The sequence below is a fragment of the Rhinatrema bivittatum genome, chromosome 2 (assembly GCF_901001135.1).
Source record: "Rhinatrema bivittatum chromosome 2, aRhiBiv1.1, whole genome shotgun sequence".
In the NCBI taxonomy this organism is placed as follows: domain Eukaryota; kingdom Metazoa; phylum Chordata; class Amphibia; order Gymnophiona; family Rhinatrematidae; genus Rhinatrema; species Rhinatrema bivittatum.
In genome coordinates, this window is record NC_042616.1 from 405,985,635 (window position 1) to 406,129,813 (window position 144,179).

Here is a 144,179-nt window from a genome sequence, read left to right on the forward strand (position 1 = left end):
TAACTCCACCCCGACTCCTCCTCTCTCCCTAATTTTAATGTTACTGCCGCAAAAAGGGCCTTATCACATGCAAAAAGGCCTTAACACACACGGTAAGTCCTTAGAAAATAACCCCCTTAATGAGGCCAATTTTCAAGGGGTTTAGACTTCTGGTTTATGGAAGCCTCCTAACTTGGGGCCTCATTTTCTAAAGTACCACAGGCCTGCGGTACTTTAGAAAACTGTGGTAATGAGGGGCGGGGGGCCGAAACGGGGGGGGGGGGGGGGGCGGTCCTGCGCTAGCTGGCAGCAATCGCACCTCCGAGATGCGATCGCTGCCGGCATCGCACCCAATAACTACACCATAGAAGGTGTAGTTATTGGGCGTGAAATAGACAGCGAAAAGGCCCTTAACTTTTTGCTGTCCGTGGCGTCCTCGCAAAGTCAGCCCTGGTGACGCCCCGACTCCTCCTCTTCCGGGGCCGACTCCGCCCCGATGTAGGTAGCGCAGGCGTGTGCTACCTTCGCTAGCTATCGCAGGCTTGCGCTAACAGCGCAAGCCTGCGATAGCCTTGGAAAATAAGGCCCTTGGGGTGGCGAAACAGAAGTTTGACTGTAAATGTTAGGTGTATGTCAATTAAAACTTCTTGTACTGGACAGCAGGTGGCAGTATTCCATAATCACCAGAAGCTGGCACTGACAGGATTAATCTCCGTCAGAGCTAGATGATGATGCCACTGCTACTGTCAAGTCTGGAGAGAGTGACAGTTGAAAACTGTTTGTGGAAAGTGACAGTTGAAAGCATCTAAAAGGAGACTGGCATAGATCCATTACAGCTGGGTCATACATGTGGGGTTGGACTACCAAACTTCATTCTGGATTGTCATTGTTAACTGAGACAGGGGCAGTGTTTAGCTCTGCAGTTAGGCTCATTAATAGTTAATGTTTCTGTGTAATCCCTTGACTTTTCCCTCTTCTGTTGTAACACAGTTTTATATCAAATCTTTTATGTTCACTATTCTTGCTTTTTAATAATAAACTCTTTAGTTTATTAGCGCTGTGCTTATGACTGATTATATTCCAGGTAAATGAGACACTGGATAAGCACAATGTTTTGGATATATGATCTGTGGGCACTTCTCTGGGAACTGTGAGGATCCAGATCTGTGGATTTCAGAGTCCCCTCACAAACCCTCAGGGAATAGCTTGTAGACATGGTATTTGCCCATAGACAAGTGGAACTCCAGTTGATGGGCAGGTGGGCTCCAAAAGAGAGGCAAGTTTGCAGGTGCATTTGAGATCTATGCAGTACCTGCTTGGACAATCAAGTGGCCAGAGGTTCAACCCCTGGTGGAAGTTAGAGGGAGCATGAAAATGCAACATGACATTTGGTCTTTCTGAAAATTTACTAGGGCTGAGTTACAAAATTTAGGGTCCTAATTTCACTAGGCTCCTGAATTTAGGAACCTAAAATGTGAGTGGCTACAGGGATGGAGTTAGGGTGGTAAAAAATGTTAGGTGTTTAGCACTGATTTTAAGCACTAGATTCCCTAATTTATGTTACATGAATAGCAGCCCTAAATTTAGGAACCCAAGTTTTAGAATCCTAAATGTTGGTACATTTTCAGCTGAAAACTTAGGAGCCTAAGTTCAGCTGAAAATAGGATCCTAATTTAAGTTCCTAAATTTAGAAACTCAGCATTTTTTGAATATCAGCCTCAATATATACAAACATAAACACCATCTTTTGTCTTTACCTTTAGCTACATGCCCCATTCTTTGTCTCTGTTCATGCAGGTTCCATTTATCACAATCCTACAAACCTATTATCGTGGTATCACCTTTTTATTTTTTCTTTCACTGCATTTTCAGGATCTTGCTAAATCCTGCCACTTTTTCCTTTATAGCATTACTAAATTCCATTTCTGCTTCAACCTTACTGCCAAAAAAAACCCCTCATGCATAACCTCATTTTCCCAAAGCTTCCAATTTCAGTCACCTCCTTACTGCTCCCCCTCTCTTTCTTTCAGACCTCTGTTGGGCAAGACAGGAAGCTGCTGTTGGAATCATCTTCCAGTGTTGATCTTTGACCTTGTTTCCCCTCTTCTTTCTTCCAAGGCAAATCCTGCTCCTGCAATTCTTGCTTCTCCCTTCTTCTATATTCCACTCAGATATTACACCACTTATATTTCTTTGTTTTCTCTCTGGGCCTCCTGTCTCCATGCTTTCCTCTTTTCTTCACTTACCCTCTGAAATACTCTCCTGCTTTCAGTTTCTGAGATTTCATCTCTCTTTCCCCTCAATATCAGATCCTGGTTCAGCATCCAATTCTTTTGCAAAAAAAAAAAAATAAATAACCTCCAGGTTATCGTGGTTATTACTGCAGCCATTGTAAATGGCCAATTCATGTTCCCTTCCCTTTATATCTTGCTCACTATCAGTGGCTGTAGTCCTTTTGGACTAGAATCCTACAGCCTTCTTTTCCTGTTGATATCTTCATGGTAACTTACATTGTAGACCTTATTTCAATGCCCATATCTTTCTATCCTCCATACATATGTACAGTGCTGTGGACACTGATGGATTTTTATAAATGCAAAATGTATTTATTTAAAAATTATTTTTAGCCTCCAAAATTCATGGTGGATTGATTAAAAACACACATAATGAAAATGACAAAACACTGGAATAGGCAAAACATAGACCTACTCTTATGTTAGATGTGCGCAGATATCTGGGCTACCATTATGTTAATATGCCCACCATAAGAGGGAACTAAGGTTATCAAAGATCTTTAAAATAAATTTTAAAAAGGTGGGTCTTCAGGTATTGCTTGAATCCCTTTGGATTAGCTATGCTACATAGCTGCAGTGGTAGCATGTACCAAAGGGTGAGATCAGCTATGGAGAAGTCTCTTTCTCTTGTGGACTTGAGATGGGCTTGTCATGGTGGAGGAAAGTAAGTAATTGTTGTCCAGAGGAACAGAGACTACGCATAGGGATATGCATCTTTAGTATTGCATTGACCCAAGGAGAAGTTAGATTATGAAGTAGATTGTAAGTCATTAGTAAGTTTCTTTGGATGCATGGGTGTATGAGCAGCCAATGTAGAGATAGCAAAACTGGTGATATGTGGTCTCTGATAACTTGCTCCAGTGAGCATTCTAGCTGCCAAATTTTGAATAATTTGTAGTGACTGTAGTGTATTTGTTGTGACCTGTTTGCTAGACACAATGCGAACCATGTATGAACAGTGCTACAGATGCCTGCTTCTGTTAAGTGTGTTAAGAGAACTATGTCAAATGCAGAAGTAGAAAGTGGATAATTGCATTAGAACTATGGCTTCATCTATTTTAGTGAGAAATGGAAGAGAGCAATGCATACTAGGTAGAAGTTTGCACATCAGATGTATCTGCTGTGGGTTTCTTTTGTATTGGGTGAATTATGGCTCTTTTGCGTATTGTGGGGACAGATCCAGATGACAAACATAAGTTTACAATCTTTGGTATAGGTGCTATCAATTCATGTCCGTAAACTTTCAGAAGTGGGGTTGAGCAAGGATCCAAAGGAGATGACGATGTACTGAGTTTGTTTATGGTATCTAGCAGTTCAATTGAAAATGTGAGCTCAAAATTAGACCAAAATGATGGAGATTTAGGAAGTTCAGGAGGGGTGTAAGAAGGGAAAGAAGAACTTATTTTAGCTGTCTTGTCAAGGAAAAAAGTAGCAAATATTAGACATGTATCATCATCAGTAGCATTGGTGAGCAAACTCTGAGTGGATATTAGTGGAGGGATGATAAGGGTTGTTATGATATGAAACAATTTCTTAGGTTTATTGATTGAAGTTTTGATTTGATTGTTGAAGTATGCTGTCTTTCCAGTGTTTGCCATGTCTCTGTACTGGTCTAGGGCCAGCTTATAGGCATTATGATTTGCTGGAGAAGGAGCTCATCTCCATTTACCTTCTGATCTATGCAAAATTTGCTTTTGTGTGGTGAAAGAATGTGTGTACCATCGTGCGTTCGAGCTTCTTTTGATGGTACGAGATTTTAAAGGTACAAGTTGGACTATAATAGCTTGTAGAGAATTGATCCAGTGTGTGACCATATCTTCTAAAGAATGATCAGGAGGATTTGAAAAAGCATTCAGCACATCAAGGACAATGTGTACATGTTTATATATGCTTCTCTGAAGTTGAGATGTTCCTTGATGTGAATTGCTGAGGGGAAAAGATGCTTTTATTAAGAATGATGGTCATGATAATCCAATAATGGAACCAGTGCTTTTTTTCTAGAAAGAAAGGAGCCAGAACTCACAGAGACATTCTTCAGATGGGGATGGGAGTAAATATTAGGGAAAACTGGGGCAATGGTCAAACTCTGTATATTATGGCAGCTTAATGTAAATATTTGCCTCAGTCTTTAAGGTATTTTTTTGTTGTGTGTTTATTGTCTTGTTTCAATTATGCTTTTAAATGAATGTTTTATTGTACCCTGCTGCAAACATTGAAGTGTGAGTGCTGCAAATTATTTAAAATATAGCAGGACCCCGTTTGGGCTGTGTGATACATCCAAGGAGCTACGATGCCAGGGTTCATTCAGTGAGGGGAAGTTTAACTTCCTGGGCCCTTGGAGTAGACATATTAGTAATCAATGCAATCCAGTCACTCACCACTGTTCTTGGCTGTGCAAGGGTTTTTTTTTGGGAGATCACAAGGGAAAAATAAGAAAAATACCAGTATACAAACACATTCTCCACTCACAGGTAATTTGTCCAAACAAAAAAATGAGTCTTTAAGTCCAAGGTGCTGTTCAACAAAAATGTTACTTTAATTTGTAAATCAAGATCCAAGCCAGAATTGTGAAAATCAAAATCAGCATGAGAAAAATTATTGTAAGAAAAGCCAGGGTCCCCTTATCCATGCCTCTCCTCCTTGCAGCTCTTCTCTCCCCTGCATCAGCATTCATGTCCAATAAGCCTTCCCCTCAAAGGGAAGGATATCTCTGTTGCAATTCCAGCTTCCAAACTGCTGGGAAAAGGTGGAAAAAAATCCCTTGTTACAAAAACTACTCTTAAAGCTCAAGTGGAATGTCCAACAATCTCAAAACTCTCTTAACCTCTTCCTTCAATCTCTTAGCAAAGGCAAAAAGATTCAAAGCCAGCCCTTCCAGATGCATGGGGACTTCCCTTCTGTCTGGAACTGGTTCCAGACAGAAGGGAAGAGAGTGAGAGAGACTATCTACAAGGCATTGTAGTAGTTAGCTATTTATGCTACTATAGGAGGCCCATCTAGTAATTCGAGGTGAGGTTTAGGTAGTAGTGTAGGGGTTAGGGGCCACTTTGACATGCAGAGTGAGACGTACGCACAGAGCAGTGCACTCTTGTAAAGATTTGATGTCATTCGGAGTGAGAAAACTCACACAAAGATGAGATTTGGGTGAGTTTCCTCACTACGAATGGCATCAAATCTTCACAAGAGAGCACTGCTCTGTGCGTACGTCTCACTCTGCATGAAAAAGTGGCCCCTAACCCCTACACTACTACCTAAACCTCACCTCGAGTTACTAGATGGGCCTCCTATAGTAGCATAAATAGCTGCTTACTATTCTTCTAATCCAGAGGTGTTTCTCATTCTCTCTCACTCTCTCAGCACTTGAAAAAAATCACAGCTTAACACAATAGAAAAAGGTGAAGCTATTTTCAAGAGTTATGGCTTTGCAAAGCCAGCACACTTTTTCAGAAATCCCACCCCCAACTCCTCCCCTTTTAAAAATTTGCATCACACCATGCATTACAGCACTAATCACGTATTAAGGTGTTTTTGCGCATGCGAAAACACCATAATGCGATTTGACAAATGACCCTCTAAGATGGAAAAATTGGGGGAAACTATTTCATGACAGGCAAAATCAGGTCACATCATTAAATAAAACAAAATAAAATGCAACTTGCTGCAGGGTTCATTCATCGTCTGATCCTCCCCCCCCCCCCCCCCCCCCTTTTACCAACCTCCCTCACGCTGACAAGAGGCATAAGAGAGCCTCTTTGGCCACCATCATGGCATGGGAAAGCACCAGTAGGTTAAAAGAGAGAGAGGCACCATCCTGCTTTTTTTTTCTCTCTCTCTTTTCTCTCCCGCCCCCCCCCCCCCCCCACCCCCACCATGGTGCTTTTCTCTTTGCTAAGATTTCAATTTAAAAAATGTTATTGTCATGACAAAATGTGTGCCTGTGTTGCCAGAGTAATATATAAAGTGGTTTAAAAGACAAAAAAAGAAGAAAAAATTCATAACAGCATTAATAACAGTAATTCAAATCACAGAGTTACAGAATGGTTAAAAAAATGGAGAGGTGTCATGTTCTGGTGCTGTTCTGTATTGTCCCTGGTCATAGAATACAGGGCAGGAGTCCCGATTTAACTGGAGCAGATAGAATAGAGTAGAGAAGCTACTCTGCTCTCTGATCCAGCCTATCCCTTCCGGTCATTTCCCAGGGACTGATGCAGAGGGGGGAAAAAAAGATGCTGGCGCTTAGTACACTCATAAACAGGCCGATACAATACCATGCGCTGGCTGCAGCTCCTGGTTCAACCCGCGACTGGATGCACATCCATAACCCCCGATGCAAATCAGGGGCTAGCGCATCCAAAATGCATGTCCAATCGCTCGTGTAGGTAATAGCACTCATCACATGGTGTTGAGATTATTATCTATTTTCCCCCATGCAAAAAAAAAAATGTGCGTCCGACATGCACATTTTTACTCGCCAAAATTAATGCCTGCCTCAGGGCCCAAATTAATGCTTGCCCTGAGCCAAAAAGTGTACAGAAAAGCAGAAAATACTGCTTATCTGTACTTCCTCCGACTAAATATAATGGCAATATTAAGTCGGAGAAACTAAAAAGAATTTTGTGGAAAAAAAAATATGTTGGTGGTCAGGTTAAGAAAAGGGACACTCAGTTAATGAGCATCCATTTTCCTAACCTGTGGCTGTGCACAGGTTAGGAACACAGACAATCTAAAATTGAGCGTCCATTTTCCTAAGCAGCTGTCAACCACCTCTCCCGGGCTCCCGCTGCCGAGGCGGCGGTAGGAGCGCACAATTTCCCCTAGTGCCTTTTTTTTTTTTTTTTTTTACCACGGCAACCGAGAGACGTGGATCGGCACATGGTAAGGGAGCAGGTGCTCTTGAGCCCTCGTTTAATGCATACCAATACTGCATCGGCCTGAAACAGGGCAGGAAAAAAATAGCCCTGTACGGAGCAGTGAAAAAAAGGCAAGAAACTTCCTTTACAGCCACTGCACTGATGCAGAAACTTTAACTAAATAGGGTCTTATTTGAGAACTGCTGTTGTTGTTATTTGGTTTTCATTGAAAAACCTTGGCAGATGCTGACCAGGAGTTAGAGGAAGAGGTGGCAGTTTTTCAATATAATTCTCTCTCACCCTCAGTGCAATGACTTTAACACAAAATAATAATGAATATATAAATCTATTTATACAGAAATGTTATGCCTTGGGCATGACAATTAAAAATAGAGAGATGGAGTGAATCTTGCAGCTCAAAATGAGAACTAAGATTGGAGAGCTAGCAAGAAGAGGAGGAGGAGGAGGAAAAGATGAAGTGGAGACCAGACAGAGAGGAAGAGTGACATGATTGCCTCTTTAGGTCTCTATTCTGTCACCAGTTTTTTTAGTAGAGAATGCAAAGTGAGATCTTATATCAGAGGGAAAATTACAGCAGAGAGGTCGAGGGTACTTTCCTTCAATATGTGTGACAAATGTGCTATATCAATCTTTATTCATTTACCTCCTTCTTTACTAATTCCTCTGTAACACAAGGCCGACTCCTTGCATCTCTAATGGTAATTTTCAGCTGACTGATTCCCTGACAGATCACCTAATCACTAATACAAAGACCGTGCTGTGTTCAGGAAGTCTAATCATGTGCTGGGGACCGTGTTTCCAAAATGAGAAATATGATACATCTTATCCCGCTGCACAAATGAACATCCTCCCAAGCCAGATGTAATTGTAAATGTTTTCCTTGTGATTCACAGAACGTGCCTTTTTAAAGGATCTTGCAAGGGCAGAAAATAAAGAAAGAGAACTGATATGCATCTTGCAAAAGTCAGAATGCAGGCTACATGATTGGGGTAGATTTTCAAAGCAGCGCGCGCACTTCCATCTGCGTGATGATCAGCGCGCGCACTGGATGTGCTGATTTTAGAACATTATAAAATCGGATGGCCGTGCACATATGCTCGCCAGATTCTTAAATCCACACGTGCATGTGCAGGCAGCATGCACAGGGCCGGCAGATTTTCGTAAAATAGGCGAGGCAACACAATTGAGCCTTCCCCAGTTCCCTCCCCCACTACCTACACTTCTACACTTCCTCCCTCTTCCCCTCTCCTTGTCACCCTCTAAACTTAACCTATGTTTCCCTAAAGTTTTTACTACTTACTGCTCCTCTGGAGCAGAAGCAAGTGCGCATGCCGGCCAGCTGCCGGCATGCACTTCCCCGGAATAGCGGCTGATGGCTGCTGTCCCGGCTGGCCTCCGTCCTCCCCCTCCCCGTCCATACCATGCCCCCCCTTCCTGCCTGCCCCTTTTTCAGAGCCCAGCACTTGTGCACGTACTGGGGTTTATGCGCGTGGCTGGGCCCATTATAAAATGTGCGCTGTGCGCACAAGGCCCAGCCACGCGCATAAACCCCGGGTTTTCCATGCGTAGATCTTTGAAAATTTGGCCTTTAGTGATTAGTTCACAGAGAGTTTGACTAGTTTTAACATAAATACAAATAGGAAAACACTATTATATCTGTCTATCTATCTATCCATCTATCTTTCTATCTATCAAAAGGGGAACCCCATATCTGCCCTTACCAGTGGAGTTGGCCTTAACTGCAATGGCTTACAGACCTGGTGAGTCAGTAGTGTAGGATCATTGATCTCAACAGACTTTGCCCCTGCTATTGATATAAGTTCAGATAGGAGTGTTTTAAAGAGACATGACACTCCTCCAATGGGAGAGGTCATTGCTTTTACAAAATTCCTGCACTCATGTGATACAATAGGAGACTGGAGATTTTAGAGTTGGAGTCTAGAGATGGTAGTGTGAGGGTTCCATCGCCCCACAGAGTGATGCTATTAGGGGTTTTCCTATTACAGAGAAAGCACCTGGAGTGGGACTTTCTCCCCACTGAGGAGTGTCCAAAAAAGAAGACTTCCTGTCCAGTGGAGGGGACTGAGATCCAAGAGAGGGGTATCCAGTACTTCCAGAAGGAAAAAGGGGTCTGAAGAGATTGCCAGAGAGCACAATTATTGGAAATTCTTCAGCTGTTTTGAGAGAAGTTTGGAGAAAATCTTACTAAGAAGGGATATGGTCCTTCGTGGGAGTTTGGAAAAGGAAGAAACTGCTCATTTGAGGAAGGAATCCTAAGGACTTTCTGGTTGGCAAAAGAGTCAGCCAGAAGCTCACCAGAGTGGCAAAAGTTGCTGTAATCCAGGAAAAGCGCTGACTTCAAAGCATTCATTTAGCCAGGGCAAGTCTTGCTTCACAAATCTGCTTCACTTTTTTGAAGGAGTTAATAAACACGTGGATAAAGGTGAACCGGTAGATGTAGTATACTTGGATTTTCAGAAGGCGTTTGACAAAGTTCCTCATGAGAGGCTTCTAGGAAAAGTAAAAAGTCATGGGATAGGTGACGATGTCCTTTCGTGGATTGCAAACTGGCTAAAAGACAGGAAACAGAGAGTAGGATTAAATGGACAATTTTCTCAGTGGAAGGGCGTGGACAGTGGAGTGCCTCAGGGATCGGAATTGGGACCCTTACTTTTCAATATATTTATAAATGATCTGGAAAGAAATACGATGAGTGAGATAATCAAATTTGCAGATGACACAAAACTGTTCAGAGTAATTAAATCACAAGCAGATTGGATAAATTGCAGGAAGACCTTGCGAGACTGGAAAATTGGGCATCCAAATGGCAGATGAAATTTAATGTGGATAAGTGCAAGGTGATGCATATAGGGAAAAATAACCCATGCTATAATTACACAATGTTGGGGTCCATATTAGGTGCTACAACCCAAGAAAGAGATCTAGGCGTCATAGTGGATAACACATTGAAATCGTCGGTTCAGTGTGCTGCGGCAGTCAAAAAAGCAAACAGAATGTTGGGAATTATTAGAAAGGGAATGGTGAATAAAATGGAAAATGTCATAATGCCTCTGTATCGCTCCATGGTGAGACCGCACCTTGAATACTGTGTACGATTCTGGTCGCCGCATCTCAAAAAAGATATAATTGCGATGGAGAAGGTACAGAGAAGGGCTACCAAAATGGTAAGGGGAATGGAACAGCTCCCCTATGAGGAAAGACTAAAGAGGTTAGGACTTTTCGGCTTGGAGAAGAGACGGCTGAGGGGGATATGATAGAGATGTTTAAAATTATGAGAGGTCTAGAACGGGTAGATGTGAATCGGTTATTTACTCTTTCGGATAGTAGAAAGACTAGGGGGCACTCCATGAAGTTAGCATGGGGCACATTTAAAACTAATTGGAGAAAGTTCTTTTTTACTCAACGCACAATTAAACTCTGGAATTTGTTGCCAGAGGATGTGGTTAGTGTAGTTAGTATAGCGGTGTTTAAAAAAGGATTGGATAAGTTCTTGGAGGAGAAGTCCATTACCTGCTATTAAGTTCACTTAGAGAATAGCCACTGCCACTAGCAATGGTAACATGGAATAGACTTAGTTTTTGGGTACTTGCCAGGTTCTTATGGCCTGGATTGGCCACTGTTGGAAACAGGATGCTGGGCTTGATGGACCCTTGGTCTGACCCAGTATGGCATTTTCTTATGTTCTTATGTCCAACGGGCCCAAGAGCTGACCTGTTGAGGAGGGCAGTTGTTATTGCTGCTCAAAGTGACTAAAGTTTATATTTTTTTGTGCCGTATTGGACTTTTGTTGTTGCAGGCTGCACTAGCTATTAGTGTATCACAATTTTGGATTTTGATTTATCTTGCCATCGTTGCTGTATTTTCCAGGGGTTCCTGCATAGGAGGAAAGATACCTTTCAAGGTCCTTCACATTGCATAGTTCAAGTCCCAGTTCAATGTATTATATACAGCAGTGATAATCTCAGCATAGAGAATAACATGCAGGAGGATTGTGTGTTACTCAATAACACGCAGGAGGATTGTTTAGTGGTTTCCAACATTTATCTTCTACTGATCATCGTGAATTGTCTTCCCAGCAAGTAGAAGTTCAAGGATTCAATGGCCCACTTGAAAGCTAGACACTTTATCTCTATGATTGCATATGCCTGTTAATTCTTGAAATGTTTCTGGTTCCAATATAATACTGGATGTTCCTCTCCATTCACTGTCTGGGATAATATCGCCCCAGCTATTTCTAAGGCATCTGTTTGGAGCAGGAAGGGTTTCTTAAAATCTATATTTTTCCTGGATGTGTTTTCCAGGGGAATTTGCCAATATCTCTTTGTCAGATCTAAAGTAGAGAGATATTTAGCCACCTCCCATGCCCCCCCCCCCCCATTGTTCTTTCAGATCATCGATGCGAGGCATGGGGTACTTCTCGAAATGAGAAATGCCATTGACCTGTCTAAAATCAATGCAGAAATGGAAGGATCCATCTGCTTTTGGAACTAAAACTACTCCCTATGAAATTATTCAATCACCCTGATTGTAATCATCTCCTCAATCTGATCATATATTTCCTGCCTCTTGGCCTCCAGTATTCTGTAGGGTTTCTGCTGGACTATTTTCCCTGGAACTGTAACAATTTCATGCTGAATCAACTTTATTCACCCTGGTACAGGAGAAAACATGTCTCTGGCCCCTCTAACTAGTTCTTGTAGCTCAACCCACTGTCTTCTATTTAAATTTCTTTCAACTGTCACCTCCTCATGGTCCTGGAGCAACCTGATCTTGGGTCCAACAATGTATTTCCCTCTTTCCAGGGTTTTAAGACATTTACATGATAAACCCGTGCTTTCCCCCAGCCTTGTACTATTTCATAATTTAATCTCCTCAGTCTTCTCCCTAGAGAGGGCCCTTCCATTTGACCACTAATTTATTAGATGAATCCTGCACCAATACCAAGACTTCTCTCCAGGTTACAATTCCCTTTCTCTGGCCCTTTTGTCATAATATGTTGTTTTCTGTTTCTCCTCGGCCTGCAATAGGTTAGCCTGAGCCAAGTATGTTATAAACTACAAATAGTCCTTTAACTCATTCACATAGCTGACTATTTCCTGCATTTTCTTTCCTTCCCACATCTCTTTAACCACATCCAATATCCCCCTAGATTGTCTTCCTTATAGCAACTCAAAAAGGGAAAACCCTGTGTAAATCTGGCAACAAGCAATAGTGGTATTAACTGATCCCAATTCCTCTCATCTCTTTAGAGAGGTTTCATTAACATGATCTTTAGGGTTTGGTTATGGTTAAACCTTTCAACCAGGCCATCAGTTTAGGGATGATATGCAGAAGGTTTAATATGTTTCACCCAAACATAGACCAAACTTGTCCTGCTAGTGGACATGAAATCAGTACCTCGGTCTGTTAATATCTCTTTTGGAAATCCTACCTGACAAAATATTTTTATCAGTTTAGTTGCAAACACTTGCACTAAAGTAGAGCGTAGGGGTCCTACCCAGGAAAATCAGGTTGCAGAGTCAGCTATCACCAGGAAGTACTGGTATCCCCTGGCATGCCTCTCTAAGAACCTAATTATGTCTACTGTCATTCATCCACATGGGGTCTGTGATTAGGGAAAATAGACTAAAGGACTCTTAGAAGGCATCTGTGATGATACTTACTGGCATGCTGGATATGAGGCACAGAATTCACATACTGCATGATGGATTCCAGGCCAGAAAAAAATGGGCCAGCAAGTGACTAAGGAGACTCTGCCCCCCTCCCCCGCCCCTCCAAATGTCCCATGAGGGGATGGGTATGAGCTAACATTAACATTCACTTCTGGAAGATTTTTGGGACCAATAACTGCATTTTGTATATTCTGTCCTTCAGCCCCCCCCCCCCCCCCTTGTATTCAGTATAATAGACTATTTTCAAGTTCAAAATAAGGATATTGTGGTAGAACATTAACATTGCCCTTTCTCTTGGGTTTAACAGAAGTTTTTTTTCTAAGTCTTTCCCAGTACCCCGCTGCCTCTTGTTCTTCCTGAAACCATAGGAACCTCTCAAGCACTTCTTCCCCTTAACCCTTTGATCCCTGTCTGGGTACCCAATATCTCCCCCTTGTAGTGGATCTACCTTCTTTTCCCTTCTATGCTGTGCCCTGGGCTTTTGGGTCTTACCCGGCTCCCCAATTACATCTGATCCTGAAAATGGAGAAATTTGTTGTAGGCTACCATTTTCCCTCTTGGCCTGTACCCTATAGTTATTTTTTTTAATTTAAAATGTATATCCTACATTATGTGCAATTCTAGATGGGTTACAATGTATATGCACATTTTGATTAAAAACATAAAACCACTACACAAAGGACATAACATAAAGCATAAAAGCAGACCCAATTAAAAGAAAAAGAGCTCTAAAATCATAACATAAAAACATAAAAGCTACAAAAACACGAGCCAGCAAGCTTTAAAAAAAATCATTACACTTCTCAGTCAACATACACAGAGCTTGTAGGAGCAAATAAGTATATAAGTTACTTGTTAAAAGCACAGTTGAAGAAATTATTTTTTAGCATTTATCTAAGTCTTAATAACGATGTTGCAGCTTTTAATGCCTCAGGTATCTCATTTCAAAGGTTCAGACCTGTCACATAAAATAAATATTCTCTTTATTCTCCTAGCTATACTAGCCTTTCAGATGGTACCTCTTATAAATTACAAGCAGATGAGCTTAAAATGTGGAGAGTTGATAGATATTTACAATTTCATTAACATAAATTAGAGCCAAATCATGAATAACTTTAAAAACCAGTAACAAAATCTCAAAACAAATTCTCCAGAAAATAGGTAATCAGTGAAGTTTCATTAAAACTGGAGTGATATGCTCATAGATCTTTGAGCCAAAAATAAGTCTGGCAGCAGAGTTTTATAGTCAAGAGTGGACATGACAAGATCATGAACAACAGTTTTTAAACCTGCCTCACTGAGAAATGATTTAAAATGTCTGATGAGGTGAAGCTTGAAGAAACATATCTTTACCACATTCTTAACTTGGGGTAGTAACCCTCCTGATAAGCACATAACAACATAAGAAATTGACATACTCGGTCAGACCAAGGGCCCATTAAGCACAGCATCCTGTTTCCAACAGTGACCAATCCAGGCTACAAGTACCTGGCAAGTACCCAAACACTAAGTAGATCCCATGCTACTGATGCCAGTAATAGCAGTGGCTAATCACTCAGACAACTTGATTAATAGCAGTTAACGGACTTCTCCTCCATGAACTTATCCAAACCTTTTTTAAACTCAGCTACACTAACTGCACTAACCACATCCCCTTGCAACAAATTCCAGAGCTTAATTGTGCACAGAGTGAAAAAGAATTTTCTCTGATTAGTTTTAAATGTGCTACTCCTAACTTCATGGAGTGCCCCCTAGTCCTTCTATTATCTGAAGACCTCTCATGATTTTAAACACCTCTATCATATCACCCCTCAGCCATCTCTTCTCAAAGTTGAACAGCCCTAACTTCTAGCCTTTCCTCATAGGGGAGCTGTTTCATTACCTTTATCATTTTGGTCACCCTTCTCTGTACCTTCTCCATCGCAACTATATCTTTTTTGAGATGTGGTGACCTGAATTGTAAACAGTATTTAAGACGTGGTCTCACCATGGAGCGATATAGAGGCATTATGACATTTTCCATTTTTTTTTCACCATTCCCTTCCTAATAATTCCTAACATTCTGTTTACTTTTTTGACTGTTGTAGCACACTGAGCTGACAATCTCAATGTATTATCCACTATGACGCCTAGATCTTTTTCCTGGGTGGGAGCTCCTAATATGGAACCTAACATCATGTAACTACAGTATGGATTATTTTTCCCTATATGCATCATCTTGTACTTCTCCACATTAAGTTTCATCAGCCATTTGGATACCCAGTCTTCCAGCCTCACAAGGTCCTCTTGCAATTTCTCACAATCTACTTGTGATTTAACTACTCTGAATAATTTTGTATCATCTGCAAATTTGATTACCTCACTCATCATATTCCTTTCTAGATCATTTATAAATATATTGAAAAGCACTGGTCCAAATACAGATCTATAGGCACTCTACTGTTTACCCTTTTCCATTGAGAAAATTGACCATTTAGTCCTACTCTCTGTTTCCTGTCTTTTAACCAGTTTGTAATCCATGAAAGGACATCACCTCCTATCCCATGACTTTTTAGTTTCCTTAGAAGCCTCTCATGAGGGACTTTGTCAAACGCCTTTTGAAAATCCAAATATACTACATCTACTGGCTCACCTTTAGCCACGTGTTTATTAACCCCTTCAAAAAAATGAAGCACATTTGTGAGGCAAGACTTGCCTTGGGTAAATTCATGCTGACAGTGTTCCATTAAACCATGTCATTTTGGAACCATGTTCCATTAAACCATGTGATTTTGATCTTTAGAATAATTTCCACTATTTTTCCCAGCACTGAATTCAAGTTCATTGGTCTATAGTTTTCTGGATCACTCTTGGAGCCCTTTTTAAATATTGGGGTTACATTGGCTACCTTCCAGTCTTAAGTTACAATGGATGATTTTAATGATAGTTTACAAATTTTAACTAATAGATCTGAAATTTCATTTTTTAGTTCCTTCAGAACCCTGGGGTGCATACCATATGGGCCAGGTGATTTGTTACTCTTTAGCTTGTCAATCTGGCCTACTACATCTTCCAGGTTCACAGTGATTTCATTCAGTTCATCTGACTCATCACCCTTGAAAACCATCTCCAGAATTGGTATCTCCCCAACATCCTCATTAGTAAACAGAGAAGCAAAGAATTCATTTAGTCTTTCTGCAATGGTCTTATCTTCCCTAAGAGCCCCTTTAAACCCTCGGTCATCTAACGGTCCAACCGACTCCCTCACAGGTTTCTTGCTTTGGATATATTTTAAAAAGTTTATATTATAAGTTTTTGCCTCTACAGCCATTTCAAATTCTCTCTTAGCCTGCCTTATCAATGTTTTACACATAGCATAACAATGCTTATGGTTTTTCCTATTTTCATCAGATGGATCCTTCTTTCAGTTTTTGAAGGATTTTTTTTTGGCTAAAATTGTCTCTTTCATCTCACCTTTTAACCATGCTGGTAATTGTTTTGCCTTCCTCCTACCTTTTCAAGTTTCTGCATTTCTTCTACCACATTCTTAACTTGGGGTAGTTACCCTCACTTCCTTGACCCATAGCTGCTCCTCTAACCCTTCCCAATCTCTCCCCAGAATTAGTGGGAACGGCACCCTTTTAGTATTTTGACCAATAATGACGTTGGTTGGTCCCCCCTTGGCAATTTTTATTTTATAGTTAGGGCAGGACTGTATATCCCCATGGACACGTTGGACTTTTAACCATCTTCTGCCCTGTCACTTCACATCTATTTCTTTCCATATCCTTAGGTCCTAGCAAGAGGCCCTGACATGAGGGACTGATTACTCCCAGTATTCAGAAATGCTTTCAAATTCTGGCCTTTTATTCTACCCCTCTTTCCCATTCTTTCAAAGGTTTCCCTCATTATAAAAGAATAGTCCATACGGATAGTCTCTTTTAAAATGTCCCTTCTCACCATACATAAAGCACTTTCTCTTCCGCTCCTGGATACTGCAAATTTCCCCTTCCTGTGGAGCAATAAATGTCCCCCTTCTTGTCCCTGAACCTAGGGAAATCTGGCTTTCTATCCAGTCTCATTGTTCCTGCCTAGAGCAATGTCTTATCTCTTCTCTTGTTCCCTACACTCTTTCTGGGCAGACTGCACCACAGCGTGCCCTACACAGCTGCCCATGGCTGGTCATGGACCATGCCAAAAGTGAAGCAGACTCCAGGCGAGAAAGTGAAAACTTGGAACCGGAAACATGTTGAATATTCAGGAGAGGCCTGCACCTAAGTGTGCCCTACACAGCCGTCCGTGACTGGTCACGGACCACGCTGAAGTGCAGCAGGTTCTGGCTTGAGTCTAGGGAATGGACAGAAGCAGGAACAAGGTACTCTGAAGACCGGGAACAGGATTCAAGACTCAGGATTCAAGACTTTGGAACTCAGATTCAGGAACAGATCTCGGCATTAAAAGCAAGGGCCATCCAGAGTCTTGCGCTGCAGACGTGAAGGCAGGCCTTGTGCCATGAAGTGCCCTACACAGCCCCCCATGGGCTGGTACTGGACCATGATGGTGGCATGCCAGGAAAGGTGGGCAAGCAGGAAACCTGGAAGCAGGATGAAGGAACATCAGTATCAGGACTGGAACATCAGGACATGGAACAGGCAACGAAGGAGCTCCAATGAGGAACAAGACCAGGAACATCAGATGAAGAAGACCAGGAACATCGGGAACATCTAACATCAAAGAGCCATCTAGACATGAGGAGACCACGGAGAACCTTGATCGGAGAAGAGAAGCTTGGATAACCATGGAGGTCCGATGCGAAGACCCCGAGGAGAACAAGCTGAGCCCTTTTATAGGGCTGGACTAGGCACATGCTGAAGACGTCATCTGTTGGGGCCGCGAGGCTTTTCCCACTGCTGGCCCTTTAAATGTTGTAGTGAGGCATGCGCGCGCACACCTAGAGGCCCAGAGACAAGCAGGAGCATAAAGCGGCGAGGTAGTCGGCGGTGGCACCAGGGTCGAGAAGATGGACAGCAGTGTCAGGGCATCTGGGCCACGTAGGAGTGGCCGACAGCAGTGGCTTCCTAGCTGCATGAAGAGGCGGAGTCTACAGCGGCGGCACTCCCCTCACGAAGAGGCATCCTGGCAGCGGCTCCTGCCGCGAAGAAGCAACTTCGGCCCCTCCTGCCGCACACAGCGGCATTGGACCGCGAGGAGTGGCAGCGGCGATCTGGGGCATCCTAACCACAAGAAGAGGATGTCCTGTGGCGTTGGGCCAGCATGGAGGTGAGAGGCTGCTTGTGGGATGAGCTGTTCATTACTCTAACCATTAGGGCATGCCTACTCCTATTTTTAATATTTCTCACCTGTGCTTGAAAATGTGTCTTATTAAGGATGTCCATTTGGTTGAAATGAATGGGTAAAACATGACAAACAAGTCCATTTTTAGTTAGTCTGTTCTGAACCCTAACCCTAACAGCAGCACCCAAGGATCCAGAAAATGAAAAGCAATCCTGTGAGAGTTCAGAAGTGGAGGACCAGTGTTTTTGTGGAATTCATTCACTTTCAAAAGGATATCTGTAGAAGAAAGGTCCCGGGATTCTTTCAAACGGTGGTATGCAGCATCCTTTCAAAAACAACCTACATTTGCAATGGATTAAGGGGAGGGGACTGGAACAAGCCGGGGGACCCTGTCTCCCACGCAAAGGAGGAACAACAAGAACAAGAAATCCATGGAAAAGGCGAAGTCTGTCTCTCAAGCCAATCCCTCAGCCCAGCAACTCCCACCCTCATTGTAGCAGCAAGCCGCTATACAGCAGATGGGGTGGTGTTCCACATCACTATTCCGGAGAAAGAGGTAGGCAACATCAAAGGTGATGGGAAGATGCAGCGGGGAAATGATTGCCCTGGATGGCCATTCTATGCAGGTGGTGGAGAATGTGGGATGTAAGCAGCTGCTGCACATCTTTCAGACCACACTTAGCAGGCACCTTATACTCACAGTCCCATACCTGGATGCAGGTGCAGCTAGCCAAGGTGAACAGAAGTACTATCAAATTTCACCAGCGACATCTGAAACCGGCCACAATGCCTCACATGCCTGTGGCAGCTGCTGAGTCAGGAGCAGGCAGAAGCTCTAGCGGCGATGGACCCGCAGGATACAGGTGGGCAGTGCTGCATCCAGGTGCTAGATCATAGTCATACCAAGTTTATGACTTAATAGCAATAAGGAGGAGGATGGAGGTCTGTCAGCTATGCTGGAGAGATATGACTATTGCTCCTGGGTGTGGTTTTTTTTTTGTTACAGACAGTGACAGTAACGTGAGAAGGGGAAGACATCAGGGGATCGAATACTTTACAAACTTGCCTCACCTAGCATTAAGGGCCACTCTGGGGCTGGGGGCCAAGGAATTTGGCAGCTTAGTCCTGAAGGAACTGATACAGAGGTACAGGACAATAGTGGGACACTTTCGTTGGCATGTGAAAGACAGGCAGCAACACTGTGAGAAGCAGGAAGCAGTGAGGGCATCTCTGCACTGGCTTATTTAGGATATAGGCAAGAATGGGACTCCACAAACAGGTATCCACTATCTGATACTGTAAAGTTTAGAGGAGCAACAGACACTTCTTCATGAGTTGTCTCTGGAAACGAAGATAGATGTAGATTTCCCCCTAGGGATTACGGATTGGTTACACATGATGCAAATGGTACAAGTCATGTGTCATGAGGGAACTGAGTTCAAAATCAGCCACCCTGGGCGAGGACATCCCCAGAGACAATATCCTGAAGGAGAAGTTAGAGGATTTCCAGCAGGCAGAGAAATAAATGTACAGTATTTAATGCAAAATCTTGTTAAATAAATAAATACAATAAATAAATATTGGGTGCCCTAAGTGAACCTTATAGCCTTGAGTGCCTCCCCCCCCCCCCCCCCCCCGCATTCCTGACACACAATTAAAACGTATGCATGTATAATAATAGATTTTATATGGAAAAATAACATTTTGAAGTAAAAATATCACTTACAAGCAACATGTATTACATTTGCACGCACTGTAGTGGTACTAACCAGAAAACCCTCTAAAACAAAGCAAAAAAACCCCTCTAGAAACTCATCCTGAATGGCCTATTGTAACACTTGTTGGGTATGTGCTTTGCCATCAGAAAGCCATGAGTAAGCTGAACTGCAATTACAATATAGTAAACTGCCAGCATTCAAATAGTAATACCCTACCTATGAAAAGGCAACACTGCAAATAATAATCCAGGCCCTAAAACCCCAAAATACTTCCTATTAGTAAAACAGAACAAGCTAAGCTGCTATAGATCCCTGCACAGAAACTACTGACTAGCAGAATGACTCACCTCGGTCACACATACAGAACACATACAGACCCACAGCAAATACAGAATAAATAGAAATGTCCAGACAAAAACTGAACTGTAAAGCACAATAAGCCAGAGACCGTAAGCAGTGCAACAATGGAAAAACATAAACATTACTAGTCCTCATAAATCAATCGATAAAATCAAGAAATATAATACTAAAATCACACTAATAAAAAATATTTCAAAACAGCTGAAATATAGAATAACATCCAATAATTACAAATGTATATATATATTTTTAACAATTTCTCTAACACCCTTAAAATATTTCAAAACAGTAGACACATCAAATAACATCTAAAACTTAAAACTAATAAGTATTTTTTAAAAATCCCTTGTTCTCCATGCATGTGAACTTTTGATTTCCATTTGTCATGAGAGTATTGTGGATTAGTGTTGGGGGTGGGGAGGAATTTCACACAGACTTTCTCCTCTATCTCACTGAGTCACAGTCCCCCTCCCTCCAATCCATTCAATCTCCCTATCCCTGCTCTTGTCTCACATTACCCCCCAATCTGAATCCCTCTTCTCCCATCCCCAGACTTCTCTCCCACCAGTCCCCATTTTTCCGTCCCCACCTGGAACTACTCTCTCTCTCTCTCTCTCTCCTTCCTGCTCTCTCCCTCAATCCCAATATTTCTATACTCCCACTTAATCCCTCGGTCTCCCATCACTCCAGTCATTCCCCGAGTCCACACTCACTCCTCTTCAGGGATCACTTTATCCCCTCCATCCTAACGGCCTTGCTATCCCCCCTTCCTCTGCAATCACAGTGCCTGTTCCCTCCTTCCCACTTGGGGCTACGGTCTCTCTCTTTCTTCTACCCTCTTCCACTGCCCCCCTCCCCCCAAGCCAGTGTCCCAAACCCCCCCCCCCCACACACACATACACACACACACACACACAGAACAGCCAGGGAGGCTGGGACTGGTCTGCTTCCAGCTGCTTCACCCTGTAGGGGGAACAAATTCAACAAAGTGCCACCATGGGACCCAGCAGCTGAATGCTCTCTGCCCCATGGCCAGCCAGCCTCCTAGGTCAGCACTCCCACTGTTTGTTTTTTTTCAAGCAGCGGGCAGGGAGAGGTGCCGCAGGCATGGCTTACCCTCCTGCAGACCACGTCCAGTCTTCCTTGGTGCTGCTGGCAGTGATAGCCTGCAGAAAGGCGGAGGCAAAACAGAGACGAGGAAGCCAGGCGAGACTGCGCTTCACGCAGATGACCTGGGCCTGCTGTGCTCGAATTGGTATCCATCTTCCTTTTTTTCCCACACTGCCCTGCTCCTGCTGTCTCTGTGTCCTGCAGTCCTTGAATGCGCCTTTAATATGCAGCACATGCTTCTCTGTTGTGTCTGCACATGGTTGTGATGTTGGGGAAGAGGAAGGCGAGATAAATATTTCAAATCTGTCTGAAAGCATTGCATCAGTCTGAGCCGCTGCCTTTTAGTCCCTCCTGTTGCAGCCTTAAGGAGAAACACAGGTCCATGTCAAGGACTTACTGTCACGCTTACATCTGAGCTTTGAAGCTCTTAAATAAAAATATTTACACTTTGAAAATTCTCCTTTCAATGATCACAATGGGCACCATTAGCTACTGCACACTGTTTTCTTGCAAACTTTGCTTTCGGGCTGCGTGTGCAGTCACTTCCTATTTTCCAGTTTGCTCTTGCTGTATCCTCGAGATAAATACCTGGCCATCCAGGCCATTGCACAATCAGGCCGGTGCAATACAGTGCGCTCAGCCAAGTACACGGCTTGGACCCGCTTGTCCAAAACCCCTTATGCAATAAGGGGAGGAGTGCGTCCAAAATGTGCATTCAAACCAGCGTGTAGTTATTAGCGCTCATCACATATAATTCACGTTAATGAGGCTATTAGCTATTACCTACACAAAAAATAAATGTGCGCCCGACGCACACAATTTACCCTCAAAAATTAATGCCTGCCCCAGAGCAGGAGTTAATTCTTCAGAAGCCCCTAAAGTTAGCAGAAAATACTGCTTTTCTGTAGTTCCTTTGACTTGATATCGTGGCAATATTAAGTCAGAGAAACTTGAAAAAGGAGTAAGTGAAAAAAAAAATGTCACCGACGGTCAGGTTAGGAAAACAGACGCTCAATTTAACGAACGTCCGTTTTCCTAACCTGTGTACAGCCATGGGCTAGGAAGATGGATGCTCGTTAATTGAGCGTCCATTTTCCTAACCGGTACTGGGTGCCTGATGCCCAGGAGGTGCTAGGGACACACAATTTCTCTTAGCGCCTTCTTTTTACTGTGACAGCCCATTTAAATATTACATCAGGCGCCCGGGAGAGGTGGCTCGACCCCACATTAAGAGAGCGAGCGCTCATTCATGAGCGCCCAGATTATGCACACCAATATTGCATCGGCTTGACTGACTTTTATCTCTGGCTAGTAGCTGCCCGATGGACAAGCAAGTCCAAAAGGTTCCTGTCCTGAATTTGATGGGGGCCCAGTTCTGCTCCACCCCCAGAACTGGTGACCCTCTAGACAGATGCCTAATGCTTTCACCATCCCTGCCGGCAGGAACAGGGACAAAATCAGAGGTGATGTTGCTTGACAACTCCTTTACAGTGGCTAAATAGGCTCGATCCCCTCACCCAGCTGGATCTTTCCATGCTAGCCACAGTGTGTGACAACCTACGGGTGAAAGGTAGTACCACTCTCCATGCCGACAGTCAAATTTACAGGAAGGAAATGCTCCTGCTTAGGGTGCGGGAATAGGAGCACCAGAGACAAAGCGGGCAGTAGACATGCAGCAACTTAATGGAAAGTGAGTGAACAAAATAAACAAAGGAAAGTTTTAAGATCCAAACCAAACAGAACAAAATACTTAGCCAAATGAACCTAAATAATGAACGAAACCCAAAACATTTTTCATGCACATCCTTAAGTCTGTGTAGTAAGATCTTGTCACTTATAGAAATGTTTACCTTTCTGAATTGAAGATCAGTTTTTTTTCCTATCTATATGCCAAGGACAGCTGAGGAACTAGGTCCCAAAGCGCCTTTCTTAGCAACGAGAACCCCTGTCATAGGGATATTACACTACCATTTGCAATCCTACTTTGAATAAAAAAATTTGTCCTGATTAGATTCTGTCCTGGCAGATGTGGCTGCCAGCCTGCAGTGTACAGGTCCTGACGAAGTCCCAGCTTTCACTAATGTCACCTGTCACTTTGTTCACTTCCCACACATCGCAGCTATAATCACTCTTTGCTAGAGCCCTGTCTTTCCTCCTTTCAGTCATCTCTCCTCAGCCCACCAATGCCGCTGAATCTCTGGCTTCCAATCAAGGATCTACAGTCCTCTATGCTCAAAACTGAAGTGTCCTGAGACCTTGTCAATCCTCTTTTTTTTATTACTGCTAGATTAAGCAGGGAGCACACGCTGCCTAACTTCATCCTTCACAAACAAGAGTTTGGGTTTATGAATGGCTTATCATAAAAGCATTTCCTACAGGCTTATTGTACCCTCTCCGAGCCCTCCTTCCCCTAAATCCTGCAGAACTAGTGCATCCTCTTCTCAGCTTGCTGACTGACAGAGAGATTGCAGTTGCTTTCAGCGGAATGTGAATGAGCAAAAAAAGAGAGAAACACATTTCTCTACATTGCTCCTGAGCTAACATTACAAAAGTGACCCCTAGCCTAAATCTTAAAGTGGATTCACTGCATTGCATCCTGAAATCAGGCTCAGTTGTATAACCCGGAATTCAGTGGGGGTAGTAGTGGCTTCTGATCACTCTGAACTACATCAAGTTGTCATGAAGAACGGGTTTGTTTTTTTCATTGTTCCATGATGGCACGGAAGGAAGGTTGGCGGCATTGCTATACGGGAGCACCAAGCGCAGAATGGGGATAGCAGAGCTGCATGAAAAAAATGAAAAGAAGTCTGGCACTGCCCCTTGAGGGCATGAAATGATGGGGTGGCACCACTATGGAATAGGATGGGGAAAGGGGTTGGAAGCACTGCATGGTGCCCTGTAGAATGGGTTACGTGGGCTTCACAATATTCTAGGTGCAGGACCAAAAAAATAAAAGCCACCACATACATGCAAGGGAAAAAAAAAATCTTATGAAATCTAATTCTTTAATAATATAGAAGCTTCCTGTCCTGGCCACAGAAGGTTAAATCAAGTCCCCCGCTCTTATTATGGCAGAATTCCAGATGGTGCTGTGCAGATGATAACTAAAATTGATTTAACTTAGAGAGATTAGGACGCAGAGATAATGCAGGGCTATGGAAGGCTGTTTACCTACAAAGAACAGTTAACAGAAAACCTGCAAATCACAGAGCCATAGTATGTTAAGCTTCAGCCACACAGTGAGAGGGGAAAGAAGCGGAAAGGGGAAAGGGAGGGAGGTTTGGTGGAATCTACAGGTCTTCTATTTGGCATCTTCAGAAGACTGCATTTGAAAAATGAGATTTGAAGATTGGAGATTCTTGTTAGACAGGAGTCATTTTGGAGAGTCATGAACATGTAAAGATTACTGGTACTTAGGGAATAGATCCAGTAGAGACTAAGAAGGTGATACAGTCAGCAGATATTAGATGGGGAAAATGTCAAGGACTTGTCAGTTTCTTCCTTCATCCATCAAAGGCTCTTTGCTAAGAACTTCATGGGGATCTGCCCAGAGCTTTCCTCTCCTCCTGTCCACACTAGTGAAGTGCAAAGTTTGAAACATTTAAAAAAAAATGGAAGGAGCTCAATGCCTTCAGGAGCCAACATGGATGAAGAGGAATACGAGGAAACAGAGGAACAGCAAAAGAGGAAAGAAGGACATGGAGGAAAAGAACACGAACGTGGAGAAAGGGAGCAAAAAGGAGGAGGAAGAGAAAGGGGAGGGTACAGAAAGGAGAGACGGAAGCAGGAAGAACAAAGGATCAAAGAAGGAGAAAGAGAAGGTTGAGGAGAAGGAAGGTCATCAAGATCATAGGTGATATTTCCATGTTCTGCATACAGTTAAATCTTAATTAAATTTGTCTATTTTTTTATTTTAAAAAAAATCTTGATTAAGAAAGTGTTTAGAAAAATAAACCAGACAGTCACTGCTAATTGCATGTCAGAGGATTAGCTGCCAGCTAGTTGGTTTATCTTGCTGCGTGGGTCTGTATAACACACAAATATGAATTAACTAGGTCTCCCTGTATCTGGACAGGAAGCAAGACCAGCTCCACTGAGCACAGAAACCCTGTATCTAACCAACATCAGAGAAAGCGTAATAGGAAAGACCATGGAATGGAGCTCGCTGGCACCTGAAAAGGAATCATTTGATGCCATCTCGGAACCACAGCTGTAAAGGTTTCGTGGACACCAAAGAAGAGTCTGTGCTGTGAAAAGGGAAAGTCACAGAGTAAGGTCACGGCCATGTGCTGGAGGTGAGTTGAGATACTCGCTGGACTGGAGGCTCTGCCTCCAACCCCGCAGTGTTTTATACTATATTTGTTTCACTGCAGGGTTTTTTTTGTTTTACTTGTCCTTCACCTTTTTGTCCCCTTGGTAGATTGTTTCCTTTCTAAAGCTTGGCGATTCTGAGTTCTTGTCACCGATTCTTAGAGCTTTTAGCCAGCTGAAGAAAAATGTGCCTGCCCTAGAGAGCAAAGGGGAAAGTAGTGTTGTTAAAGTCATAGCCTGTAACTCTGGGGACAGTTTACTTAGCTCAAGCAAGCAGGAGAAAAGTGTGAGTGTTGCATGGGAACTAGAAAAGAAATGGTTGCAATTCCTTCTGTTTCAGAAAATCAGTTTAAGGGGATCAAGAGATCAGCAGAGGAATGCAGAATGCTAATGGGATGTTCCTGGCCTGGCACTGTGACAGAGGCTGTATGTGGCAGGGCTGAGGAGAAATAGAAGGGTTGCTGAAGAATATTTGGATGCTTCAGGTAAAAAAAAAAAAAATCACTTTTCCCTCTCATTTATAAAATGTAGTTTGAAACTTCTCTCTGACTCCAAAGAAAACAGCTTGAGGGCAATATGCTCAGTACAGAAGAGCAAAAGTAGCATTCGGTGTAAATGAAGAATAATTGTTTTACCTGCATCGCCTCAGTATTTGGAGAAACTAGGGTCTATTCATTAAAAAATGCTGAAAAATGCATGATATCTCAGGAGACTGAAGAACTTAGCATATGCTAAAAAAAAAACAAAAAAAACCCCAGACATCTTAACTTTCTCATTTGCATGCACTTTGAGAGGGCTATTCATCAAAGGATGTTAAAGTTTGCGGATATTTCAGGATAACTGCCTTAAATCTTTTCTGTAGAAACACTTTTTTTTTTTTCAGACACAAGCAAAATAAAATTGAATGCTCAACCAAATAATTTCATTTTCCTTTCTTTGGGAAAAAGGAAATTGTTTCTTATGACTTTCTGGCCTACGCACTAACACTTAGCCCGCATGCTACAGCCATTTAGTATACACTCAAGAATAGTGTGCTCTCTGCCCGAAGGCCCTAGCACACATGCTAAGCTGGTTCCAGAAGACATTAGCGCTCAGGAGTTCAAATTAACAGATCCTTGCATGTGAATGGAGGACTAGCATTTGGAAATTAGGCTTAAGTGAGCCTACGGTGAAATAGTGTGGCATGCTCTTCCCCATACCCTATCCAGCATGCGCCTGCTAAATCCTGAATGTAACTCCTATCTTAGACCAAGTCTTAACATGTTAGCATGCATGCAATTGAAAGGGCTCAACTAATAGCAAGCATTGGAACTGAACGATGAAGTTGAGTATAAGAGATGACAGTCTAAAAGTTTATCCCCATGCCCTTGAGCTATACCGCATAGTCCTGCACTTCTCTTTGGAAACGTAAAGTACTCCAGCACACACTTTCCACCCTCCCACACGTTTATTGACACAATGAAAAATGTCTTTGCAAACCAAAGGTTAACACACGACAAGTGGTTTGCAAACATTGTTGTACACTTCACTTCAGAACAGCAGTCTCAGTGACCAGGGCTTTTATGAAGACAACAGTTTGTTTGTTTTTTTGTCTGACTATGGAGGTCGTTCCTGAGAACTCTGAGACCTGTCCTTCCTGCTTTTTTTCTTTTTTAGTTTCAGCCAGGGGTTCAGCCCCAACTCCTCACCCAACAGCTTTAGATTATCTTCAGAAGGCACAACTGGGGCGAAGGGTAGCCCTGGCCCCAGCACTAGAGGCTGCTTATAGAGGGCGGAAGGTTAGGTACGGGAGCTCCATTGAGCCTGGACATCAGGTGAAGCCATGGCTCAGTCATGGTGCAGTCTCCAAGATGACGCCCTCTCCTCCCCACTCTGATTCCACTAACACTTTCCTCCTCCTTTGCCTCTTTCTGGGCAGACATCTGAGGGGTGTACTTTTGGTTTGGTTTTTCCTCTCCTTGAAGTCTCTCACCTTTTCTCCTGGGGTCCAAATGCTGTTCCACTTCTGCCCTCAGCCCTGACAAGCAGCCCCATGCACTAGGTTTGCAGCCTGGAGGCTCAGCCATACATTTCTTACCATGCATGCTCTAATTTCTGTATCCTCCACATGTTATTCATTCATCAGGCAGACTTAGGATAGCGACTCTATACTTTTTTGAGATTGCAACTTCTCCTAAATGCAATGCACGCCTTCTTACCAACTCAAGGAAATTCAACCATATTACCCCTGTACTGGCGGAGTTATATTGGTTACCAATCCATGCCCGAATCCATTATAAGTGTTTATCATTAATTCAAAAAGCTGTTCACGGCGAAAGCACGGATTGGTTAAACGCATCCTTATGAATACATACACCTGCTTGTAATTTAAGATCCTTAGGCAAGGCATTTCTTTCCATACCCTCTCCAAAATCTGCTCATCTGAACTCAGTTAGAGAAAGAGCTCTTTCACTGGCTGGACCAAAACTTTGGAACTCACTTCCGCTAGATATCTGACAAGAATATTCCTTCAAAAAAATGTTAAAAACATGGTTATTTGAGCAGTTCTATTTTCCAACTGGCTAATCCTCTGATCTGCTGACTCTCCCATTATTGATTCAGTTTTTTATATATAGTTTAACAAGAAAATTACTATTTTTAGTTACTGGCTTATGCAGGTTTTATAAAAGTGTTTGTATTTTATTATTTTGTAATCTCGTTTAATCAGTTAATTTTATATTTAACTTAGGACTAATACTGGGCTTCCCATTCTATTTTATTTTATTTTATTTTCTGAAGTACTTTTTACACCTTATAAGATTTATTTATAATGTTAGTTTTATTTTAATTTTATACAGTCAAGTTTTATCTGTTGTATTGGACTAGGATTAAGACCTGGCCCCATCATATTGTGACCCGACATGAAGTGCTAAACAAATGTTCGGTATATAAAAATGTTAAACAAACAAATAAATAAATAAATAAATAAGTAAATATATTTACTTTTGAGGTTCTTTTTTTAGCGCTTGCCCTACAAATATATTGTATTGCACATTAATTCACATTGTATGGGCATGTTAACACTGGTGATCAGCACACGCAACCATTGTTGTGATTTTTGGTGTACAGACTCCTTTGTAGTATACTTTAATCAGTGGGGATTTTTAACCCAATAACTAGAGATGTTTTAAAAATAACAGTATTTATGAATTGTAAATATTTTCTCTTTTCCTAAAACAGGAGTGCTATGTGAGAAATGCACGGTTTAAAAAAGGATTTTTATGTCCCCTGTTTGAAGAACAATATAAGTCATTTTGAAAAAGATCTGTTTTGTAAACATATAGAGGAGGTCAATATTCAGCAAGCTGTGAGCAGGATTGTGACCTGAATATCTTTAACCGGATATTCAGTGGAACTTAGCTGAGTGAGTTTTACACTGAATTACATGGTAGAGGTGTGCAGGATTTTTTTTTTTTTTTTGCTTTTTTTATTTTGTTGGGCGGGTTTTTTCATTTCCATCTGTTTCCTGTGGGGTTTTTATTTTGCTTTCGGCACATGTCATTTTACAGTAGTGCGCACTAAATTGCCAAAATGCCCCTTCTCCGGGCCTGTTGCTATTTTTCCCCAGACCCTTGTATCTGCCTTAGCATGTTACTCTATCATCTGTGGTCTGCACAGAGGGCAGCAGCAATCACTAGTTGTTCCTGCCTTGCTGGTTCTCTCCAGCAAAATGGGACCCTGCTGACCCGAGGCTGATGCTGTTTTTCAAACTGGCACTGAGCTTCAGTCTGCCAGAATCGGCAGGACAGGGGTGACTGAGGATTGCTTCTGCCCCACCTTATAGACTATGGATGGGGTTAGATGCTAGGTGGGGGAGGGGCATAGGGCTAGGGAGATGGGGAGAGGGCCTGAAGTTTTTTCATGCCAGGGGAGGGGCCTTTCTCCTAAGACATGCATGATGGTAGTCCTCATGGGTGACATCATCAGATGGGCTTATGTCAAAGTTTCTGGAACTTTGACTAGGCACACTGAGTATGCCCAGCATGCCCTAATCCATGCATCCACGTGGGGTCCCTCTTCAGTCTCTCTTTTTCCGTGGAGCTGTCACATTGCAGTTTCCAAGCTTGAGTTATTTTTCAAAAAGAGCGCAGAATCCAGTTGGTGCTCGAATGGGTACTGCAAGACATCAAGCCAGTGGCACCGGCAGTATTGGTGCCTGGGCTCTCCCTGCTGGAACCGCTGCTGGAGTTTCTCAATGTGCTCATATTACCAACCCAGCTGGTGTCGGTTCCCGGGGAGCCATCGATGCCCAGCTGGGCACTGATGCTTCCCTCAACCGATGTGGTGGTTGTCACTGGTTTCTTTGAGGAGGAAGCCCCATCAGTGCTGGTGCCGGCCCCCACGGCCTGTAGTTCCCCATCCAGCTATGCCAGGTCCGGCGCCAATGCCACTGGTGCCTAGACCCCTGGACGAAGGCTGAGCACCTAGGGCCCCATTCCATTTGGATTACAGCGAGGATGAGGCCTTACGATCCCTGGGGGGATGACACTGCGGAAACCTCAGAAGGTCTCCTCTCAGAACTTCTCCTCCAGAGAAGCGAAGGAGGTCTCCCTTGAGGACCTGTCCTTCACAGGATTTGGCTGGCGATAGTGGAAGCCATCCCATTTCAGTTAATGGGGAGGAGGACGCCCGGCAAAAAATGCTGGTGATCCTCCAGTTTGTGGCGGCTCCTAAAGAGATCATGTCGGTCCCGGTGCAAGACATCTTTAAGGAGTTGCTATTGAGGATTTGGGAGCACCCTGTCATGGTTCCTCCTGTTAACAGGAAGGCGGACAGGGTTTACTTTGTCCAACAAGCTACTGGATTCGACAGGCGCCAGCTAGCACTCCAATCGGTAGTGGTCGAATCCACTTTCAAGAAGGCCAAGCACTCTCGGACCCATACATCAGTGCCCCCCGAGAGAGAACACAGAGCGCTGGATGCCTTTCGGAGGAATGTTTTTCAGGGGGCTATGCTTATTGCCTGCATTGCCTTCTACCAGCTCTACATGAGCCAATACTTTTACAACCTCTGGAAGCAGGTGCAGGAGGCTGCCAAGCAGCTATCTCAACAGCAGCCAGACACCTTCCTGTCGCTGGTAGGTCAGGGCCTGGAGTGTGGAAAACACGAGGTGCGATCCACCTACAAGGTTTTCAAGATGGCATCAAGACCTCTGCAGTGGGAATCGGCATCCTCAGAATAGCATGGCTGCGGGCCTCGGATCTCTGACCAGAGGTACAGGAAAGACTCACTGACCTGCCGTGCAAAGGGGAGAATCTCTTCAGAGATAAGGTGAGGGATACGGTGGCCCAGTTGCGGAATCACCATGAGACCCTCCAATAACTTTCCGCCAGCACTTCAGACCCACCCTACTCAGCCAGGAGGTTGGAAAGGCACAGCTCAAGGAAGTCTTTCTACTACCAGAGGAAGTACTATCCTCCGGCCCCTCACTCTTGTTCCTAGAAGATGAGCTCTTGCAGCTGCCCTAGGAAGCAGTGAGCTCCCAAGTTCCCAGCCGGCGCCACAGCCAAATCCTGAGATGGGGTTTTGACTGGATCATAGGAAGCATAATCCAGCCACCCAGCGACCGAGATGGTGGACCCTCTGGTCGGGGGCAGGCTACAGTTCTTCGCAAATAGGTGGCCCGGTATAACCTCAGACTAGTGCGTTCTGTCCATCATCCGCCAAGGGTACTGATTGAACCTTTTGGGTGTCCTGCCAACTTCACCTCCTTGCCTGTTTTGGGGGCTAGTAGTATATCAGGAAGTACTTCTTCAGGAGCTATCTGCTCTCTTAACAGCCAGAGCAGTTGAACCTGTCCCACCAGGGCAAAGAGGGCAGGGATTTTACTCCCGGTACTTCCATATTCCAAAGAGAACAGGGGACTCCATTCCATACTAGACCTGAGGGCCTTGAACAATTTTCTAACAAAAGAAAATTTCAAGATGATTTCCCTGGGCATCCTGATTTTCTTCCTGCAAAAAGGAGACTGGCTATTTTCCCTCGATTTAAAGGATGTGTGCACTCACATAGAGATCTTTCCAGGTCACAGGAAGTATCTCAGATATGTGGTGGGAAAACAGCACTTTCAGTACATAGTGTTGCTGTTCGGGCTAGCTTCGGCCCCACGTGTCTTTACGAAATGTCAGGCCATGGTGGGCTGTTCCTCCGCAGCCTGGAAGTGCATGTTTTCCCTTATCTGGATGATTGGCTGGTCAAGAGCACCTCTTGAGCAGGGGCAGATCGGTCCTTGCACTCAACCATCTAGGTGCTGGAATCACTAGTGTTCGTCATCAATTACCCAAAGTCTCACCTCAGCCCATCCCCTCAATTGGAATTCATAGGAGCCCTGCTAGACATGACTTAGTGGAAGACCTTCCTGCTGCATGCCAGGGTGATCACCTTGGCATCCATAGCGGAGGTGGTTCAACAGAGCCAGCAGGTGTCATTCCTGCACATGTTGAAGCTGCTAGGCCATATGGCTGCAACCGTCCATGTCACTGCCTTGGCACGTTTGCACATGTGCAGAGCCCAATGGACCTTAAGGTTGCAGTGTTACCAGGCCACCCAGAACCTTCAAGACTGCATCTGCATCACACTATCCCTACAGGACTCCTTGTCCTGGTGGCGTGTCCTTTCGAATTTGGAGCAGGGAATATCTTTCCAATATCCCCCTACCCAAATTGTCCTTACTCCAGGCAATCAGGTACACTCTATGAGCTTTCAGGGATCAGCTGTCCAACAAAATTTTCCTGATCCAAATAGACAACCAAGTTGCCATGTGGTATGTCAACAAACAGGGAGGCACGGGGTCATACGTCTTGTGTCAGGAAGTGGTCCAGATCTGGTCCTGGGCTCTGTCCCATGGGATGGTGCTCTGGGCTATGTACCTGGCTAGAACAGAAAACAGCATAGCGGACAGGCTGAGTTGGACCTTCAGGCCCCTCGAGTGATCACTTGATCAGGGGGTAGTAAACTAGATCTTTTGCCTCTGGGGGAACCCAGATGTGGACTTGTTCACGTCCCCCTGCAACTGGAAGGTAACTCAGTTCTGCTCCCTGTACAGGTTAGACAGCAAACCAGCCTTGGATGCCTTTGTTCACCATTGGGGCAAGGGTTCTTCTGTATGCATATCCTCCACTTCCTCTTGTTAAAACAGGACTGGGGGACCATGATCCTCATAGCCCCCCATTAGCCAAGACAGGTTTGATTCCTGCTCCTGTGGGAGTTATCCTTCCGGGGACCGATAAGTCAGGGACTTCCCCAGATCTCATCACGCAGGGTGAGGGCAGGCTGTAGCATCCCAACCTCCAGGCCCTTTCACTCACAGCCTGGATGTTGAGAGGCTGATCCTGCAGCCGCTTGATCTTTCTGAAGATGTGTCTCGGGTCCTGGTAGCTTCTAGAAAGCCTTCCACTAGGAAGTCCTATGGACTAAAGTGGAGGAGGTTTTCCATGTGCTGTGAGCAAAAGGCCCTAGATCTGTTCTCTTGCTCCATACAAAAAGTACTTGATTATCTTCTGCACCTTTCAGAGGCTGGTTTAAAAACCAGCCCTTTTAGGGTTCACCTAAATGCTATTAGAGCATACCACCAAGGTGTAGATGGTATGCCCATCTCTGTACAGCCCATAGTTGTATGCTTCATGTGGGTCCTGCTTCAATTAAAGCCTCCCCTAAGACCTCCCACTGTTTCTTGGGACCTTAGCGTGGTGCTCGCTCAGCTGATGAAAGCTCCTTTTGAGCCACTTCACCCCTGTGTCCTGAAGAACCTGATCTGGAAGGTCAAATTTTTGGTGGCGGTCACTTCAGTGCACAGGGTCAGTGAGCTTGAGGCCTTAGTGACTTATCTACCTTATACCAATTTTTATCATATCAGGGTGGTCTTGCGCACACACCCTAAATTCCTGCCTAAGGTGGTGACGGATTTCCATCTTAACCAGTCAATCATCCTGCCAACATTCTTTCCCAGGCCCCATTCACATCAAGGTGAATGAGCACTGCACAGTTTAGATTGCAAAAGAACCTTAGCCTTCTACCTGGAGCAGACAGAAGCCCATAGACAGTCCTCCAAACTTTTCATTTCTTTTGATAGGAATAGGTTGGGAGTTGCCATTACCAAACAGACACTATCCGATTGGCTAGCAGATTGCAACTCCTTCTGTTATGCTCAGGTGGGACTGTATCTTGGGGGTCATATCAAGGTTCATTCTGTCAGAGCCATGGCAACGTCGGTGGCCCACTTGTGAGCAGTTCCCATGGAGGAGATCTGCAAGGCTGCGATGTGGAGTTCTCTCCACACATTCACATCACACTACTGTCTGGATAAAATGGCCAACACGATAGTAGGTTTGGCCAGTCTATCCTCTGGAACCTGTTTGAGGTGTAGAACCCAACTCTCCCTACCTAAGGCCCATTGTTTGGGCTCAGACTGTCTCCCCTTCTGCTTGGTTGTTGTACCCGTTGGCATCTGGTTGGTGCTTGTTGGTCCCTTTTTTTTTTTTTTTTTTTTTTTTTTGAACATAATTTTTATTGCATGTAACAATGGAAAACAGCTTCCAGCGTTCTGTCATAGATTTTGCATATATACAACGCATAAGTAGCAGTATGTAATTTCGCACAGTGCATTTACAACAGACCAGGTCGCCTTTTAGAACATCTAGAAGACTCACGAACCATAATGAAATTTTTTCCAAACTTGAGAACTTCCCCCCCTACCCCCCTAACCTCCCCTTCCCTCCCCCTCCCTGGTACTCAATTGGTATAGGTAGCCAGAATTCAAACAAGAAACAACAGAACTTTAACCTGAACAATAACTGGTACTGGCTAGGATATAAAGGAGCTACAGCATACCCAGCCCCAGGACCAATACTCCTATAGAGAGCCATAGAGACGTGGACATTCAGAAGATCCTCACCAGGGGTAACTCCCCACCTCATCCCCCCGCAGGCCCAAACCAAAGGGCGGACTAAGGTCAAATACTGTAATGACAGGACCAGGTGGCAGCTCCATGTACTCGACCCTGAAAAAAAAAAACAATCAGTGCATTGCAACGCAAATGTCCAGACTATTAGCCGAGACTGAGAGCGAGCTATATAACAAGTGTCATTGAAAATGGTATGAGTCCCCAGAGGACCCCTCCAAACCAGGTAACAGTTGCATTTGTAGATCCCGAGAAAGAGTTGAAATATATTCTCCCCATACGTGGAAAAACTTAGCCTTTTGGGTGGATGACAGAGAAATAGCCGACATATATTCCATCTGTAACAGGTGGTGTAGCTTCCTGGTCCAGAGTGGTAAAAAATCGGGATGTGGTTCAGTCCATAAAGCCAAAATGGAAACCTTCGCCATTAAAGCCATCTTATCCACAAGTAAAGACTGAGGCAAAGTACACCAGTCCATAGAGGTCGGGGAAGCACCCAAAAGCCAGACATCCGGAGTAAGCGGAACCTGTCGGGACCACATAGTTGATAAGGTATTTCTCACCGTCGTCCAAAGAAGTTGAATAGCAGGACACGCCCAAAAACTATGTAGGAAGTCCGGCCGGGAATGCAAGCAACGCAGACAGTCAGAGGAAGAAACCAGGCGCATGTAAAAGGCCTGCTGTTGCGTGTAATAAGCAAAGTGTAAGAGCTTATATTGTTGGTCCTTAATCGAGACATTCTCCACAGCCCTATGAAGTTTCCCAAAACATGATTGAAACTCATCCAACGTGAGTGAGGTTTGAAGAACAGCGTTCCATCGAGACGCCAGGCTAATAGAATACTGCGAGGGCTTGAGGTCCAACAGTGCTTTATAGTATTCCGCACATCGAGTCCGTTTGCCAGTGATACCAAGTAGGAAGTTACGGATAGGAAGTCCACATGGAAGAGATGGGTTATCATGTAGTAACCCCTGTATAAAGTGTCGCACTTGTAAGAAGCCATAGTGGTCTGCATTAGCTAGAGAGTACTGCGTCCTTAAGTCCTGAAAACTTAGGAGATGAGCCGTTGCGGAACTGGAACTAAAAAATTGATTAATAGTAAACAAACCATTTTTGCGCCACTTATCAAACAGAGAAGAACCAAAACCAGGGGTAAACAGAGGGCAACCTGTAATCTGCAAGAAAGCAGAGCTACCAGCCTGAATTCCCAACCGCCCACAAATGAACCTCCACCCTCGCCTTATGGGGGATATAATAGTGCTGTGTAACAAGTGCGGCGGGAGAAGAGCAGCATTAACATGTAAGATAGAACTTAAGGAAAATGGTGCCACCCATTGCGTATAGAAATCCAGAGGTGAAAAGAAACGGGACCCAAAAAGCCAATCCCTCACATGGCGGGTCAAACAGGCATAGTTGTATAGGGCGAAATTGGGACATCCCAGCCCTCCCGTCTCCTTGGGCTGCATAAGGCGTTCCAATGAAATGCGGGCTCTACGGCCTCCCCATATATATTCCCTGATGGCTTTGTTAATTTCCGACACATCCCCAGGGGTTAACCAGATGGGTAACATTTGGAACAAATATATCCAACGGGAGACCTCCATCATCTTTAATAATTGGATTTTGCCAGAAAGAGAGAGAGGAAGACTCCTCCATTGGACAAGGTGCTTAAGTAATTTCTGCTTTAAGGGACCCACGTTTAGGGCATAGATTTTCAGCGGATCTGCTGGAATTTTGACCCCTAGATACTTGAGATCTGAGGAGACCCATTTTAGGGGGAAGGGCCCAGGCCACTCATGCCGCAACCTGCCAGTGATGTCCAAGGCTTCGGATTTATCAGCATTTACTTTTAGGCCTGCAAACTTCCCAAACGCAGCTTGAATCCGCAATACCTCGGGTAAAGCAGTTAGGGGGTTGGTTAAGAAGACAAGCATGTCGTCTGCAAAGGCGGCCACCTTTAGCGAGGTATCAGATGTGCCAAACCCTTGTATGAGTGATGAAGCCCCTATCGTGCACAACAGGGGATCTAAGGACAAGATATATAAAATTGGAGATAAAGGGCATCCCTGCCTCACCCCTCGCTTAATTGAAATAGCACCTGAAAGAGAATCATTAACCAGGAGGAATGACTCGGGAGACTGGTAAAGAAGTTTTATACCTTGCAAGATGTCTCCCTGTAGCCCAAACCGGCGGAGCACAGAAAACATGTAAGCCCAAGACACTCTGTCAAAGGCTTTTTCTGAGTCAAAGCCTATTGCCAGAGACAGAGAGCCAGAGTTCCTGGTAGCCTCAATAGCTGCAAGTAATTTGATCACATTGGCACCTGGGTTCCTGCCCTTTACAAACCCCGTTTGAAAAGGTGAAATAAGGTCAGGCAAAATAGCACCTAGCCGGAGCGCCAATATACGGGCATAAAACTTCAAGTCACAGTTTAATAAGGAGATCGGCCTATAAGAGGCCGCTTGCAAGGGATCCTTCCCAGGCTTAGGAAGGATAGTGATATACGCTTTATTAAAACCAGAAGGAAAACTCCCCTGAACTCCCGCCTCCTGATAAAAGCGACTCAAGGGACCTGCCACCCGTTCTCCCAGGATTTTGTAGAAATCCGTGGAGAATCCATCCGGGCCCGGAGCTTTATGGGCTGGACTACCTTTGATAACCTGGAGCACCTCCTGTTCCAGGATAGGTTTATTTAAACTTTCCAACTGAGAGGGTGTCACCTGGGGTAATATTAAATTTTGGAAAAAGGAGTCTTCATCCACAGAATCTCCAGTACGATCATCCGTGTAGAGCTCCTTATAAAACTCTTGTAGGATGGTACATATCTCAGGCGTAGTGGTCATCAACTGCCCCGTTTTGGTCTTGAGACTACTAATAAAGGGCTTACGCCTCTTAATAGCAACCAAGCGAGCTAGAAGCCGCCCCGCCTTGTTCCCAAAGCGATGCAAACCATGCTCCGAGGCTTTTAATGCTTTCTGTGCCCGGGCCTGCAATAAGGAATTAAAATGGTTTAAGCAAGCCCAGTAGGCCTCTCTATTACTCTTAGAGGGATTGAGCGCTAGAGTATCTTTTTTACATTTCAATTCTTGTTCCCAGTGCAAAATAGAGCTCATGAGCTGTTTACGTTTCCGGGCGGTATAAGCCAGAATATCACCCCGGAGAACCGCCTTTCCTGTCTCCCAAAACAACAAGGGTTGCGGTATATGTTGCTGATTATTATGGAAAAAATCATCCCAACGCTCTTGTAAGTAAGTATGGAAGGCTTTATCATTCGATAAATGCCCTGGAAATCTCCAAAGATTACCCGCTTTTTTCCTCCCTGAGATGAATAGTTCAGCCCAGACGGGTGCATGATCGGACACCACTATTGATCCCAGATCTGCTACCCCAATATTGGAGAAGAGTTGGGTATCAACCAACACATAGTCAATCCTAGAGAGTGTGGCATGTGCACGCGACACATGGGTATAATCCCGGGTCTCAGGGTGTAACACCCGCCAAACATCTAGGAGGTTTAAGGTTTTGCACAGGGAATGAATTGTAGATTCTTTCGGCTGTTTGAAACTGGCGGGAATGGCAGATTTATCCAGACTCGCATCTGCAACGCAATTAAAGTCTCCAGTTAAAATTAAGGAACCTCTCTGGTGTTCCAGAAGGAGTTTTAGCAAGGAAGAAAAAAAATACCGAACTGGCATCATTTGGGGCATATAGATTACAAATGGTTAATTGTTTGCCCTCTAATTCCCCGTTAAGGATTATATACCGGCCTTCCGGGTCCACAATCTCATTACTAACCAAAAAGGGAGTATTCCTATGGACCAATATCGCCACACCTTTTTTCTTCCCAACTGCAGGAGCAAAATGACAAGTAGTGACCCACTCTCTGCACAGCTTCCCACTCTCAAGCGCATTCAAGTGGGTTTCCTGCAAACAGGCTATACCAGTGTTTAAGCGTGCAAGATGTTGAAAAACCTTTTTCCGTTTAATAGGGTGACCCAGGCCATCCACATTCCAGGAAACAATATTATAAGGGCCCCCCATAGGAACATACACCAAAATTGTGTAACAAAGAACAATACAGTGCTGAATTAGGAACAGGAGACGCCCAGCCTCGCCTCCGCTCCACAAGGTGAACAATGCAGGGCTCAAACACATCCTCAGCCAGCATTACTTCACACAGAAATATAAACATGGTTACCAAGTACACAACAATAAATACGCTCTGCCCCATGAGTACCAGAGATCCCCACCTTCTATTAAATCCCCCTTCCCCCTCCCCCATCCCACAACAACTAGAATACCCACTCAGGTCTACGACCTGTATAGAGATCAACTACAATGCGATCGAGGACTAGGGCCCTTCTCCGACCCCACTTGGAAACGATTATCAAGTAAATCAATACAACAGCTTGGTCTTCAGGAGAGTTCGTCCCGCAATGGTTTAGTAGACTCTGGCGTGTCATACACTGACCACTTTCCTTCCTTCAAAACGCGGAGTTTAGCTGGAAATTGCATTTGAAATCTGATTTTTTTCTCTATCAGGAGACCGCACACCTCCGAAAATGCGCGCCGTTGTGCAGCAACTTTAGCGGAGTAGTCAGGTGCCAAACGGACATCTGCGCCCTGGTACTGTAAGGTTTGTATTTTCCTTGCCGCTTGTAAAATGCAGTGCTTATGATGAAAGTTAAGCACCTTAAAGATTACGATTCGGGGCCTCCCAGCAGGGGTCCGATTCGAGTCCCTCGTACCCAGGCGGTGCGCCCGTTCGATTTCCAGGGTGGTTTGCAGATCGGGTAGGCCCAGGGCCGATGGGATCCAAGCTTGTAAGGCGGTGCGCAGATTTTGATCTTCAAGAGACTCCGGCAGTCCTAGCACACGGATATTGGAGCGGCGAGATCTGTTTTCAAGATCTTCCGTTTTGTCTTGCTGTTCCACCAAAGCTTTTTCCAGGGAACAGATACGAGTTGTGAGCGCCAGTACGTCATCTTCTAGCACTCCGGTGCGGCCCTCCACTTGATCAAGTCTCGGAGTAAGTTCTGCCAGTGAGGAGTGTAAAGCTGTCAGCTGTTCCGAGAGGCCTGCAAATTTGCTTTCCAACGCCGCAACAACTGCGGTTTGCAGTTCTAGGGTAGTAGGGTGGACCGGGGCAGTACCCTCTATCACCGTGCTGCCATCCGCTTTTTGCGTCGGCGTCGCCATTTTGGATTCCGGCACTCGCGTCTTGTCTTTATCCTTTTTTGTCACTTTCGGCGGCATCCCGGTCGGCGTTTTTTGCATATAATGTGTGATCGACATAGACAACCGCGTCTAGAGGAAGAACCGCTCCGAAAATGCAATGAACCGGTCAGATGGAGAAGGATCAGGGCCCTAGCCTCGGAGCTCAGCCAGTATCCACCCGGCCGCGCTCACCACATCACGTGATCTCCTGTTGGTCCCTTTTTGTGTTGGGGAGCAGCCTGTAGCTAGGGATTTACTCATTTGTGAGGACTACTATTCTGCTTGTCCTAGGAGAAAGCAGAATTGCTTACCTGTAACAGGGGTTTTCCTAGGACAGCAGAATGTTAGTCCTCATGAATCCTGCCCATCACCCCAAGGAGTTGGGTTTCTCCTATGGTTTATAGTTTTATTTTTATTGTAATTCTATGTTACGAGTCTGAAGAGGGATCCCACGTGGATGTTTGGATTAGGGCATGCTGGGTATGCTCAGTGTGCCTAGTCAAAGTTCCAGAAACTTTGACTTAAGTTTTCCGTGCTGGGCTCCATCCAATGATTTCACCCATGTGTGAGGACTATCATCCATGTGTGGGGACTAACATCCTGCTGTTCTAGGAGAACACCTATTACAGGTAAGCAACTCTGCTGAATAGTTAAAATGAAACTAAATGAAAATGAACAAAATTTAATTTTTTTGTTTTGCTTTAAAAACAAAAAGAAACAAACAGAAAATATTGGTGAAATGTTTGGTTTTATTTTCAACCAAAGCATCTCCCTAACACAAGGATATCCAGATAACTTTGGGACAGGTATTTTTTCTGCCAGACTTAGCCAGCTAGTGCTGAATATCGGTGTTCGCTGACTAAAATGTAACCACACCCCTGGAATGTTGCCATCACCGCCTCTTTGTATCTGGATAAATTTTGTGCAAGCAAAACTGAGCCAGACAATGAAAGGAAATATTCAAGTGTCAGGGTTCATCCAGGAAATTATCTGGATAAACCTTTTGAATATTGGCCTCATATAGACTTTGTATAGATCTTTGAATTATACCATTATAAATCTTAATGCTTAATGCTATTAAATTACTTAATCTGAATTGTAACACACCTTGAGCATAAGTTTTAAAAGGTGAATAATGAAATTTATATCAGTTGATAAACGTATCTATAGAAATAGAAATATATTTTTTTGCATAAAGTTAAATATAAAAACATAAAGGACTGTAGTCTGCTAACACACTGCAAAGTCCTTGTCTTTTCCACAGAAGAAATAGAACTTTGGGGGGTTTTAACGTCGCTTTGGATATGGAGTATAAAATCTGGTGTTCTTTACTCTGACTTGCGGCTTTCTCTGCATGTTGCAATTTAGTGCTTAGCCCCCGAATACCAAATTCCATGATCTCTCCTCATGAGCATGCAAGTTACATTTCACATGATAGTCACCCTAATGTAACATTTCCTCATTTCTATTTCACAGTTTTTTAGCACACTGCTGTAGTAAAAGTGAGTCTCCGAGTGATACGTTCCTTCCACTGAGGCCTTTCGGTAATAATTTACCATGTGTCTTACCTTATTAACATTGGCTCCATTGAGTGATAGGAATGTGTAACTACCCATGGTTCACCTTTTAGCTTTGAAGTTATTCCTAAAGAATGTTTTCTTAACGCAACCCAGGTTCAGCTTGGCTTATTAGTCCCTTTGGAAACTTTTGTTTCACACAGATGAATAGTGATGACAGGAAATTTTCTGACGACATATAGTGTAGCAATAACATGTAGAGCAAATGATTGCAAAGATGTTGAAGCTTCGTTCTCGTTCTCTGACAACAGTGGCAGCCCAAATCCATATTTTTTCTGCTATTGGAATTTTCACATGGCCGTAGTCTGGCACTTGTTACCCAGAGGGAGTTCAGTGAATCTGCACTGGACTGGATTCACATAAAATGGAGAGAGGAATCAGGAGTGGCTGTTTCCAGAAACGAGTCTTATATGTAGACAGCATAGCAGCAGCTGGCTATCAGACTGTGACTAGTCATTCTTGGAGGCATTGCAAGTTGCCATACTAACCTACTGTGACTCCATTACAATCAATGGAGCCAGCCTCACGTTGCCAAGGCAACCGGCGAGATGCTGGCGATTGACATGCTCCTCAGCTGCTGGCACGGTCCTTTAATCTACATGTGCTCTGTGTGGTATGCGTTTATGAAACAGGACCGGGAAACTGCAAACCACCATGTCATTTTTAACCTTCATATATGCCCTTCCCTAGATATTTTAATAAAACTATAATAACGACTGTGAGCAAAGCAATCCTGTGTGAGTGATCTTTAAGTACTGAGGGCAGAGCTTGCAGTAGCAATTTAGCTACATAAGAGTTAAGTTGAGGACCATACATACACATTCTTCAAAACCTGAGCACTGCTTTTTACCTTGAATGCAATCACCAATACAAGGACTGCGGAGGTGGAAAGAGTTGTGGGGGGAGGGGAGGAAAGGGGTGAAGGCAAGGAGTAGAAGGAGCTTAAAAAACCTAAGCTATTATTTAGGAATAAAAGTCTAATGATACCCATTTTTGAAAAAAGAGTCCCTATAGGAAGGAAGTAACGGCTGCTGTGATCGATAGTACAAGGGAGGTTGTGTGTGTTTATGCCCAGCGTGTTTAGAAAGCACGAATGCCGTTTCCATGAGAAACCTGATATTATGGACAATCAGGCACCTGAGAGAAGTCTGTAATCTATTTTGGTGCTGTCGAAAGGGTTTTTTTTTGTCAGGCATCATCCTTTCCATTAGAGCCAGTTTCTAGGAGACTGAGAGCTGCAGTTAAGCACAGAAAGAGAGAGAGGGAGAGAGAGAGAGAAAGAGAGAGAGAGGAAAACAGCAAAAAAAAAAAAAATGTTTGTGTGAGGGACTGCGAACCCTGGTCTTTATCTTCATCATTAGCCACTTCACTCTCTCCTTGTACATCTGACCTGCACAGAGCACAGTGCACTGCTCACCACTGGAGGTAGAGAGGGGGAACGCAAGATTCAGCCACTTTGTCATCCTCAGTGTGTTTGTGCATGTGTGTGTGTGTGTGTCTCTCTCTCTCTGATGCTAATTGCAGTCCAGAACTGAATGCGTAAGCCCTGCCAGTGTAAGGATCTGAGCAACTTATAGGAAAAAAAATAATAAATAAAATCTCGCAATGGAATTTAGCAGGAACAATCGCAGCTAGGAGGATGTCGGGGCTAGTGGCTTACACCTGTTCCTGCACCTTGCTTTCAGGTAGGTCCTCAGACAACTGATTCGACTTGATGCAATTTTGCTGTCATGACATTTCCCCCCTCATTTTGGCTTAGTATTTATGTGTTTAATGTTAGATTTCTTTTCATGCACTTTTTAGTTGCAGATAAACTAATATAATAGTGCATCCACAGTCATGGCATTAAGTTCAATTTTTATTTGCTTTGCATCCTGTCAAAGAAGGTCCATTTTTTCTGAAATTTGATTGGAAGGGATCAGGGTTCCAATCTCTGGTAGTCTGCAAACTTCAGACAACTTGGTTCAGTAGTATTTGAGTTAGATGGAGGACAAAGAGAGGGAAATAAAAACATAACATATTGAACTTTAAAAGATTTTCAGACTTTTTTTTATTTTTTACTCTCATCAACCTCAAAAGTAGTATGGAGTTTTAAAATGAAATTTCTCATGTTGTTAGAACTTAACCAGAAGTCAGTATCTTTGGTATTTTTTAAGCTGTGTGTGTTTTCAAGAAACTTGTGTCTTACTAGCCCAGTGGCTTGGTGACAGTGTTATGCACTGCCATGCAGGGAAACCTGGATTTGATTCCTGGCTCAGATCTTCTGCTCCCTGGGGATGCCGCAGAGGCAGAGTTGGCAGCACTGGGGAAGAGAGAGTAGTGTTCATTGCCCAATGACGATGCCTAGTGGCCGGATGTAGCATTCTAGAACGAGCCCTGGTGTGTGGCCCCCTGGCCTCAGGACTCTCATTGCAAATGGCTGGCCTAACGTGAATTAGGAGGGGATATAAAAAGGGGGAAAAAACTCGCCCCCCTCCGGTAGTTGTGAATAAAGGGGTCATGGATGCCAGATCCTGGTCTTGGTTCTGATTGAACTGGAAGCCCCAAGAAACAGGAGGGAAAAACTGCTGGCTCCAAGAATTTGAGTTCTGCGCATGCAGTGTGAGATATTCAGGTATAAAACCAAATTGCTCACCAACATCAGCCCAGTAGAAAGAAGCATGTTGGTGTTCTTGAATCCAGTGAATTGGATGTCAATGTCTGGTATGGTAAAAGCCATAAATGGGAATATATCTGGTGTGCATATTGATACCCATGCTCGTACGTACACAGTATTGCTATAAAAATAGATAATTATAGAGTGAGATTTTTGTAGCTGTACAGTATCGGCAAAGCTATTGATCTGGACAAAAACACAGTTGTCATCATGTTCCCAACAATAGCATTTGGTATGTGGATGGTTATTTTTACTTAGTTCAGCATGATGGGGCATCAGCCTAGAGATACGTGTTGTTAATAATAGCATTCCATTTATCCATGGGGCACTGCGGTATTACTTTGCTCTCCCTGCATGAAGGACTAATGCACAGGCCTTCCTTGAATAACAGGGTGGCCTCATGGATGAGAAGTGGGCCTGGTAAAACAAAATAAAAATGAGTAAAAATCCCTTGACAAAAACGTTATTAGTACAACATTATATTTCTAGCAAAAATAAAGTAAAAACTAATCTATTATGCACACGCCCATCCTCTTCAACACTGTCTCCAAAATGACAGAACTATGTGAAATATGGAAGGTTACAGAGGGCATGGGGAAAAAAGGAACGGGGCAGAAGAAGGCCATGTTGGAACAAGCACTGTTGGAAACAGGATGCTGGGCATTATAGACCCTTGGCCTGACCCAGTATGGCACAGGAAAAGATGTCCCTGATCGAGAGAGGGCCAGGGGAAAAGGCACTGCATGGGGAATGTTAGAGAAAACCAGGCTTTCCTGCATGGATCAGTGGTTACAACCCTAAATGAAAGCATCAGGCTTCCTGTATGGAGTGACAAAGGTTAAAATACAAGCATAAGTGATCATGGGAAGACCTAATGTTTTGGATAACAGCCTCTCTAATTTTGGTGGATATGTGGATAATTGATAAATCTGGGAAAAGACATGGAAGGGAACCTAGGTAATAGATTAAGTTATGGTCTAATAAGAATCATAGACTAAGATGAGAAGACCAGTGAGTCTGATGTCCATGCCAGGCAAACTGGTAGAAATATCATAAAGAACAAAATTGTTGAACATATAGATAGGCATAGCTTAATGGGAGAAAAACAAATTGGATTTAGCCAAATGAAGTTTTGCCTCACCAATCTGCTACATTTTATTGACAGCATTAATAAACGTGGATAAAGGTGAGCCAGTTGATATAGCATATCTGGATTTCCAGAAAGCATTTGACAAAGTCCCTCAAGAGAGACTTCTTAGGAAATTAAAGTCTCATAGGATAGGAGGGAGTGTCCTATTGTGGATTGCCAACTGCTTAAAAGATAGAAAATAGAGAGTAGGGCTAAATGGTAAATTTGCCCAATAGAGAAAGATGAATAGTGGAGTGCCACAGGGATCTGTCTGGGACCATGACCTTTTTTTTTTTTTTTTTACGCCTGCTGTGTTAATTGGTTCTCCCCTAGTTCTTTGTAAACTGGTATGATAAGACTTGTCTTGAGCATCGGTATATTAAAAGAAATTAAATAAATAAATAAACAAATAAATAAACAAATAAATAAATAATATATTTATAAAAAACCTGAAAATGGGAACAAGAAGTAAGGTGATCAAATTTGCCAATGACACATAATTACTCAAAGTTGTTAAAACACAAGAGGATTGTGAGAAATTGCAAGAGCACCTTGCAAAACTGGGAGACAGGGCATGCAAATGGCAAATGAAATTTAATGTGGACAAGTGCAAAGTGATGCACTATGGAAGAGTAACCTAAATTATACCTGCACAATGCAAGGTTCCATATTAGGAGTCACCATTTGGGAAAAGGATCTAGGCATCATCGTTGATAATGCGTTGAAATCTGATCAGTGTGTAGCAGCAGCCAAGAAAGAAAATATAATCCTAGGAATTATTAAGAAAGGAATGGAGAATAAAAGAGAAAATATTATAATGCCTCTATATCACTCCATGGTGCAACCTCATCTTGAATATTGTGTATATCTCAAAAAAGATATAGCAGAATTAGAGAAGGGCGACCAAAATGATAAAAGGGATGGAACGATCAGTGGTTACTAAGGCAGGGCAATGGGGGGTGGTCCACTCCAAGTGACACTTAGAAAAAGGGTGTCAACGTGAGGCCCCCACTTCACTCGCACTGACAGAACTCCATATGCCAGCGGCCAAAAAGAAGAAATTGACTGCCGGCGGAGACTAGAATCATCCTTGGTGGGTGGAGGGGATGTGAAGAAGTGGTAAACTGGGGCGATTGCGCCAGAATCCGTGCTTTAGCCGTCCTTCCAGCAGACACTTCCTTGCACTGCAGGAAGGACTCCAATAGCCCCAAGCAGCATCTGCTGCATGTCGGTAAGAAGCATCATGAGCATGCATCTCCTCGCACAGAGGAATGGATGGTGCCATTTATTTGTATCTTCCTGCGTGGTACAGAGGAATCAGTGGTAGACAGGAAAAGATGACTGTCGCCATGAACAAGGTGCCTGGGAGGGTGAGGGAGAGAGGAGGAAGAGTTTCCTGGGGTCTTGTTGCCTGGGAGGATCTTGGTTGGAAGGGAAAGGGTTTTGTGGGGTATTTTGGAGGTGACTAGACTGTGGAAAGATTACTTATGGGAGTCATGGGGGAAGGCTGCATGAGGTGTCTTGGGAGAAGGGTAAAGGGCGTCATGGAGTCATTTGGGGGAGTGCAGAGTAGAATCTCAATCTTGAGGAAGGGAAATCCTCTTGTCTTTCAGTCATGGGTAGGAGGCCCCTTTCTGACTGATTCACCTTGGTGCCCCCGACCACTCTAAGGTCATCTATGGTGTAGCCTATTCCACTAGCAGCTGAAGAGTGAAACAGGCCCTCAGAGCTTCTGTCAACAAAGAAGAGAAGGAGAGACCTGATGTGAGTCAGAGAGTGTGTGTGAGTAATGGGGTATGTAAGAGAGAGAGAGAATGTGAGAGAGTGTAGGAAGTGTGAGACAGCAAGACCATGTATGAAATAGAGAATGTGAGTTGTGTGTGAGAGAGTATGTGTAAAAGAGTGAGAGGGTAGTTGTATGAGAAAGCAAGAGCAGGTTTGGACAAATTCCTGGAGGAAAAGTCCATAAACCATTATTAAGGTGGAGTTGCAGATATCCACTGCTTATTCTTGGGATAAGCAGCTTGGAATCTATCTGCCCCTTGAGATCCTGCCAGGTACTTGTGACCTGGATTGGCCACTGTTGGAACATCCTGTTGGTACTGTTGGAAACAGGATACTGTTTCCAACAGTACCGTTGGATGTACTGTTGGATGTACCGTTGATCTGACCCACTATGGCAAGTCTTATGTCCTTATGGCCTGAAAAGATTTCCTGGTAGAGGTGTTAAAGGCCAGCGCTATGGCAGATTTTGAACATGCTTGGAACTGGGCTGGTGGGGCTGGGGAAGGTCTGCTGGTGTTGGTTTATGTTTGTGAATTTGTAATGCCAGAGTGGTAGAAAATTACAGGAAGAATCTCTCTTTTATCTGCTCCTACCTGCTATTTTGCTATATTAGAGGAAAAAGGAGAAGAGATAAGTAGGAAAGAGAGGCATTTGAGTGGAGAAGCTGGAAAGAAGATGCATGGTAGAGAGGGGGGAATAGGGCAGAGAGGTGGCAATGCATCACTGATGCAATGACACCGCAAAAGGGTACTGAGCTATGGTTGCTAGGGCAGCCATAACTCTGAATTCCCTGACTTTTGTTCATTTGTGTTAGAACAGTAACATTACTCTACTGTAGTTGTAAATGAATTAGGCTACGTGGGAAATCACAACAGCAATAAACCAATAGATTTATGGTACGAGCCCCAAACAATTGCACACTTGGGATAATATTTTGATTATGACAAATGGTGTTACAACTCAGGCTACGGTAACACTACCCCATGAGGGCAGCGACTTCCTTTTAACTCATTAAGATTACAGAACATTGTTCAGCTTATGTATGCAAACATGTCTGTGTGGCAGAGTAAGCTTGTTTCCCCCCCCCCCCCTTTAAACCTGTGCAGGACCAGGCATGGGTCCTAGTCCACCTTAAATCCCACTGAGGGAGAGAACCCTGTGGGCAGGACCCTGCGGGGCAAAGGAGAGGCCTGAGGGAGCATAAGAGGTAAGCAGGATGCCTCCACGTTTCCAGTAGAGGCAGCTCCTGTAAATCTCTCCTGACCAAACCAGAGGGAGGGAGGGAGCACTATTCAGATGCAAGGCAGTCTACAACCCCGTGTGTGTGTGTAACTGAATACTGCTAAAGTAGGCAGCCCCGTGTTGGGCTTTATTGTTTGCTAAATAGTGAAAACTGCATTAGAAAAGGCTGGAGTCCATGTGGCTTTATGCTTCCAGCCAGGGAAATACCGCTTGGTATTTCCCATATATGGTGTCAGGTTGGGGATTTTTTTCTCTATGCTGGGCACGGAGAAAAACCCCAAAGTCTCCACGGGAGGACTGTGAAGTTTATTGTGTGGCCTGCCAAAGAAGTTGGAAGCAAAGCAGCACAGCAGAGAAAAGGGTGTGGCTCAGGAAGCCCAATGAAACAAGGCAGGCTGCATGAAAAAAACAATGCTTTGTCTAGCCTTGCCTAAGGAAGGAGGCTGGGACAGAAGAAAAGCAGTGCTGCTTGGGTTTCAGAGCACTGAACATTGGAAGCTTGCTGGCTCATAGAAGAGCATGGAAGAAGAAGAAAAACAAAACAAAACTGAAAAATGCCTTTAAATCAGAGAAGGGTCTGTGGGACCTGAGGCAGCTTAGGTTTTTCTTTGCAGACTAAGGGGACATTCCCCATGTGAAGATAGAATATGTATTATTTATTTATTTAAAAACTTCTATACTGCCTATACAATTTTAGTAGGTCTAGGCGATTTACAAGAATAACATACCTAATCAAATTGACAAATAAAAGATTATATTTTAAAATTAAATGTATAAACGAATAAAAACTTTAAAATTACAAACAAGCAGAAGTACAGGATATAAGTACACAAACTGAATGCTTTCGTGCCTGATGATTGGTAAACACTGATGAACATAAATATGTTTGACAGCCATTGGAATTCTCTTGTATTTGTTAGGAGCCGGATCGAGTTTGGTATTGAGTTCCATATTATAGGGCCTGCTATGCAGAAGACACGTTTTCGGGTTAAGTCTAGCCTAGCTGTCCTGATGTCTGGAACCTGTAGATAGTTTTTGTTGATTGATCGTAGATGGTGAGGAGGTTGGTATAAACGTAAAGAGGTACATAACCAAACTGTCAATGTGTTGTCTATTAGATTTTTAATAATAGACAATACCTCATATTGAATATGTTGACGTATTGGTAGCCAGTGGAGTTGTTGTAAAACAGGAGTAATGTGCTCTCTTCAATTTGTATTGGTGAGGAGGCGGGCAGCAGTGCTCTGAACTAATTGAAGGGGGTGTAGACCTAGATAGAGTGAATTGCAATAGTCTAAGCTTGTCAAAATTAAGGTTTGTAGTATAGAGCTGAATTCTTTGGGATATAAGAGGGATTTCAGTCTTTTTAACAGGTGTGTATTGTAAAAAGAGCTCTTTGTTACTGATGAGATATTGGCAGACATTGACAAGTTGGAGTCTAAAATGATACCTAGATTATATGCCTATCTTGAAATGGGGATAGTGATATTTTCAAATATAAATTCTAAAGGGGGGGCACATGTTGAATTGGGGATAGTAGATAAAGATATTAGTTTGGATTTTGCAGTGTTAAGTTTGAGCCAATTATGGGATAACCATATATTAATTGTTTTAAGGTATAGGTTCATTAATGATAGCGTATTACTCCAGGAGGTAGTATATGGCACTATAAATTGAATATCGTCAGCATATAGTTTGAATTTTATATCAAGACCACAAAAATAGGTGGCAAAGAGGTAACAAATAAATGTTAAACAAAATAGCAGACAGGGCTGGCCCCTGAGGGACATCTAAGTTGGTGTACTTCCAGTTGGATTGACAGTGTCCGAGGTTAACCTGCTGAGGACGATGGGATAGGAATGATTTAAACCATTGAAGGACTATACCGTTAATACCAGTGTGTTGAAGGTTGGCATAGAGAATGTGGAAATAACGAGAAAAGAAGTAATCTACACTGGAATCAAACTTCAGATAATGGAATCAAAGGATGAGAGTAGAAGGGATTCTGTACTATGTCCTTTACGAAAATCATGCTGATCAGGATGAAGTATATTGTTATCTTCTATGTATTCATTTAATTGGTGAAATACTACTGATTCAATTGTTTTAGCTAGAGTAGTTAAAGAGGCAATAGGATGGTAATTTGAAAGGTCCATAGGACTTATTAGTTTCTTTTTGGGAATGGGAAGGATGGAGGTTTGTTTCAAGGTATTTGGAAAAGTACGAGAAGTTAGAGATAAGTTGACTAGTTGTGCTAGTGAGAGAGAGAGATATTCTCTAATCTCTTTTAGCAATTGACCAGGACAGGGATTGTATGAGCTATTAGATACTCTCATTCTTGTAAGAATGTGGGTTACAGTAGAGGCATTGATGGTAGAGAAATCAGACCAGGAGCTAACGATTGGGGGGAGATTAATTATAGGAATGGGAAGACGGTTAAATTCCAAAGAAAGATTAATAATCTTTTCTTTGAAGTGTGTAGCAATGTTATTGCAAAAGGAATCAGAAATGTGGTCAGAGGGTTCATTTTTTACAGCAGTTAGTGATTTTACAATATTGAATAAGGTGTCGTAATTACCATTAGCTGCTTGTATTTTGTTTGCATAAAATAATTTTTTGATATGATCAATTTCCTTTTTATATTTGTATAGGTGAGAGAAGTAGCATTTTTTCTTTTCAGGGAGAGGATTTTTTCACCAGCATCATTCAAGGCAATGCAATATAAGTTTCAAATTATGTGGGATTGGGGGAAAACCATGGGGCACTCAGTCTGGGGGGAACAGTACATAGTTTTTTAGGGACTATGATGTCTAAGGAACTAGAAATTGAATAATTCCATTTCTCAACTATGGAGTCAATATCTGTGATAGTATTGGTATTGAAAATTGTGGAGATTTGGAGAAGAAGAAGGTTAGCAAACAATTCTGGATCTACAATTTTTCCTTTTGCATATTTTCTGGGAGCATTATGTGGTTGAGAATCTTTTAGTTTGAGTTTACCAGTTACATGAATTACAAAATGGTCTGACCAGGGAACAATCTGCATAGTAGCTGTTAAAGTTGCATTATTAGGATTATAAAATAGGTTGAGATTTTGACCTAATCTGTGCACACATTCATTGATCAATTGTGACCATCCTAACCCTGATAGGGCTTCAGTAAGGGGTGAAGCTACTGCAGGACGTGGGTCATTGTTAAAGTGCAAATTAAAGTCACCGGTTATAATGGTGTTAGATAAATCAACAGGTAGAGTAGTCAGAGTTTCTAGAAAAATAGGTAAATCATGATTAAGTAAACCAGGAGGGCAGTGTTTAGTACAAAAATTTGAGATTGAAGTAGTAATGAACATCGTTTCAAGAGGGTGTTGCGCCCATCGGTCGCAGACGACTGTGACCTTTGCTGCTCACCTCTTTTTGCCCTGCAGCTCTAAGTCTAGGGAGGATGGCCGCCTCGGCTTCTGTATGCTGCCCTCCATGGCATTCCCGGGATGATGCTGGCACTCCCGGCAGCCATCTTACTTCTGGAGTGACCCAGGGCAAGCGCGAGCGCTCCTGCCCCCATCATAACCATGTCATGGCGGGAACCTCGGGGGTGTCCCCACCGCATGACGTCACTGCCTACGTATATATAATCTCATCAGGCCATCATACCATCGAGTTAGCAAGGATTCCTGTCCTGCTCAATTTCGCCATTCTGGGACTTTGCTTTGCTGTTCCTGCACTCCTGTCTGAGTGATCTAGGTACCCGCTCCTCGGGGGCCTTGTCACACTCAGGGCTATCTGCTCCTCAGAGAGCCATCTTTATTGGCCTCACATCTCTTACCCAGTGAGTCTTTTCCTGTTTCCACAGACGACCCTTCATTGCTCCTGTACCTTGGGTCTCTACGGAGCCTACCACTATAGCTGGCTACTCTGTTCAGAGTGAGTAGTGGATCTGCTCTACAACTTCCTCCTTCTTCTCTGTGTGGATTCTTGGGTTACCCCACTCTGCGGACCACTACCAGATCCATACTGTCTTGGGCAAACGTCTACCACCAGCCTCCGGCCTACCCCACTCTGCGGACCACTACCAGAGACAGCCTGCATAAGTCTCTACGAGAGAAGGTAGTCCCCAGGTTACCCCGCGCTGCAGACCACTACCGGGCAATCTACACAAGCTTCATCTAGAGGAAGTATTCCCTGGCTTACCCCGTGCTGTGGGTCACTATCGGAGATAGCAGCTTACAGCTTACAGGTCATTTACTCTGGACTGAGTCTATTAACCCACTCCTTGGGTTATCTTGCTTGTATAATAAACTACTGCCTCTGGTGTCCATCACTGCTGAGACCCTGCCTGTCGTGGTGAGTCCCCACAGGGCTCCTCCCTGTGGGTAGAGTCAGCTCTTGCCACTGTCTAAGGGCCCACTAACTAGTTCTAAACACACAGAATGTAACAGACGGCTATTAAATGTCAAGGATCTCTTGCAAGGATGCAAAGAGGCCTTGACAATCATGTTGTGTCCGTCGGTTCCCGACGCCCTCTCTCCACCCTCCTTACCTCTTTGGCGACTCCCTCTTCGACCGCGGGAAGTTTGGCTTTCGCAGCGTCCTTCTACCGAAGTCCTCCAGCATCCCCTGACCGGCTAGACGCTGAAACCCGCCATGTTTTCTGGAGGCCTAGGGGCGCGCGCGCGGCGTGGCCCAGACGTAAGTACCGGCGATGGCGCGAACCTCAGGGGCGTTCCCCTGAGATGACGTCACCCTCTACGGATATATAAGGTCTTAGAATTTGCTAACACATCGAGTTAGCAAGGAATGGAATGGACTCGCTTCGGATTCCAAGCTATTCAGCCTCCTCAGTTTACCAGGGGTACCCGCTCCTCGGGGACCTCACTCTCTCCTTTGTTTTTCAGGTGACAGTCTGGAACTGGTACTCGCACCTCGAGGGTCCTTGTTCCCAGACTTGTTCTGTATTTTCTTCTGCCTGGAAGACATCACTGCCAACTACATCAGTGAGTTACCATCGCTCTCTCAGAGCTTTCTCTGGAACCAGATACTCGCACTTCAAGAGCCTATTCATTCCAGCTCCTGGGCTTCTATGAGACCATTGTGTGAGTGTTCTATCAAGGTTCCTTACCTGAACTTTGCATACCCTGCCTACTCACTATATTCAGTTTCTCAACAACTCAGCCATCCAGGGATCGCTGTTCCAGTACCTGAGGGACTACGGCCCTGCCGGGCACTCCAGCTCACTACTGCCACCTCTGGTGGTTCCTTTTATGGTTTAATAAAAGATCTAGTGTGTGTCTGTCTCCAAACGTTCAGGTCGATACAGTAAAATCGCGGGAGAGCGGGCGAGCGCCCACACTCCCCGCGCGCGCCCAGGCCACTCTTCTGTGCGCGTGATACAGTATTTTAATTTATTTAAATTAGGCCCGGCAGTAAAAAGAGGCGCTAGGGACACTAGTGCGTCCCTAGCACCTCTTTTTTGATGGAAGCGGCGGCTGTCAGAGGGTTTGACAGCCGACGCTCAATTTTGCCAGCGTCGGTTCTCGAGCCCGCTGACAGCCACGGGTTCGAAAACCAGACGCCAGCAAAATTGAGCGCCCAGTTTTCGATCCGCCAGCCGCGGGTCCATTTAAAATTTTTGTTTTATTATTTTTTACTTTTTTAAACTTTCGGGACCTCCGACTTAATATCGCCATGATATTAAGTCGGAGGGTACACAGAAAAGCAGTGCCTGGAGAAATTAGTGTAGGCGCTAATTTCTGATAGTAAAATGTTGCGGGCGCTGTTAGGTTCAGGGGGGGTTGGATGCATGTTTTGGATGCGCTATTACCCCTTACTGAATAAGGGGTAAAGCTAGCACGTCCAAAACGCGCGTCCAAATGCCAGTTAACAGTGCACTCCGTCGGAGCGCACTGTACTGTATCAGCCCGTTTGAGCTTGACTGGTGCTCCCTCTTGGGTTCTTCCCCCGGGGGCGTGGTCATCTGTCACCGGCCCAAGGATCCACCCACAAATATCCCTATCTGTTTGCTAACTCCTAAACAGATTGCTAACTCCTAACAAATCATAAGCAAACTTCCTCCACGTCTGTTTGAATGGGGTTCTGAAAATGAAATGTAATCATCTGTACATACACTATTTAGAATTATGTTGTTGGAGAAAGTTCTTTTTCACTCAACACACCATTAAACTCTGGAATTTGTTGCCAGGGGATGTGGTTAGTGCATTTAGTGTAGCTGGGTTTAAAAAAGGATTGGATAAGTTCTTGGAGGAGAAGTCCATTACCTGCTATTAATTAAGTTGACTTAGAAAATAGCCACTACTATTACTAGAATCAGTAGCATGGGATAGACTTAGTTTTTGGGTACTTGCCAGGTTCTTATGGCCTGGATTGGCCACTGTTGTAGACAGGATGCTGGGCTTGATGAACCCTTGGTCTGACCCAGTATGGCATGTTCTTACGTTCTTATGTCATAATCATAGAACCTAGTTTCTGTGATGATGACAGCATCGGGGGAGTGTGAGACCATGAATGATTGGCTTTATTTTCTGATGGATTGTGCATTGAAAACGAAAATGGAAATTGATCAAATATTAGTGCTCTAGGGGATGATAAAATCAGAATTAAAAAAGGTCTGTGGCGTTGAGGAGGCTTGCAGGAATGTGTATTTAGTTGGCCATAATGGCCATTACCAACAATTTTATTAATTTCCATATTGTTAAAGTGAACAGTCATGAATAATGAAAAGCTTAACCTGGTTATGAATGCAATAAGGATCAAAATAATTCAGGACGAGAAGAAGAGGGCTCGCACGAAGGGGAGTGCAAAGGGGCATGCCCTTTGATGTGCTCCTTTGGCGCATGATGCACCGGTGTGCGGTGCCTCCAGCGATGTGATGGGCCCTTTAACCAGCACCTCTTGATATCAGAGGCGGGGCAGGAGCAAGCCTGCATGGCAAGGGGCTGTGGATGGAGCAGGCAGCAAGAGAGTTCCAGTGATGAAGAGGCAAGAAAACCGAGGCTCCCTCGATGATACAGTGGGAGTAGTCCAAATGGGCTGAGGCAGGAGATGTTTCATGTAGCTCTGGTGACACGCTAGGCACTTTAACTTGCACCTCTTGATGACATCAGAGGCGGGATGGGAGCAAACCCACATGGCATGGGGCTGCCGATGGAACAGGCAGAAAGAGAGTTCCAGTGGCGAAGAGGCAGGCAAACCGAAGTTCCCTCGATGACATAGTGGGAGCAGTCCAAACAGGCTGAGGCAGGAGATGTAGAAACATGTTGGGAGTTAATTGGCAAGCATTGGCTCAAAGCCTCCTAGAAGAGCAAAGGCAGCTGTAGGTAAGTGACATGAAGTTCCGGAGTCTCTGAACAAACCCTCGGGGAGAGCTAAAAGCAGAGAGAGTGCCACAGCTACCCAAGTCGGCTGTCTGCCCTACCCTGGAGAGGTGTCATTCCTTTGAAGGGAGCAGAAAGCAGTGATGAGGCTGAAGCCAATATGGGTTCTGAGTGCAAGGCCCATGGGAAGATGAATGCAACTGAGTGGGAGAAGAGCCAGAGTAAATATCCTGCAATGACTGATTTATCCAAGAGCTCAAGCAGGAGCTTAAAGGACTGGCGTAAAGAGAGAGGGCCTGCAGATCCCCCTGAGAGAGGTCTCACAGAGAGCCAGGAATGCCACAGGAAGAAGCGCTGCAGGAAGGCCTGAGGATGGTGCTACAGGAGATCCCAAGAAAGACCCTGTAAGGTGCGCAAACATTGAAAAGCATGCTGGAGATGGCAACACAGACTTCCCAGAAGGGGGCAGTAACAAGTGGCCTGTGAAAGGCAGTATTGAGGTGCCTGAGAGAGACACTGCCAAAGGCCCAATTGAAGATGCTGCAAAGGCCACGGAGTCCCTAGTGAGAGGGAATACAAAGAAGTCAGATGGAGGCACTGCTATGGAGAGCCCAGAAGGAGGGACCATGGGCAGTTGTGTGAAAAGGAGCGTGGAGACCCCAATAAGAGGGCCTGCTGAGGAGCCAATACATGGCACCATGATGGAGTTCCTAGAAGGTGCTGGTCATGACAGTACAGAGGAGGCACAAGTCACCAGTCACCACAGACATGAGTGAAGAGTACTCACCACATATCCACAGCCAGTCCAAGGAGTCCCGCTAGGGTGGAAGTGGAACCCGGAGCTACAGATGGACTCAGATAAAGGACAATGGGTTTACACTTGGCAAGGCCACAGTGGACACTACTAACAATGTTGCCTGGGGTGACCCTAATGTGTGGGGGTGAGCATGACCCTAGATACCTGACCCCAAGTCTAGCTGGTGGGATGCCAGATGAAAGAGAGTGAGGTGTGTCAAACATTCCTGGATAGGATCAAGGGGAGAGTAGTAACACTTGGACCAATGGGTCCAATGTGAGGGAGGGGGTATGTGACACTGTTTTCCCTCTTTAAACCTGTGTGGGAGCAGGCATGGTGCCTAGGCCACCTTAAATTCCACAGAGGGAGAGAGCTCTGTGGGCAGGACCCTGCGGGCCAGAGGAGAGGCCTGAGGGAGGGACCATCTTGGGAGCATAAGAGTATAAGCCCAGCTGGGTTCAGGAGGCCCCCGCATTTCCAAGAGAGGCAGTTCCTGACCAAACCAGAGGGAGTGAGTGTACACTGTTCAGAGGGAAGACAGTCTACAACCCTGTGTGTGTAACTGAATACTACTAAGGTAGGCAGTCCAGTGTTATGCTGCGTCGTTTGCTAAATAAAGTGAAAACTGCATTAGAAAAGACTGGAGTCCATGTGGCTTTGTGCCTCCAGCCTGGGAAACACCGCTCGGTTTCCCACAGTCTCTTAATGAACATTTGCTACAAAGACACTGTCTGGTGGCATTAAAGACTAGTTTGTCATTCTGAGCAGGAAGGGCAACGGGGGTTTGAGAGAAGGCAGCAGTTAAAATGGCGATGGTACAGCCCGGGGAAAAAAACCAGTGACAGAACAGACATGCTACTTGTGACTCAATATTTTCCCTACCGATGGCTCAACACAGCACAGAATTAACGCACAATCTGTTTCTGTTTTACAGCAGTTTAGGTTTCATGTTGGCAAACTGAGCAATTTTGCTGACAAACCTGTGTTCAGAGAAGCTTGCTTGTTTTTTTTAAAGTAAAACTGTTAAATGCTTTCTCCTGGCCTAAAGGAAGTCTGCAGACATTCTGTAAAACAAATAATAAGTGAATGCTTAATACTATTTCACAGATGGTGGCTTTGGTTTATGTATTTTGAGCAAGAAAAGGACTGAGGCTCTGTGAATCAGTAGCCGGAGACCCTGGGGTTGCAGGGGTACTGTAAGAATTCCTCCTGTCCCCCTGAAGTGTGATCAAGAATGGGATCATTCAATGAGTTTTGTGCTATTACACCTCTGATCTTATAGTTAGACTAGCCCAAAGAAAAGCTGGACTAGAAATCCATACGTAGTGACCCCCTTAAGGTTAACTCTTTTATTATGGGGTGACGAGACCCTGCCCATCTGGGTGGGGTGGACCTGCCATCACCATGTTCTGACTTGTTAAAGTAGGGGTTGAACAGTTATCATGTAGTACCATGAAATGACCACTGGATGGCATTTTAAGGGAATGAGTCATGATATAAATTTAAGTGCTTTTGGGGAAAAAATGCGAATGTTTCCTTAACAGTTTGGGACTATCTTATTGGTGGCCCCAGAGAGTGGGCAGAATAAAGGGTGAAGGTTTTGGTGGTTTTTTTCTAATTCCTCCCCGACCTCTTTTATATGGGGTGGGAAGTAGGGATGTGACCGCACTGGAATACTCAACCTATGGACTGGGAGGTCTGGGGCTCCTCCAAGTGGATTGGGATCCTGCAGGGGCTCTTCCCCTGAAGAGGAGAGGCCTGAGACCAAGAATAAGGAGAGTGGAACCCATCCCCTATCACTGCTATACCAGAGCAGAAAAGTACCTGAGTGGCAAGGAGTAGGGTTTTCCCCCCCAAGGGAACTATGCTACATCCAAAAGAAGAAATGCAGGAATGGGGAAAATTAACCAATTGGGGAACTGCCCTGTAATATTCCTTTTGTGTGGGGTCTGGGGAACCTAGTACAGATGGTTTTCTCCTCCCTTCGAGGGGCTTACTGTAATGGAGAAGTGAGGGGGTCCACAGCCAGTGTCTGGAGTGGCTTTGTCCTCTCCCTGAGGACCTGATCAAGAGGTGCAGAACCAGAGGCCCCAAGAAGGGAAAAAGCCTTGTGCAAGATGAGTGAATTGTACTGAGGTATTGCCCCAATATGTCCTAGCCAATGTAGTGAAGGATGGTAGTGTGGAGCTGGGAAAGAGGCCCATGACCATGGTGAGAGGTGAGCAATGCCTTGGAAGAAGGGATGGTGTATTGCAGTGTCCTAGAATTTTGTGCTTATGTATTTGGTGTCCATTGGATGAGAAATCTGGTATGTGGGTATTTTTGAACCAACCAGCCCTCCCATAGAGGAGAAGGAGAGAAAAGACAGTAAAGAGGATAACAGGATGACCGCTTATGGTCAGTCATGATTGTAACATGCATTATATGGAAACCCAAGATTTCTGGACTAGCTCAGAATGTCTTAAAACCCCTTTTCATTCATGTCAATAGTTCTTGGCTAGCTGGATATTCCAGAAAATAAAGTTGCAGTTTTATTTGGAATTTGCTTCCATCTGTCGGTGTCCATTATTGAGCCAGCCTGGTTTCCTGGATGGAGTCAGAGATCATGGTGAGGAGTGAGGGTCCAGTAACGAGCAACGGAGAGTAGTGTGTGTAGCATGCTGTCCCCAGCAGGTTGACTTCACCATCTGCATGACCAAATTTGAGGAACCCACACAAAAGATGGAAGGGATGACCTTTAAACAACAGGGAATTCCACCCCCACCCCCATCATCTGATGTATCCCGCTGGGGATTTACATATACAAATAATAGAGCAATGCCAGGATAATGTAACATAATGGATATCTGCAAGAAAAGACCATTTTTCCCACCATCCAGTCTACATAGTTGCCCTGTCCAGACTACTCTTAACTCAAGCCATTTCCCTTGCTTATCCTTAACTTTTCCTTGGTACTAAGGAAGATCTCCCATCTGTCATATGTGCAGGAGGTTGCTTAGTCTTATTGCTAGCTGGGAAGGGTAGCCAAATCATCCCGAAGCCCGTGTTAGGTAACCCACCACCTCCCCCCAATTATATCTGAAAGTGTATCAAAGCCGTATTGCTACTCCTTGTTGGTTGACTATGCCATCTTTGCCTGGGGGCTTGATGCTGCCATACCGCTGTGCCCTCCAAATCTGCATTGGCATGTATGCTTTTTGATCTTGTGCTCCAGGTATTTCTCAGGGTAGATGGAGTTTGTCTAGCCCCTGCCCCAACTCCTTAGCAACAAGGGCTCATGTGGAAACTCATAGACTGTTCCAGTTCCCATGCTCCCAGATTCTTCCTGCACAGTAAGGAAAGGACAAGTCTTTGAAAACCCTTAGTGTTTTTTCTGGAGCTCTTCTGCAATAGTGCAGTAGGAAAAACATACATCATCATTGTAAGTGTTATTCAAAATAAAATCATTTACATGTAACACATGATTTTAAATGAAAATTATTTTGTTTAGTGCACATTTAATACAAAAAAAAATCATTTTCAAGGAATCAGTCTCAGTAACTAGCAAATCTGCATATACTGGCAGTAAATATATTGTTATAGGAAACTCTCCTTCAATCTGGAATCCAGTAGACTGAAACTAGATATTCCTCTCCAGGCAAAGACAGATGAGCTTCTGACAATGATTCTTTTGACTCCAAGTGGGAAACTCCTTTACTCAATGACACAATGTCCCTGGATAGCTGAGAAGAAGCAAAATACCTCTCTCTTTCTTGTTGCTACCTCTGATTCTTCAGTGGTCCCCTGGGACCCCAAGGCAGAAGACATCCAAGTCCTGAAGGCCTGGGCACCCTGACCTGGAGCTCCAGCCACCTTCCCAGGACAAGAGACAGGATAGAAGGAGTGAGCTCACAAAGGCACAGGAGTTTTGTTAAACTACTGATGCAACCCAAAGGAGGGTGTTTGACAGCTGCGCTGTTCCCCCCTCGGCTGACGCTAGTGACGTCATCAAAACGCACAGGAGGGGCTCATAATCACAGCGCAGGGCTGTGATCTTCCTGCTTTCCTTCTACCAACTTATCTTGCCTTGCCTTGCCTCTAGGACCATCTGAAGCTTCGTCTGCTGCTGCCTGACTGCCAAGAAAGCACTTTCCAGTCCAGGAAACACCGTGCTGCGCTGTTCCCCCCTTGGCTGACACTAGTGATGTCATCAAAGCGCACCGGGGGGGTCATAAGTTCAGCACAGAGCCCGAAGGCACCGCACGCCGAAGAAGCGCGACTAAGGGGCATGCCCCTTAGTTTGCCCCTTTGTGAAGCCGCTTTAAGAATTATTTGCTGCCGAGAAGTGTACAACAATGACCTGCAACCTACAGTACTCATGTCCAATTCCAGTGTGCACCAACAGAGGTAATTATGGTAAAAAACAAAACGTGGAAAATGAAGAGGCAACATCATATAAGAGAATCTAACTACACAAGGAACGTAATACCAGTCAAGTTAGCAGAATCTAATCTCCTTAGTAATATACTATTAATATCATTCTTTCTGGTCAATGCTCAATCAATAACAAAAGAATGGCCAATTATGTCAAATTTGCTACAAGATAACAAACCGGACTTCATTGCAATCACAGAAACCTGGCTAAAGACAACAGACTCTGTGATCATTAATCAAATTGCCATAGGGAACTATGAGACATTTTCAATACCCAGGGAACATCGCAGAGGAGGGGGACTTATGCAAATAGCTAAGAAAGAATTTGGCTTCAAACTATTGCCGCTGAACATATCTCAAAATTACGAAATTGCATTATTTGATTCACTTTATCTACAATTATGACTTCTATATTGCCCTCCAAGTTTACTTGAGTTTAATGTTTCTCCTTTGATAGAATATTTTGTGGCTAATCTTAATCCAGTCAAACCCACAATTATTACCGGTGATTTCAATCTACTCTTGAATGTTAACCCCCCTCAAACTCGTGTCACACACTAACTTAAGCACTTACAGCTCTTGGGTTTAACCCAATTACTAACCAAGCCACACACAAAGCTGGTCATGCCCTGGACTTAAAATTCAGAAATGCAAATGAAATAAACAATGCCCACTCAAAATATACACCCATACCTTGGTCAGATCACTTTCTAATCCAATCAAATATTTCTTTTCATCATAATTTAGAGTTAGATTTAAAAGAAGATAAGAAGTTCCAATATCGACCCAAATTTAATATGGAAGAACCTGAAAAAGAATTCATTGATAACATCAATGAAATAGATATATCCATTATCCAATGGAAATACCAGAGTAAACACTTGTATTAACATGACAAACAAGATAGCAGACAGGATAAATCCTATCAAAACAATTACTATTCCAAATGCTAAAAATCAACATCCTTGGTATAATAAACAAATCAGAGAAGCCAAAAGAATACTAAGAAAAAAAGAAAGATGATGGAGAAAAAACAAATCTGTGTAAACACTAACCAACTATTGGTCCTTTCTTGCACATTATAAAAAATTGATAGAAAAAACAAAGAGAGAATACTATGGAGCAAAAATTCAAAAGTTCGCACATAATCCTAGAACACTTTTTAGTATAGTAAATAAACTCACTAATGATAGCAATCAACACACACAAGAACTACCCAAACAGCAATGTGATGAAATTGCTACCTTCTTCAAAAAGAAAATTGATAATTTATTAGAGAACATAAAAATTAATCCAAAACAAGAAATAAAAATGCATACTAGAGAGTTAATTAAATGGTCTAATTTCAAAGAAGTATCGTCATTAGAGATAGAAAGTATGATAAAAAAGTTAAACCCTGCAAACCATATTTTGACGCAATACCCACTCTGGTGCTAAAACTCCTAAAACAAATTGTAGCTCCATTTAGCACTACCATTATCAATCTATTCCTAAAGAAGGTTCCTTTCCAGATAGACTAAAGGCAGCGATTATCAAACCCATTAAAAAGAAAAAAACTTGGACTCATCTGTATTGAGCAGCTATAGACCCGTATCTAACCTAGACCCGTATCTAACCTACCCTTCTTGGCTAAACAAATAGAAAAAACAATACAAATTCAAATGACTGAGCATTTAGAAACTAATAACATTTTATATCCTTCTCAATATGGATTCAGAAAACACTAGAGATGTGAATCGTGTCCTCGATCGTCTTAACGATCGATTTCGGCTGGGAGGGGGAGGGAATCGTATTGTTGCCGTTTGGGGGGGTAAAATATCATGAAAAATCGTGAAAAATCGAAAAAACGTAAAATCGCAAAACCGGCACATTAAAACCCCCTAAAACCCACCCCCGACCCTTTAAATTAAATCCCCCACCCAAATGACTTAAATAACCTGCGGGTCCAGTAGCGGTCCGGAACGGCAGCGGTCCGGAACGGGCTCCTGCTACTGAATCTTGTTGTCTTCAGCCGGCGCCATTTTCCAAAATGGCGCCGAAAAATGGCGGCGGCCATAGACGAACACGATTGGACGGCAGGAGGTCCTTCCGGACCCCCGCTGGACTTTTGGCAAGTCTTGTGGGGGTCAGGAGGCCCCCCCCAAGCTGGCCAAAAGTTCCTGGAGGTCCAGCGGGGGTCAGGGAGCGATTTCCCGCCGCGAATCGTTTTCGTACAGAAAATGGCGCCGGCCATACGCGTATGGCCGGCGCCATTTTCCGTATGGAAAATGGCGCCGGCAGGAGATCGACTGCAGGAGGTCGTTCAGCGAGGGTTCCGGCGCCTCACTGAACGACCTCCTGCAGTCGATCTCCTGCCGGCGCCATTTTCCGTACGAAAACGATTCGTGGCGGGAAATCGCTCCCTGACCCCCGCTGGACCTCCAGGAACTTTTGGCCAGCTTGGGGGGGGCTCCTGACCCCCACAAGACTTGCCAAAAGTCCAGTGGGGGTCCGGAAGGACCTCCTGCCGTCCAATCGTGTTCGTCTATGGCCGCCGCCATTTTTCGGCGCCATTTTGGAAAATGGCGCCGGCTGAAGACAACAAGATTCAGTAGCAGGAGCCCGTTCCGGACCGCTGCCGGACCCGCAGGTTATTTAAGTCATTTGGGGGGGGGGGTTTCGGGAGGGTGGGGGATTTAATTTAAAGGGTCGGGGGTGGGTTTTAGGGGGTTTTAGTGTGCCGGCTCACGATTCTAACGATTTATAACGATAAATCGTTAGAATCTCTATTGTATTGTGTTCCATAACGGTTTAAGACGATATTAAAATTATCGGACGATAATTTTAATCGTCCTAAAACGATTCACATCCCTAGAAAACACTACAGTACTGAAACATTATTATCACTAACAGATACAATACTTAGGGGATTTGATAACAGCCAACAATATCTATTGATTTTACTAGATCTATCATCTGTGTTTGATACTGTGAACCACACAATATTATTACAAAGACTCAAAGAAATTGGACTTAGCGACAATACTATACAATGGTTTGAATCATACCTACAGAACCATTTTTATCAGCTACAGATAAATAATATGCTTTCAGAAAAAATCTGCACTCTCAGCTATGCTTTTTAATATATATATGATGCTGCTTTGTAATCTTTTAGCAGGGTTAGGGATTATTCATTATTTTTATGTAGACGACATACAATTGATTTTACCAATAACTGATACCCTCGACAATACTTTTAAACTAGCAGATATGTATTTAAATATAATCAAACAACTGTTAACACAAATGGAGTTTGTGATAAACATAGATAAAACCGAATTCATTCATTTAGAAAGAAAGGCATCTCAGATCATTCAAACACCAATAGTAATCAATGATACTTTAACAATTAAACTGTCTGATAAAGTAAGTGATCTGGGAGAAATAATTGATAATGAGCTCAGTCTAAAACAACATGTAGCACAGAAGGTAAGAGAAGGATATGGGAAATTATTGATATTAAAACATTTGAAAACACTATTGAGTCATGCAGATTTTAGAACTATACTACTGTCCTTAATATTTACATGTACCGATTACTGTAATGCACTTTTATTGGATTTACCGGCTTCCACCATCAAACCGTTTCAAATACTACAGAACGCAGCGGCAAGAATATTAACCAGCAGCAGAAAAAAGGACCATATCACTCCCGTATTAACAGAACTACACTGGCTCCCAGTAGAATACCGAATACAGTATAAAGTTCTTAGCACACTTCACAAACTGATATACGACGAACATGCAAGCTGGCTCAATACTACAATTCGCTTACACATTCCGCAAAGAGCGCTTTGATCAGCAAACAAAAGCTTATTATCAATTCCGTCAATAAAAACAGCACATCTCACACAAGTCAGGGATAGGGCCATCTCACTTGCGCACCAAAAAATCTGGAATACAATGCTAGCAAATCTTAGACTGCAACAAGACTATAAGCAATTTAAGAAGGATTTAAAAACTTGGCTATACACACAAGCTTTTAAACAAATGGAAGGTGATCCCAAGAGCAAATAGTTGGTGTTTTCTTAGTATTTATGATTTTATGTTTTGTTTTTTAATTCTTTATTTATAACTTTATAATCAAAATAAAGTACATACATGTATATATATCTCAAAATGCTTTGAGACTTTTTTTGGATAGCAGGTTTCAAAAGAACATTGTACTACTACAAAGTTTTAAACATAATAACAACTTATCAGATTTCACCTGGAGTCCAATTACTAAACAATTGGGGAGCTAGACCAAGCAAGACTTTTACAAAACAAAAAAAAATTGAATTTCAACTTATTTTACATAATACAGAAGATTTCAGAACTAATTATAATTATCCCAAACTATTCTTGGCTCTGGACTTCACCTTCCTCTTTGTGATGTTTATGCTCTTCTAGATACCTTTCTAAGTACTCAGGTTCATAATATATGTATTTAACTCCTTTCACACGCATAACACATTTACATGGGAATTTGATCATAACCTGGATGCCGTATGTTCTAGCCATATTTGCCAGGGTAATGAACCTTTTCCTCCTCAACTGCCTCTCCTTCGAGACGTCAGGATAACACCAAACTTTTTGCCCTAAATATAAAGAGGATCTATTAATCATAAATAATCTCAAAATTCTGTCTCTATCAACAGATGAGATAAACTTCACCATAAGGGTACCTCTATTTTCAATTTGTTCACTATATGAAGTTTCCAAAAGTTCTGTGACATTTAAGGTTACCTCTGGAATTTCCTGATTCTGATTAGTTCTTTGATTGCCTATCCCTAAAAAAAAGGCATTGGCAATCAAAGGATGATTTTCAGGCAATAATTTCAAGATTTCAGTGAAATAGTTTCTCAGTTGTTCCTTAGGTGAAACTAATTTGCATCCTGGGAAATTTACCACTCTAAGATTTAAATAGTGGACAGAATTTTCTAAATTTTCTACCTTTCTCGTTTACACTGCTTCACCTTTTATAATATCACTCTGTACATTTTTAATCCCTATTATGTCTTGTTCCACTTTCTTCAATGTAACTTCATTGCTAACCACTAATGGATTAATACTTTTTTTTTTTTAAATTCTTTATCAATTTTTAAACATTACAAAAAACCAAATTTTTGCAAATACAGAAAACTTCATAAAGCAGGAAAGAAAACTTTTTAACTTTTTCAATACATTTCCATCATTCAGTATTTTCAATTTTCCTTACTTTATTTTTCCATAAATCAATATAGTATAATTTACCGGATCCAATACTTGGAGAGATACTTATAAGTAAACAATTACCAAAATTTAGAAAATAGACTGCACTCCTTCATACAGTTATCTTAATTTTTACACATCTATGGGAGATGAAGTTGTGGGAATTTTTAATTGCAGGAAAGTTTTCAATTGTTCAGCAATAAAGAAAATATTTACTTCTGAACCTTTCTTTATAACACATTTACAAGGGAATTTTAGTTTAAAGGAATAACCCAGCGAAATTGTTTCTTGGCGCAGGTTTAAAAAAGCCCTGCACTTCTCCTGTGTTATGGAAGAAAGGTCAGGAAAGATTTTTACATTTTCAGCTAGAATTAAAGTCGGAAACTTTCTAAAATAACTTTTCATTATAGATTGAACATCCATCAAAGATATACAGGAAACTAATAATGTACCCCTATCCAGCACTTCTAGTGATGAACTTTCTAGTATTTCGGTCAGATTTTCTTGTAAATTAATTCTATTTGTGTTTGTAGAGGCTTTAAGGAAATAACACTTGTTTATAACAGGTAAATTAGTCTCTTCAAAACCCAAAACTTCTTGAAGATATCGTTTCAAGGAAACATACGGGGTTTCACCTAAAACGCGGGGAAAATTTAGGATTCTAAGATTTAAATGTCTAGAAGCGTTTTCAAGGGCTTCCACTCTTCTAGCGAGAAATTTTTTGTCTTTGACAACAGCAACTTTAAATTTCAAATTTTCACGCTCCTTTTTTTCCAGCGAATCCACTTTGACTGACATCAAATCAACTTTCCTTTGAAAATCTTGAGACGTAAAGGCGTTTTGAGACGCCAAACTCCCAACTTTTATGCTTAAGTTATTTACCGTGGTGGCTACCCCCACCATCAGGTCCCATAATGCGGCCATAGTGACAACTTCAGGGCGCTCAGGAATCCTTAGGGCTTAATTTCAGGGGTATTAGAGATGTGTATCGTTTTTCGCCCGAAGTAGGAAATTCAACGAAATTTCCTACTTCGTTGGCATTTCGTTGTCCCCGAAACCCGAAATGAATTTTCCCCGAATTTCGGGGAAAATTCGGTTTTCGGGTTTGCCTGGGGAGAGGGGCACAATTTTTTTTTTTTAAAATAAAAAAAAACACCCCAAACCACCCCAAACATTTAAATTAGCTAATACCCCCCCCCCCCCCGATCCCGATCCCTCCCTAACACTTACGAAGATCCCTGGTGGTCCAGCGGGGTCCCGGCCTCCATTTTCCCTCCGTGCCCTCCATGCCAGTGCAAGCCGCGCGCCTCAAAATGGTGCTGAATAGTGAATAGCCCGAACTACCATGTCACAGGGGCTTTCGGTGCTATTGGCCAGCCCCTGTCACATGGCCATCGGCGCCATCTTGTGCTCCTATCATGTGACAGGAGCTGACCAATGGCGCCGAAAGCCTCTGTGAAATAGTATGGGCAAAGGCTATCGGCGCCATTTTGGTTACTGGCAGCCGAAAACGAAATCGCTCCCGGACCCCTGCTGGACCCCCAGGGATTATTGGCAAGCCTTGGGGGGGTCAGGAGCACAAGATGGCGCCGATGGCCATGTGACAGGGGCTGGCCAATAGCGCCGAAAGCCCCTGTGACATGGTAGTTCGGGCTATTCGGAGGCGCGCGGCTTGCACTGGCACGGAGGGCACGGAGGGCAAATAGAAGCCGGGACCCTGCTGGACCACCAGGGATCTTCGTAAGTCTTGGGGAGGGATCGGGATGGGGGGGGTTGTATATGTATGCTTTAAAACGTTTTTAAGTGCTTGGGGTGGGTTTTTTTTAGCTTCGATTACTGATTCATTTTTCGGCCCCGTTTTCGGGTTTCCTCGTTTCATTTTTCGAAAAAACAAAACGAGAAAACCCGAAATGTACCACGAAGTACTCGAACCGAAAAACGACCCGGTAGAAAAAAATGAAGCACATCTCTAGTATTCACTTGTAGCTGCAGGACGTTACTCCCGTGACTTACCCCTGTTGCCCCTTCTTCATGGCCGGCTCTGAGTATCTCCGTGTTGAGCGTCTCGTCCGATGTTGCCGCTATAGCTGGTGAAGCCTGAACGGCAGCGGTGAAAGATGTTGGCTCTGCATCTAACCCGGAAGAGGTTCCCTCGCTCAATACTCCGGGTTGAAACTGCGACCCTGTCCTTTGCGTCGGAGCTGGCCTCAGATCTGGGCTCAGCGTAGTCTCCTCCGGTGTTGAGACCACTCTCTCGGTCTCAAACGCCAAGGGCTCCTCGACTCCTGGAGTTTCCAAAACTGATGAGGTTAGGAATCGGATGATTTCCTGCTGCACCGCTGTAGAAGTTGAAGGTAAGGGCGTAGAAGGGTAAACCCTAATTTTTCCTTTCCTTTTGGAAGGCATTGTAGTTCAAAAGCAAACATTTTTTGCTTGCAGTCAGGAGTCAGGACCCACTCCGCTCCTAACCGCGAGGTGCAGCCATCTTGGATCTGAATGGATTAATACTTAATAAAGATGATTGCATTTCTTTGATACTAGTATTTAAATTTACAATGTTATTTTGCAATGAGGTCATTGTTTGCCACAGCATCTCCATGGTTATTGATCGAGGACTCTCAGGCATAGTATTAGGTGTGGAAGAGAGAGTTATTGTTCCAAATAGGTCTGGATTAGCATTTTCTATCACAGTGGCTGACAAGTCCTTCGTTCCAATATTCTTAGATCTTTCTAGAGGTTCGAATACCTTCAAAACTCCTCCCACTCTCTGCTCCTCTAGATGACAAATGGGAGATTTATTTCCCATTTCTTCCTGTGTAGCTCTCTTTGCTCCAGTTACCTCCTCAAACGGGCTCAGATTAAGCAACGCATTCTGTAAACCACCTGTGCCTGGTTCACTGGTGCTAGCTGTACACCTGGGAGTAGTTGGGATCGTTGGGGCTCCGGGACTAAGAGTGACTTCACCTGGCAATAGAGGTGCCTGCTTCTCACCCTCTACTGCAATTAGGTTCTCCAGAGTTGAGGGTTCTGAAAGTGGGTAGTATCCTGTAAGTCTTGTTTGTATAGGGGATGGTTTTGCTGGGGTTAAGGCTTCCTGCCTAACCTTCCCCTTTCGCTTGGTATGCGGCATAATATTCAAGTCGGAATAAATTTAGCAAGTAACTGGTACTACTCACACTTCTGTAGCTTAGAACATCTGGTTTGGAGGGGTCTCTATGATGAAAAATTTAAGCAGAGTTCAGGGCCACTTCCCGTCTTCGCCGGCCTAAGCCGGTCCAAGCCGCGCGCCCCTTCGGAGCGCGCGGCTTAGGCAGTGCGCCGGCGGTGGCGGTGCGCCGCCCGCTGCAGCTTTTATGCAGCTGACGCTTCCGCTGACGTCACTGAGGTGTCCAAGGCAAGTGCCGGGCTCCAGTACTCGCAGCTGTTCCCAAGGAAAGATGTTTTAACCCTCAGAGTGCGGCAGGGTCCACGGGTTCTCCACTCTCCTCCGTGAGCTCCCAAAGTTCTTTCTCCGCCGCTGCAGCTTTTATGCAGCTGACGCTTCCGCTGACGTCACTGAGGTGTCCAAGGCAAGTGCCGGGCTTCAGTACTCGCAGCTGTTCCCATGGAAAGATGTTTTAACCCTCAGAGTGCGGCAGGGTCCACGGGTTCTCCACTCTCCTCCGTGAGCTCCCCATGATTTTATGTTTTATTTTTATTTGATTTCTTTTATGCTCTTTTAATGGCTTTATTTATGTAATTATGTTTTAAGTTTTATCCTTTGATGTCATTATTTATTTTATTATTTTACTTAAACTTTTATTAACTTTTTGAATTATAATCTTATTTTATACTTTTACTGTGCAATTTGTAAACCATTGTGATGGTGTTTCCAAACGACGGTATAGAAAACAGTAAAATAAATAAATAAATAAATAAATAAATCTTTAGCATCCCTTCTCAATTTAATCTTATACTCAAGGTCTGTAACCCCCTTACATTTGCATACTCAAACATACTCAGGACCTTCCCCCCATTTTTTTTTACTCTATTTCTCTACTCCCCTATCCTTCCCACCACTCTATCAAGTTCATGGATGCTTGAATTCGGTCATGGATTTGTTACTACCATTTCTGCTGCTGGACTATTCCAAGCTTCTATGACACTCATGTAATGCCCCCACACCAATTACTTTGCAGGGGCATTCCTGAGTCCAGGATCTATCTGACAGGAGCCCCCCTTGGGCAGGCTCCATCAGTCCTTGTGTGCTTTGTACCCGCTACCTCCACCTGGGGAAGAGGGTGTTCATGGGTAGGATTTCCATCCCTTCATCCCAAGAAAAACTGAAAAAGATGGGACTGTAGACAGGGCTGAACATATGTATGACTATATACTTATTTTATATGATTACATGACTATATATATTTCTACAAGATATCAAACAGCATATTTATCCTCTTCTGGCATTATTCTCAGGCTAAACAACTATATATAGCTCTACAAGACATCAACTAGCACATTTTACTACTTGGGATGTTAGTCCCCACAAAATACCACCATATAAAAAAGAAAGAACCGTGGCATTCCCTTTGATCCAATACAGTTATCCTCCTCTTTTTCTCTCTTCCCACTATATCCCAAATCTCACCCATGTAAAGAAATGCAACTGGGCTGGGGATTCTGCCAGTTATAAGGGGGAGAGATTGGTTGCATCCAGACTGCTGATGTTGTCTCCTCTGCTCCACTTCTGCATCCTAGCCCTTCTGGAAGAACAAACTCCACTTTTATGATTCACCACTGGAGTCCGTACCTTCATGGGGGGGATTCAGCTTCTCTGCACAGTCAATGGCCTCAGCTTTCTTTCTCAACTGGAGGAGTTTCCTTTGCTTGGGGTCCATAAACTCAGCTAGGGCTCATGGCTTGCTCATTGTTTAGTGATGATTGTAGCTCAGAGTGACTTCAGCACCACTAAGCCCATGAACAGTTATATGCTTTTACCAAGCCTGGAGGAACCACCTCCTTTCTGCCAGAAGGGTGACACCCAGACAAAATTATGACAAAAGGACAACTAAAAACTCTCTTATCTTGCATAGCCTTTCTCCTTCTCTGTGCTGAAAAACAGGTACCCAAGGATTTTGAACCTCCCTTGTCGTTCAGGGTGATAATCTGTTTGCGAAGATTGCCTTTCAGTACATTTCCAACACAACTCTCTTTTTTTTAAATCAAAGTTCTGCAATTTAAGACTTTGCCAATATTTGTTTGTAAATTTTTTTTTTCTATTAAAATAAATCCCCTAATCTGAAGCCATGATTCAATAGGGGTTTAACCACCTGACTGTAGTGGGGTCTGATAACCTTTCCATTCTTGCTTTGACTTTTCCAGACTGGTGGCTAATGTTATGTTGTCTCTTCCTGCTGCAGTTCATTTCAATGGCAGTATGCTCTTTCTCTCCCCAACCGGGTTTCAGTCAGTAAAATAACATTCCTTCATATTTTATCGAGACTGCCTCCAACTTCAGTCATGAACCCTTAAACTTTAATTTCCTTTTCTATATAAAATGCTGCCTTCCTTAACTTTATTGAAGTCTTCTAGATATTTAAATACTTTTTTCATATCCCTTAGTTTAGTTTACTAATTCCCACATAATCCATAATTCCTTGGTCAGACCACAAACTAATACAAACCAAGTTACACCTAGAAACCCCCCCCCCCCATGGTACCAAATAATATCAATAAATACATTGAATTAAATAGACCGTGTACCAGCGAAGACTTAATTGAAATTCTTCCAGACACCCTGAAATCCTTAAATAAGAATGACACAAACTCCGCCATAAACTCATGTATTACCATCAACTCAAAAATCGCAAGGATCAAATACCCACTCATCAGGAAAGAAATTAAACCATCCACCAAATATAAAGCCCCATGGTGTACACCCGAATTGAAAAATATCAAACGCACATTAAGACAGGCCGAAGAAAAATGGAGGAGAAACCCAATCCCTCACCTAAAAGACAGATTCAGAACCATTCTATATATATACAGAACAGACATCGAGAAAGCCAAGCGAGATTTCTACGCAAAGAAAATACATGACTATCAATTAAATCCCAGAACCCTATTTGCATATGTCAATGATCTCACACAACCAATTCAAAACTTACCCAGAAATACTAATGAAACAAACACCTGCCAGGAATTAGCCCAATTTTTCAGTGACAAAATTTCAAATCTAATCGCAAAGAACCCCAACATGAACGAAGAAACGACAAAACTATCAAGCATACCAGACATCAAATGGATACAATTTGATAACGTTGCATCAACTGAAATTGATGCAATCATTAGAAAAATAAATCCTGCTGCACATCCCCCTCGATCCCATTCCTATAAAAATCCTAAAACAAGTCTCTAACATCATTGCTAAACCCATAGCTGACATAGTCAAATTATCACTTGAACAAGGTATTTTCCCAGATAACCTAAAATATGCCATCATTAAGCCTATCCTTAAAAAACCTCAGCTAGATGAATCCGATCCAGCAAATTTCAGACCCATTTCTAATCTGCCCTTCATAGCCAAGATCCTTGAAAAAATTGTTAACCAACAACTCTCTGAGCATCTGGAAACCCATAATATATTCCCGGCCCAACATGGCTTCAGGAAGTTCTTTAGCACAGAAACTCTGCTACTCTCCCTTTCTGACACAATCCTCAGAAGACTAGACAGTGGTTATTCCTATCTACTCATTTTACTTGACATTTCCGCAGCATTTGACATCGTTAACCACAAAATAATGTTAAATAGACTAAGAGAAATTGGCCTACACGACATCACGATCAACTGGTTCAAATCATACCTATCTGACAGATCGTACAAAGTAAGAATAAACTTGGCAGAATCCAAACAGATACCCCTCCCGCATGGCGTCCCACAAGGCTCAGCCCTATCATCTACTCTCTTCAACATATACATGATGCCTCTATGTAATCTTTTGAGTGGACTAGGACTATCCTACTTTGTATTCGCAGATGACATTCAAATTCTACTCCCCCTAAAAGACTCCCTCGAGAATACACTAAAACTGTGGGATACATCTCTATCAGCAATAAGGCACCTACTATCACAAATGTCCCTCTCTCTCAACCACAATAAAACGGAAATCCTATACATATCCAAACTCTCCTCATTACCAAACCCCGATTTCAAATTATGCCAATCAAAAAAGCAAATAGTCTCTACAGTAAAAGACATAGGGATCATCCTAGATAGTGAACTAAACCTCAAAAAACACATTAAAACCATGATAAAAGACGGATACTACAAGCTCCAGGTATTAAGACAACTCAAACCGCTTCTATACACCCAAGACTTTTGAACAGTACTTCAAGCATACTTTTCTCAAAACTCGACTACTGCAATACCCTACTATTGGGCCTCCCAGCAGCCACCCTTAGACCAATCCAGCTATTACAGAATGTTGCTGCAAGAACACTTACAAACAGCAAAAGATCGGATCACATTACACCAATCCTTAAAGAACTACACTGGCTGCCCATTCCATATAGAATTCAGTACAAAGCATTAATCCTCAAACACAAAACACTTCACAATGATAAGACTGACTGGCTAAATGCTGCATTACACTTTCACATCCCCCAAAGGAACCTCCGTTCCACAAACATTGGACTTTTCCCAATCCCCTCTCGGAAAGTGGCGCATAAGAACATAAGAACATAAGAAAATGCCATACTGGGTCAGACCAAGGGTCCATCAAGCCCAACATCCTGTTTCTAACAGTGGCCAATCCAGGTCATAAGATCAGCTAATAAAGCTTTACTGTCCATCCCCTCAATCAAAACAGCCAAACTAACCCAAGTAAGGGAAAGAGCGCTGTCCTTAGTTGGTCCTATGCTATGGAACTCCATGCCCGTCGAGATCCGCTTACAAAGAGACATCAAAACCTTCAGAAAACATTTTAAAATATGGTTATACAAACAGGCATACAACAAAGAGAAAGGAGAGTAGAACACAGGGAAAAAGAAAAGCGATTGGCAGCACACCCTAAACACACTACCCAAATCAACACGGGTACATATTCTATTTTAATCTTTAATCTCAAATATCTAGAATAAGATGACATAGTTTCTCTTTTATTCCCGCTCAAAATAAACGGACATAACATAACACATCCAATTATGAGTTTTTATAACTACTTTGTTACCGTAAAGTCTTGGCACATGTATAATGATAGAATTCATAATCTTTTCCAATATTAATATTTGTGCCTTATTGTAAACCGTTATGATGGTACCTAACTTAGTGACGGTATAGAAATTTTTTTTAAATAAATAAATAAAACAAATTTTATTTATTTATTTATTTATTTATTTATTTATTTATTTCTATGTACCGACATTTGATCTGACATATCACATCGGTTTACAGAGAAATATATGGTGCTGGAAACATCAATGTTTTCCTATTGTTTGTTACAGGAAACCTTAGCAATAACTTTAGCTGAACTAAAACAAGTTAACAAGAAATTAAAAGGTATTAACGGGAATTAAACTGAAATTAACCCATGCCTTCTGCCCAACCTCCCCCCCCCACACCATGATTCCCTCCCCCATGCCCCGACCACCACCATCCATGGCCCCCCTCCAAGGGCTGATCCCCATCCCCACCTCCACCTCCCCCTTTGTCCCTCTCCCCCTGACCTCTGCCTCCCGTGTCCCTCACTATGCCCTTCCCCTTCAGCCCCCAGTGCCAGTTCAAACAGGTAGAAAAACTAAAAAAATCCAAAACAAGTTTTACCTGAACTGGAGCATTCCAGGTGCCCCTGCAATGGCTCCCTAAGCTGGGCGATGATGGCCCCAGGGTGGCTTGACTCTAATGTCCTAGAGCTGGCTGCAGTGTCCGGTCCGGCAGCTTGGACCAAGGCCCAACTACAACAGTAGCCACCGGAGGAGAGCTGGTGGCTGCAGTGAAGGCAGTGGAAGCCAGGCTAGAGACAGAAGAGCAGCAGGATCTCTGCCACTAGACTCTCGCTGCAGAGGAGATGGCCGGCAATTCAGGGGCAGGGCAGAGGATGCTTTGGTGGGTCACCCACAAAACAGGTTGAAGCCTGGGTTATGGCACCACCTGCAATTGCTGCTGTGGAGCCGGGAAAACAGAGAGGGGGCCAGTGAAGCAACAGGAAGCACAAAGAAGGCTCCAGCCACCACACCGCAGTCCTGTGGGAGGGGCGGCTCCCGAGCCAGTGAACCCCCAAAGTCAAGGCCGTCACTGTCATCCCCAGCTGAGAGAGACAAAGGGTTAAGATTGTACATTGCTTTGATTGGATGTAGAAAGGCAATTGAACAAATTTGTTATTGCCCCCCCCCCCCCTCCCCTTGATGCAGCAAAACAGGCCCTCCCTGCTCTGTGCTACAGAATTCATAGAGACCTTTGCATCTAGTTACAGTATTTTATTTTTCCTGGGAATTTAAGAACATAAGAAATTGCCATGCTGGGTCAGACCAAGGGTCCATCAAGCCCAGCATCCTGTTTCCAACAGAGGCCAAACCAGGCCACAAGAACCTGGCAAATACCCAAACACTAAGAAGATCCCATGCTACTGATGCAATTAATAGCAGTGGCTAATCCCTAAGTAAACTTGATTAATAGCAGGTAATGTATTTCTCCTCCAAGAACTTATCCAAACCTTTTTAAAACCCAGCTACACTAACTGCACTAACCCAGCACTAACCCAGCTACACTAACTGCACAATATTATTAAAAAAAAAAAAAATCAGTGGAAAAATTACTTTTGCAAAGATATTTTTTGTTAGAACATTGAAATTCCCAGGGAAAATAAAACAGAAACTGAAAATGAACTTCTCTAAGAATACATTATCTGCCTTATTTCTGTTGCGCTGGAGGTGGACCCTTGGCCTGGTGCAGGTTTGGTACGGCCCTCTGGTCGGATCCAGAGAGCGCCTACCACCAGGAGGTGGAGCACACGAGGAGACAGAGGCTAACTGGAGCTTCGCCAATAACAGTCTGGGGATTCCGCGGGTTGAGCCCTTGGGTAACCGGACCGCCTGGACTTAGGTGGGCCTCAGAAGGTCTCCCGGAGAGGTAGCGGAGAGGTGTGCCCACCACGAGCAAGGGTGCGCGGCTAATGCAGATAGGATGGACTAGACCCGAACTGGAAGCTCCGGAGACCTCAGGGAGGTCTTAGTTCAGGAAGGTCCTCCAGGCATGACAGGCAGCGCCTGCGGGTCTAGTCGGGTGGAAGCCACAAGTGGATTCCCAGCAGGCTGGTCTGGTAGTCACAGTAGGGCAGAAGAGAGTGTCCGAGAGAAGCGCAAGGGTCAGAGCCAGAGTATCAGTTCAGAAGTAGTCGGCCAAAGCAAGGGTCAGTACCAAGGTCAGTCCGAGCATAGTCAAGGCAAGCGAGGGTCACTTCCAGGCAGCAGACAGGAGAATGGTCAGGCAGGCAGAGGTCAGTTCCAGGCAGCAGGGAAGAGAGTGGTCAGGCAGGTAAAGGTCAGTACCAGAGGTAAGTCCAAAGGGGTACTACCTGGGACGGATGCAGGAACACACGGAAACTCAGGAATAGGAAGACGCTGGAACAAGGAGACACTGGAACACGGAGACACTGGAACACGGAGACACTGGAACACAGAGTAGGCAAACAAATAACACCATGGTGTCAACCCGATTGCCAAGGCGAGGTCCTGGGGGACAGGACCTCGCTTTTATATGAGGTTTACGTGATGTCATCAGGCTGCGCCACGGAGCTGGTTCCCACTGTTGGCCCCTTAAAGGGCCAAGGGCATGCCTAGGGGCGGGGCTGGCTCTGGAGAGAACACTGTGGCCCAGCGTGGAGCTAGGCCTGACGTGGAGGGCCTGGGAGATGCCGTCTTGGAGCGCTGCAGACGGGAGGAGCTTGCAGTGGCAGTGGGAGAGGATGGCATGGGCCCCGACAGCGCAGGAGCAAAGTGAGCAGGCCTGGGTGCGGGCCTACCACGGACGGGACGCGCAACTATTTCCCTATTTATAGATCTCTATTCTTTTCCAGATGTCCAAGGTTGATGCTTGGTTGACATCAGTTCTCCCTAGAAAAAAGGTGGAAGAATAATACTAGTACTACTGATTTCTTTAGTGCTACCAGATGTATACAGCATTGTGCAGATACCAGACACACAGAATTGATAGCCCTTGCTCCATATAGCTTACAGTCTAAAGATACACAGACAAGAGAAATTTAGAGACGTAAGGAAATATATTCATTAGAGTAAACATGGTTAAAAACTGGCCACAGCAGTGATCAGGAAGAGCCAGCATTTAAGATTTCAAAGTAACCGAAAATGAAATGTAGGATTTTAGGCGGGAGTGGTAGCATATTGAGATATTTGTGTAGCACGCATGGACTGTCAGCGCTGGTTTCAACAGACCAGTGCTCGATGTGCTGAGGCCTTACCAGCACTGGCTCTTTGAAAGTCAACTCAGAAACAGCTCTAAACTGCAATTTGATTGCAGTTTTTTCCGGAGACTTTTTTATGATTCTTCTTTTTTATGGAATGGAGTGGAGGAAAAGGAAATAATCTGGCGTGGGCTGGCTCCCATGATTTTCCATGGGAGGAAAAGAAACAACTAATGGCAAAAGGAAGGCTACCCAGACGTACTCCTGCTCTGAGCCAGAGGAAATCTGTTCAGGACAGAGGCCTCAGGGAAGAAAGGCCTCTTACCCCCACATGTACCTAGGTGACTAAATAGCAAAGTAAATGAAGGGAAAATCTGAAAAATATAAAGGAGAGTGTAGCAAGGATCAATGCCCACAATCCAAAGGCATAAAGAAAATATATTTGTTGAAATTCCAGAACCAAACATTTTCCAGAGAAGCCCAAGTAATAAATAGTAGCTGCCAGAGTAACAGAACGGGGCAAGGATTCCAACCCCCAACACGAGCTGTGTTTCGCTGATAAGCTGTGTCAAGGGGAAGCAACCGTCTGAAAAATGAAAGGAAAAAAAGAAAATGAAAACTGTGGATAAATAGGTGAATAAATAGTCATTAATGGGCATGCCAGAGCAGAGCCAGTAATGGGGAGTATAGACAGGCCCCATCGTCTGCATGCTTTGAAAATATTGTTGTTGTTTTGTTTTGGTTTTTTTTGGGGGGGGGAGTATGGAGGGGAGGCTTCAAGATCTTTTGAGAGTTTAAAAACACTCCAAATGGCAACTGACTATTTCTTTTTATGACAGTGGATACCACTATTTGCTTACTGGAGGCTCGGATCTCCAGGGATGAATGAAGTCCAAATGTCTAACGGCTAACAAATGGCAGCTAAAAGTCACTGATTGGGAGACCTGCTTCTATTTCCCATTTAATCTTCCTGAGCAGTCCCCCACCTCCCACTTGGCAAGCTGGAAAAATCAGTGTCAGTTCACACCGAATGTCTGAGTTCACACTAATCTGTGAATGGGCTCGCATTAAACCAATTACAAATTTTAAAATTCAAATCAAGTGGTGGCTGACAAATCCAAGTCACCTGTAAGAATTCTGATATCAGTTCAAACTGGATTATAATTGACTTGAAAATCCAGTCAAAACTGTGAACAGGGACAGTGCACTGCCTGCTCAACCAATCCATCCATTGTGGAACTACAGTTGTTTTGGTCATATATTGTAGGGGTGTGCATTCATTTGCAACGTATTGGCAATCCTCAATGTATAGGGCCATATTCGTTGTATTCGTGGGAAAGTGAAACGTATTACGATTCCCATGAATACAACAAATCTTCACCGAATTATTCGGCCGTCTAAAGGAGCAAATTTAAACAATACCCCACCCTCCTGACCCCCCCAAGACTTGCTAAAAGTCCCTGGTAGTCCAGCAGGGGTCAGGGAGTCATCTACTGCACTCACGCCGTCGGCTGCTGGTATTCAAAATGACGCCGATAGCCACTGTGACATAGTAAGGGCAAAGGCTATCGGCGCCATTTTGATTACCGGCAGCCGAAGGCCCGAGTGCAGAAGATCGCTCCCGGACCCCCACTGGACCACCAGGGACTTTTGGCAAGTCTTGACAGACCCTTCTGACCCCCACAAGAATTGCCAAAAGTCCCTGGTGGTCCAGCGGGGGTCCGGGAGCCATCTCCTGCACTTGGGCCGCCGGCTGCCAGTATTCAAAATGGCGCCAATAGCCTTTGCTCTTACTATGTAACAGGGGCCGACCAATGGCACCGGTAGCTCCTGTGACATAGTAAGGGCAAAGGCTATCGGCTTCATTTTGAATACTGGCAGCCGATGGCCCGAGTGCAGTAGATGGCTCCTGGACCCCCGCTGGACCACCAGGGAGTTTTGGTAAGTCTTGGTGGGGTCAGGAGGGTGGGGGGTTGTAAATTAAATTTTAGCCAGGAAACGAATAAGAATGGAACGCATGAACGGATCCCTAATATATTGTAAGTGTATGTCATTACTCCTGCTGTATGTCCATGTTATTAATTTGTGGGTTAAAATTCCACTTACAGAAGCAGATATGGGGCAGACAAATTAATCGTTTGAAGTTCAATCTGTGTTCTTTCTTTTTGTGACATCATCAGTACCCATCACAAGATATCATGATGAGAAGAAAGAAGAAACTGTGTTAAAATAAAAGCTATATTTTTTTTATTAATATTCAAAGCAGTAGTATAAGCCGAAGGTATAACAGAGAGGGTGAATTTTTATAACATAACAATAATAATTTGGATTTCTTTAGCACCTTTTGTCCATGCAAGACCTCTACATTCTAAGTTAGTATTGATGTAGCTATTTCTAGGGTCAGAATACTACTCCAATTAGATTTGGCAGGTGCCATTGACTTGGCGTGCAGCTTAAGATGTTCTATACTTGAACATTCAGAACAGACGACTCAGGAATGAGATGTTAATTTCTTGGGAAAAGTTCATTAGGCTCATACAGGTTGAGACTCAATTTAAATGAGGTTAGATTTAATATATGGTAAAATTAAAATCTGGGGTACTGATGTGATTTTTGCAGAAGGTACTTGAGGATCAAATAGATATTTTAATTGCTTCACTTTTTGAGCTATGTAGCAAAGTGTTCTTCAGAAGTGATGATTACTATAGAAGCCAGAGAGTGTGGCTGTTCTGATCTAATCAAATTTTCACTTGGCTTTACTACTTACTGTTTTCCGTTTTTTTGTAAGTTTCATGTCTTGTTTGAGACCATTAATTTTTATAACATAGTAAGAGTGATGGCCAATTGGTCCACCCAGTCTACTTAGTTCTTCTCTCTGGTTCTCTGCCAATATAACAGGAATAGGACCATTAGGCCTATCTAATCTGGCTAATTTTATTCCCCAGCAGTGCGATTAAACCCCAGCTGATCTCTGGCTTTCATTTCTTTGAAACTAGGGATCATCTATACTCAACGCAGGCTTTCTTGAATTCTGTTATTAGTTTTATCTCTATCACCTCCACTGAGATGCTATTCCATGTATCCATCACCCTTTCTGAGATTACCCTCTTGTATATTCACATTAAGAGTTCTTGCTCTAGAGTATTCTCTCTTCTGAAAAAGGTTTTGCTTGTTGTACATTATTTATATCTATGATGGCATTTTGAATATCTCTATCATATCTCCCATCTTTCATCTCCTTTATGGTATACATATTTAGGTCTTTAAATCTCATCTCTTATGTCTTTTGGTGTATAACCTACATCATTTTGTTGGCCTTTCTCTGGACCGTCTCTGCCCTGTTTCTTATCCTTTCAAGGGTTCAGTATCAAGGTCTGACTCAAATCCCATGTACCAGTCACACTTTTCAATAAGGTTTAAGAACATAAGAACATAAGAAATTGCCATGCTGGGTCAGACCAAGGGTCCATCAAGCCCAGCATCCTGTTTCCAACAGTGGCCAATCCAGGCCACAAGAACCTGGCAATTACCCAAACAACAAGAAGATCCCATGCTACTGATGCAATTAATAGCAGTGGCTATTCCCTAAGTCAACTTGTTTAATAGAAGCAACAACAGTTCAGAATATAACATGGGTTTCCTGGCTTACAGGTTGTTGAAAACCAAACACGATAGTCCAGTAATGTGTATTCTCTTACCAGATAGGCAAAGGGGAAGATCCAGCACAGCCCTATCTATCCAGCGTGACCCAGCTCAGACCCTGTCCTCTGCAAACAAATGACATTGTGGCAGCAGGGAACTCCCTGCTTGCTATCATTTAAAAGAAGCTGGGCAGGCATGGTGGATCTACCTGCTAACCAATGACAACCTGCTTTGTGAAACTCCACCTACAGATACCTGAAGACCAACAATATGAGCTGTTCTTTCTGTTCCCACTAATTGAGAAGCTCTCTACTAGAGCTTCAGACCCATATCTCCAGGGCCAAGGGTTCAAGACCTCCCACAGACCTTAATACCCAGCATTAAAAATTAAACATAATATTCTGTATGAGGTCTCACAAAAGACAGAGGCATCATTGCCTACTTTTTTCTTCTCTTTCTGTCTCTCCATATACCCTAGCATCCCTCTGGCTCACACCACTTTTAAATCACTTCTCATTCTGTCTATGTCCTTAGGGGCGTCCACTCAGTCATCTGCAAAAAGGCAAACATTTTTCCTTTCTCACCCATCTGCAATATCACTCACAAAGTTACTGAACAGAACAGTCCCCAGGAAAAATCCATTAGGCATGCTTCTTTCCATTTACTACTACACGCTGTTTTCTATCACTCAACCAGTTTCTAATCCAGTCCACTAGGGATGTGCATTCGTTTTCAACGAATGTGCAATCCGCAACTAATAAGTCCCCGTTCGTTTGATTTGTGGGTTCGCGAAATGCATGGCGATCCCCCACGAATGAAACATATATTAGTTTCATTCTTTTGGTTTGCAGTGCTTTCTTAGCAGCTGTTTGAAATAGGAGAATGCCATGTGGGAGTATCCATAGCAACAACCAGTCCTTTCCTGTGAGTCATAAGTGACCTCACAGCCCTTTCATAGAATGGGTCAGACAGGTTGGCAAGGAGACCAGAATGCCAACTTATCAGAGCGAAGCATTTTTCTAATTCAGCCAATCGCTGCTCTCAGTGCTCTGTGATGTTGTTCCTGCTGTATTTCTACCTTAAGCATGCGCCGCGCCACGTACTTTTTTCTTGGCTTTTCTCTGAGAAGGTTGTTGCTTTTGAGCTCTCTCCGAGTGTCTCAAATCTCCGAGTGCTATTGCTTGCTACTTTGATAGAATTTCCCATTGAAAAATATATTTGTTAGTTTTTGCTGCTGTGCCAGCCAGGCTTTTTTTACTGCACTTTTTTTTTATTGAACTCAGATTGTCTCTCTGTCTCTCCCAGTGAGACAAGCTGCCAGCAATGGAATTTTGCTACTGATCTTACACCCCTGGGGTAGGTTGCAGGCAGGGTATGGGTGGTATGGGTGGGAGAAAGTGTGAGAGTTGCAGTAGCTGTCTGGGAGTTGGCATTTTCAAACAACAAGCAGCATCACTAGGAATTGTGCTTGCTCAGGCTTCCAGTCTTTCTCTGGAGTTTCATTTTTTTGTGCACACACAGCAGTCTCAGTTGTAGTGTACAGCAAGGCACTGCACTGTGTGTGTGTGTGTGTAGTTTTCCACACTCACATATATTGGTACAGCGGTGTTCTTATACTCCAAATCCCCAATAGGCATCTGGAGTTTACATTTTTTTTTGTGCATATACAGCAGTCTCAGTTGTAGTGTACAGCAAGGCACTACACTGTGTGTGTGTGTGTGTAGTTTTCCACACTCACATATATTGGTACAGTGGTGTTCTTTTAATCCAAATCCCTAGTAGGCATCAAAACTACAGGGACCAGACTACCTCCACTCTGCCAGCCTGTCTTGCCCCTATCAACTTTCTGCCACTCTGCCTTGCTGCCATACACCAGATGACTCACTCTACTCCTTGTGGTGTTCTTGCCACTATCATGGTTCCTCAGTGTGTTGATGCTAGTCTTTCTGCTTCTTTGTCCCTTTATCGGTGCCTTGAGGTTTTTTCTGACACCCTTTCTGCTTGCTATGTTCCCCCTTCATTGTGCTGTAGGATGTTGATGCCACTTGTCTTGCCACTTTGCCTGTCGTGCTGCCTTCGAGGGTTCATGCAACTGTTATCGGTGCTCTCTTTTGAAGCTGTGATGTGTTTTTGACACTCTTGCTGCTGCTTTGCACCTCTGTTAAAGCACTCTTGCCACTCCTGGTAACCCTTTGCCCCTTTACAGAGCCTTAGGCTATTCATGCCACTTTGGTGCCACTTTGCCACAGTCTAAGTACCTTGGAGCTCTTTTCTTGTTCTGAAGTTTCATCAGAATTGATAAGAAAACCCCAATTCTGCAGCCAAACATAGGCTGCAAATACTTCTCCCATTGACTTTAATGGAAAACGAAAAGCAAATGAAACTAATAAACGAATTGGATTTTTCCACTATGAAACTAATGAAAAGAATTTGGGTCCCAGTGAAACAAAAAACGAAACGAAACAAATTTTTTCCTTCTACACATCCCTATAGTCCACTACCTTAAGGCTCAACCCCGAGCTTCTCAGTTTATTTATTTAGCTTACTGTGTGGGATAGTATTAAAGGCTTTGCTGAAACCCAAGTATATAACATTTACTTATTTAAAAATACTTACTTATAAAATGCCTACTTGACTCATTTTAGGTCACCTAAAGCACTGTAGAATAAACAGTTTAAAACCCAACAACACAAATAAATAAATAATGCAAATAAATTGCCAGTACCACTGAAAACAAGGCACATGGCCTTTATCTAGTTCTCTGGTTATGCAGTCAAAGAAATGTATGGGTTTGTTTGATATGATCTCTCTCAGGTAAAACCATGCTGCCTTGGATTCTGCAACCTGCTGGATTTGAGATACTTCACTAGCATTTTCTTCAGTGTATTCTCCATTCATTTTTCTAACACAGAGGTAAGACTGATCTGCCTGTAATTTTCTGCCTTTTCTCAGTCACCCCTTGTAATGAAGAGGGACATTCACCCTTCTCCGATTTCATGGAAGCACTTCCATCTCCAAATATCTATTGAGCAGATCTTTCAGTGGATCCACCAGAACCTCTCTGAGCAACCTTAATTTCCTAGAATGTATCCCATCCAGCCCCTTAGATTTGTCCATTTTTCAGCTTTGCTCTCTATGTACAAACCTGATGAAATGTGTGGCATCTACCTCACTGCCATATATACGTCTGTCAACAATCTGTGATCTTTCTCCAAATGCTTCTTCAGTGAATACTGAGCAGAAGTGTTTATTTAACTGTTCTGCTTTTGCCTTGTCTGTCACCCTTCACAAGTTTCTCCTTTCCTGCTCTTAGCCATTCCTTCTTTCACTGATATCTGAAAATAAGTCTTGTTGCCTCATTTTAATGCCTTAGTTATCTTTACTTCCAAACACATTGGCCATCCTGTCTACTTTCCTACTTTTTTCAGTTTTACCAGATATTCTTCATTGGGCTCCCTTTTCTGGGATTCCTTATACTTTGTAAAACATTTTTTGCCTTGCATTTTCAGCTACTTCATTGGAAAACGATACCCGTCTCTTCTTCTCATACTTTCATTTGCCTTCCCAACAAAGATTTGCTACCCTTATTATAGCTCCATTCACTTTAGCCCACTGTTGTTACCCTTCACAAACAACTTCCTACCCTGCCAGCACTTTCTTAAGGAACCCCTCCATTTTAAAAAAAGTTGATAGACCTTGAAGTTCAGGATTTCATCTTTTGTTTGACCCATCTCTGCTGTGGCTCTTATATTAAACCATAACATGTGATGATGATTATTGGAGATCAAGTGACATCCTATCTGAGCATTCGAAACCCTGTCTCCATTTATAAGTACTTGGTCCAACATTTCCTCCTCCCTCATGGGTTCCATTACTGTTTGCCAGAGGAGACCCTCTTGAAGGGAGTCTAGGATCACTCCATTTCTAAATGATTCTGCAGATGGGATAAGTCAAGCCACATCTGGCAGATTAAAATCTCCCACAACAGCTCCTCCCCCTTCAATTAAATCTTGTATCTGACTTTAATTAGATCTCTGACTAGACCTCTCTGTGCCAATGTAGATGTAAGAGACATCTCCCCTTTCTAAGGCAACCCATGGTGCCTTTTCCTTTCCCCATATCCTTTGCATTTCTGTTGCCTTCTCCTCCCCTTTTTCTGCCTACCTATAGCCCGGTAAGGCTAGATCGCAGACCTAAAACTCACTGAACCACATTCCTCAGATAAGCACAATATTTAGGTCTGCCTCTGCCTTTATTGTTTGCAAGTCTGGAATTGTATTACCTAGAATATGAATGTTTGTTCTTATAGCCTTTCAGGTATTCCTCCTTCCTTTCTCTTTACTCTAGATATCCTGAAACCTACCCCATTTGTTGTATGTATTCTTTTTTGGTAACCTTATGAAATATACACATTTTGTTTTTCACCACTAACTTTGTTTGTTGAGGGTAATTGCCCAACATAACCAGTTTCTGTCAGCCCCACCTCTCATCTAGTTGGGAGGTGCATTGAAAAAAATGCTCAGTTTGATTTATTATTTCAGTTTGAAACCATGATTTATTTTGTTCATTCCATGATTCAGTTTGTTCATTTTAAACAATTTTTTTTCATGCATTTGTGTCATTTGTTCATTCGTTTCCCATTAAAGTCAATGGGGGAAGCAATGCATCCTATTTTCCAATTTTGATGAAACTTGCAGATAGGCATCAGCAGCAGAGGAACAGAATTCCAAAAAACCACGCGGGCGCACATGGGTGCGTGTTTGCCAGCTCGTGCCCAGGGACAATGCCATTTTATAACATCCCTGTGCATGTGCGTGCATGGTATAGAATAGGCTGAGCGTGGGCACAAGTGTGCACAATTTTAAGTAGGCACAAGCCTATACATACAAATGCCACTTCTACTGCTAAAGTGGGGGGATTTTAGTAGACACATGTGCTGACACAATTACCAGTTTTCCCAGTTCGTTTCAAGTTCACTCAGGCAAACGATGTCTTCTAAACCCCCTAGTTTAATTGCCTTCCTTTTATCCTGTTAACCCTGACATTTAAAACCCTGCTCACCTCTTTACTATTTTTGTTTTCTGACTTATATACCATCCATAGTGGAAGTAAAGTTACATGGTAGGGGACCCCGGCGCGCGCTTGTGTGCATAAGTATGTGCGTGCTACTTTCATTTTAAAATCCAAGAATGCCCATGCCCTGCCCCAACCACGCCCATGCCTTTTCCCTCTTTCGGGAAAATGTATTTGTACGCATAGAGGCAAATATGTGCTGGCCCGACTTGTGCGCATATCACCTGGTTTTGGTGCACGCAAGGCTTTTCAAATCTACTTGTAAGAATGAGGCAAAGTGTCACCAAGAGTGGCATCAATGGGTGCAGAATGAACAGTGTCCTAAACAGAACAAATCACTGCGAGAAGGGCAAAGGAGCACCATAACAGTGACAAGAACATCCCAAGGTACTTAGAGAGGGTCAAATTGCACACACAACACTGGCATGAGAAGTAAGGGGCACCAACAACAGTAGCATGAACAATCCAAAGCAAAAGAGGAGCAGAGCGGTATCAACACTGACACAAACAGTCCAAGGCTTCAAAAGATAGGCAATGTGGGCTATCAACAGTGGCATGAACACCCAAAAGCAGCATGAAAGGGCAAAGCAGCATCGATAACAGTGGCAAAAATCCCAAGGCACCTAAAGAGAGCCAATTGGTACAAACAATAGTGGCATGAACAGCCCAAGGTGCCAAAAGAGAAGCAAATTGGCACCAAGAGTGGCATAAATACCTCAAGGTATAGAGTTGAGGGGTAAGGCAGCAAGAAGAGTGGCATCAAATCCCCAAGGCACAAAGTGAAAGTAAGGCAGCACACATACATGTCATGAATACCCCAAGGCACTGAGTGCAGGGCAAAAGGGTACCAGCAGTGTCAGGAGTTCTCAGGGGCACCATGAGAGGGCCAGGAGCAGGCTGGGCAGTAATGGTGGCAGAACAACACAGCATGGAGCTAAACCAGGAGACAGGCAGGGCACAAAGAGCAAATTGGTAGACATAGCAAGAGTAGCAGATGGATTCAACACAGCAAGTTTCTGAGGGCCAAAACTGTGGGCATTGGTTTATTTATTTATTTATTTGTATGTTTTATATATACCGAAGTTTGGCGCCGGCCTTCACTCCGGTTTACAGGTATAACAACAGTTTACATGAATAGTCAAAACGGTTTACATTAATAACTATGGGAGACGGCTCAGGCCTTCTCTCCGGAATCCAAGAATAACAACGGTTCACATGAACAGACAAACATTTTATATTAATAACTGTGGGAGAGGATATAACAAGGGTTTAATTCAATAATCTTGTTATGTACATTAATAACGAAAGGGGGGATGGATTTGTAGTTATAACAGCTAGCTTACTGGATTTCACAGCGAGGTGCTGTGTTGTGTAGCGTGTATCTTATAGGTGAAGAAGAAATAAAGCTACAGGATACAATAGGACCAACTGGTTCTCATGGTGAGTATAGGGTAGGTAGAGATTATATGGTGATCAAGAGCTTAACGGTCCACCCTACCCTACCCAATAACTGTGCACTCAGTCCTCCTGCCACTTGGAAATTTAGGGAGATTCAATAGAGGGAGGTTTATATCAATAACATGGCTTACCTATAATAGCAGGCCTGAGCCTGACATGACTAAGCCCAATGATTTTCTGGATAATGTTGTATTAATATTGCTGACCCCCCTCATTTGTAAGATACATTTGTTCCAATCACTTCTTTATACTTCAAAGGAAGAGTATGTCTCTTTCCATCCTGGAAGTTGCACTTACTGTAGGAGTGAAGACCAAAAGACCTTCACTTCAAAAGGACAGGCCACTTCAAAGGCAGATGTAGATGAGAGCCATAAAAACATAATGATAAATGGGACTGTCAAAGATCACGAGGCACACCGATTACATAAACACACACACACACACACACACGCACACTTTCCTGCTCTCTCTCTCTGTCTCTCCATTTCTCTGTCTGCTACAGATTTGTAACATATACAGCTAAGCTTATATCTCTTATATAAAATATTCTTATTATATAAATAACTGCTTTACTGTGTACCTTATTCTACTCTATTCACTGCCTCTGTAAAATGGACCTGGGACCTGGATTATTACTATTATTATTACTATTCATTATTATTATAGTGCCATCTGCATCATCTGCAGACAGTTATGATGCCCCAGGGGGAAATCCCCACCTATCTGCTTTCCAGAAACAAGTCATGAGGAACTGTTCTTTGTTTCACTAACCTTTGCAGCATTAAATAGGTAGAATTCTTTCTGGTGCCTACATCCTGAATGAGTCGAGGCAGAGATGCCCGGTGTCTTCCTGCTTCTCATGCAGCTGCTGCCTACCTTTCATGCTTTGATGAAAATACCCTACTATTTTCCAGCACCTCTCTGTCAGTTCCTTCAAGACTAAGCTGCCATATTCCTTCATGGACGCAGTAGGGATATGCTTTCATTTGAAATGGCATATGCATTGTTAACGACATTGTCTATATTATTTCATGTTATTTTTAAAAGAAAGGATGGAAAAAACACCAAATTTTATTTTTGTTCCTTTGCTTTTAGTACATACTATTTGCCAAAAAAAAAGAACCCCAATGAAATGGAATTTGTATGAGAACAATCCCAATTAATGCAATAAAACTATATTTTTGGCCAGCACACTCCTAGTCCCCAGGGAGCCCTTTACTGCCAGGTGCAGCGATGGATCTCCTCATCTCCCATTGCCTTTTTCATGTTTGCATCACTGTAATAAGAAAACCAGAAACAACACCATGCCTCTCCACTCTACTGCCAGACCTCCAACATCTTCCTTATTGCTCCTAAGATATTATTGAGCTATGGCTGATATCCATCACCTGGATGTGCGGCACAGCCCACCTGTACCCTGCTGATCCACTCCCACTGGACCTGCTACCCACCACTGCCTCAGGCAACTACCACCATTGTATTAGAGGTCAGCATGTGTAGTGTTCTGGCTGGTCCAGATGTCTCTGGTGAAATGAATGCTAGCACTCTCCACTTTGGCCAGCTGGGTCTGCATGTGAGAACAGCACTGAGAGTAGTGTGGGCATAATCTGTCTACCTTAATGATGTCTGGGAGGGCACTTTGTAAGTGGGGGCTAAGAGGGCCAGCAGCTGCTTAAATCCCACATTCTGCAAGATCACCCAAAGCTATCATTTTCCTGATATATCACGTCAACATCTTTGATGCTACCTGCCTCTTACAACCGGACAATGATGTGATAAAACGCTTCGTCAGTTCCAGGATGACTTGCCACTGACATGGTGTTGTGAGCTTGGAAGCTTCTTTTCTGTTAACCCACTGGAGGAAGAAGCCGGGTTTGTGGGTGTCAATTTGGGAAACAGACTCTTCTTTTCTCTGGCTTTCCTGCTGCTTCTGCTTTGAATGATAGATGGGATCCTTCACTGAATCTAACACTAACTGGTGTTATTTTTTTTAAATGATGCTGCCTGTCATTGTTAAATGGCTGTTTTTTCTACTCATGGCCTTACAAGAAAGAATATATTTAAAAATAATTAAAAAAAAAAAGAATGCATTTTGCAAAACGCTGATCCATTCTAACTCTAAAGTGTTTCTCAACCTTTAATTCTTGTAGGATCTTCTCTCCCTCTCTGGATGCTTAGATGCAACTGCTGGGGTTGAAGTTAGGGATGTGCAGAGGGACGCCATACGTTGCATTCGGGATTCAGATTCGTCAGGGGCAGATTCGTTGCATTTGGCCGTATGGCGCTCCGATACCTTAATACGTCGATTTCTATTCGTTCCCTCGCTAAAATTAAATTAACTACAACCCCCCACCCTCCTTACCTCCCCTCCCCCAAGACTTACCAAAACTCCCTGGTGGTCCAGCGGGGGTCCGGGAGCGACTTCCTGCACTCAGACCGTCGGCTGCCAGTAATCAAAATGGCGCCGATAGCCTTTGCCCATACTATGTCACAGGGGCTACCGGTGTCATTGGTCAGCCCCTGTCACATGGTAGGAGCACAAGATGGTGCTGATGGCCATGTGACAGGGGCTGACCAATGGCACCGGTAGCCCCTGTGACATAGTAGGTCAAAGGCTATCGGTGCCATTTTGAAACCGGGACCGAGGGTGTGAGTGCAGGGGATGGCTCCCAGACCCCCCGCTGGACCACCAGGGAGTTTTGGTAAGTCTCGGGGGGGTCAGGAGGGTGGGGGGTTTGTTTAAATTGGTTTATTTAGGCTGCCGAATAATTCGGCGAAGATTCGTATATTCATGGGGAATCGCGATACGTTTCGCTTCCCCACGAATACAATTAATATGGCCACATCCGTTGCAGATTGCCAATACGTAGGGACCGAATGCACACCCCTAGCTGAAATAGAGAGCAAACCAGGAGGGAAAAGACCAGAGGCTGCTCTTACACTCTTCAGTACCTGCTTTTACTGGGGAGTGCTCCTTTGTCCCATCAGTTTCAGCTTCTCCCCTACTTCAGCTGCTCATTAGAGGACAGCCTGCTGGCAATTCGACTCCCCAAACCTCCTCAGCTAGTGGAAGTCCATTACCCTCTGAGGGCAAGAATCCCTCACGTGGTTCATTGAATCAATACTTTCTCCAAGTATCTGCTGCAGACACTGCTCAGGAGCAATCGGGAGGGATCATTGTGCTTTATGTATTTATTTTCAGATTTATAAACCTCCTTTCCCCATGAGGCTACAAAGCAGTGAACTGCTTTTGGGAGCTACATGCCTAGTGCCCTGTCCCTCTACTGCTGATGCCACCATCCACTGATTCTGCCTGTGCCTGCTCCTGAACAGAAGGGAACAGAGATGAAAGTGAGAGCAAACAACTGATACTCTTTAGCTGGAGCTTCATATTACCCAACCCTGCCTGTGGTCTCCCTCTGTGAAAAAAAAAAAAATATCTTTATCTTGGGTGGGGGATTCCTGGTCTTCTCACTGCTATCATCAGTAGTGCTATTTGTATTTGCCCCAGGTCCCTTTGGAGGAAAAGCCTCTTCTCTTCCTCTCCCATTGTTTGTGTTACCAATGCTACTGCCACATCTGCCTTTTGCCTCCTGTGGCATAATGGGATCTGACACAATTATTCAGTCACTAAAAGTGGCTAGGGGATTTATTGTTACATCGAATATAATGTTCTGTATTACTGCACACCAGTACTAGTGTAGTGTGGAGGCACACACAGACACCAGAACAGGTAGCCCACGTAGTCTCTTTTGTTAAAAAGCATGCCACACACAGGGCTGGTGAACCTTCAGTCTTAGGCCCCTCCACCTTACACACCTGCCTAATGCCGGCAGATCTGGCATAGCATCCTCCTCTCACTCTCCTCTAACCCTTTTGCCAAGTCTTGCATCCCTTCCCTTTGACCCCTATCCACAGTGCTCGGCATCCTTTTTCTCCTTCAACCCATCCAGTTTCCTCTGTTTCTTCTTCTTCCCTCAGCATCCTCCTGTTTCTCTCCTTCACACCCTGCTCAGCACACCATCACCCCAAACTCTTTCCCCCCATTAGGCAGTGTCCATCATCCCCTCTCTCTCCACCTGTCCAGAATCCACTCTCTTTCTCTCTTGCCAACTTTCACCTGCCCAGCACCCTTTCTTTCTACATAACTTCCCAATCCAGCCAGCTTCATCTTTGTCACCACCCTCCACATCTACTCCGCATCCATTCCCTTCTCTCTTGTCATGCTGTGCCTTAAAAGTGGATAGATAGCACCTGGAGGATTCTGGGGGTTTTTCCATCCCCCAAGATATTTACACCCTTGGCGACTGCCTAGTTCACCTATTGGAACATAAGAACATGCCATACTGGGTCAGACCAAGGGTCCATCAAGCCCAGCATCCTGTTTCCAACAGTGGCCAATCCAGGCCATAAGAACCTGGCAAGTACCCAAAAACTAAGTCTATTCCATGTTAACGTTGCTAGTAATAGCAGTGGCTATTTTCTAAGTCAACTTAATTAATACCAGTTCCGAAGATGGTTTTCAGGGGTGGTGAGTCAGTCGAACTGAACAAAATCACTGTGAACCTGGAAGATGTAGTAGGCCAGATTGACAAACTAAATAGTAGCAAATCACCTGGACCAGATGGTATGCATCCTAGGGTACTGAAGGAATAAAAAATGAAATTTCTGATCTATTAGTTAAAATTTGTAACCTGGTGGCCACTGTAACCCCAATATTTAAAAAAGGCTCCAGGCACGATCTGGGTAACTATAGACCAGTGAGCCTAACTTCAGTGATGGGAAAAATAGTGGAAACTATTCTCAAGCTCAAGATCGTAGAGCATATAGAAAGACATGATTTAATGGAACACAGTCAACACGGATTTACCCAAGGGAAGTCTTGCCTAACAAATCTGCTTCATTTTTTTGAAGGGGTTAATAAACATGTGGATAAAGGTGAACCGGTAGATGTAGTGTATTTGGATTTTCAGAAGGTGTTTGACAAAGTCCCTCATGAGAGGCTTCTATGAAAACTAAAAAGTCATGGGATAGGAGGCGATGTCCTTTCGTGGATTACAAACTGGTTAAAAGACAGGAAACAGAGAGTAGGATTAAATGGTCAATTTTCTCAGTGGAAAAGGCAAAAGAATGGAGTGCCTCAGGGATCTGTACTTGGACCGGTGCTTTTCAATATATATATAAATGATCTGGAAAGGAATACGACGAGTGAGGTTATCAAATTTGTGGATGATACAAAATTATTTAGAGTAGTTAAATCACAAGCAGACTGTGATACATTACAGGAGGACCTTGCAAGACTGGAAGATTGGGCATCCAAATGGCAGATGAAATTTAATGTGGACAAGTGCAAGGTGTTGCATATAGGGAAAAATAACTCTTGCTGTAGTTACACGATGTTAGGTTCCATATTGGGAGCTACCACCCAGGAAAAAGATCTAGGCATCTAGTGGATAATACTTTAAAATTGTCGGCTCAGTGTGCTGCAGCAGTCAAAAAAGCAAACAGAATGTTAGGAATTATTAGGAAGAGAATGGTTAATAAAACGGAAAATGTCATAATGCCTCTATATCGCTCCATGGTGAGACCACACCTTGAATACTGTGTACAATTCTGGTCACCACATCTCAAAAAAGATATAGTTGCGATGGAGAAGGTATAGAAAAGGGCAACCAAAATGATAAAGGGGATGGAACAGCTCCCCTATGAGGAAAGGCTGAAGAGGTTAGGGCTGTTCAGCTAGGAGAAGAGATGGCTGAGGGGGGATATGATAGAGGTCTTTAAGATCATGAGAGGTCTTGAACGAGTAGATGTGACTCGGTTATTTACACTTTCGAATAATAGAAGGACTAGGGGGCATTCCATGAAGTTAGCAACTAGCACATTTAAGACTAATCGGAGAAAATTCTTTTTCACTCAACACACAATAAAACTCTGGAATTTGTTGCCAGAGGATGTGGTTAGTGCAGTTAGTGTAGCTGGATTCAAAAAAGGTTTGGATAAGTTCTTGGAGGATAAGTCCATTAACAGCTAATAATTAAGTTTACTTAGGGAACAGCCACTGCTAAATTGCATCAGTATCATGGGATCTTCTTAGTGTTTGGATAATTGCCAGGTTCTTGTTAGAGATGTGAATCAGAACCGGAATCGGTTCAGTTCTAGTTCCGATTCAAATCTTAGCCTCTTAAAAATGGCGCGGGCATGGCTGGCACCATCTTTAAAGATGGCTCCGGCCATCCAGTGCTCCTTCCATGTGACAGGGGCCGGCCAATGGCACGGATACCCTGTCACATGGTAAGGGCAAAGGGCCATCGGCATCATTTTTATTAGTGGCAGCTGATGGCCCGAGAGCGGGAGATCGCTCCAGGCGCCCCCACTGGACCACCAGGTAATGTTAAAACATTTTTTGGGGGGTCGGGAGGGTGGGGGAGGCTAAGGGGTTAGTTTTAAAGGGTCGGGGTGGGTTTTTATTTATTGGGCCATCGGCGCCATTTTTATTAGTGGCAGCCAACAGCCAGAGAACGGGTGATCGGTCCCGGGGCTTCCACTGGACCACCAGGTGATTTTAAAATGTTTTGGTAGGGTTTGGGAGGGTGGGGGAAGGTAAGGGATTAGTTTTAAAGGGTCAGGGTGGGTTTAGGGGTTATTTTGGTGTGCCGGTTTTCCCGCCCTCCCCTCAAATAACTCACGTTAGTGGACACAAACCCGATTAACGATTTTTCATGATAAATCGGGGAAATTTCTATTGTATCGCACTCTTTAACGATTTTTGATGATTTAAAAAATATCGGACGATATTTTAAATCGTCAAAAAATGATTCACATCCCTAGTTCTTGTGGCCTGGTTTGGCCTCTATTGGAAACAGGATGCATGGCAATTTCTTATGTTCTTATGTTCTAATGGACTTCTCCTCCAAGAACTTATCCAATCCTTTTTTAAACACAACTATACTAACTGCACTAACCACATCCTCTGGCAACAAATTCCAGAGTTTAATTGTGCATTGAGTAAAAAAGAACTTTCTCCGATTAGTTTTAAATGTGCCACATGCTAACTTCATGGAGTGCCCCCTAGTCTTTCTATTATCCAAAAGAGTAAATAACCGATTCACATCTACCCATTCTAGACCTCTCATGATTTTAAACACCTCTATCATATCCCCCCTCAACCGTCTCTTCTCCAAGCTGAAAAGTCCTAAAGGAAAGTCTTTAGTCTTTCCTTATAGGGGAGCTGTTCCATTCCCCTTATCATTTTGGTAGCCCAGCCATGGTCACACATCTGCTTGCTATGACTGCAGAATTTCAATAGTAACTGACAAAATATATGGAAAAAGAGACATCACTTACGGTAGTCAGTGATTCCTTTCTTCATATACAGAAAGTCAAAGAGAACAAAGAAATGAAAGGCTACTGTTTTACCTGTTCATTGCAGTGGTTATTGGTTAGAGACACTGCAGCTGTTAAAAAAAAAAAACATACAGATTTCTCTCTGCACATCATGTGCACACAAAGAGAGACATACTCTTATTCCTACATGTTGAATGATACTGAGTTACTTTAACAGCGAACAGATAGAAAATTGCAGTGTCTCTTCTCACCTAGTGATCAGGGGCGGATTGCAGGAACATATCGGCCCGGGGGATTTTTTTCAAAACTGGCCCATAGGGTATCTTACGCGGCCCGCAGATCTCTCTTCTTGCTGTGGCAGGATGGGCTATGCCATGGTCCGCAGGTCCTCTTCAGCGACTCTGCAGATCTCTCTTCAGGCACAACCCACAGGCCTCACTTCCAGCATGGCTTCATCAGCTCTGCTGCAATCTTAGACCTGTTCTCAGGCCACAACAGCCCCTCTCATGATCTTTGGCGGGAAGCTTTATTAAAAAAAAACAAAAAAAAAAACCACTTGATGGGAGCGATTGGCCCACCGGGGGAAGCCTGATTCCTCAATAGGCCAATCCACCCCTGCTAGTAACACTGTGTGACCAGAGGAAACACAGCCCATCTTGCTTTGAGATTCTCCTTCCTTTCCTTCCTAATTTTTAGTTTTGCATGTTTTTCTTTGGCCCTGAGAAAGAGCTTCAGAATTACCAGCTCTCTGTCTGAAATCCAGCAGAGAACTGAGGAAACAAAATAATGACAGCTGAAAGTTGCATATTGCTTTCAGATTCAGGTTTTAAAAAAAATGAGGAGCACATTGTCAGTCGATGCAGGTGCCACCTGTGATAGGCTGGTTAAAAAAAATGGTCTTAACTTTACTTGATCCTGCTCCATCCTTGAAAGTATCTCTGTTCTGTCTAGCTTCAGTGGCTTGCCTTGAGTAAAATCGCGGGGACGTAATAATAATGCCCGCGGATGAAATCAATATGAAATAAAATCGAGAAACAATCCCTTGAAACCTGGAGTACCGGAATACAAACCTGATATCAGAGAAGTCCCTGAGGCAGCTGAGACGTGAAATATGATCACGTTGGACCAAGCTCTGCTATCTCCTCAAGAGGAATACTCGAACTCATACTGAATAGAGCTGAACTGAGCTGCTCCATTTAAGGGAAGTACCTAACATTGGCAAATAGCAAATGCTTTTTAATATAATTTAAAAAAAGAAAAAATATGTTTTTGAGTGTTGGACAGTACACAACCAATGATTAAAAATGGCCCTTTAGCAGTTCAATAATGGAGCAGTAATGCCCAATAATACTGCAGGGCATTATGAAGGTCGTCTACAAAATACATAAGAAATTCATGAATGTTGGGATTCTAATATAGTTCTTATAGTTAATTTAAAGGCAATTCTGTATTGACGTCATCTTGAATATAAAATTTCTAAGCATACCATTGGTGGGGGTAGGAGTGACCAAGGATTGCTTTTGCCTTGTGAAGAAAAGGAAAAATATGACAAGAGGATTCAGGAAGGTGGTTAGAGATCAGAGGGAATGCCCAGGAGGGCTTTTCTAAATATATATTTTTTGTGTGTTGGTGAAATTTGAAAACAAAACCAATGAAAATAATGACTTTAATTTTTTTTTCCTTCTGATTAGTGAACTGAAACAAAACAGGAAATTTTTGGTTAAACTGTCCCATTTCATTTTAAATGAATGCACATTGCTAATGTTTTACCAAGTAAGATTGTCAATGACAGAAGGAATGAGGTGGATTTCATATTGCCCAGGGTTATATTGTTGAGGTTAATGAAGGATTGTACAGGATACTAACAATCAACCTGCAAGTTAACTCATTTCCAATGAATATTGCAAGGAAAATGTAATCTTTGTGTCCTGAATTATTTCGTATTTTATTTTTATATTTTCCAGAATCACAACTGAAGAGAAGTAGCAAATCAAGACAGCTTACTTTGAAGTCATGAATCCATCTGGTCTCAGCATTCCAACTCCAGGCACATATGGACAGGAAAACTCTTCATTCATCTGGCAAGGGAGTACCCTGGCCAATCAGACCATAGATGTCAGCCTGGGTGCTAACTTGCGAAGCATCCTGATCCCTCTAGTATATCTCATCGTGTGCGTGGTTGGTCTGAGTGGGAACACGCTAGTGATCTATGTAGTTCTGCGCTACTCTGTAACAGAGTCAGTCACTAATGTATATATCCTCAATCTGGCCTTGGCAGATGAGCTCTTTATGCTGGGGCTTCCTTTTCTGGCTGTACAAAATGCCCTTTCCTATTGGCCATTTGGCTCCCTCATGTGCCGACTTGTCATGACAGTAGATGGTATCAATCAGTTCACTAGCATCTTCTGCCTCACTGTAATGAGTGTCGACCGCTATCTTGCTGTGGTGCACCCAGTGAAGTCTTCAAAATGGCGGAGGCCCCAAGTGGCAAAGATGGTCAATGCTACAGTATGGGTACTTTCCTTCCTGGTAGTGCTACCAGTGGTCATTTTTTCTGATGTACCTAAGGGGAAGAAAACCTGCTATATTGAATGGCCAGAGCCATCCTCTGTTTGGAAGGCTAGCTTTATCATCTATACAGCCACTCTGGGTTTTTTTGGGCCCCTCCTTGTCATTTGCCTCTGCTATTTGCTCATCATCATTAAGTTCAAGTCATCTGGCAAGAAGGTTCAGGCCACATCCTCCAAACGTAAGAAGTCAGAGCAGAAGGTCACCCGTATGGTGGTCATTGTAGTTGTGGTCTTTGTCCTCTGTTGGCTACCATTCTACATCCTGAATATCATCAATGTAGTACACACCTTGCCTGAGGAGCCTTCATTGTTTGGGCTCTATTTCTTTGTTGTTGTCCTTTCCTATGCTAACAGCTGTGCCAACCCTGTCATATATGGCTTCCTCTCATCTCGATTCAAGCAAGGTTTCCGCAGGGTGCTGCTACGCTCGTCACGGCGGGTGGAGAATGAAGAGATAACCTACCCACAACAGGAGGATAAGGAACGGCAGGGGAATGAAATGACTGAGGTCAGCAAGATTTCCCAAAATGGGAATGGACAGGAACATTCTATGATAGGTGAGAGCAAGCAAAAGACACTTCCTGAGGAGCTTATGAGTCTGGAAAAAACAAACATGTTGGAAATCAGTTATTTATGAGAAATTAAAAACAAACAAACCGTAAAGGAATTCTTTACACAGATTTTTCACAAGAGAGCAAGACAGATCAGGGGCATCAGAGATTGACTCTGTGGACCATAAGCCACTGGCTTTTAAGTCTGATGCACACATTAGAAGTCGGATCCTGAGCTGGGAGGAAGGAGATCAGCAGCAGTTGGCTGCTGCTGGAAAGGGGTAAAAAAAACCCAAACAGGTTAGGATATCATTGCTGGCACAGTATAAGGGAAGAATGAACACAGAGACTGAACTCCTTATACCTTAGAAAAGGGATCTCTGGGAGGAAAAGTCTCCATTGCATCAGTGTGTATAGAAGGAGCAAGCCAGGACTGAATGAATGTATTGCATCCCCCTCTTGTAACCATCATTGTTACTAACCACACGGCCTGGAGGGATTATACATTTATAGACCTGAGTAATTACCATTGTTGAAAACTGTGGAGCCAGTGATGTGTGCAAACCTGAATATTTGATGACTCTGACTCAGAGTCCAGAAACTCGACTTCATATCTCCAGCAAGTTCTGAGCTGTTTCTGGGTCCCAGGAGGAACAAGGACAGGCAGCATCTGCTGGGATAGCTCATGTCATTCGGGCAACTGAAAGAAAACGTTGTGGCCTTCCTGCTTCTAAAAGGACAGTGTGAGGTGCCAGTCCAGAAGCAGCAAGAGTGACAGCACAGCATAAACCCAGGTGTAGCAGCCACATGGGAACAATTAGAGACTTCTAGTCACAGTCCCCATAACTGCTATTCTCCTCCTATTCTTCCCATTTGAAAAAGAAAGCACATCACAGGGAGAAGAGGCAGAGGAAAAGCTGTGGGGTCCATTAGCACTGCCCTGGTCTTGCTCCTCAGTCATTAAAGCAGAGCCCATGTGGGTGACCGGGCTGAGTAATGCTGGAAAGGGGGCTGAGATAAGGAGCAATAAGGAGAGAGGCTGAAAAAGGAAAGAAATAATAGAAACTGAAGAACTGTAAGAGAAACTGGAGGGAGAGACTGGGAATTAAGAAAGGGTGAGATGAGGGAGATTAGGTAGATATGAGCAGGAAAGATGGGAGAGCTTATGCCACGGAGGGGACATATGAGGGAATTTAGGAAGATGGGAGTGGGAGAAATGAGAGAGAAAAGTGAGGGAGGTTTGGTGGATGTGAGAGGGAGATATGGGAGGATTGGGGACTGAGAGGAAGAGAAAGGGTAGACTGGGGAGCTGAGATAGATGGAAAGAAAGGTAGTAAAGGGAATGTGTGAAGAGGAAGGAGACAGAAGGTGAGAGATGATGTAGGAGAGAAGGCCAGATGACAGCAGTCATGGAAGGGAGAGATACTCAAAAGAAGAACAAAAAGAGGAGTAAAGGACATGGGACACAGGAAAAAGACAGGCAAGAGAGAGAAAAATGTGGAGTGGTATTGAAGAGATATTGAACAAAAATTAAAAACAGAATGTAAAAAAGATGGGAGGAGAAATAACGAAAAGCTAAAGACAGTAGCAGAAACAAAAAGAAATACAAAGAAGAAATTACATAAGGAAAAATGAATAAAGTATAGACTGAAAAGGTCAAAATGAAGAAAAATGCAAGCAAGAAGGGATGAATGGAAACGAAGAAGCAGGTCCAAGAATCAATAAAACAATGGCAGCAGAGAACAAGAAGATGTATAAACATGAAAAATAAGACCAAGAAACTCAAAAGGTTTAAAACAACGAGTATACCGTATATTAAAAAGTATTATCATGTTACATAGCAAAATCAGATGGTGAGGAGGAGAACAAAGTGACTGAGTGTACACACGTGATCCATCAGACCATGGGAAGGGGTATTTTCAATGCTTGTGCTCTTGTGGGTTTTCTTTTTATTCCCCGTAATTAAGAAACTATAATTGTGTACAGTAATGTACATGAATGTAAATATGCACAGCCCCTTGCTACTTGCATTCAGATCAAACCTCATGTATGATCCCAGGATTCAGGACTCAGCTGAGGGCAGAGTGAAAGAGGAAGAAGACGACGCCCCAGAGCACAAGTCGTCAAGGATGGACCCTTGGTCTGGCCAGAATGAGACTTCTTATGTTGTTAACTCGGAGACTGATTATTGGGGGAAGGGTTGGGGGAGGGGGGAAGGAGAGTGGGTGGGGTTGGGCCTGGTGGGAGCGTGCTAGGGGTCATCGCTGCAGGGAGGGAAGGGAAGAAGAGAGCATGTGTGTGTGGATTAATATCTATGTGTGTTCGTGTGTGGGGGGGGTGGAGGGTTGGAAGAGATAAAATTGATATGCATTCCTCCTCTCCCCCCCCCCTCCAGTTATCAATGGCAATCTGAGTGACCACGACTTAAAAGTTCAATGGTGTGTAGACCAGGAGTGTCAAACTGCAATCCTGGAGGTCTGCAAACTGGTCTAGTTTTAAGCATACCCCTAATAAATATGCATGTGATATATTTGCATACAAAGGAGATCATGCATGCAACTGTATCTCACATATATTCATTTTGGATATCCTGAAAACGTGATCAGTTTATTTCATTTAATTATTTATTTTATTTATTCCGTTTTATGTTCCTCCAATTCCAAATCCAAGGCAGATTACAGCTTTTACATTCATAAATTCATCACATAATGCATAAAAATAAACATTATATATTAAAACCATTAATAAAATCAACACAACATATAAAATAAACTTTGTGACCCTCCAGGGTTGCAGTTTGACACCTCTGGTTTAGAGTTTTGGACAATCACTCTCTGATGATGTCATGAACAGAGAAAAAATGTTTGAGCTTCACAAGCCATTGTCATTGTGCCAAAACAGAGTGAAAAAGAAAAGCAGGTGACTTTAAAACAACTGAGCAAATTTGACCTAGAAATCAGAGATAAGCTTCCCAATGTCATAGACAACACAATGGCCTCATTTTTGTATAGTAATTTTATCAGTTTAGATATTTTCCATTTCCTGGTTAATTTATTGTAATTGGTTGACCTCTATCTAAGGAAATTCATTTTTCTTCCCACCCCACCTCCATCTGGATACCAAGCAACCTTTCTCTTGCTGCTTTCCATTTTATGTTTCCAACAAATGAAATGTTGAAAAGAATTACATAAAAGGAATAAATGTCAGCCCGTTTATCTATGCATTCATATGTAGACAAAACAGCTCTACAAAAAAGAATGGGAAATCACCAAATTTGGCATGCAAGAAAAAAAATGTGAATATCTTAGTCGAGTTTAAAAACCAGAAAGATTAGATCAGTATTTTCAGAAAACCGAGCCTCCCAAAAAAAATTACCTTTGCTTTCTATGGGAAATGGTTAGAGCCGTAGAATGTTGACCACCACTCCATTCTAAAAGGCCCCCTCGCCCTTCCTGCAGTTTGGCCCATACCAACCCAGGCAGACAGATACGGAAAAAGAACTGAAGCAGCTGGTGACAGATGGCACCAAAAGACACTTTCAAAGCAACCTTTAAAGTCTTACACACTGCAGATCCCCACCCACATCCACCCCCACAATATACACAAAAAAAACACAGCCCCTCATACGCACCCTACACATTTCTACACCTTCATACCCACTCACTGCTATACTCCCACACATATAACCCATACACATACTCCCATGGCCACACACCCCACACCCACCACCCACACCTATGTACTTCTGCACCCCCCCTCCACACACAAACCTACCACACCCTCTCACACACATCCCAAATCCCCATATACCCCCAGTCACCTGCCATCCCAGCATACACCAATGACCCTATGTTACTCTACCCGTTTGCTCCTCTTCCCTCTCACATACTCCCACACCCACCCCACATTCCTGTACCCCCACACACAAAGCACAACAATACACTCCTAGGTGAACCACACACCTACCACAATACATTTACAACTCACATGCTTTTAAAATCACACTCACATACTCCTGTACACAAATCTACAATGAACACATTCCTATATCCCTACACACCTTGCACACACTTACACACACACCCTCCACCACGGTCGTCAAACTTATCCACCATAAACACCCACACTTCCCATTCCCCCACCACAACTCATCGCCCCTACACACTCATCTCTTCTACAAATCTATGTTGGAAAGCATTCCTGAAGTCATGCCTCCACTTTCCCTATTAGTTATGGTTTACAGCAGCATGCCAATCACTAATTCAACCATTTCAGTTATGACTTACAATTACAGTAGGGCCACAGAAGCAGCTAGGGGATATATGTACTCTGGTATCCCTGAGCTGTATGGTTTTTATGGGGAAGGGAGAGGATAAGGAATTGCAAAACCTAAAGACTGATACTCCACTTTCAATGCATATCTAGCATAGCTCTCTGCTTCAACTGCAGGGGGAAGAGGAAAAGAGGATTTATATACAGACAACAACCAACAAGAACTGAATTACATAGTCTGGGTAAACAAATAATTATGGGTGTAGCTTGCTTGTTACGGCGGTTACTACCCCAAATCAATTAAGCCTGATACTTCACTTGGCATACATATCCAGCGCAACTCACTGCTTCAACGGCAGGGGGGAATAAAGAAAAGAGGAATTATATTCAGACAACAACCAACAAGGACTGAATGGCACAGGCTAGGTAAATAAGTGTGGGAGTAGCTTGCTTATTGCAGTAGTTACTACCCCTAACCAATTAAGCTAGATACTTCACTTAGATGCAGCTCCAGCACTGCTCTCTACATCAATGGCAGGGGTGGAAGGTAACTAGAACCAAAAAGTTACTAATAAGGGCCAAGAGTAACAGATAGGTATGAGAAAAATAAAAAGAAAAGTGTGAAAGCTTGCTGGGCAGACTGGATGGGCCATTTGGTCTTCTTCTGCGGTCATTTCTATGTTTCTAAAGGAAAGTTTTTGCCCAAACTACATGTTTCTATTTACTTTCTCCCACTTTCCAGCTATGATATTGATAATAGGGGTGTGCATTCGTATTGAACATAAATGTAAAATGCTACTTTTTTTTTTTTTAACTTAAAAAAGTGATGAGACATAAACGATCGGATTTCCAACTTATTCAACATAGCTATGTTGAATAAGTTGGAAATCGCGATTGTTGATCCAAAATAAAAATTTAAACCCCTCACCTTCCTTAATCCCCCCCCCAAAGACTTACCACAACTCCCTGGTGATCCAGCGAGGAGTGAGGACGCCATTTCTGAAAGCCTTTCCGAGGAGCACTTGACGTCGGCGCCACGTCGGAGTGACACGGCGTCACGTGATTCCCCGCGGGTTCGCGCCGGAACGCTCGTTCGGCCCAAAAGGAACTTTTGGCCAGCTTGGGGGTGTCAGGAGGCCCCCCCAAGCTGGCCAAAAGTTCCTTTTGGGCCGAACGAGCGTTCCGGCGCGAACCTGCGGGGAATCACCTGACGCCGCGTCACTCCGACGTGACGCCGACGTCACGTGCTCCTTGCAAAGTTGGTCAGAAATGGCGTCCTGACCCCGCTGAACCACCAGGGAGTTGTGGTAAGTCTTGGGGGGGGGGGGGATTAAGGAGGGTGAGGGGTTTAAATTTTTATTTGCACATATGGACATATACTCAACTCATTGAATTCTGTTTATGTCCATATTGACCGCAAATGGGACCCCCTTTGGACATATGGACATATGAACTTAAACTTTTGTTCTGCACATCCCTAATTGATAAGGTCCCTAATGAGTGGGCAAGATAAAGGCTCCTTCCAGAGCCCACCTCTGTGACCCTCTTAATCCAGTCAACAGGTTCTGCTATATGAGCAGAATGCAATATTTTCACTCATTGTTAATCGGAATTTTATTGTAGTAATATACAGTTAATTTTTAGGTATTTTATTGATTATTTTATTTGTATTTGTTTTACAGTTTCTTAGGTATGTTATACTAATATTGTTTTATGTTGGATGTGAATGTTTTACCATGTACACTGATATAATATGCTTTGAATACCGTATAAAAAAGTGAATAAATAAAATAAATAAATTACGGGCTTGAAATACTGTCTACCCTGTGCTCCCAACTGCAAAGTTGAAATTTAGGTTTAACCTAAAATCAAACAATGCTCAGTTAACAGTCAGCTCCACTTGCCCAAGTGGTAATTTCTCAGTGAGCATGTGACTAGGCCAGCAAAGACTTCAATACTCATCCAGAGGACAAAGTCATTGCCACACATTGCCAACATTTGAGAGTGCTTTAAAGGAGATGCAGTTAGAGAAAAAAAGAGAGATGTCTTATTTTCTCAACGACATGCATTGGAATCAGAAAGAAATCCTAGAAAAATAGTACATTTGTTGTAACAAAAAATAGGGAGCTTACTTCCCAATCAGGGAGAGTTGCCAGCTCAGCATCGCTGCTGTCCAGTCCTGTAGCAGGCCCTATTATTTTCCTTGCTATGATGTTAGAAAGCTGGCATAGACATCTGTGCCATGTGTAAATAGTGATTTCTATTCATGTATTTACATTTCTTCTAATGTTTCAGCGAATAAAGAGTTTAAACATACTCAACTTCTTTTATGATAAAGTGTATAGTCTGGCTGTATGGATTAGACTGCAATTGATTTAAAAAAAAAAAGTTGTAAGAATGAGGGCAGATCAGAGACAGTGTTAAAAAGATTTAAGGCAGTTTAACACTGCCATTCTTAAAAACAAAACCATATAGATATGGTTATTGGGGAAGAGCCAACATGGTTTTAGCAAAGGGAAGTCATGCCTGACCAATATTTTTAGATTTATTTGAAGATATAAACATGTAGATAAAGGTGACCAAGTTGATCTAGAGTATTTGGATTTTCAGAAGACATCTGACAAAGTCCCCCTCAGAAAATTACAAAGTCATGGGATAGAAGGCATCCTAGCTCCTGCTTCTGCTGGGTGCCTACCACAGCCTGGTGCCTCTGAGCTTTGTTTTCTCTCTCTCCACCCCCCCCCCCCCCCCACCTCGAGTTGTGCTAGCTATCAATGCACAGGAGGCAGGCTTCTTGCAATGGAAAGGAGGCTCTGGAATGAAAGGTCATCAGATGAGGGTGAAAGTGCATTGACTCAGGATTAATCTAAAGAAATATTTGTTTACAGAGAGAGTGGTGGATGTATAGAACAGCCTCCCAGTAGCATGGGGTGGGGAGGGGGGGGAGAGATGGAGTCAGTTGATTGGCTGATGTAGAAGCAAGAAATGGAAGAAGGTAAGCCAAGTAGAGCATCCTCTGCCCCTCTCCCTCTCACCTCCTCTGCTACTGTGCTATAGGGCTGTAGAAGGCAGGACAGACGAGTCACTCAGTCTCATCTAACTGGCTGCAGGCAACCAGGAATTGGTCCTTGAAAATTGGAGGGTTGCCAATGTAATGCCAATTTTTAAAAAGGGACCCAAGGGTGATCCAGGAAATTACAGACAGGTGAGTCTGACATCTGTGCCAGGCAAAATGGTAGAAACTATCCTAAAGAAAAATAATTGCTGAACATATAGATAAGCAGAGTTTAATGAGATAAAGCCAACATGGATTTAGCTAAGGGAAGTCTTGCCTCACAAATTTGCTACATTTTTTTGAGGGTGTAAATAAATATGTAGATAAAGTGAGTCAGTTGATATAGTGTATCTGGAGTTCCAGAAAGCATTTGGCAAAGTCCCTCATGAAAGACTTAGGAAATTAGAAAGTCATGGGAAAGGTGGCAGTGTCCTATTGTTGATTGCCAACTAGTTAGAAGATAAAAATTGCAAAGCTTGGAGCCTGGGAATGCAAATGGAAAATGAAATTTAATGTGGACAAGTGCAAAGTGATTCACTTAGGGAAGAGTAACCCAAATTATTGCTACAAAATCCAAGGTTCCACATTAGGAGTCAGTCACCACTCAGGAAAAAGATCTAGGTGTGATTGTTGAAACTATGTTGAAATCTTCTGCTCATTGTGCAGCAGCAACCAAGAAAGCAAATAGAATGCTAGGGATTATTAGGAAAGGAATGGAGAATAAAACAGAGAATATCATTATGCCTATGTATCATTCCATGGTGAGACCTCATCTTGAGTATTGTGTTCAATTTTGGTCACCTCAAGAAAGATATAGAACAATTAGAAAAAGTACAGAGAAGGGCAAGATGATAAAGGGGTTGGAACAATTCCCCTATGAAGAAAGGCTAAAGACTTTAGGACTCTTAAGCTTGGAGAAGAGATGGCTGAGGGGAGATATGATAGAGGTCTCTAAAATAATGAGTGGAATAGAACGAGTAAATGTTAATCAGTTGTTTACTCTTTCGAAAAGTTCACAGACCAGGGAACACATAATGAAGCTACTGGGTAATACTTTTAAAACTAATAAGAGAAAATATTTTTTATTCAATGCATAATTAAGCTCTGGAATTCATTGCTAGAGGATGTGGTGAAAGCTATTAGTGTAGCTGTGTTTAAAAAAGGTTTAGACAAGTTCCTGGAGGAAAAGTCCATCAATCATTATTAAGGTAGAGTTGCAGAAATCCACTTATTATTATTGGGATAAACAGTATGGAATCTGTCTACCCCTTGGGATCCTGCCAGGTACTTGTGACCTGGCTTGGCTACAGTTGGAAACAGTATACTGGGCTTGATGGACCCTTGGTCTGACCCAGTATGGGAAACCTCATGTTCTTATGTAAGTTGTTTAGGTACTGCAGGCCACTTTCTGTGAAGTTAACAAGTGCATTTTTCTGTGTCTGTCTGCCTCCACTAGTGCACATGTTACTGTTATTCAGAAAAAAATGGTTATACGTTTTGCACTCCCTCCCTCAGGTCTGCTGCTTAGTGGTGCCAATCCCAAAGAAATCAGACTCTCAAACTCCTGAAAAAGAACCTTTCTAAGGATAGCCCCCACCCTCTGGAACTTTCTGCCACCTGAGATCAGGCTTCCACCACACCTCCTAATACTATATAAATAAGATCACTAGCATAGGTCTGGCAGCACTGACAGAAATTGGTGTGTGGTGATGGTGGAGGCAATCGGTTACTTGCTCCAGCCAGCAACACAAGCCCAATGACAAGAGGCTCCCCCACTTTGATGCTAGGTGCCGTTCCCCTCCTCGCCAACACCTTCACCCCAGCACCATTCTTGATTTGCCTTTGTTTCTTACATTTAGTCAATGACATGGGAGCAGGAGGTGTTATGGTGGTGGGGATACAGGTGCAGGCACATAAAGCTTCCTGCAGAGGCGCACAGGAGGTGGCGCTTGTTCCTGCTATACCTGCTTGGGCACCACTAGAACTTAGCCAGTGAACAGTGAAATCATGTTGAGCGATACCGCTGCCACAGCCAGAGCTAGCGATTTCCCTTGAATGCCACCACTGCAGGAGTTCACAAGAGAACATGGAAGATGGGAGGAAGAGGAGGAAGAGGAGGAAGAGGAGGCAAATCTAGCTGCTGGACATGTCCAACCACCAAAAAGAGAAGAGGAGGTAAGACAGAGGCCTGGACTGCAAGGCAGAACATTGCACAGTGACCTTTCCTCCAGGCTGAGGGGAATATGCTGTTGCTGCTAAGGATGGGATGCTGTGACTGGTCTGGTACTGAGCAGCAGGAGGAAGGTCCAGGTCAGAGACAGCAAAAACTGGGTTGAGGGGAGAACAGAGAGAGGGAAATCGGGACTAGGGGGAATTAGTGTTGGGTAGGGGAGGGGAGCAGTGAGAAAGGGGTTCAGGAGCAGGGGGAACTGGTGCTGGGAAGGGGGATGGAAGAAGAGAAATAGGCTCAGGGCAGTGGAAACTGGTGGTAGGTGGGGGGGGAGAAGAGAGAGAGCTTATTTTATGGGCATGACTGATAATTTTTTTACATGTGTTGCCAAAATGATATATAAAGTGGTTATGATTGCTGTGTCCAGGGGCATTGAGTAATATTACTGTTTATCTCAATTCCTAATGTGTATTTATAACATTTTTAATATGTTTGCTCTTTGGAAAAAACTAAAAGTTAAAGAAAAATAATTAAAAGAGAAATATTTATAAAACAGTGATAAACAGTAAGATAAAATTACAGGGGAGCACTGAGAGGAAAGGATCACGTTGCTGGTGACTGAAAGGAATCAGTAAGTTCTGCTTGGGAAATTTTTTAAAAGTATTGTGGAGAACTAAACTATTGGGGTATATTATTTAGTAGAGATGTGAATCGTGTCCTCGATCGTCTTAACGATCGATTTCGGCTGGGAGGGGGAGGGAATCGTATTGTTGCCGTTTGGGGGGGTAAAATATCGTGAAAAATCGAAAAAACGTATAATCGCAAAACCGGCACATTAAAACCCCCTAAAACCCACCCCCGACCCTTTAAATTAAATCCCCCACCCTCCCGAACCCCCCCCCAAATGACTTAAATAACCTGCGGGTCCAGTGGCGGTCCGGAACGGCAGCGGTCCGGAACGGGCTCCTGCTACTGAATCTTGTTGTCTTCAGCCGGCGCCATTTTCCAAAATGGCGCCGAAAAATGGCGGCGGCCATAGACGAACACAATTGGACGGCAGGAGGTCCTTCCGGACCCCCGCTGGACTTTTGGCAAGTCTTGTGGGGGTCAGGAGGCCCCCCCCAAGCTGGCCAAAAGTTCCTGGAGGTCCAGCGGGGGTCAGGGAACGATTTCCCGCCGCGAATCGTTTTCGTACGGAAAATGGCGCCGGCAGGAGATCGACTGCAGGAGGTCGTTCAGCGAGGGTTCCGGCGCCTCGCTGAACGACCTCCTGCAGTCGATCTCCTGCCGGCGCCATTTTCCGTACGAAAACGATTCGCGGCGGGAAATCGCTCCCTGACCCCCGCTGGACCTCCAGGAACTTTTGGCCAGCTTGGGGGGGCCTCCTGACCCCCACAAGACTTGCCAAAAGTCCAGCGGGGGTCCGGAAGGACCTCCTGCCGTCCAATCGTGTTCGTCTATGGCCGCCGCCATTTTTCGGCGCCATTTTGGAAAATGGCGCCGGCTGAAGACAACAAGATTCAGTAGCAGGAGCCCGTTCCGGACCGCTGCCGTTCCGGACCGCCGCTGGACCCGCAGGTTATTTAAGTCATTCGGGAGGGTGGGGGATTTAATTTAAAGGGTCGGGGGTGGGTTTTAGGGGGTTTTAGTGTGCCGGCTCACGATTCTAACGATTTATAACGATAAATCGTTAGAATCTCTATTGTATTGTGTTCCATAACGGTTTAAGACGATATTAAAATTATCGGACGATAATTTTAATCATCCTAAAACGATTCACATCCCTATTATTTAGTGTTTTTGTGTGTTTATGTATTAAATAGTAAGGCAGCAAATAAGCATACATTAGTGTGTTTGTGATTTAAATAGTCAGTAAGGCAGGAAATAAACAGAAGTTAGTGTGTTTGTTTTTCACAACCCTCTCACCCCTCTTCCATCCACCCCTAGCTCATCCTTTAATTTATAGGCAGGTGACAGTTTCACACTAAAAAAAAAAAAATCTGCTTTTTATCTTCACTTCATGAATTCCCCACACCTTATTGAGAGTTTGATCATTCCCTTGTAGGTCACTACCAGATATATAGTGAATACACTAATACATTTAAAGGACCCTAATTAGACACATTCCTACTTCCATAGCAACCTAAATTAGCAACTGAACAAATTTGAGATGAAGGCAGCAGTCCAGCAGCAAGAGCAGGGCCTCCCAGTCTTTTGCATCGTGGCACATGTATGCTTTTTTTATCCGCTGGTGAGAAGTTGTATGTGTGCATCTGATGCAAAGAGCTCCTGTTTCTCCAAGAATGAGTCCGATCTCTGGAGACTAGAGTGTCAGACCTAGAGGAGCTGAGGCAGACAGAGAGGTATATAGATGAGACCTTCAGGGACATAGTAGCCAAGTCCCAACTTCAGACTAACAGCCCTGGTGCTGCCTTGGAGGAAGAAGGTCTCATGATCGGAGAGAATCAACCTGGTGCAGCAGGAAAGGATCCTGTAGCAAGGACCTACTCTCCAGGTGGTGCATTGTCCTCTCACACCGAGGATGTGTCTCCCAGGGCTACTTCCCAGGAGGGAAGGGTTAGGTAGGCCGTCATAGTTTGTGATTCTATTATTAGGAATGTAGACAGCTGGGTAGCTGGTTGCTGTGAGGATCGCCTGGTAACATGCCTATCTGGTGCGAAGGTGGCAGACCTCATGTGTCACCTAGATAGTATTTTAGATAGTGTTGGGGAGGAGCCAGCTGTCATGGTACATGTGGGCACCAACAACATAGGAAAATATGGGAGGGAGGTTCTGGAAGCCAAATTTAGGCTCTTAGGTAGAAAGCTGAAATCCAGAACCTCTGGGGTAGCATTCTCTGAAATGTTCCCTGTGCCACGCGAGGTCCCCAGAGGCAGGCAGAGCTCCGGAATCTCAATGCGTGGATGAGACGATGGTACAGGGAAGAGGGATTCAGTTTTGTAAGGAACTAAGGAACCTTTTGGGGAAGAGGGAGTATTTTCTGAAGGGATGGGCTCCACCTTAACCAGGGTGGAACCAGGCTGCTGGTGCTAACCTTTAAAAAGGAGATAGAGCAGCGTTTAAACTAGAACAAAGGGGAAAGCCGACAGTCGCTCAGCAGTGCATGGTTCAGAGGGAGGTATCTTCAAAGGATACTAATGACGCATTAGAATTAGGGTATCCCAAAAGTGAGGTTCCAATAATAAGAAAAATAGTCCAAGTGCCTGTAATTAAAGCTCACCTGAGCTAAACAATTCCAATTTATCTTTATCAGTTAAAAAGAAGAATGAAAATGCAAACAAAAAACACACTTTGAAATGCTTGTATGCTGATACCATAAGTCTAAGAAGTAAGAAGGGAGAATTAGAATGTATAGCAGTGAATGATGACATAGACTTAATTGGCATCTCAGAGACATGTTCGAAGGAAGATAACCAATGGGACAGTGCTATACCGAGGTACAAATTATATCATAATGACAGAGAGGAGCATCTGAGAGGCAGGATGGCACTTTATGTCCGAGATGGCATAGAGTCCAACAGGATAAAGATCCTGCATGAGACTAAATGCACAGTTGAATCTTTAGGGTTTGAAATCCCTTGTGTGTTGGGGAATAGTATAGTGATAGGAGTATACTACTCTCCACCTGGCCAATATGGTGAGACGGACAGTGAAATGCTAAGAGAAATTAGGGAAGCTAACCAAATTGGTAGTGCAGTAATAATGGGAGATTTCAATTACCCCAATATTGACTGCGTAAATGTAACATCGGGACATGCTAGAGAGATAAAGTTCCTGGATGGAATAAATGACAATTTTATGGAGCAATTGGTCCAGGAACTGATGAGAAAGGGAGAAATTTTAGATCTAATTCCCAGTGCAGCACAGGATTTGGTGAGAGAGATAACGGTGTTGGGCCGCTTGGCAATAGTGATCATAATATGATCAAATTTGAATTAATGACTGGAAGGGGGACAGTAAGTAAATCCATGGCTTTGGCACTAAACTTTCAAAAGGAAAACTTTGATAAAATGAGAAAAATAGAAAAAAACTGAAAGGAGCAACTACAAAGGTAAAATGTGTGTAAGAGGCGTGGACATTATTAAAAAATACCATCCTAGAAGCACAGTCCAGATGTATTCCACACATTAAGAAGGGGGAAAGGAAGACAAAATGTTTACAGGTATGGTTAAAAGGTGAGGTGAAAGAGGCTATTTTAGCCAAAAGATTTTCATTCAAAAATTGGAAGAAGGATCCAACAGAAGAAAATAGGATAAAGCATAAGCGTTGGCAAGTTAAATGTAAGACATTGATAAGATAGGCTAAGAGAGAAATTGAAACGAAGTTGGCCGTAGAGGCAAAAACTCACAGTAAAAACTTTTTAAAATATATCAGAAGCAGAAAGCCTGCAAGGGAGTCATTTGGACCATTAGATGATCATGGGGTTAAAGGGGCACTTAGAGAAGACAAGGGAGTCGCAGAAAGATTAAACAATTTCTTTGCTTCGGTGTTTACTGACGAGGATGTTGGGGAGATACCCATTCCTGAGAAGGTTTTCATGGGTAATGATTCAAATGAATTGAACCAAATCATGGTGAACCTAGAAGATATGGTAGGACTGATTGACAAGCTGAAGAGTAGTAAATCACCTGTACTGAATGATATACACCCCAAGGATCTGAAGGAATTAAAAAATGACATTTCAGACTGTTAGCTAAAATTTGTAAACTATCATTAAAATCATTCATTGTACCTGAAGGCTGGAGGATAGCTAATGTAACCCCAATATTTAAAAAGGGCTCCAGGGACGATCTGGAAAACTACAGACCGGTTAGCCTGACTTCAGTGCCAGGAAAAATAGTGAAAAGTGTTCTAAACATCAAAATCACAGATATTTCCGCTATTATTAATCAGTCTATATATTCTCTATTCCCTTCAAGCTCTGTTGATCTCTCCCTCCCCCCCCCCCCCTCAAGTTTTAATGCACATTGTTCAATGTACTACGTTTAAGTTCCTTGTAAACCGATATGATGTTCCTACAAATACCGGTCTATAAAAACTTTAAATAAATAAATGAATAAACATAAAGAAAGACATATTTTAATGGAACAAAGTCAGTATGGCTTTACCCAAGGCAAGTCTTGCCTCACTTTTTTGAAGGGGTTAATTAACGTAGATAAAGGTGAATCGGTACATGTAGTGTATTTGGATTTTCAGAAGGCATTTGACAAAGTTCCTCATGAGAGGTTTCTAAGCAAAGTAAAAAGCCATGGGATAGGTGGCATTATCCTTTCGTGGATTACAAACTGGTTAAAAGACCGGAAACAGAGAGTAGGATTAAATGAACAATTTTCTCAGTGGAAAAGGGTAAACAGTGCCTCAATGATTTGTTCTAGGACCTGTACTTTTCAATATATGTTATTTACATGGACCCTTGGGCTGAGGTGAGAGTGTAGCAGCCGCCAAAGAGGAAATCCGCAAATACCATCAGCAGGTGGCACTGGTCGATAGTGAGTCGTGAGGTAGTCCGGGGCCTGGACAGGCAACAGTTAGAAGATCCAAAGACCAATCCAAGTCAGGGCAAGTGGCAAGCAGGCAAGGTCCAAGAAGCAATTCAAGTCAGGGCAGGCGGCAAGCAGGCAAGGCAAGAATGAGGAACAGACCAGGTCAAACCAAAGAGGACACCAGAGAACACATCAGGACAGGGCACAAGGAACCTGTTACTGAGGCATCAAATGAACAGCAGAGCTGCACTTAAATAAGGCAGCTCTATGACATCATTAGGGGGCACGGTATGAATTTCCCGCCATTGGCCCTTTAGAGGTTTGTCTGTCGTGTGAGTGCCTAGGCAATCAGTCTCGCGAAGTCCCCAGCATGGCGCAGTAGCATTTTGGAGGTCAGCCATGTCCTTGAGTAAGCGATGTTGGAGGAGCAGCGCGGGATAGGCGGCTAACTACGGGACAGAATGCAGCTGGCCGAGGGTAACAGTACCCCCTCTGTGGGTTGAGGCCAGTCCAAAATGTTACAGACCTTTTCAGGATTCATGTGGAACCCATGACTCAAAACTATATACCCAAGGAATGGTAATCTCTCCTCCTCAAAGATACATTTTTCAAGCTTTGCATATAATTTGTTTTCTCGTAAGAATTGTAGGACAAGACAGACATGATGATGATGAGAGGACAGGTCCTTAGAGAAGACAAGAATGTCATCGAGATAAACTACCACACAGTGATATAGAAGATCTCGGAACACATCGTTCATGAGGTTTTGATAAACAGCGGGGACATTGAAGAGTCCAAAGGGCATTACCAAATATTCATAATGTCCGTCTCACATGTTAAAGGCTGTTTTCCATTCATCACCGGATTTTTATGCACAAGATTGTAAGCCCCATCCAGTTTGGTAAAAAGTCGTGTTCCCTGAAGGTGATCAAACAATTCGGTGATGAGAGATAGAGGATAGCGGTCCTTCTTGGTTATGATATTAAGGCCACAATAGTCTATACAAGATCGCAAAGAACCATCCTTTTTTCAGATTAGGAAGAAGCCTGCTCCTGCAAGGGATGTAGAAGGCTGGATAAATCCCCGATCCAGGTTTTCCCTGATATGTGGAAACATGGCCTCTGTCTCTGGAAGTGATAGGAGTAAACCCTGCGACGTGGTGGAGTGATGACAAGCATCCGATTTATGGCACAAACATAGGGCCTAAGAGGAGGTAATTCTTTGGCCTCTTGACTTCGAGAATATGTCAGCATAGTCCATATATGGTGGTGGCAGACCTGGTAATGCTGTGGCCATCGGCAGAGTGGAGAGTGGTTAAACTTATTCCAAAGAGTAGTCGTGGCATTGTGGGCCCCACTTAGTAAGTTGCAAGGATTCCCAATTGAATTGCGGAGAATGGCGATGCAACCAGGGAAGGCCCAGGATAATATAGTGGATAGCCTTTTCGATAACCAGGAAGGTGATTTCCTCAGTATGGAGAATCTCAGTGCGAAGTTGGAGAGGAGCTGTGCTGGTGGTAATACGTCCCAGAAGGGGATCTCCGTGGAAGGACTGGGAGCAGGGCAGCTACTACAATCGATCAGCAGATTTCCTCCCGAGCAGTGCCCGGCTCTTATTCCTCTGCTGGACCTTTCTTCTAGTGCAAGGGAAGGAGGAAGAGCTGCTGCTCGCTGTGGAGCCTTTCTTCTGGTGGGCCAGCAGGTAGGGCAGCTTCCTCTCCTCTGCAGGGCTTTCCTTGTGGTGCCAGGGGATGGAGGCGGGGGGTAGAGCACCACAAGAGGAAGAGTCAAGGGAGGCTGCTGTCCCGCCGCTGTGGTCAGTATGGCTGTTGCACGTGCAGCGGCCTGCTAATGGGGCTTTTTCTTTCCAACCCCCAGTGACTGTCACACCGCCGTGAGCGGGGCATGCCATCAAAATGGTGCCCTGTACTTAGCACCGGCACGTACCGGCAGCAAAAGAGCCCTGACTTTGCCATTTCTGCACCACCCTGACTTCACATTCAGGGTCTGTTGGGAGCCTGAGGCCTACCAGCAAGGGACAGTTTACGGACACCTGACGTTCAATCAATTAAACCAAAACAGGAAAATACACACAGAAACCCTTCACAGAAATTAGTAATTTTAGCTTATTCAGAGTAAGCAGGGCAGGCATATCCCAGGATGGGCCAGCGTTTGATCATATTCAGTTACCAGGAATCAAGTTTCAGTTCACTCTCGCCAGTGGTTGAATCCATGTTCACTGAAACAGAACAGCTGGGCTTTAAAAACGACAGGATACAGACAATGTAACTATGCACAGCAAGTTAGAATTATCAGAAAATCAAGTCAAAGGTTTAAAATTGAAATTCCTGAAGGTCTCCAAATTGTCTAAAATCTCAGCTGGGGAGATGCTGCCGAAGCATTTTCTGGAGGTCCTAAACATTCCAGCAGAAGCTGCCAGGGAAAAACAAACCAATGCGAGAGAGAATTGTCTGTGGACAGCCTAAACCTCATGCAGACCCTCAGGCTTGTAAAAGAGGAATCAGCAAGGCTACCCTCTTGGTTTCCTTTGTTTAGCACTAGAGCTGGACTGGATACTTAATGTGTTGTTTGTTTTTTTTCTGGCATAGGGATAAGATGTTCTTGGGGTTTCCCAGACTTCTGTAAAGCAACTTTAGAGAGAAAGAGGCATTTTCTTGTAATGACCCAGGAGGTTACTGCTCTTGGCCACGGAATATTTTCTGAAACATCCTTGTATGTGCCTAATAGTGTAAAATACATTGGTAACAGATTTATTTTCCATGGCCCAGTGCAACTAAGGAATGTTCTTAATAATATTTTTTCTCCAGGGGAGGGTGGTGGGGACAGTAGTATGACTTCTTGTATTTGGCACTCATTATTATTATGTTACATAATAATGTATAACGCCTAGGGCAAGTTGTCTTTATTTCTTTTATTATTAGTTTTTTTTTTTTTTGTCTCCAGTTTCTATTAGATTCCTTTCTTTCTTTTTTTTTTTATTGAGGGCTATGTAGGAAGATGCAGGATGAAAATGATTTTTTTCTTGTACTTATTGATGGAGAATGGTTGATTTCCTTAATTATTGTGTTGGTTTTCTAATCATGTATGCTTCATTTTCTTGTTTAAAGAAATTATTGTTTGCAAGTTGCATAAATAATAATTTTAAGAGAGACAGTACCTGGGACAGCTTCCCACAGAACGTTGCTCACCAAAAGGCAAAAAAGATCTCCCACAGAGAGAACAGAGGTGGGATTTTTAGATTGATCTCTGTATTCCCTTCAGGATTTCACTCTGAAGAGAATGGCATGCATATTTGTGATTCGCATTACACATGCTGTAAACAAATAATTGATTGTTTTCGATTCCCGTCCTATATCTAGTTGGATGCTGATTTATTTAAAGCCTAGTCACATTGTTCTAGCAAATATGGATTTGGAAAGTCTGTTTCTATTGGTGGACTGCACTCTTTAGAGTATGGCATGTTAAGGAAGGGGGAAATGTGTTACCCACTGAAACTCTTTTATCAGATGGAGGCTGTCTTTTTAAAGCCCAGCGGGGCTGTTTCTGTGAGGATGGATTCTGTCAGTCTTTTCATTGGTGGGGGTTTCCCTCCTGTGGGATGTGACGTTAAGGAAGTGGGAGTCTTTGGAGGCATATGTTATATTCAATGAATGATCCATGAGCTTATTAACCAGGGAGCTTTTCTGCAACATCTGTCAACCAACAACAGTTGTGCTGCAAGGTTGTGAAAATGTTCTTTTTTTTTGTCTGGAAGATCATCATGGACCTAGCCATTCTAGATCCCTTCTGGGGGAATTAGTGAGGATATGTGGTCTGAGAGAGTAGGTAAGTGAAACTGAAACATATGCTAAGTATTCCCCTAACGGGAAGTCTCATAGTTCTTGATTCCTGAGGTTTGATATAGTGACCTTTAGGAAGTTCCTGAGGCTGGGATGGGTAGAGCAGTGTTGAAGCCGGAGGGGCAATCTGTGTTCTTTTCTCCCATCCTGCAGTGAGTGGCACGACAGCAGATCTGCTCTAGGGGCTTTAGAGAAATCTCTTGACTTTGTGATCTGGATATTACAGGTTGGTTCCTATTTTTCTATAGCCCCCATCCCAATTAGCTATTGGGCACGGAGGCACATGGGGATTGTCACTGACCATGAAAGACCCCTGGACCTCCTGGAGTAACCAACACGGGGTAGGGGGCGGGAGGCAGTAGGAAAGACATGCTTTCCAAGGCCTTTAGGGTTTTGACTCTCGATGGGGCTCTTCTGCCCAGCAGTCAGTCATACCAAATATCACTCTTCACTCCAAAACTATTGCTCAAAATAACAGTCGGAAATAACAAAGTCCAATACAGTATACCGGTGGGAGTGCACCAATAGTAACCAAGACCCAAAACACCAAAAATACAGCTCAGTCTCTTTCATTTTCTCACACACATCCCCAAAAAGGTAGGCTTTTAATCGCAGAGTCCCTTTCCATCTGGGTCCTCCCAGTATCTGCTGGGTGGCTGCATCGTTTCCTCTTTTCTGGTTTCTTCAGTTCTTTGTCTCTTGAGAGCCTCAGATGGAAGCACTTGGTCCGTCTTTACTCTGTGGATTTTCCCAGGCAGGCTTATCCTTTGTGAAACCTCCCAGAAGACTCATCCCACAGTTTCTATGGAATCCTTATCTTTAAGGGACCCTCCAGACTCTGAATTTCCTCAGAAACCCTTCTAACATTCTCGGGAATCCCGCAACTTCTTCCTCCTGGGCTCCTCTCTCTCAGAAGGCTTGAAAAACTTCTCCGTGAGGTGCCAGCTGCCTTTCCTGAGCAGGTACAGCTTTCTCCTTTGCTTCTTCTTCTCCCCAGATCTTCCCTGTGGAGGGATAAGACCTCAAAGTGTCGTCCACAAGGAGAAGCACTCACACCTTCAACCCTCCCAGGCCACCCCGCAGCCCTGTGTTACATGGGCACAGGAGTTTTGTTGAAATGTCCACCCCTCCTATGGGGGCGTGGTACACTATGCCAACACACCTCCCTACACTGACCTTCCACATAGGGACAGGGTCTGTTGAGACCTCTGACACACACTGCTAGCAGAATGACCTGTTGAGGCCACTTATGCTGTACCATTAAGGAACCACCACTACTAATAAGGAGCAGAATTTGACATTCCTTTACACTTCCATTTTTGAGAGGGGAAAGTTTCTCCTTCTCAAGAGAAAACATCTCAGCTCTCCTTGGGCTTGTCTGCAGGTGAAGAAAATCCTGTGTACTGCTCTTTTTCTAGAATTTGATCCCTTTGGGAATCTGCAGCAAGTTGCTGCCCTTGGGAGGGCAGTTGCACTTTATGTCTAGTTGACATAAAGTTGCACTTTATGTCTAGTTGACATAAAGTTGCACTTTATGTCAACTAGACCAGCTGACATTCAGGTGCTATCCAGGCACTGAAGCAAAGAGGAAGTGAGGAGCCAGTGGTCACTGGACACTGTACATGAGGAGCAGTGAGGGGAAGAGGAGACCTATGGAGAGTTCAATAAGTCTGCGACTTTGAAAATCCGGTTCCAGGAGTGTCCTACAGAGATCTCTAGAACCCTTTCCCCAAAGAATTCCTACTTGGTAGAGCAAGAGATTTCAAGGAGAATTATTTGAAGATGTGTAACTTTATGCAAATATGGAGTTATCACCCAGAAAATGTGTTCTTTTGTGAAGTTATCACCACTGAGCAGGTTTTACTTCAGTGAAGGTTATTTTGTGTAGAACATCATCTCTGATAATGAAAGGTCTTTGAATGATTGTTCTCTAAGGATTCTGAAGATACTTTACTCTCCTTATTCAGGATAGACCCAGAGTTGTGACAGAGATGGGTCCACTTACTCCTAAAGACATTGGTTTAAATATGGTTGTCCAGCACCATTTAAATCACAGTCTCAAAAATTAGGGAATAACTAGTTTCTGATTGATGAAAAAACAATGACTAGTATATTTGAACCACTAATTATTCATATGAGTCTCCACCATATATGTATTACATTTTTTACTTAACCCAATTTTTTTTTTTTTTATGTAAGAGGGAAAGACCTCAGTATTGGTGAAAAATCTGATATTACAGAAACTGAATGACCAGTTGTTACAATCACAGGTCTAACAACCTCTTATATTTTTATTATTTAATTTTTCTAAAAAAATCATTTTCTGATATTAATCTTCTATAAATTTCAACCAAATGGTAATGCCTCTCTGTATATCTATCTTTTAAACTGATTGATTTCTTCATATATAGATTTCATTCGAGCGGCATTTTCACTTTTTGCTCAAAGACTATCAGATTCAAAGACTTTCAGATTCTGTAATATCAGATTTTTCACCAGTACTGAGGTCTTTCCCTCTTTCAAAAAAAAAACACAACTTTTTGGGGGGGTTAGATAAAAATAAAGGATGACATGTTAACTGTTAAGTAAAAAATGTAATACATATATGGCGGAGACTCATGAATAATTAGTGGTTCAAATATACTAGTCATTGTTTTTTCAGCACCATTTAAAGCCAGATGGCACAGGGCCTGGAGCCTAGGGGGCTCTCTGGATTCCATTAGACCACAAGGGATACTTGTGTGTGACTGGGAGGGATCAGGCTAGGGTGGGAGGGAATCCAGGTGCCTGGGACTGGTTTGAAGGCTGGGGGAGCAATTGTTTCAAAGGGGCGGGGATGGGAAGGGACTTTGACTTTTTTCACAATTTTTGTGACTTGGGGGTGAGTCAGGGGGCTCAAAGACCTCCGGGGTTATTTTACATTTTTTTTTTGGGGGGGGGGGTTGTTTTAGCTGCTCAGGTCCTTTTTACAAGATAGCAGCCCTGGGTGAAGAGACAACCAGCATTTGGGGGGGTGTGGGGGGGGGAGGGGAGAGTGCTAATCCGCTGTATATTTTTCCATGTGGTATTTTACTACCGGGGAAAGTACAACGCGGTTTTCTAAGCTGTGGTACTAGGTATCACAGCTTAGTAAACCCCATGTATTGGGAGAGAATGTCATGGCTTGATAAATGTCCCCCTACGTTTGTACCTGAGGCACTGAAGTGACTTGCCCAAGGTCACAAGGTGCGTCAACGGGATCTGAGTGCTGGGTTTCCTGGTTCTGAGCTCGCTGCTCTAACCACTGGATGGTATCTATTTGGAAAATAGCTAGAAAGTATGTGCTGTAAAAGTATTCTGTAACTATGTGGGGTATTTTCAAACTTGCCATTGTGAGAGGCCATTTTCAAAGTCATTTACCTAGGTAAACTGTCTGAAAATTGCATTAATTCAATCTGGCTAAAGTATTCACGGGCTTCCAAAGTGCAGGTACTTTTAGCTGGATTGAGGGGAGGCATTCCCGGGGCCATGTTTTAGGCAGGATCAGAAAATTATGCAAACAGAATAGATTTTCCAGTCTCTGCACATTATTTTTCACATAAATTCTACCTGCATATAAAGTAGGTGCAAAAGCCCAAGAGGTTTTTTTTTTGCATCTAATATCCTTATACTTTCCTTTAGAAAGTTAGGTGCAAGGTCTTGTTCTTGCAGATCTTGCAACAAAGTGGACAGTTAGAAAATTGTCCTCGTTTGGGGGGGAAGGGGATGATTTAATAAACCGCCCGCATAAGAAAGTCAGCAAAACCACACAAAAGTTGCATCAGTTTTTCAAAGCAACCTTAACACACGTAGGGTCATTTTGAAAATTACCCCACTACAGCTCGCCGCACCCAACTGCACCTGCTAAAATGTACACAGCTTTTTCAGGAAATTTCACAAGCATGCTTTTGAAAATCCGAAAGGATGGTCATCAGCGCGACCCCCTCCCTTCCCAACTCCACCCTTGGGAACACCTCCGCTCAATGCGGGTAAAGTTCCGTGCGTACAGGACTTATGTGCATAAGTTTATCCGTATATCAGGCGGAGAATTTAGAACAAGCCATTGCCACCAGTAAAGCACTTGTGGCTGACCCTTCTGTCAGCCACTAGGTGGCCCCGGATCCCTTACCATCAGGACTAGTAACAGCTTAGTGGGATTTTCCTTTCCTTTTTCAGTCTCTCCAATGAGTGACTGTGATTGGATATCCCAAGGGCATAAGGTGGAGCTAAAGGTTTAGAGAGTGTGGTCATTTTGAGTTGGCTTTTGAAGAGTAAGGAGCTATTTTTCCTTTTCCCCTCCTAAGTTGGGCCACTAATGCAACTTGGTATTTTCACAGTGTTCAGAGGAGATTCCAAAAATGAGGCAGACCTGTCTGAGTGGGTCCTCCTCAATTTTTGGAAGAGAAAGATAATTTTGGACTTAGATCATTTTGGATTTTTTCCCCCTTTTTTGCGAGCGTGGAGCTTTCCCCCCCCCCCCCCCCCCCTCACAACTCGGAGTAAGGAGATAGAGAACATTGTTCAAGACTGGAAACATCAGACTTCTCCTCCCGAGAAGCCATACAGAATGGAAAGAGAGTACAGGAATTAAACACAAGATTACCATCCGGATCTCTACCCCAAAGGGACCGGGACACAGGCTGTGGTCAAAAGACAGAACCTTGGACTCAGGTAGGATCTTTTTGTGTGGCTTGGGGTCCGTCGCCCGCCCCCCCCCCCCCCCACTAGGATTCCCAATCTGTACTGGGCTGTTTGTGCACAAATGAGAAAACAATGGCAAACTCCCTCCCAGGAGCTAGAGAGATGGACACAGGAGCACCCCAGCAGAGAGACTCGGTAAATAGTTCAGATGCACAGTTTTATTTGCGGAAGGTGTGTGAAACAGTGATTGACGTTTTGGAAATAATCAGTAAACTTTATTTGAACACCCAGTCTGTGTCCAGCCTGTCCGTCCCTGATGAGAATGCTGCACCAGAGAAGTACACACCCTTGTGGAGTGTCACCTGGGCCAAGAAGGACTTCCTTTATACCCAGAGCAAGAAACTCCCTCCCTGGGATCTGTAGAGAGAAAGAGTAGGATGGAGAGAGTATCCTCAACTAACAAATACTTTTATGGCCCTAGGGGAAACTGCAATCCACACCCCTCCCCCAGCCCAGTACAGAAATGCTTGAGAAAATTATTCTTCCTATGCATATAGGCAAGCTTTGTAAAATAAATTAATGTGCACAAATTGCTAATTAACATGGCTCTAGTCACCTATGGTGCTCAGACTTTGCTCCTGAAATTAACTATGCCACATAATTGTACAGCCAATTTTCTCAAGGGGAGAGTTTGCCCATGGCTGCCAAGTGTAGCTCATTTCCTATTTTTCAGCATTGCAAAGAAGTTAAAGTAATAACAGGTGCACAGCTATGGCAATGCTCTGATCCACGCATATACAGCCTGGAGCAGAAATAATATACTTGAGTCTAAGGCCTCCTGGAGATAAATAAAAGGCACAGTACATGGGTTAACAGATGCAGTTCTGCAAATAGAGATTTGAACATTAATGGATCCTCTATAGTGATTTATCCTATATGTTTATCTCACTGGGACAAATATTTCTTTTGTCGAATACCTACCGCATATCTTGAAGAACTGAGTGAGTCCATTCTGCTAACAAGATGCATCTCTGCCAAGCAACAAGTAAGACAGAAAAATCAGAAAATAGCATTGAAAGCACAGATGTTATTTCTGTCAAAATGATTAGCAATCCCAATGGAACAGAAGAATTGACGAGTGTAACTTTGAATGTCAAGACTGCGTAAAAAAAAAGTACACACACAGCACATATTATTTGCACAGCAAAACAGAGAACAAAGGGTGAACGAGCATGAGCTGAAAAGCCAGCTATGAATAGCAAACTCATGGTCAAGGCTGTTAATAACAAGAGATCAGTTTTGCAAACATTTTAGATGCCAAACTATGCTATTGAAGTAGAAATGTATGTATTTGTCACAAAATGTACATTTATTTTTGTCCCTTTAAATATGACAAAGTAGGCAGCGGGCAAAGTGACCCTGTTCTACAACAGAAAGGAAAACGTTATTTGCCAAATTTCTGAATTTAGTAATGGCAGACATTGGCTGTGAGATACATTATAAGACTGCATTCAGTTAAACCTTTGTTAGAAGTTTAGCTATTAGCTAACATTTCCCAAATCTCACCCCATCTCAATTCCTCTGAGGTAATGGGGGTCGAATTTTACCACTTGCACCTTCTACTCTAGTTGGAAAAGACTGAACCAGAAAATGAGCTGGAGGCAGAGAGCAGAGATCATGATACCAGGCTGCAGCTGCTGGGTCGGCCTCACTTTCACAACTGTGATAGAGAGGCCTACCCAGCAGCTGTAGCCTGGAATCAGGGTCTCTGCTCGCTGCCTCCAGCTCATTCTTTGATTCAGTTTTTCTTTTTCTTTCTCCCGGATTTTGCATGGACCATTAGCTTTTTCAAGGAGAGATTAATTGAAGCAGTGAAGATTATCTTACAGGCGCCTGATGCTGCCGCTGCCCCCGTGTCATTTGGTTCTTAATGAAACAGACGGGATTCTTTCATTGCAAGGAAACCCAACTGCCTTGCTAACTACTTTTTAATGAATATTTATCCTGCTGCTAATAGCATTTCCCTCCCGTCAGATGCCTTCTCCACTTGTGAGCTGATGTTTGACATGGAAGTCCTCGAGTGGTTTCTGTGCACGCTGATGTCCTGTTTATCTGCTTCTTTTTCTCTCTGTTCCCTAACATGCTTTGAATTATTCCGAGAAGGCACACAGCATTGGCTCTAGTGGCTCAACATGCTATCCGTGCTAATTTTGCCTTGTTGAACTCACTGGTGTGAAGCAACGCTTAAAACAGGAATGTGTACTTTAAGGATGGGTATAATGCAGTGGTTCCCAAACCTGTCCTGGAGGACACACCTCCCCCTCCCCCACCACCACCTTCACCAGCCAGGTTTTCAGGATATCCACAATTATTATGCATGAGGTACATTTGCAGGCACTGTCTCCATAGCATGCACATTTTCTCTCATGTATATTCATTGTGGACATCCTGAAAACCTGACTGGCTGGGGGTCCTCCAGGACAGGTTTGGGAACCATTACCAGTAAGCCCTGGGAAAGTCCTAGTTGCAGTCAGTGAGGGATAATTAGGGGAGAATACATTTAATGCAGCCTCTCCCTTTCAGAGTGCTGGAGTGGACAACCCTTCTGTGAGGTTTATAAGCAGCTTTCCACAGAGAGCTCGGGGGAGGGGAGCAGAGTTTGCACACACCCCTCTCCCAGGGACAGGAGAAGGAAAGTCTCCCTTAGTACTCAGGGCCCTGAAGGTTGACTCTCTCCCCTCCCTAAACCCCCCCCCCCCCCATAAAAAGGATCTACATCCTGGGGAAAGAGTTAGTGAGAAGAGAATTAGCCAGAGTGATATCAGCCCCTAAGAGACTAAAATCTTTTATAGCCCCATCAGAAGGCAAAGTGGGGTTACATGGGCATAGTCCCTGCATAACAGTATATGGGACCTTTGTATTAGAAGGCCCTGCAGTATCATTTAGGAGACCCTGTGTGTTTTGAAGACACCACCCCCTCTCCCTCCCAGTGATGGAAGTTAGAGGAGGTATGGGCATGCTGTATATGGTCAGAGCACACAAAAAAAGAGAGGGGAAAAGCAACTTCAGATGATGAAGAAGAAAGAGCTGCTGGACAGTTGTTGAGAAGGAGATAGACACACCTGGGAACTTTTGCTTCCCACTCACCCTGAAACTGTCACCGTCATGGATTAGCGGTGGGGAGTGAAGAGATGGCAGTAGCAGCATGCACACAAACTCTCATTTACACACACACACACACACACACATACATTAACACACTTGCGTATTCACTCTCAAGCTCTTTCACACACATCCATGATCATGCTCACACACATGCTCACACTCCTCTCATTCTCCCATACATGCACACATTTGTGCTCACTCACTCATTTCTCTCCCACTTACAAACACACACACACACACACACACACACTCACACTCATTCTTCCTTCTGTCCCTCTCATGCCCATACCCACACTCTCACTTCTCTGCCATGCTCACTCATTCTCTCTCCTCAAACTGCACCCATACCAGTGACAGTTGCCTCCTCTTCCTCCAGGCCTGTGGTCCAACAGATTTCTTCCTCCCGTTTGCCATGCGGCGCCCAGGCTAATCCTTTTCTTCTGGTCTGACAGGCTCCTTGACTTTTTTAGCTTGGAGTCCGACAGATCTCCTTCTCCCGGTGCGGGCATGAGGTTGACTTTCTTTTCCAGCCACTGGGGCCCGATGCTGTTCCTCCTTCCCAGCAACCCGCATGGGCCTGACAGTACCTCCTTTCTTCAGCCTGCGTGACCCGACGCTCCTCCTCCCTACTGCTGACCCACAGAACCCAGCTTTTTACTTCTGGGGCCTGCTCCTGCTGCAGCACCAAGAGTTTTCAAATGTTGGACTGGAGACCAGGTAATTGCCTTAGAATTCCAGAAGCTCTGGGTTAAATCCAGAGAGTTCCCAAGTATGGAGATAGAGACCCAACATGGAGCATGAGAGAAAAGTTGAGCTCCCAGGCTGGGCCAATAAAGGCTCCTGGGAGGTTTACCAAGTTAAAGATTTCAATTTTCCATGTTGTAGAATTTATGTGAATGCTAGACTCAGAAACGTGAGTACCAAGGAATTTCATAAGAACATAAGAAAATGCCATACTGGGTCAGACCAAGGGTCCATCAAGCCTAGCATCCTGTTTCCAACAGTGTGACAAGATACCATGCACCTAGGCAATAATACAAGGGCACAGATGTAGAAATCTTTAGCACAGATTTTCCCAGAGATTGCCTTGAATTTGCTGTTGGAGCCTTGCAGTAAAGGGGAAGATAGTGCAGCTCAGAAGAAGGCTGTTTGCATCTCACTCTGTTGTAAAAGAGCCTGAGAACTATTAAATTCACTGCTTCCTGTGAAAGAGCAGACCGTTCAAAACCATTTTCTCTGGTAGATAAAAGTCAGATCAGTTTGGGAACCATACCAGCTGAGTAAGTGCATTTTGGAAGTTAGGGACAGGATCTGCATGCATTACGTGGAAACATAGAAAGACAGAATATGATGGCAGATAAAGACTGTACAGCCTATCTAATCTGCCAATTTCATTCCTGGCACATTGTCATAGAACCCAATTAATCTCTGGCTTTGCAGCTAGGAATTCTCTGTGCTTATCCATGCCTTCTTGAATTCCATTACCATTTTTTGTCTCCATCACCTCCTTTTTTTTTTTTTTTAAACAAGTTTTATTTAGTGAAAGGACATATAACAACAACCATATTTATCAGAACAAACAAAACAAATAATACCCAATATAATATAAAAAATGTCAGATAATTCCACAAAATGCATGCTCTTCAACAGGATTTTCTGTAGAATACGTAGGCCAAAGCATCCCGTCACAGAGAGAGTTTTTCCTTTTTGCATTCTCACATATACCATTTTCAAGCATCTACACTTTCACACCTCTTCCACTCACACACAATCCTCACTCATTCGCTCCTCCTTCCAATTTTTGCCATCTCACTCCCATTGAGGGCCATTTCATGAATTCACCAACCTTTCTGTGAAGAAACATTTTCTGATGTTGCTCCTGAGTCGACATCCTTGGAGCTTCATACTGTAACCTCTAGTTCTAGAACATTCTTTCCTTTGAAAATGGTTTGCTTTTTGTGCATTATTTATATTTGAATGTTCATATTCCCCTCATCTCATCTCTTCTCTAAGTCTCTTCCCATACCTGGACAATAATGTTTTTTGCCTCCTGTTTCTGTCCCCTGCCCCTGTACATACATCTTCACAGCCATTGGGCGTATGCTGAATAGGGTTTGTAGCTAAGTTATGATATATGTTATTATTCTGTTTATCACTGTATTTCTCTGAACCATCTCTAGCCTGTCTATATCCTTTCAGAAGTACAGCTTCTGGAACTGGACACAATATTCTAGGAGTGGTCTCATCAATGCCCTGGCCAAAAGAATTATCATCTCCTTTTTTCTATTGATTATTCCTCACCCTAGACACCCTAGGATACCTCTATCTCTGGCCACTGCCTTATCACACTGTTTCACTACCTTGGGATGATCAGACACAATCTCCCCAATTTTATTTCCTTGCTAGTGCTTATCAGTATCTCACTCCCATTGTATACAGTAGGAATGTATATGGAAAAATTTTGCTTCCCTTTATTCATTCAGTTTGTTTGACTCAGCTGTAGAAGAAAATGATCCAGCCATTCCTGCGATGGATGCTAGAATAACATTACTTTGGTATTGTCCTGAAGGCTGCCAACACCATTTTTAAAGTACATTCAGGAGTGGGCATCTTTACTACTCTTTGGACCCTGCTGAACCCCCATGAATGTGATAAGTGGGAGTCAGGGAGGTCCCGGCCCCAGAACATTTTTATGTAGAGAGTGGGGGTCAGAGGGTCCTGGCCCAGCCCAGGACCTAGCTCGAATTTTATGGGCAGGCATGGAGGTTATAGGCTTCTCTGGCTAGGCTTGGCTCAGCCCAGTTGAGTAGGCCTGGGCCCCAGGCTAGATTTTTATTTAAGGTTGCTTTCACTTTCAGATTAAAAAAAATAAGGAAGTCATTGGAAATCCATGCACTTCAAGCTGGAATTGGCTGGTTTAAATAGTGCTTCACCTTGATTGGATCTAAGAACATAAGAACATAAGAAAATGCCATACTGGGTCAGACCAAGTGTCCATCAAGCCCAGCATCCTGTTTCCAACAGTGGCCAATGCAGGTCACAAGAACCCAGCAAGTACCCAAAAACGAAGTCTATTCCATGTAACCATTGCTAATGGCAGTGGCTATTCTCTAAGTGAACTTAATAGCAGGTAATGGACTTCTCCTCCAAGAACTTATCCAATCCTTTTTTAAACACAGCTTTACTAACTGCACTGACCACATCCCCTGGTAACAAATTCCAGAGTTTAATTGTGCATTGAGTAAAAAAGAACTTTCTCCGATTAGTTCCAAATGTGCCCCATGCTAACTTCATGGAGTGCCCCCTAGTCCTTCTACAATCCGAAAGAGTAAATAACCGATTCACATCTACCCGTTCTAGACCTCTCATGATTTTAAACACCTCTATCATATCCCCCCTCAGTCGTCTCTTCTCCAAGCTGAAAAGTCCTAACCTCTTTAGTCTTTCCTCGTAGGGAAGCTGTTCCATTCCCCTTATCATTTTGGTAGCCCTTCTCTGTACCTTCTCCATCGCAATTATATCTTTTTTGAGATGCGGCGATGCACAGTATTCAAGGTGCGGTCTCACCATGGAGCGATACAGAGGCATTATGACATTTTCCGTTTTATTCACCATTCCCTTTCTAATAATTCCCAACATTCTGTTTGCTTTTTTGACTGACGCAGCACACTGAACCGACAATTTCAATGTGTTATCCACTATGACACCTAGATCTCTTTCTTGGGTTGTAGCACCTAATATGGAACCCAACATTGTGTAATTATAGCATGGGTTATTTTTCCCTATTTGCATTACCTTGCACTTATCCACATTAAATTTCATCTGCCATTTGGATGCCCAATTTTCCAGTCTCACAAGGTCTTCCTGCAATTTATCACAATCTGCTTGTGATTTAACTACTCTGAACAATTTTGTGTCATCTGCAAATTTGATTATCTCACTCATCGTATTTCTTTCCAGATCATTTATAAATATATTGAAAAGTAAGGGTCCCAATACAGATCCCTGAGGCACTCCACTGTCCACTCCCTTCCACTGAGAAAATTGTCCATTTAATCCTACTCTCTGTTTCCTGTCTTTTAGCCAGTTTGCAATCCACGAAAGGACATCGCCACCTATCCCATGACTTTTTACTTTTCCTAGAAGCCTCTCATGAGGAACTTTGTCAAACGCCTTCTGAAAATCCAAGTATACTATATCTACTGGTTCACCTTTATCCACATGTTTATTAACTCCTTCAAAAAAGTGAAGCAGATTTGTGAGGCAAGACTTGCCTTGGGTAAAGCCATGCTGACTTTGTTCCATTAAACCATGTTTTTCTATATGTGCTATGATTTTGATGTTTAGAACACTTTCCACTATTTTTCCTGGCACTGAAGTGAGGCTAACCGGTCTGTAGTTTCCGGAACACCCCTGGAGCCCTTTTTAAATATTGGGGTTACATTTGCTATCCTCCAGTCTTCAGGTACAATGGATGATTTTAATGATAAGTTACAAATTTTTACTAATAGGTCTGAAATTTCATTTTTTAGTTCCTTCAGAACTCTGGGGTGTATACCATCCGGTCCAGGTGATTTACTACTCTTCAGTTTGTCAATCAGGCCTACCACATCTTCTAGGTTCACTGTGATTTGATTCAGTCCCCCTTTCTTGTTCCTTCAATCCCAGTTCTGATTGCTCTTGATTGCCTTGAAGTGAAAATAAGGTGCAGTTTTGCTTGTCAATGTGACCCTTTCCTTGGGTGACCTCTGACCACTGAGGGGGCCTTAAACGTATTTGGTAAGTCTCTTGGGGCTGGATCACTTTGGCTAGTTCTCTACGCAATCCTCTATCCCCAGAACGTGAATCTTTTTTTTGGGGGGGAAGGAATTTCCTTTCAAGACCCAGAGTGCCCTGGGTGCTTTTGAACTCTTTTTCCAGGGGAGATATAATGCTTTCTTCCACTAGTATGGGTGTTATCAGTGTCAAATAACACATGGGAGACTTGGGTTGAAAGTCCCCAATAAAGTCTTTACTGATGGGTAATCAGGTAGATAAACGGCACAATAAATACAGTTCCCAGCACCTAGGATCGTGTTTGTCTTATAATTCTCTCTCTCTCTCTCTCTCTCTCTCTGTGTCTGTGCATGGGTCTCATTTTCCAAGGTATGGGGAACACTCACCCTCACAGATTTGGCTAAGTGAGCTCCCCCCCATGCAATGAATCACTTTGTAGTTCTTGAGTTTTCTTAGATCACTTCTCATTTTGTATACTCTCTGTTGCACATCTTGGTATCATCCACAAAAAGGAAAACCTGCACAGAGCAGCAGTTACTACCCTTAACAGAAGGCAAGGGATTACTACCCTTAACCAACAAGCCTCAATTCTTTTGATGCGACTACAGCATCACTCTCCGTTTTGACGGCAGTGGGGATGGGGAAGTGGAAGAGGAATTGGATTCAGATGACAACCAACACAGTCCCTGACTTTTATGATCTGGGGTACTGATACGCAGACAAAAGTAAAATGCACAGGACTGCTTCTAAGGTCAAGTCCATAAGCATAACATGTCGGCATTGTCTGAATTTTCAAGAAGGCTTATCACTCAGTAAAAATATTGCTAGCAGTACATTTGTTATGGGTTATTATAAGGCTTAGGAATAACTGCAAGGAACAGCAGTTGCTACCCTTAAGAGAAGCATGAGGATAACCTGCGCAATAGATACTACCATAAGATTGCAGGACAGACTAGATGGACCATTTGTGTCATTACTATGTTACTAGGAAAACTTTTCTCCTAACTTCCCTGCAAAGATTTTGAACAGAACTGGCTCCAGGACCAATCTTTGATAGGGTTTATATCTTCCCAGTGAGTAAGTTCCATCCATGGCCCACTGCGTGATCTGACAGACTACTGAGTAAAGAATCAAAACATGATCAGTGAGAGAGTGAAGTGGGAGTTAGAGCAGCAGGCTGTGAACCAAGGAAGCCAGGCTTCAAATCCTGCTTCTCCCACTAGCACTCCTTGGGCAAGTCACTTCACCCTCCATTGCCTAAGGTACAATCTTCAGGCTCTATTTACTACGCATTTTCCCCAGAGACACAAAGTAGGAGAAAACCTTTAGTAAATAGTTCCCTTAGGGGTGGATTTTAAAACGAGCGCGAATAGCCTACATTTGTTTGCGCTCCAGGCGCAAACAAAAGTACGCTGGATTTTAGTAGATACGCGCGGAGCTGCACGTATCCGCTAAAATCCTGGATCAGCGCGCGCAAGGCTATCAATTACGTATAGCCGGCGCGCGCCGAGCCGCGCAGCCTACCCCCGTTCCCTCCAAGGCCGCTCCGAAATCGGAGCGGCCTCGGAGGGAACTTTCCTTTGCCCTCCCCTCACCTTCCCCTCCCTTCCCCTACCTAACCCACCCGCCCGGCCCTGTCTAAACCCCCCCCTTACCTTTGTCGGGGGATTTACGCCTCCCGGAGGGAGGCGTAAATCCCCGCGCGTCAGCGGGCCTCCTGCACGCCGGGACGCGACCTGGGGGTGGGTCCGGAGGGCGCGGCCACGCCCCCGGGCCCGCCCCCGGAACGCTCCCGACACGCCCCGAAAACGCCGCGCGGTTCGGGCCCGCCCCCGACACGCCCCCCGACACGCCCCCTCCGAAAACCCCGGGACTTACGCGAGTCCCGGGGCTCTGCGCGCGCCAGTAGGCCTATGTAAAATAGGCTTCCCGGCGCGCAGGGCCCTGCTCGTGTAAATCCGCCCGGTTTTGGGCGGATTTACGCGAGCAGGGCTCTGAAAATCCGCCCCATCGATTGTAAGCCCTCTGAGGCAGAGAAATACCTATTGTGCCAAAATGTAATGAATAAAATAAATGCAACTCATTCTGAGCTTAGGGTTGGAAAGATGAATTATTAAATCTAAAATGTAACTCATGTAACCAGTTACATGAGTATCAAAACAGTGAGAGGTCCATATTCAGTCATTGTCAGATAGCAAAATTAGGACCTGATTCATCAAGGCACTTAACCATAGACATTTTCCCATAGCCGGCTAACTTTATCTGGCTAACTTTAGGACAGCACTTTTGCGTGAGCAGGCCGGGATTTTCAATTGGCGCACAGCTTACTGAATCCCACGGTAACGGGGGGGGGGGGGGGGGGGGCGAAGCTGGCAGCGATCGCACCACCGCGGTGTTATTGCTGCCGGCTTTCACACCCAATAGCGCCACCATGAAAGGTGGCGCTATTGGGTGCGCTACTGGCAGCGATAACAGGTCTTACCTTTTCACCGCCAGCGAAGTTACCGCCGCGTCCACCCCAATGCCGCCCCGACTCCTCCTCTTCCGGTCCCGACTCCGCCCCGACTCGACCCCTATCAAGCTATCGCACGTGAAAAGTCCCTTTTCGCGTGCGATACCGATAGAAAATGACCCCCTTAGCTAGTTAGTTAGTTAGCCATATAACTTAACTAACTGAATATTAGAGTTAGCCAGATGACTTAGCCAGCTAACTCAGCTCCTCCCAGAATACCCCCAGTATGCCCCTAACTTATCCAGCTAAATTCTAGCTGGATAACTTATTAGCCAGCTAGAAGTTAGCCAGATAAGTACTGAAATCTTCATTTAGCCAGATAACTTCTGAGTTATCCGGCTAAATGCTTTTGAAAATGACCTCTGAGTGCCTTGTAGAAAAGAAATGTTGTATTTATTGATTCATTTACATTGATTTATATCCCTCTTTTATCACAAAAATGTGCTTGGAGCAGGTTACAACAGAGATATGTTATATCAAAAGAAATGTTAATAATAATGCATAAAAATACACAGAAAAACATATAAATTAAAAAAATAAAGTAGATAATATAAAACATAAATGACATAAAATGAAGACAATTGACAGAATTATCATCCTTACTATTATAAAGATTAGGCAGAAATATAGCAGCTGATACATGACTTAACATGGAGGAATCACTTATCCTAAGTGAATTATGAATAGGCGATGATGTATACTAAGAATGTCTTTCTTTACTGTCTTATGACATGACCATAAATTAGAAAGAGTTCTGACATTCTTAGAAAGATCATTCCAATATTTTGGGCCAGTGCATGACAAAGCTTTATTTCAGATACTCTGTAATTTCACTGATTTAAGTGAGGGCAAATCAATACAAGGCAATACCAGGATGCACGCACGGTGCAAGCTAATTCAGAGAGAAATAGTTTCTCTCTCAGATACTTCACAGCAAGGCTAGATGAGGCTTTATAGACTAGTAGAGTAGTTTTACAACTATCCAAAAAGGCATATAACATCTTCAAAGCTGGGGTAATATGTTTGCAACCTTTACTATCAAAAGCAGTTGAACAGCACTGTTCTGAACAAATTTCAGTTTCTGTAGAGAATTCTTAGGGAACCCTATATATATATATATATATATATATATATATATATATATAGTAAATTGTAAATACTATACGGATGATACAAAATTATTCAGAGTAGTTAAATCACAAGCAGACTGTGATACATTACAGGAGGACCTTGCAAGACTGGAAGATTGGGCATCCAAATGGCAGATGAAATTTAATGTGGACAAGTGCAAGGTGTTGCATATAGGGAAAAATAACCCTAGCTGTAGTTACACGATGTTAGGTTCCATATTAGGAGCTACCACCCAAGAAAGAGATCTAGGCGTCATAGTAGATAATACATTGAAATCGTCAGCTCAGTGTGCTGCAGCAGTCAAAAAAGCAAATAAAATGTTAGGAATTATTAGGAAGGGAATGGTTAATAAAACGGAAAATGTCATAATGCCTCTATATCGCTCCATGGTGAGACCACACCTTGAATACTGTGTACAATTCTGGTCGCCGTATCTCAAAAAAGATATAGTTGCAATGGAGAAGGTACAGAGAAGGGCAACCAAAATGATAAAGGGGATGGAACAGCTCCCCTATGAGGAAAGGCTGAAGAGGTTAGGGCTGTTCAGCTTGGAGAAGAGACGGCTGAGGGGGGATATCATAGAGGTCTTTAAGATCATGAGAGGTCTTGAACGAGTAGATGTGACTCGGTTATTTACACTTTCGAATAATAGAAGGACTAGGGGGCATTCCATGAAGTTAGCAAGTAGCACATTTAAGACTAATCGGAGAAAATTCTTTTTCACTCAACGCACAATAAATCTCTGGAATTTGTTGCCAGAGGATGTGGTTAGTGCAGTTAGTGTAGCTGGGTTCAAAAAAGGTTTGGATAAGTTCTTGGAAGAGAAGTCCATTAACTGCTATTAATCAAGTTTACTTAGGGAATAGTCACTGCTATTAATTGCATCAGTAGCATGGGATCTTCTAGGTGTTTGGGTAATTGCCAGGTTCTTGTGGCCTGGTTTGGCCTCTGTTGGAAACAGGATGCTGGGCTTGATGGACCCTTGGTCTGACCCAGCATGGCAATTTCTTATGTTCTTATGTTCTTATAAAATTGGAAATACTATAAAAATGTAAATTGGAAATACTATAAAAAAATTCTTGTGTGAATTCGTGAATAAGATGACCAAGAGAGTGGATCAAGGAAGTGCATGATCCATCGTGACCTCAGGAAGGCCTTTTCTCACTGTTCTACACAGATGAGTGGTAAAAAAATACTAGCCCAATATGGAAAAAGTACATGGAGTTGTGGCTGAAGAATTGGTTAAGCAAAAGAACTTGTGTCAATGAGGTAGACTCTAGTGAAGGGAGAGAGGTGAGTTCATATTTTTTTCTCAATATCTTTAGTAATTGTGTTGCAGAAGGAATCACCGGGATCCAAGATGAAAATGGTAAACAAACTGGAAGTATGGTCAGTGCAAAAAAAAGTATAAAATCCAAAGCTCTCGAGATCTCTAATGAATAAGATATTCAAAACGTTTCTAGCTCATCCCCCCCTTTTTTTTTCTTTAGTCCCTTTATTGCAATCTTTTACTCTTCCATCTTTTCATTTACTCTTCCGTTTTCCTATTGTTTTTTGTTTTCCTGGCTGCCCACTCCCATTCTTCCATTTCTCCCACATTCCTTCATTCTTCCAACTGTCCCTCCTTACCCCGACCCTTCATCTTCCCTCTAATCCCCCCAACCTTCCACCGTCCTATTTTGCCCCAGCCTGCTCTCTCCTTGTCTTCCCCAAGCCTTCCATCTCCCCTACCTTCTCCTAGCCTTCCAATTTGGGGCTGACTTAATATGCTATCCATGTAAGTGCCTGGTTAAAAATTCAGGGAAGAGGTATATTGTGCCTTTTGACCCAAAGCAGTTACAGATTTTCCTAGCTGGTGGAATGTCTTGTAATTTGACAGTATCCAATAATTTAATACATAAATAAATAAATAATAATAATAATATGGAATTGTAGCCAGTATCCCAATTGCAGTTTGGTGGCTCAGGGCTGTTAGAACATGTTGTACAGGGATCTCAGAATTCTTAGTAAGGGTTAGAGCTCAGCTATACTTTTGTGTTTTTCTTTTCCTGTTATATGCTCAAAATGGTTTCTATATTGGATCTCCTCTTCTATTTGTGGCCTATGTAGGAAGTTATGGGGGCAATTTTTAAACTCTCCACTTAGGTACAGAGTTTGCAGCTACTTTGTACCCATGGACCTTGTAACTCATTTTCACAGTACGCAGTGTAATGCTTGTTACCTTTGAAAACCGTCACAGATATAAAGAACCCGCAGACTTTTGCACCTTCTTTTCCTGGAGGTAAAATTTCTATGGAAAATAATTGAGCATAAATCTGAAAATACAATCTTGCATGCACTATTCTAATCTCCAATCCCACCCCAAAGAATGACCCCGGGAATGCCTCCCTTCGATTTGGCTATGCGGGCTGCGGAGCCTGTGCATACTTTTAGCTGGATTGGGTGACAGCCAGTTTTCTCGGGTAAAGAGTTTTGAAAATTGCCTCTGTATATGGAATATTTCTTGACTATGGTTTGCTGTGTATGACTGTACATTCTCCTTGTATTACCTCTTTATTTTTTTTCAAGGCATTCCTGCAATGACTGGGAAAAGCTGTAACTGTATAAAACACACTGAGGAGGTGTAAATATATATTGAAAAAAGGGAGCAAGGTAGAGTCTGCTGTATATGCAGCAGGAAGTGAGAAAGGGCAGGCTAGATGGGCCACGTAGTCAGAATCCATGTTTTTATTTCTGGCAGCTGGACTGCATCTGCACTTCCAAGGAAGTGGTGGGAAAAGGGACAATGCTACTATTATCATCATCACCCGGCCACAATTGGTCAGGACCACACGGAGAGATACTGTCAGAGGAGGATCTTGAACTCACATCGCTTCCAAACCTGTTTTGATTCATTGTTCAATGTGCCAACCATTACAGTCTTTTTCAATAAAAGCATTTATTTGCTTTCCATAGATTTTGTTTTTCTCTGACTAACGCAGCATTCAGCTGAGGAAGAGAGTACGTAGTGCTTGAAATCTAGTCAAGAAATGTATTACATTTGTCCAATAAAAAGGTATCACCTTATATATATTTTTGTATATTTGTTTTTTATTTGTTAAACTTTATTTTTGTGCATTCGAGTGGGCTAACACGGCTGCCACGCCACTTGATGCAACATAGTACGAGCAGCCAAGGAATTCAACAGGCACTCACACAGTCCACTGTCCCAGTATCAGATTATCTGCCACTGTGGGCTGTCCCCCTGAAGAGGCAAAAATTGCTAGAAATGATAAGAGTCTGGGCTATGGTTCATTGGTCTCTCTGCAGGTGGCACTGTTTGCTCAGACTTTCCCCGACCTGTAAGTGCAGAAATCATTACCCCAGGGTTGATGACCGGGACGAGATCAGCTGTTCAGACTCTGCTTCTGCTATTAACAATGGAGCACTGAGTTTAACGGCGTGCTGACTGCCAGCCCAAAGAAGGAATCCCTTAAGAGATTACCAAGCCCAGCTTCCAAAACGAACCAGTGACAACTCGTTGCTTTTGTTTTGCTTTGTTTATTTATTTAAATGTGCTATTTTGAATGCAGCCATCCCCACTGGGTCACATGTTTCCAGCATTTGGAATGCATTTGGAATAGTTCTTCAAACCCTTGAGGGTTATTGTATACTTGAATGCAGGTGCCCTTCATTCTTTTTCTCTCAGCCACGGGAGGGAGGCTCACTTAGAGCACGCTACCCTTTAGAATGGTTTTCTTCTCTTCTCGAGTCTTTTGACTTTCTGTCAGCTGTATTCTTTTCACTGTTTCTTTCTCTTGTTAGTTTATGGTAGCAATTTTGCTGGTTGTATTTCTTTTCTTTTTTTTTTTTCCCCATCAACTGCTCAACACATTGTCAAGTGTGCTACACAGGAAATGTTTCTCTGAGATGCTGGGACTCCAGACCCTATGTTGCAAGGCTTGATTGCTTCTCAGGGTTCAGAATACTTGACGCATGAACCAACGAGTTTCTGATCTCTTGACATCCTTTTCTATTGCTGTTCAATTTAGATTATGAGGTCTTGCTTATTGAACAGACTGAAAGGTCCCATATGGGGAAGACCATTTTTCCCATCCTATGCTACATTCAGGGGCATGAATTTCAGGTCAAACAGGACAGGGAATTTTGGTCATCCAAACCTCTTGGAAACATCCTAAGTCTGAATCCACATGATTGAGGCACCCAAAACCTCTACTGGTTGAGTTGATGTGGAGGCTCTTCAAGCTGCCCCTGAAGGTGGTCACAGCAACTCTGAGGCATCGTACATCCTCCTATTTGTGCTTTACTCAGTTTTCACCAAAGGGTTGCATCTTATACTGCACATTGAAATCTTCCATTATGTTGGAGTAGCCCTCTTTATCCTTGATGCACCCTTGTCATAATGCACCCCTTCCCTCTGTGGAACTGCAAGCAGGCAAAAACAGCCCCTGATAAAGAATGAGACTGAGCGTCAAGGACCGTGATGTAAGATTTCTAAATGTTTCCTAAATTTCCCATTTTTCCCCTTCTGAAAATTGGGGGAAAAAAAGGAAAAAAACTGTCCAAATGTGTCTTTTTTTTTCCCAGACCTGCACACATCACTGCAGTCTCATTATAGCACACTGCCTGTCCCCTCACCAAATGCAGGATAAATGACCACAAATTAGAAAAAGAAACATGGAGACAAAAGCTGAACTGGAAACCCCCAAAAGCCAAACTCTGCCTGCAGTATAACACCAGAGAAATAAATAAAAATTGCATTTTTTTACCCCTTTTACCCCAAACCTTTTACCCCATTGAATACCACCTACTTCAACTCTCCATAATCCTACCTAGTTAAGCGAGTCCATGTATATTAGCCATCTGTACATGGTATCCCTCTTTTCTGCCTTTCTCTCCCCTCACTTCTTCAAACAAGCCTTTTCTCCCCCTCCTTTCCTTTCCCACTTTCTCTCCCCGTTTTCCTCAATCTATACCTTTCTTTTCCCTTACTTATCCCCCTTTTCCCACCCTTCCTACCTTCTACCCCTTACCCTCTCCCCCCCCTCGCCCTACCCCCCGGCCTACCCTTCTTACAAACCTACACTCCTCGTTTTCCTTTAACATTATTTATTTTGTTGTATTTTGCTTTTGGTTTTTCTGTTTGTTGCTTCTCGTTTTAGTAACATCCTATTGTTTCAATGTCATACTGTAATATTGTTATATTGTTATACTGTATTTCCCAATTGAGTTCTATGTAAACCGGCATGATGTGTTTCACGAATGTCGGTAAATAAAAGTTTAATAAATAAATAAATAAATAAATTTTCCCTATACTGTAAAAACTAGAAATATTCAGATGCACATTTCTCAAAAATGACACAAAGAAAATAAAATGTATTCCATTTCCCATATCAGAGAAAAAGAAGCAATAGCAATCTCATTTTCCTACCTTCCCAGGCCCCAGCAGTCTTGCTCCCCAGCCCCTCTCCCCTCACAGCCGGATTCAGTTGCAGTGCAATAATGCACAAACAGAAACATCACCATTCCTCATGAAACCAAATCAAGAAATCTAGTCACCATTTTTACATAAATAAATAATAATAGAAAACCATACTAATAAAACAGTATTTCAAAACAGGTGATAAACATAGCATCTAATAAATAAGAACAATAAGGATAAAGAAACATTTAAATATTTCCAAAAAGTCAATCAAATATTTATTATAATAAAATTAATAACGATAACAATTGTCCCCCCTCTCCATCAAGGTCGGCGGAAGCACTAGGCGAGCTAGTCCTGGGCCTAGGGTGGCGACCATTATGGGCCACTCCTCTTTGCCGCCGCTGCCGCTCGTGAAAGGTAGGAGTCGGGGCTGCGACCGGGGGGCGGCGCAAGGCAGAAGGTGCCTAGGGTGCCTAATCCCCTTGCACCGGCCCTGCTCTCCATATCTGGGAACTTTTGATTTTCGCTTACCCTGAGATTATTGTGGATTAGTGGAGAGCAAATGGGAGAGCAAAGGAGGAAGAAACACAACATTTTCTCCTCTTTCTCATATACACACATGTTCATTCACACACACACACACACTCACACACAAAACCCTTCTACTTTCTCTTCTTCTTACTCCCCTCTTCCTCACTCCCCTTTCCCTCTCACTCACCCCCTTTGCCCTTCCCTCCCAGTCATACAACCCCCCTTCCCTCACTCTCACTCTCACCTCCCTTCCCTCCCAGTCACTCACCCTCTCCCTCCCACTCACCCCATTCCTTTCCTCTGTCATTCCCCCCTCCCACTCATTCCTTCCCTCTCAGTCACTCACCCCTCCCTCCTTCCCACTCATTCCTTCATCCCCTCTCCCCTTCCCACCCCTTACTTTCCCTCAGTTATTAGCATAAGAACATAAAATATGCCATGCTGGGTCAGTCCATGGTCCATCGAGCCCAGCATCCTGCCTCTGAAGGTGGCCCATCCAGGTCACAAGTATTTGGCAGATTCCATAAAGTAGATAATACGATCACTCATGTAAATCTCCTCTTCCTCCATCATCTCCAGAGGCCACACTCAGTCTCTTTCTCTCTGCTTCCTACCCTCCTTATACCCAATAGTCACATTCTCTCTCTCAATCCCCCTCATTGCCTCTGCTTAGGGGTGTGCATATATCGTTTTGACACAACCGGAACTTTTGGCCAGCTTGGGGGGGCCTCCTGACCCCCCAAGCTGGCCAAAAGTTCCGGTTGTGTCCAACGAGGGTCCCGGAGCGAACGCGCGGGGAATCACGTGACGTCCGCGTCACTCCGACGTGACGCCGACGTCACGTGCTCCTCGCAAAGGAATACAGGAATGGCGTCCTGACTCTCCGCTGGACCACCAGGGAGTTTTGGTAAGTCTTGGGGGGGGATTAAGGAGGGTGAGGGGTTTAAATTTTTATTTAGGGAATCGGTGCACGTATGGACATAGACTCAACTTATGGAATTCTACATATGTCCAATTGTCCATATTGACGGAAATTGACCCCCCCTTTCGACTTATGGACTTATGAACATAAACTTTTGGTCTGCACATCCCTACCTCTGCTTATTCATTCAGTTTGTTTGACTCAGCTGTACAAGAAAATGATGCCAGCCATTCTCGAGATGGGCGCTCGAGTGACATCACTTTGGCATTGTCCTGCAGGCTGCCAATGCCATTTTTAAAGTACATTCAGGAGTGGGCATTGCTCCTACCTTTTGGACCCTGCTGAGCCCCGATGAATGTGGTAAGTGTGATCCAGGGAGGTCCCTGGCCCCAGAAAATTTTTATGTTGGGAGTAAGGGTCAGAGAAACCTGACCCAGCCTAGCAGTCACATTCTTTCTGTCTACTGCCCTCATCTCCAGTACTGACCTTCTATCAAACCCCCTAATTCCCAGCAGATTCTTTCTCTGAATCCCACTCTTCTCACTGGTGAGGGATGGGAATCCCGCCAACATGGCACCACAGGGCGCCACTGCTAGCTTTTTTACTTCTCTGTGCAAACAATTACTGTGCTGGCCTCTCCTCATTCTTAAAGCTTTGTGCCCAGCCTTCCCCCCAACACAGCCCTCTCCATACACAATTTAAACTTATGCATTTATAATAAAAGGTAATCTTTTGAAGTAAACATATCACAAGAGAATGTGAATTATATACATAATTGCTGTAATGTCAACCAGAAAATCCTGCATAAAAGCTAAAAAGACCCTTGTAACACATATAGTATTAGAGCTATTGTAACGCATGTTGAGTGTGAGCTTGGTCCTCAGAAAACCATGGGCAAACTAAATTACAATTACAATATATTAAAACTCCCATTCCAAAACAGCACTAACTACCAACACTCAAACAGTTACAACCCTATGAATAGGTGATCCTGCAAACATTACACCAGGCCCTATCACACCAATACACCTCCTACTAGGAAAACAGAGCAAGCCAAGCTTCTATAAATCCCTACATAGAAACTACACGTTAACAGAATATTTAATCTCACACACACATGCAGAACACAGAGCGACCCTTACCAAATACAGAATAAAGTGACCATAAAGTACAAATGGAAAAGTGCAGATATAAACTGAATTAGAAGCTGCAACAAGTCAGACTCTGTATGTAATGCACCAATGGAAAAGCAGAAATATCACCATTCCTAAGAAAACAGAGAACAATAAAATCAAGAAATATAAAGTATCAAGTATAATAGTAAAACCATATTAATAAAAATAATTATTTAAAAACAGCTGATGAATAGAATAACATTCAATAATTAAACATGTGTATATTTTTTAAAATTTCCCAAACACCTAAAACAGCCTACACATCAAATAACACTCAATTAAAATTAATAACACGGTAGCTTTCAAATTGTCACACGTGCGCACATTTGGGCGCATGTGCACATACGTCGACCCATGCCCCAGTGCGCGGTCATTTTATAACAATCATGCACATATGTGCGCATGATATAAAATAGCCTGGCCGCGTGCACGCCAAATTTTAAGTGGGTGCGCGCATGTGCATGCAAAATCCTGGTCCTACTGTGTAAATTAGGGAATTTTAAAAGGGGGTGCGTATCGACACCATTCCCAGTTTTACCAGTTTGCTCCAGTTCTCCCAATTAAGGGACAGGTCCTCCAACCACCCCTGATTTGATAACCTTCACTCCCCCAGTTAGCCCTGACCCTTAAAACCCCATAGATCTATCTAGTTTTCTTTAAACTTTAACTTAGACAGCATCCATAATGGAAGTACAATTCCACAACATGTGGCCTTGGTGCATGCCAGGTCATGTCAGTATTTACACACACATCTTAGGTTCACGCCCAGAAGATGCCCGTGCTCCACCCCTTTTGGAAAACCTTTGAGATGTGAGCGCTGCGGGAGGTATGCACGTTATCTTGGTGACTTTTAAAATCCGCTCGGCGCTTGCGAGCTCGACTTCTTTGTGCATCCCCTAATTAATGCACACATCAGATTTTTTTAAATTCACCTCTTAGGATTTAAAAAATCACCCACTCTCCATACCTTTAGAATTTTCGACTTCTGGTCACCCTGAGATTGTAGTAGATTTGCGGGAGGGGAAGGGAAGTGCACAAACTTTCTCCTCTCTTATTTACACACACGTTCATCCTCATGCTCACACAGACATACACAAACTCTCTTTCAAAACTCACACACTCACATTAAACATGGGCTCCCTTTCTCTCAGGTAAACACATTCATTACCTTCCTCTCTCTCAGGCGCACATACACACACACACACCCTGGCTCTCTCTCTCTCAACCACCCATACACGCAAATGCTGGCTCTTTCTCTGTCCATCACACACACACACACACACACACACACACTCTGCTACAACTGTTGAATCTTCTTTGGCTCCCTCTCCTCCTCTTGGAATGTGATTCCATAGCTGCCACGAGGCCTTGTCCACGTGGGCCGCTGGGCGGGATGGGATCCCCTAGCGGCTGAGGGGCCTTTTTCATTTGGGCCTCTGGGTGGGAGCGGATCCCTCGGCAGCCACAGGGTCTCCTTCATATGAACCACGAGGTGGAATGGCATCCACCAAAGGCTATGCTCTCCTCGGGAAGGGATCCCCTAGCGACTGCAGGGCAGGATGGGATCCACCAGTAGTTGCGGCCTCCTCCATTTAGGCCACTAGGTGGGATGGGATCCCCCGGCGGCGGCAGGTTCACTCTTTGCTTGCACATGAAGGTCCCCGGGTGCCCCCTACAGCTTGAGGCCTAGGAGCCGTGCACCTACCACTCAATATGCTAGTGTAAGTTTCAGCTCTGTCAGAAGGTGGAACAGGGAGATTGGGCGGGGGGGAGGGAGGCTGGATAGATGGTTATATAAAGAAGAGGATCCACAGGGAAGACAGCAGTGTGCTGCAAAAGAACCGGAATAGAGAAACCCTCCCTCCCTTCCATTGATTTTAAAGCAGAAACAAGCAGACAAGGCAGGTAAAAAGGGATTGCAAGTTATATAAATACAATGTGAGAACTGCTTCCACCAGCAGGAAAGCAAAACCTTTGGAAGAAGGGGAGGAGGAGGAGAAACCTCCAAACTACAGTAAAGCAGGAAAATAAATCAAAAAGAAAATGATTAGCAGACAAATGTTTGTTGAAGATAGCAAGCAACCAAAATCAAGACAGCAAGCACAGATTCTCTCTGGTGCTTCATACTAATATGTGTACAATGAAATTGTATTCATTTATTTAGACAAAAGCTACAAAGCAGAGATTTGCCTGTCAGATGGAAGGTTTGGTGAAACAAAGGGAAAAGAAAAAATCCAGATAAGTTTCTTGATTTATGAGGGGGCAGTCAGATCTGTTGAGATCAATATTCAATAGGCTGTTTAGTGGACAAGTTATTCAGCTAAAGTTTGCCGGATAACTTGTCCCATATATTCAGCGGAATAAACATCCTGCTGAATAAACTAGCTTAAAGTTATCTGGCTACATGTAGCCGGATAACAAAACACCTAACCGGTTATATCTGAAAATAGCCGGATGGGTTTTAAGGTATCTGGCCTTGTGTGATGAATAACGTGTTACTTAACTAGCCCCTAAGGAACTCTGGATCCATGTAGCCACTCACTTCATCACTGACCAACCCCTCTCTGGTGGAGCCCGAGTTGGCTAAACTTTTGTTCAACACATTTTTTGCCTGCATGGCCTGCTATTTCACATCCTCTCAGACTGAGGGGGTTCAGTTCACAGCTCATTACTGGAAAGGCTTGTGTAAAAATTTGGAATTTAACTGGACAGCTTACCACCCCAGAGTAACAGACAAACTGAGCGGATGAATCAAAGTCTCAAGGGTTTTCTATGGGCCTATGTAAACCAATGACAAGATAATTGAGCCTCTCTCCTTCTTTGGGCTGAATTCACCCATAATAATCATGTAAACTGTTCCACATGTTCATCACCCTTTCACATTGTCTTTGGACGCCACCCTTGTATACCCAGACCAATTCCCGTCTCTGACACTTGCCCAGCAATGAATCTGATGGGTCAGGAGCTCCAGAACTTATAGCAAAGGACCCACCTTCTCCTGGATCATGTTGTGAAATTCTCAAAGGACTAAGCAGATAAAAACATTAGCCACTCCACCCAGG

At 43.5% G+C, this 144,179-nt stretch overlaps 1 protein-coding gene across 1 annotated transcript; it reads left to right on the plus strand.

Moving 5' to 3' along the window:
• The first annotated feature begins 25,382 nt into the window (after positions 1-25,382).
• On the plus strand, positions 25,383-100,146 carry SSTR3 (somatostatin receptor 3). Its single transcript, XM_029590059.1, has 3 exons — positions 25,383-25,594; positions 25,951-26,095; positions 96,805-100,146. The coding sequence occupies exon 3, from the start codon at positions 96,854-96,856 to the stop codon at positions 98,045-98,047; it is 1,194 nt and encodes a 397-aa protein (XP_029445919.1). The 5' UTR covers positions 25,383-25,594; positions 25,951-26,095; positions 96,805-96,853; the 3' UTR covers positions 98,048-100,146.
• The last annotated feature ends 44,033 nt before the right edge of the window (positions 100,147-144,179 follow it).

Coding starts and splice junctions, on each gene's coding strand:
- SSTR3 (XM_029590059.1), top strand. CDS start 96,854: ATGAATCCATCTGGTCTCAGCATTCCAACTCCAGGCACATATGGACAG.